The 135,828-nt window shown below is 35.5% G+C and overlaps 16 protein-coding genes across 26 annotated transcripts; 8 read left to right on the forward strand and 8 right to left on the reverse strand.

The window, feature by feature from the left end:
* Positions 1–1,620: 1,620 nt before the first annotated feature.
* LOC100250437 (putative indole-3-acetic acid-amido synthetase GH3.9) lies at positions 1,621–4,448 on the reverse strand. The gene is made up of 4 exons (XM_002263317.5): positions 3,959–4,448; positions 3,759–3,860; positions 2,500–3,323; positions 1,621–2,390 (listed from the first exon to the last, which is right to left on the reverse strand). Exons 1-4 carry the CDS (start codon positions 4,246–4,248, stop codon positions 1,816–1,818), a joined length of 1,791 nt encoding a protein of 596 aa, XP_002263353.1. The 5' UTR covers positions 4,249–4,448; the 3' UTR covers positions 1,621–1,815.
* Positions 4,449–14,060: 9,612 nt separating this feature from the next.
* Positions 14,061–20,827, forward strand: LOC100245310 (protein LOW PSII ACCUMULATION 1, chloroplastic). Of its 5 annotated transcripts, none has more exons than XM_002263389.5 (10): positions 14,068–14,353; positions 16,104–16,207; positions 17,262–17,397; positions 17,538–17,769; positions 17,934–18,091; positions 18,633–18,821; positions 19,161–19,261; positions 19,577–19,673; positions 20,244–20,372; positions 20,478–20,827. In XM_002263389.5, exons 1-9 carry the CDS (start codon positions 14,135–14,137, stop codon positions 20,316–20,318), a joined length of 1,311 nt encoding a protein of 436 aa, XP_002263425.1. In that variant the 5' UTR covers positions 14,068–14,134; the 3' UTR covers positions 20,319–20,372; positions 20,478–20,827. The 5 variants fall into 5 exon arrangements, with proteins under 5 accessions (XP_059593858.1, XP_010652168.1, XP_002263425.1 ...); XM_059737874.1 differs by lacking the exon at positions 14,068–14,353 and adding an exon at positions 14,371–16,018; XM_010653867.3 differs by lacking the exon at positions 14,068–14,353 and having other exon boundaries at positions 17,258–17,397.
* Positions 20,828–21,558: 731 nt separating this feature from the next.
* On the forward strand, positions 21,559–23,683 carry LOC100264106 (rapid alkalinization factor). Its single transcript, XM_059737876.1, has one exon. It carries the CDS (start codon positions 23,146–23,148, stop codon positions 23,500–23,502), a length of 357 nt encoding a protein of 118 aa, XP_059593859.1. The 5' UTR covers positions 21,559–23,145; the 3' UTR covers positions 23,503–23,683.
* A 682-nt stretch (positions 23,684–24,365) lies between these two features.
* Positions 24,366–26,766, reverse strand: LOC100258937 (heat shock factor-binding protein). The gene is made up of 5 exons (XM_010653868.3): positions 26,628–26,766; positions 25,757–25,807; positions 25,472–25,495; positions 25,342–25,384; positions 24,366–24,749 (listed from the first exon to the last, which is right to left on the reverse strand). The coding sequence occupies exons 1-5, from the start codon at positions 26,628–26,630 to the stop codon at positions 24,610–24,612; spliced, it is 261 nt and encodes an 86-aa protein (XP_010652170.1). The 5' UTR covers positions 26,631–26,766; the 3' UTR covers positions 24,366–24,609.
* An 896-nt stretch (positions 26,767–27,662) lies between these two features.
* On the reverse strand, positions 27,663–32,678 carry LOC100253790 (dol-P-Man:Man(5)GlcNAc(2)-PP-Dol alpha-1,3-mannosyltransferase). 2 transcript variants are annotated; one of them, XM_002267156.4, is made up of 13 exons: positions 32,392–32,678; positions 32,280–32,314; positions 31,806–31,943; positions 30,922–30,990; positions 30,674–30,831; positions 30,529–30,595; positions 30,373–30,426; positions 29,956–30,044; positions 29,310–29,426; positions 28,601–28,731; positions 28,431–28,509; positions 28,040–28,096; positions 27,663–27,938 (listed from the first exon to the last, which is right to left on the reverse strand). In XM_002267156.4, the coding sequence occupies exons 1-13, from the start codon at positions 32,537–32,539 to the stop codon at positions 27,767–27,769; spliced, it is 1,314 nt and encodes a 437-aa protein (XP_002267192.1). In that variant the 5' UTR covers positions 32,540–32,678; the 3' UTR covers positions 27,663–27,766. The 2 variants fall into 2 exon arrangements, with proteins under 2 accessions (XP_002267192.1, XP_019076396.1); XM_019220851.2 differs by lacking the exon at positions 29,310–29,426 and having other exon boundaries at positions 32,392–32,675.
* Positions 32,679–35,810: 3,132 nt separating this feature from the next.
* Positions 35,811–36,835, forward strand: LOC100267613 (translocator protein homolog). Its single transcript, XM_002263666.5, has one exon. The coding sequence runs from the start codon at positions 35,945–35,947 to the stop codon at positions 36,500–36,502; it is 558 nt and encodes a 185-aa protein (XP_002263702.1). The 5' UTR covers positions 35,811–35,944; the 3' UTR covers positions 36,503–36,835.
* A 1,334-nt stretch (positions 36,836–38,169) lies between these two features.
* On the reverse strand, positions 38,170–40,066 carry LOC100262459 (putative glycosyltransferase 2-like). Its single transcript, XM_010653870.3, has one exon. The coding sequence runs from the start codon at positions 39,690–39,692 to the stop codon at positions 38,334–38,336; it is 1,359 nt and encodes a 452-aa protein (XP_010652172.1). The 5' UTR covers positions 39,693–40,066; the 3' UTR covers positions 38,170–38,333.
* A 1,288-nt stretch (positions 40,067–41,354) lies between these two features.
* LOC100257344 (alkylated DNA repair protein ALKBH8 homolog) lies at positions 41,355–43,793 on the reverse strand. The gene is made up of 4 exons (XM_002263830.4): positions 43,523–43,793; positions 42,762–42,793; positions 42,071–42,277; positions 41,355–41,878 (listed from the first exon to the last, which is right to left on the reverse strand). The coding sequence occupies exons 1-4, from the start codon at positions 43,740–43,742 to the stop codon at positions 41,555–41,557; spliced, it is 783 nt and encodes a 260-aa protein (XP_002263866.1). The 5' UTR covers positions 43,743–43,793; the 3' UTR covers positions 41,355–41,554.
* A 2,059-nt stretch (positions 43,794–45,852) lies between these two features.
* LOC100251998 (stress-related protein) lies at positions 45,853–47,416 on the forward strand. Its single transcript, XM_002263908.5, has 3 exons — positions 45,853–46,306; positions 46,455–46,679; positions 46,753–47,416. Exons 1-3 carry the CDS (start codon positions 46,271–46,273, stop codon positions 47,236–47,238), a joined length of 747 nt encoding a protein of 248 aa, XP_002263944.1. The 5' UTR covers positions 45,853–46,270; the 3' UTR covers positions 47,239–47,416.
* Positions 47,417–57,188: 9,772 nt separating this feature from the next.
* LOC100243553 (translocase of chloroplast 159, chloroplastic) lies at positions 57,189–62,107 on the reverse strand. The gene has a single exon (XM_002267238.4). The coding sequence runs from the start codon at positions 61,866–61,868 to the stop codon at positions 57,471–57,473; it is 4,398 nt and encodes a 1,465-aa protein (XP_002267274.1). The 5' UTR covers positions 61,869–62,107; the 3' UTR covers positions 57,189–57,470.
* An 8,793-nt stretch (positions 62,108–70,900) lies between these two features.
* On the forward strand, positions 70,901–97,797 carry LOC100260666 (uncharacterized). The gene is made up of 27 exons (XM_059737877.1): positions 70,901–71,181; positions 71,382–71,616; positions 71,699–71,823; positions 73,434–73,550; positions 73,694–73,840; positions 74,018–74,697; positions 75,131–75,252; positions 75,344–75,435; positions 75,572–75,791; positions 75,895–75,955; positions 89,527–89,675; positions 89,786–89,856; positions 89,948–90,121; positions 90,250–90,321; positions 91,819–91,920; positions 92,009–92,098; positions 93,752–93,827; positions 93,929–94,025; positions 94,122–94,191; positions 94,313–94,492; positions 94,643–94,765; positions 94,854–94,937; positions 95,121–95,305; positions 95,702–95,840; positions 95,933–95,992; positions 96,889–96,993; positions 97,409–97,797. The coding sequence occupies exons 1-27, from the start codon at positions 71,092–71,094 to the stop codon at positions 97,520–97,522; spliced, it is 3,780 nt and encodes a 1,259-aa protein (XP_059593860.1). The 5' UTR covers positions 70,901–71,091; the 3' UTR covers positions 97,523–97,797.
* Positions 97,798–99,560: 1,763 nt separating this feature from the next.
* LOC100246863 (thiamine pyrophosphokinase 1) lies at positions 99,561–102,890 on the forward strand. Of its 4 annotated transcripts, none has more exons than XM_019221060.2 (7): positions 99,585–99,881; positions 100,148–100,249; positions 100,923–100,995; positions 101,075–101,092; positions 101,374–101,475; positions 101,698–101,947; positions 102,454–102,890. In XM_019221060.2, exons 1-7 carry the CDS (start codon positions 99,871–99,873, stop codon positions 102,570–102,572), a joined length of 675 nt encoding a protein of 224 aa, XP_019076605.1. In that variant the 5' UTR covers positions 99,585–99,870; the 3' UTR covers positions 102,573–102,890. The 4 variants fall into 4 exon arrangements, with proteins under 4 accessions (XP_002264561.1, XP_010652174.1, XP_019076605.1 ...); XM_002264574.4 differs by having other exon boundaries at positions 99,586–99,881; positions 100,153–100,249; XM_002264525.5 differs by lacking the exon at positions 101,075–101,092 and having other exon boundaries at positions 99,561–99,881; positions 100,153–100,249.
* Positions 102,891–102,986: 96 nt separating this feature from the next.
* On the forward strand, positions 102,987–113,162 carry LOC100255596 (DNA mismatch repair protein PMS1). 2 transcript variants are annotated; one of them, XM_010653874.3, is made up of 12 exons: positions 102,987–104,105; positions 104,202–104,493; positions 105,054–105,377; positions 106,505–107,764; positions 109,295–109,560; positions 109,652–109,778; positions 110,684–110,752; positions 111,230–111,303; positions 111,639–111,704; positions 112,071–112,174; positions 112,351–112,532; positions 112,822–113,162. In XM_010653874.3, exons 2-12 carry the CDS (start codon positions 104,251–104,253, stop codon positions 112,981–112,983), a joined length of 2,877 nt encoding a protein of 958 aa, XP_010652176.1. In that variant the 5' UTR covers positions 102,987–104,105; positions 104,202–104,250; the 3' UTR covers positions 112,984–113,162. The 2 variants fall into 2 exon arrangements, with proteins under 2 accessions (XP_010652176.1, XP_010652175.1); XM_010653873.3 differs by having other exon boundaries at positions 102,987–104,099.
* A 1,277-nt stretch (positions 113,163–114,439) lies between these two features.
* LOC100241738 (probable U6 snRNA-associated Sm-like protein LSm4) lies at positions 114,440–118,149 on the forward strand. The gene is made up of 8 exons (XM_002264702.5): positions 114,440–114,610; positions 114,768–114,803; positions 115,060–115,101; positions 115,433–115,531; positions 115,637–115,714; positions 116,742–116,781; positions 117,208–117,375; positions 117,842–118,149. Exons 2-8 carry the CDS (start codon positions 114,801–114,803, stop codon positions 117,862–117,864), a joined length of 453 nt encoding a protein of 150 aa, XP_002264738.1. The 5' UTR covers positions 114,440–114,610; positions 114,768–114,800; the 3' UTR covers positions 117,865–118,149.
* A 241-nt stretch (positions 118,150–118,390) lies between these two features.
* Positions 118,391–125,690, reverse strand: LOC100264020 (WD repeat-containing protein GTS1). The gene is made up of 8 exons (XM_002264768.5): positions 125,144–125,690; positions 124,849–125,056; positions 124,660–124,755; positions 122,474–122,548; positions 121,329–121,439; positions 119,840–119,931; positions 119,363–119,447; positions 118,391–118,961 (listed from the first exon to the last, which is right to left on the reverse strand). The coding sequence occupies exons 1-8, from the start codon at positions 125,275–125,277 to the stop codon at positions 118,596–118,598; spliced, it is 1,167 nt and encodes a 388-aa protein (XP_002264804.1). The 5' UTR covers positions 125,278–125,690; the 3' UTR covers positions 118,391–118,595.
* A 536-nt stretch (positions 125,691–126,226) lies between these two features.
* LOC100258848 (uncharacterized protein OsI_027940) lies at positions 126,227–130,866 on the reverse strand. Of its 2 annotated transcripts, none has more exons than XM_002264862.5 (6): positions 130,729–130,866; positions 129,582–129,768; positions 129,033–129,186; positions 128,882–128,919; positions 128,725–128,794; positions 126,227–126,645 (listed from the first exon to the last, which is right to left on the reverse strand). In XM_002264862.5, exons 1-6 carry the CDS (start codon positions 130,731–130,733, stop codon positions 126,563–126,565), a joined length of 537 nt encoding a protein of 178 aa, XP_002264898.1. In that variant the 5' UTR covers positions 130,734–130,866; the 3' UTR covers positions 126,227–126,562. The 2 variants fall into 2 exon arrangements, with proteins under 2 accessions (XP_002264898.1, XP_010652179.1); XM_010653877.3 differs by having other exon boundaries at positions 126,227–126,642; positions 130,729–130,865.
* Between the last annotated feature and the right edge of the window lie 4,962 nt (positions 130,867–135,828).

Here is a 135,828-nt window from a genome sequence, read left to right on the forward strand (position 1 = left end):
TATATCTCAATTAATTAATTAACCCTTAGATTAATGTTATCTGTCCTTCAACAGATTCTCAAGAAAAAAGAAGTGATTAAGGACATGAAATAACAGACACAGAATTTGGACATGAATCCATGTATGGTTGACATATTAGTAGAGACAATTATTGGTTGCAACTGTGTTCTGAAAAGAGTATCTCAATGGGATAGTAGAGAAAATTAACAGTGTTTGTCTAGGCCGCAACTTGTTTTAGAGCCTAAGATTCATCATTTCTTCCTAACGTTTGCAGAGAGAAAATTGCATGCGCATGTTAGGCCACCCTGAAACATAGTGTCGCCTAGCTAAACCCACTTTATATGATTCTCGTTAGGCCAACGGATAACTGCACAAAATTCAAACTGGTGGGGCTAAGCATACTTGAATTTTGACACTCCGCACACTGGAAATTTAGTGAATTTGTGTAGGTGAGACCCATGATTGGACTGTCTCAAAAGCATATGCCAAATTATCCTGAATCCCATCAGGCTAGCATAAAATCATCATTATTAGCATACGTAATGCTTTTTCAGTGTCAATTTTGTTTTTCATGTGATCAGTGCTGATGATAAATTGGTCTGAAATCATATGGCAAAGTTTGTTTAGAACGGACGAGAGGTTAGCGAGAAGCCACAAATTTTGAATGGGGCCGTGTAGGCATTCCATATGGAGCTAGCTTGGAATCGTGGTAGATTTCATGCCTCATGCCAATTCCAATTAATTCTTGGCTTCATGCATGATTAATTCAATCATCTCTGCATCACTAGTACTTCTTCTCCAATGGATTAGAAATGGCTTCGACCATGATACAAAATTATTTCAATCAAAAGCATAGTGGGTATTTGGTAAATCGGTATAATGACTTGACTTAATAACTTAATTTAAATCATTAAATAGATTAAACATGTTTAATAAATTAAGTAATTTAAGATTACAACTTAAAATCATTCAATTTTAATTTTAAGAAATAAGTCAAAATAGTTAACTTATTCTTAATCTCAAATGATTTTTATCTTATTTACCCAACCTAATAAGAGTATATTTTAAAATTATGATTACACGTCCATGACTCGTTTTTTTATAATAGATATTTTATGATTATCTTATGTGTTTACAATACTTCAAAATATGGATGTTCCATAAATAACTTTATTATTTAAAATTAATAAAAATGATTATAAGTCAAAATCAATGAGGATAAAAATTAGTTAAATTAGTGTAAATATGTTAATTTGATAATTTAGAATAAATTTTAATATGATTTTAGACAACTTTAATACTTAAAATAAAAAATAAATATTAAGTTTTAAATTAACAATTTAACTTAAAATCAATTTAAGTCATTAAAAAATAAACATACTACTGTGTTTTACCAAATAACCCACTTATGGTGAGCAGAATTCAACAAAAGGGAAATCAGCATCCCATTTTTGGAGCAGCTTTTGGCTTTACCCTCTCAGTTTCCCTCATTGCATTAGATATGCAGTAGTACTGCAACTTTATAATTAACCAAAGTGGCCAGAAACAGAATCATCACAAGTTGTGTAGTAGTTGTACTGCACTATCCCCTTCTTTTCAAATCTTGGCTTCAAAGCACAATTAAACTAAGCCAATCCATTGATTGAAATGACTGATACATATTCACCGACAGCTAGTGCATGTCAGATCTTTCTGCAACAAAATGGTGTACCCTACAGCTCACAGCAAATCCCATTCGGGTCAAGAAGACTAGTACTAGGGATATGAACAAATTAAAGTTTGTTCTAATTATTGTATGATTACTACAATATTTTTTTAAGGGATCCATCTGGGATCTCTTGGACTAAAGAAAGAAGCCTCCACATTAGAGTTAAGCAGTTTAAGGGCGTTGCTGGACTTGATGCACCTGGGGGTTTTATACTGATTGATGGATCCCCCTTGGCTAATGAAAAGGTCCATCAAGTCTTCAAATGTTCCGGGCTGCACGAGTCTTATCTCGAGCGGTCCTACAGACTTATCGTGTGTGCGGCACCGCCTGTAGATGTAATCAAGCTCTTCTTCCACAGCAATGCAACACTCTTCTAGCACCTTGGAATCAAGTGGGGTACTTGGGGAATCTGTAGAGATACAGTGTGTGATCTCCCAATATAGCACGTAATGCCCCGGTAAAGATGATGTATCGGCATAGCTAGTGTATTCGACAAGTAGAGCATTATAGGGCTCTAACAGCTTTTTTGCCATTGTGATGCTCCTATGCAGATCCTCTTCATTGGTTTTGTCATTGTCGATGCTGAGGACAACGTTTCTCCTGCAGATAAACCGAAATTGTGGAGCTCGGTTGTGGAATCCAGTCACTTGGAGCACATCACCGATTCGATACCGATTCAGTCCTGAAAATTTATGTAAAATCAAGCAACAGTGATGCAAAAGACACGTATTGATACAATTCAATGCTTTCCAATACCAGTAAACGATATGTGATCAAGAATATATTCTTACCAGCGAAGGTGGTAACCACCAATTCATAGTAACAGCCGAGTCGAACATGCACTAAGTCGACAAGCTTCTCTTTTGGCACCCCCTTTTCTTCATCCATGTCCATTAACAGTGTCCCATTCTCTCCCAAGGGTATAAATTCAAAATAACACATGTTGGGCAAGAGGGTAAAAGCTACATCGGCAGGATCACATAAGGGTTTCATATTAACTCCAAAGTAACACTCGGAGGAAGCATACATGGTGCACACCAATGGTAACTTCCCTCCACTGTAGTACTCCAGTGAAGGTATATATTGTGCCATTGAACCTGTGATCACAGCCTCAATGTACTTGGCCCTAGGCCAAAGCTGACTGAGCATACCCTTCCATGATGGATGGCTACAGATTTCCTCAATTTCATCAGCCAGATGCGGGTTGGGGGATGAGAGTATGGTCGACATGGACGACCGACACTCAGGATCAGTGATGCTGGAGTCAAGATGGCCTGTGCGGATGTCGTTGCAGAGGTGGACCCAATGGCGCTCAAGAAAAGATATGGCCCGGAGAAGGGCTGATGCAAAGACTGCTCCAAGCCGCAGGACTTGGTGGCGGTGGACTAGACCGGCGAGCAACTGGCAGTACATGCTTTGGTTGCTATCAGTGCACAAGATGGCCTGGTCGGGGCTAGTGAAGTCGTTGAAGGCGTCACGCACTCGGCACCTGAAGTTCTTGCTCTTATAGTAGCTGGTGAGCACTGCCCGGGCTGGTAAGCCACATGGTGTCGACATTTCCGCCTTGACAAAATATAGAAACATCGCCTTGCCTTCATCAAGACCAGGGATGTACCTGAAATTAATTTTTTTTTAGGATCACACACAATAGAATCAATCAGATAATGTGTATATTTGACTTATAAATGACCATTTTTAAGGGTGCTATATACTAGGTCCAATATCAACTATGTGTCCATTTTCGAGTCACAGCTCACTAGACCTGGTGCAGATGGATGGGTGAATTAATAAAGCAAGTAATGGGTTAAGTGTTTATCATGCGTTTACACGCAGCCTACACTATCCATTACCCGGATTCTCAGAGTATGCTTCTGGGGTGGATGCCACCAAACACACAAATTTTAGAAGATATTATGGATGAGTGGAGGGGGGCTGTTTTCTCTGAAGGCAAGCTCAACCCCACACCTCCATGTGTCTCCTTGAAGGAAAAAAGGGAATAATGATGTTAAAAGCTACATGTAAATGTGATATATAGACGGAAGAATCTAACTGGTTCATGATTGGCATGATGAGATTATATAAAAAGGTTCTGCGGTTGAGATCTTCTGCGATCGAGGGCATCATCTTAGGCTCTCCACCAGAAGTCCCAGAGCTGCAAATCAAATGCAAGAAACACAAGTTCATTAGAAATATTCAAAACGGGACAAGAGACACAAGTGTAGCAAAGGTGATGAAAAGAGAGAAAGGAACCTGCATAACATCTCAGTTATTGGGTGACCGCTAATGAGAGAAGAGTCTTCACCATTAGCGATTCTCTGGATGTAAGGATGGATATCCTTGTAAGTAATAACGGGAACACTCTGCTTAAACTCTAGTACATCTTTTGATCCCCCCATGTACTTCTTCAAATACTCAGTCTCACAATTACGTGCTATTATCTCTTTTAAAATGTTCTCCTGAACTTCATCAGCCTTGGCTGTGAACTTTTCCAGTTCCTTCAATGCCTCCTCACCTCTGTACTCCAATCTTTTCCCTTCCATGTCACTAGAAAATGAGTAAGAATAGAGAAGAGTAGCAGAAGAAGTTAACAAGACTGGTTGCAGTGCTTCTCAGGAGTGAACCAATAGGGTCTATATATAATAAGCTTGGCTATAAAAAATGTTTCTCACAAATGGATATGTTTTTCCACATCATTGCAACCCGGCTAGAGGCAAGGCAATCCATGCTGATTGGATCCACAAGTGTGGCCCTTCACAAGCTTTTCTTGATTTGAGATTAATGACCGTGCCATCTGATGTACCAAGACAATGATTCTTATATATGAACATTGCTTAATAAGTTAATATTTCTTCCAAAACTCTCCTGCCCACAAGCACCAGCCAAAGAGCAAAAGCAAGTGCATAAAAAAAAAATTGGGCCCCCCAAGAAAGATCATGGAATGAATGATCCAATGGCTTTTGTTTGCCTACCAGCAGGCTTGCACATGTTTTTGATGTGATATGAAGCATCGAAGGTTTGATTTTTTTGGTGTGTATAATTAACCTAAAATTGTAGCCACACCATCTAATATTGTTCTTTTTTCCACACAAGATATATAAGATTGCTTTTCCAAAGAGGAAAGCATGTCTTCAGTCTGATGATTCAATTCAATTAGGTGTATGTACGCATATCCATCAATATGTCTCATTTAACATGTGACTAGCTAGTAATGTTCTTCTCATGGACAGCACAAGTTCCATCTTTTTGTTTCACATGGAAGTTCATTATGTGATTGTTTGATTTAGAACATGACAGACTCAGAAGTTTCATTAGTGTAATTAAAACCCGGCAGGCGAAATTCTTAGCAGTGTAATCGTAGGCAATATTTCTAGAAATTATAGTCCAGGTTGGTAGCTTTCATCTGTGATTTGATAATGTTCACAAATAGTGTAATCACAGCCAGTTCTTGGTATTTGATAGCAAGGGATTTTGAGGCATTTTGAAATAGTAGTGGTGCCTTGTATTCTAGATATAAATCATGGACAATATTGAGAGATTGTTAGTATCTGGTTCGACATCATGGATCGCCCACATTGATAGAGCTTTTTGCTTTTTCTTGTCTGAATAAAAGCATTAGAAAAGCCAACAAAATCACTTCTTTCTTTATGGTATCTGCTCTCTTTCTCACATACTAGTACTGTCTGAATAAGAATATATGACGTGTAAAACAGAAAAGAATCCTCTACTTCATTCCTTCAACTGGCAATTCCAGTGGTTAACAAGCTGCAATTAAGGCATCACCTACTAGCTGGTCCGCGTCAAGTTGCACGTATCAGATGGTCATTCAATCAAAACCCCATTAATACAAAAGTTATTCCCTTAACTACCATATTCATGAAATTGGATTGGATGAGAGGGAATTGCACCATCTTTGCATACTAGTACTGATGGGATCATCTATATATCAGAGGCTTGTTGTTGTGATAATAAAAAAGGAAACAATCTGGACCATTCAATGCGTCCAAGGAGTGTAAGGGACTGCAGATGTCAGCAGAACATCCTTATCCATGACCGATCACTGTCCTTGTCTACATCTTTAACACATGTACCATTTACTGAGCTTTGGTGCTCGCCGCATCCACTTTTGATCTTCTTTATCAATTTTTTCTCTCTCCTTTAGATTTAGTGTGAGACATGATGCATTGCCTCCAAACCCTCCCCTACTCACTTGACAATTTTGGGTAGACAATAGTGCTAGTGCGTCCAAGACCTTTTCCCCTTCCTGGGAAGTTTGTGATAATGCAGGAGAAAGTAAACTGTCTCCAGGGTTTGGTTTTTCCATGACTAGGTGGAGCAATTTGAGCAACTTTCGCGTGCCACCATTTAAATCATGGTGTCCTCCAACACTCACTTGGAAGTATTCTCTGTACGGTATAGAAAAATATAATCCATCACTCTTGCTTTCCTTCTTTCTTTCGCTTTTTTTCTAAGCTCCCTGGAATGACCGTTTCATCACCTTAAGAGCGAAACTGTGGTTACAAAATGCATGCATGGAGCCTAATGGAAATTCTGGAATTGGAAAGCTAGAAGCTAGTTAGGGCTGGAAATAGTCGCAATAACTAGGATTTGTCATCCCACCATGGCACTTTTCTAAGAAAATAGGCCCTTAAATTGCTTTTTCAATCTGGGTTTGATTCTTTAGAACCCCACCTTTCTTCTTTCTGATGAAAACCACAATACAACCCCAAAGGGACAACAGTGCTGAAGGGAATTACAATTACATTTGTGGCAAAGAGGAGAGCTTTCAATAAAGAACTGATGATGGGTGAGAATTATTTTTGCAAGCAGCATAATGGAGGATGACTTTTGGAGCTAGTGAAACGAAGAAAGACCGGGGCACATGAAAGGTAAATTTATCAGCTTTTAGTATTGAAAATAGGTTGCTTTTCTATTGAAAGTACGTTCAGATGCGAGGACTTGTATAATTCCTCAATAACCCAAGCTCAATTAATGGGCGCGATCGATGTAGCCATGGAAGTGATCTCTCCCTTTTCTTGAAAAGGGGCATTGCATGATCGAATAAAACATATACTGTTTCTGTACACTTCTGAGAATGAGACAACATTCATTGTTTCTGTACATTTTCCTCAATGGCTTTTCTCAGCGTCTCTCACCGCTAATGGAGTTCATTATTGAAGTGTCTTCTCAAGGAAGCACTTTTCTACCTTTTGATGAGTACAGTCATCCAAAGCTGGTTTAAACATACCTGCTTGATTAGATTATAAGGAAAAGACGTAAGTTACTCTATTTACTGATCTTAGCTTAGAATTTTCTAGTTTTCTTCTCAATGACAAGTTTTAACCAGAGAAGAAAGTTTTGGTCCTTAGGATGTTTTCTGTTTTTGTAGGAATCATATCCCATATCAAAATGCTTTTTCAAAAGGCTTAGCTTTTTCTATGGTTGTGTTTGGTTATGGAAAATAATAAGGAAGGAAAAAAAATACGAATAAAAATAAATTTTTTATGTTTGGTTGTCTAATGAAAAATATAAAAGAAAATCAAATACAATTAAAATTTTATATATATTTAAATTATTTAATTTTTATACTGATGAATTAAAATAAATAAAATAAGTTTGAAGTAATAAATAAAAATAATTTATCGATTATTAATCTTTTTTTTTTTCTACTTTTTTTTTATATTTTCTTTTCTTTGCATTTTTTCTTAGATCTTCTGGGAATCAAACATGGTCTATAAAACCCCTATCTTTTCATACTCATGGTTTATTTTCCTATTTGCTGAGGATTTACCATCATGTATAGTAGTTTGTTAGTGTAATCAACATTTTAAGAAATATTACCTATGTTTCAACCCTGTTGTTGCACTTCAAATTTGTGTGTTTAGTAGGAGGAGGAAATTGAGCAAATATAACTGCTGGGTCTATTCTTAACCTAATTCAAACCATCCCCACCTAGTTATGTCAAAAACAAAAAGAAAATTATGTTTGAATTTTTTATGTGTGGACTTACATAATATGATAATGTCATAAATCAATGTTATTTTATTTTTGCATTGTGGTTTATAATGGGACTGAACACATATTATTACTTGATTTTTTATGGACTCACCCTAATTCATTTTACTGGTCCATTAAGTCAAGTGGTCCAAATAATATATATATATATATATATATAACTGCAAAGGAAAGGGTTTCTTCTTCTTGGGGGGCTGAAAAAGGCACACACTGCACGCATTCTTGAGAGCACACACTTGGACTGAATCTTGGAGAGGAAAGGAAAGAGCTTATTGAATCCGGATTCACACATACCATCACAGACTGAGCTTCTTCTTGGACACCAGTGGAACACGAAATGATTTTTCATAACATTAATTAAGGTGAGAATTTCATTTATTGTCATTTAATACATACTTTAATGTTTACATGTGATCCTATGTCGTTTAAATTTTCATCAAATTAATGCTCCTATGGACTTCAATCTAGCCTTGTTTTAGGAAAGGCCAAGTTGTGTGTTTGAGCAATATTATTTGACTTCGATGCCCACCAAAATGTATTTCAATCAAGAAGGGAAAAAAGGAAAAGGAAAAACCCATCTCAGACAGGGCTGAGACTATCCATTATGAACAGCATTACAGGGTTTGACCTATTTTACAGAACCATAGTTGGAATGAAGCGGTAGGCATCAGCTACTCAAACTCGTACGTACAGCATGTATTTGCTTTTTATAAGGGTTGAGAATAATATTGAGATTCTTCACTGAAAGCGCTGCCCACTATCATGCTATATTGTTTGAGAAGGTGGCCATGAGGTTGAGGTTGACTATCTTACACTCAACCTCGTGCACACAGTCACTCAAACTCCATTTGAGTACAGACATCATGCGCCCGAGGCACTTGCAATGGAGACAAACCTATGCAAATCGTGGAATAAATCAAATCAATGCGTAAGCTTGTGCAGCTGTACTGAAAGTACATTCAATATTTCAAACAAGTGCGCAAGAGAATAAATCACTTCGCCTCATGTCCCCTTCCATGTAGGACTGATAACTACTCTTTGTCCATGTCCTTATAGATATTAAGTAAAAGAAAATGCTAAGTGTCCGAGTGGTACTCGGGTACCTTGAGTGGTACATCCAGGATAAAAGATCCCAATAGTTAAATATGTCGTGTACAAATGAATAAGAAGGATATAAAGGTATGAGAATAGTATAAAAGTACAAATAGATTAGACATAAGAATACTAACAAATGAAGCTATTTTACAAAATATAAGACCTAAAAATATATAGATAGCACCACAAAGTTATGATATAAAATATAAGATCTATATATATATATATGACATCATATGATTGATGGTATTTTTGTACTGAAGTTAAACCTTCAAGTAAATAAAATCTTTCAACTAAAATAAGTTCACAAAATTCACCTTGCATCATTATGACAAAGCTAATATTTTTACATAAATTATTTACGTTCTTTCATAAATTATTTATGAGATTGCTTCACTTTAGTTTTATTTTTCATTCCTCTTTCTATAATGTTTATATAAATGATGAAAAACCTCATAAACTTAGCCTCATTGGAGAATGGAACCAACAATCTTTTTACCCATCAAGAGTCACAAATAAATGCTTCCACCTAGATGATATGAATCCACCACTTTCAATATTCTCATAGGGTATTTATTGTGTATAAAACTTTAATGTAGAAGCATATGGCTTTGATCATTAATTTGCTAGATTCATTATTTTGGTTATGATAGCTTGAATTGTTCCACATACATCATGCCTTTAATCTACCCACGCATATTAGATGTACAATATAAAAAATGTAAATATTAGGTTCATGAATGTAACTTTATGTGGTCATGAAAGCCACAGTAATTTCCAACATCCTCTCATTTGGGCAAATCATGACTACATGTAAGACTTGAAACTTTTATAAAGTCAAGAAGAGGTCATATAAAAATTATATTATTATTGTTGCATGTTTATCCTATGAAGTCACCATTACGTATCATGATGGTCACATATCATTTTATTAGGTGTATCATGATAGTTTGTTTAATGTTTTTCCATCTATAGGCAACACATCCTATAAAATCTTAATCGGAATAGCCAACAACCTCTAGTGATCACTATATTTATAGGCAAGTATATAATCTATTATACCTTGTATATAACGCATCATCTATTTAGCTACTTTCCAATGATCTAATCCAGGATTGCTTTGATGCTAACCAAGCATTCTAATTGTAAAACTAATATCTAGGCATGTACATGTTGAGGCATATATTACATTTTATCAGATTATGTTGCAACTGTTTATGTTTCAAATACCATGCAGAAATTTCTTTACAACCTATAAAACAATGGTATAGGAAAAGACAATAATAATGGGAAATAGAAAAGAATTAATAACTAGCAAAGGCTATTGGAACCTATATATAGACTCATTCTTTACACTAGATTTTCTCCACATATATCCACAACTCTAAACTTTACTTAAATATATTGGTATTTATATTGATTATATCAAAGGAAAATAGACGAAAAATACTAAGAAAGTACCACTAAAAGTTCAAAATTACTTAAAATAATACATATTAATACTTGTGGACCGTTTTTCTTAGAGAGAAAAATATTTTATCATCTTTATTGATGATCTCTAATGGTATGGTTACATCCATCTAATTAAAGAAAAATTGATAATGCCTTGAATGTCTTAAAGATTTTCAATGTAGAGGTTGAAAATAAACTAAATTAAAAAAGAAATTAAAGTTGTGAGATCTTTGTGACTATTATAAAAAGAAATGGTGAAACTAGCAAAAATTTAGGCCCATTTGCAAGATTTCATCCAAAAAATGGGATCGTTGTATAATACTCAAGGCTAAGGACACTTCTATAAAATGATGTAGAAAGATACAAAAGAACTTTATTAAATATGACAAGATGTATAATTAGTAATTCAATTCTTCCCTAATTTTTGTGGAGTGAAGTCACAAAAGCAATTATGCATATATTAAATTGTGTTCTTGCTAAAACTATTTTTCAAGCCCTTTGTTATTTTTGAGTCAATAAAAAACCAAGTTTAAATTATACATATATTTGGGGTTGTCAAACTAAAGTATGAGTTTGCAATCCATGTAAAAGAAAATTAGATCCAAGGATTACTAGTTGCTTCTTTATTGGATATTCTGAAAGGTCCAAAGGATATAAATACTTCAAAGTTAACTATTAAAGATCAAAGGGTGATTGATCAAGATACTAATAAAGAGTTATCAATTCATGAAGAAATTAACCGATAACACTTCTAAATCTATATGAAAAAGAACATATGTACAAGATGATATGGAGAATCTAATGTAATCTCAATGGAAAAAAAATTGACATTTTAATTGACTAAGTTGTGTACTTACAAGAACAAAACTTAATACTAGCATTAATGATGATCCAGAAACAAATATTTTCACAAACCATTAAAAGTAATGAATTTGATCAATGGATGGATACAAAGAAAGATGAAATTATGTCTATGAAAATAAATTAGGTTTGGGAATTAGTTGAATTACTTAATGGATTTACCCTAGTACAAAGTAAATGAAGTATTCAAAACTAAAAGGGACTCCTCATTACAACACTCAATTAATTGGTTGCTAAAAGATTCATTCAAAGAGGAGACATTGATTATAATGATATTTTCTCCCTAGTATCAAAAAGACTCATTTAGAATTTTTATGGCACTTGTGATTTATTATAATTTAGAGTTAAATCAAATGAATGTGAAAACAATCTTTTTGAATGAGAATCTAAATGAAGAAATTTGTATGAGACAATCATAGGGGTTTGAGGATAAAGACAAGAAACATATAATATACAAGTTAAGAAAATTGATAGACTTAAACAAGCCTCCCCCTTAATGGTACTTTAAGTTTCACAATATTGTAACATTTTTCAATTTTAAAGAATAAAAAAAATTGATGAATGTATATACCTGAAAGTCATTAGGGGCAAGTTTATGTTTTTTATGTTGTATGTGGATGATATCCTACTTGTTTCTAATAATTTGGTCTTGTTACATGAAACTAAATTTTTTTTCTCAAAGAACTTTGAGATGAAAGATATGGGGGTAATGTATCATTGATGCTTAGAATTGAGATTCGTCGAGATAGATGTCAACGTCTCATTGGTTTATCTCAAAATACCTACATAAATACAGTTCTTGAAATTTTCAAATACAAAAATGTTCACGAAGTCTAGCTCCCATTTTTAAATAAATTAAGTTGAAGTCAATCTCCCAAATAACTTGCATGATCATCATAATGTAAACTTTATCAAGTCATAAACTTCAACAAAAGTGTTAGAAAATCAAGCAAATAAGATCTCAAAATTTTAGTTTAAGGAACCAAAATAAATTCACAAAACTCACCTTGTATCATTATGAAAAAAATTAACTTATGCATTGTTCACGAAATTGTGTCACTTTAAACAACATCTTGTATTAGTATTGACACCTTATATTTCTCTTTTCTTACACTCTTTATAATGTTTACAAGAACGATGGAAACCTTACAAATTTAGGATGATTGGAAAGAGGAACTAAAAAGTGGCCTAACCCATCAAGAGTTACAAATGAATACTTTCTCCTATATTAAATGAATTCACCTCTTCTAAACCTATATATATAATATTCATTGTATACGTAACTTTAATGTTATTAAGTACATGACTTTGATTATTATATCTTGTACATAATTTACTAGTTTCATGTCTTTGGTCATGATACTTTATATTTTTCTACATATATTATACTTTTAATATGTTCACATGCATTAGATATAAAATATGAGAATTACAAATATATACCAATGTTTTTATAACCAAATCAAATCGATTAGTTGGATTCACATGTGAAACTATTTTTAAGATTGAATCAATCGTTAATCAACAGAATTACCAATTGAACTGGTACTTAAATCAACCAATTTTTGAAAAATCATTTAGTCCAAAATATAGATACATTTGGTAACCCTGACCAAGTACCCATCACTCTTGCTCCTCACACAAAAACTTCATATATTTATATATGGATGGATATGAATCCACCACCTACAACAACAACATTTGTGCCGCCTTCATAGTTATATATGATGTTCGAGATTATTGAGAAACCAAATACAGTACCAATTAGGGACCGAGATGGGTAAATCATAAAGGTTGTTGAAATTAGAAATGGAGGGTGGGTTTTTGTTTCTTGTAAGGGAAGCAAGTGGTTAACATGAGTCACTAATGAGAATCAGTGGTGGTTAACATGAGTCACTAATGGCAATCAATGGAGGTGCCAACATGTCTCCTGATATTCAAATTTAGTGGAGATATGTTTTATGCTTGGAATTGAACAATGACATTATAAGTTTTTCACTATGAACAGAACAGAGCTATGTCTTCGGCAGATAGAATTAGAAAATGGCAAAACTAACCTCTCCAATGGTAGATGTCCATCAATGGTCTACATCCAGCAGGTATCCCATGATAAGATCAAAGGGACTCTCATTCTATAAGAAATAATTACATGTTTGATTCTTGATGTGATCACTATGATTTATCAATACCTATATGTTCTACTTCTTGGCTAGACCTGCAATAGCTCAGTTGACAATAGATACCTAAGTGGATATCTGGTCATCAAAGAAACATTCTTTTAGCATATCTTTACCATCATATAAAGCCACTAATATTCAAGCAACCATGTTGAGGGTAAAAAATAAAAAATAAAAAAAGGGGTGTTGGGGGGGATTGAAAAATATATAAGATCTTAATTATTTTTAAATAGATGCATAGAATTTGAATTTTATAAATTCGAGTTTTTATTTCTATGATTTTCTTAAAAAAAAAAATTATGTTGATAATCAATTAGCATTGAATATATTTAATAAAATAAGTTTTTTTATTAATTTAAGAATCATTTCAAAGTAGTAATTTATATTTTAAAACTTTACTTAACACCTAAATTTTATTAAGAAAAGGCACTGCAAAAATTTACAAGCCCTGCCATGATCATATATGGCAGGCTTGTTCATTCTAGTGGGATTTAAGTTTTTAATAGTACTAAATGATGATAATAACAATGATAAGAAATTTTCCTAAATGAAGCGAAGGGTGCTATAAGTGTATGATGAATCCATTGAATGCTTCTTTTGAGTATTTGGTGTACACATATTCTTTTTACTTGCCACCAAATTAATTATTTTTCACCATGAATGAAATCTTAAGTACAAATGGATTGATCTCAGGGGAAACCCAAGGATATATGGGGGCGAATTAAACGACGGCGTTTCAAACATCTTGTGAAAGATTTGGTATCCAATAAAGATTGGGCAAAACAGAGGACAGAGTGAGGATAACTCTTTCGAATTGCATGAAATCTAAATGGCTTTGGCTGCTGCTCTTGCAGTGAACCACCACTTGCTTTGCTTCTCAAATCCAAGAACAGTGACATGGGTTCCCACCAAGTTGAAACCCCAGAAGAGGGCTTATCTTTCTTTCACTTGTTGCACTTCTTCTTCTTCTTCTACTTCGCCTGAAGCTGATCTACAGACGGCTGAGTCTCGTGTCAACCTGGGCCTCTCCCTCTTCTCCAGAGGACGGGTATTTCAGTCGTTTCTTTTTTATTATTATTATTTCTCTTTTTTCTTTTTCTTTTTCTTTTTCTTTGAATTTCTGCTCTATAGTTGTGCTTTTAGGATATGGGTGTGTTGAATTTTGGTATATTTTGGGCTCAGTATGACAGAATTGATGTTCAGCAACATGCCTTGCTGAGATTTTCTTTACTTTCTGATGGCTTGGAGCCTGTTCTTGTTGTGATTTTGATATGGTGTGTAAATGTAGTTTTAATCTGTGGCCGGCATGTGAAGATACATGAAATAGGCTTATCGATTTTTTTTTGTGGCAAATTTACCTGAATTCATACTTGAGGAAGTGCTGTTAGAACTTCTAACACTATGTACATTAATTAATCATGAGGAGTATGGACCTTGGTTTTGCACTACTGTGGGAAACTGTTAATAGAAGGATAGAATTGGTACCTACACTATCTCTTTAACTCATTGAGAAGTTGCTTAATTTGGGAAGATCCCTAATTTGATTTTGGTTCAAGTTTGAAGAATAACTATTTGATGGTAGCCTTGGCTGCAAGAAAATGCATCCTCTCCTATTCAATTAAATGAGTGCACAAAATCAATTCTTAGTGTATCTTAGATTGATTTTTACCATTCTATTTGGGTCGACGATCGAAAGCTCGTATTCTCAATGCAGTATGTATGGACCAACTCAATGGATGTGTTTGGTATGTGGGAATGGGAATGGGAATGAAAATAGGATGGGAATGGAGGTGGATCATAATACCGTGTAGAAGAGAAAAATCAAAATCCTTGTAAAAGTGGGCTTTGATTTGCATAACAATGAAATAAAATAAAATAAAATAAAATAAAATCCAAACACATTAATGAATGAGAATGGAATTGATTTCCCATTCCGATTCTTTATTCTAGCATTCCAAACTTGGCCTAAGTGTCATCTTAACTATTTGGGTTGACTACATGAACAGTCTTTGCCATTCTACTTCTAGTGCATATGATCTTTTAAATCATAAAGATTCACATCTTTAATCATAAACTTGGCCCATGTTCCTGTCTACCTTCACCTTATCCCTGTCCTTGTGCTTTCCTCAGTCAAGACCATATCACTCCCTTTTGATGGTAAATTCTTGGTCTGAGTTGCAGGTGACCAACGTATTTCAGCTGACTCTCTCTTATCTCATCTTGAATTAGTGCCACTTTTAATTTATTCTGAATGTTTTCTAGTCTATTCATTTCTTGACATGGGACTGATTCATTCCAACATCCCAATGTCAACTGCCAACTGTATGGCAATGCTGCCCCAACTGTCTATGCCATAGGGCATGATGGACCTCTTGCTCTTTATTGACCTCACAGTTTTCTGAAGACATTGTCTAGAAAAAATCTAGCACTAATTCAATTGAGAATAGTTGATCCACTATCATGGTTTTTTTAGTTTCAAAGATGATATGTAAGATTCCACTATCATGGTTTTTTTTACTCTCAATCAAGATGACTTGGTGCTTGTCTGAGTCAAATCCATCAAGAGATTCTATTCCTATTCACGGTAAGGAGATATGTAAGATTCTTCGTTGGATTCTATGATCATCATGACCACTTATCTAATCTCTGAGAGTTTTGCAAGACCACAGACAGCATTTTCCACATGCCATTCTTGAAGCTTCTTCTTGTCCATGTATAGTGTTTTTTCATTGTTTTTTGGACAACTTAATTTAAGGAAACAATTTTAGTATCTGCACTTGTGACAATGGATTTTACAGGTTAAAGATGCTCTAGCTCAGTTTGAGACTGCACTTACCTTAGATCCCAACCCTATGGAGGCTCAAGCTGCACTCTACAATAAAGCCTGTTGTCATGCTTACAGGTAGAAATTTCAACATTTCCTTCCTGTTTCCCTTCTTCCTTAGCATAGAATTGCCTATTTTAAATATTATTCAATTATGGTGTGCTTGTGAGCACCTTCTAGGAAAAATTGACTTCTCATGGTACACAATTTATATAAACTCAAACCTGGAAAAATAAAAAATTTCTGAATTTTCATGCTTCTAAACCAACTCATGATTTATAGCTTGTTTTTTAAGTTCAAAATTGAGAATGTTCTCAAATGAAGGCCTTTGCATCTGTCACAGATGTCATAAGCATACCTACAGCTGCATTTATGCACAAAATGCAACCCAGTCAATTATCTTAATTTTCATAGTTCTATGTATATAATGTTGCATCATAAATATGCTGGCTTTTAAGTAAAGATTTTGTCTATTTTATTCTCTTAGTCTATACGGTTTTATGTGAAATCCAGATTGTGTTATATGCTTTCTTGCATCCTCATAGAGGTAAACCCTTGTCATAACCATGTAAATCAAGTTTCTTTGCAAGTTCCTTGGTGATATTTTTTCTTGTACTATTTAGCAATTAATGTGTGAAATGGTTCCATAAAAAAGCAGGCACCACCTGCTCTTTGAGTCAAGTATGGGAAATTTTCGGTGGATGAGGGAAAGCAACTGACTTAAATTTATACAACATTTCGAAGTTTATGCTCAGTCCTTCAAATATATCACTGAAATAAGCTATTAGAGTTATCATAATAGTCATTAGATATCATTCTTCCTTATGGATCTTTCACGTGGCCTTATTCATCTGAGCTGAGGGATTTTGTTTGCCTTTTCCTATCTATTTTCTTTTGTGTGAAGTTGAATGTGGACAGTTGGAGATTGAAGGAAGCAATTCACTTAAATTTTGACAGTAATGTTCAATCCTTAATATATGCCTCTGAAATAAGCTATTAAAGTTCTTATGATGGCCATTAGTAGTCATTCTTCCGATAGATTTTCCAAAGACACTGTAAATCTTTCTCTGGGGGTTGTCAGATAAGCTGATGGATTTTGTTTTCTCCTTTTTTTTTTTCCTATTTGAGGAAGAGGGGAAGGAAAGAAAGCTGCTGACTGTTTGCGTACTGCACTGAGAGAATACAACCTTAAATTCAGCACAATTCTTAATGATCCAGACTTGGCCTCCTTCAGGGCTTTGCCTGAATTTAAGGAGTTGCAAGAAGAGGTTATTACTTGATATGGGAATCTAATGATTATTTTTCTCCTGCTTTTCTCTCTATGGATATTGTCAAGTTATTTTCTTCAATATAGTTAGAGTTGCATCTCATTATCAGTTATTTCTTATATGATTCCAATTACCTGCAGGCTAGGCTTGGAGGGGAAGATATAGGCTACAGTTTCCGAAGAGATCTCAAACTCATTAGCGAAGTCCAAGCCCCATTTCGAGGGGTGAGGAGATTCTTTTATGTGGCATTTTCTGCAGCGGCAGGAATTTCAACTTTTTTTACTATACCCAGGCTATTCCGTGCAATTAAAGGCGGTGATGGTGCTCCCGATATCTGGGAAACTGCTGGTAATGCTGCCATCAATATTGGAGGTAAGCAGTGGGTTCTTTTGCTCCTAAATCAAGATAGTGATGTATCTCTGATTTTCTTCTGGCTGTGGATGATTGGTTTTGTTAAAAAATGATTACTTGACATTCTTCAATACAGAATAGTTTGTTTCTTAAAATGACTAAGCTTTTTAATCAGCAATCTACAGGTATTATTGCTCTTGTGTTATTATTTTTCTGGGACAATAAGAAAGAGGAGGAACAACTTGCACAAATATCCCGAGATGAAACTCTTTCACGGTTGCCATTGCGCCTTTCAACTAATCGTGTTGTTGAACTTGTGCAGCTGCGAGACACTGTCAGGCCAGTAAGTGTCGATGATTTTCCTTCTCAGATTGTTCATGTCAAATACTCTGCAATATTAGAACGAAAACTTTACTACTCATGTCAAAAGTTACCTTGCACTATTATTCCAAATCTTTGTCCAACTATTTTCTTGCTGGATATGGGAATTATAACTCTTGATTCATCATTCCTTTCTAAAAGGTGTAAACCTCCATGTGGGGGGCACATTTTAGGAGGAGAAACAGGATGAGGACCTGATAATATAAGTTCATTTTGGTCCTTTGTCGCCAAAAATCCAACAAGAGCTCTGTGGCTACCCTCTGAATATGACTTAATAGATATACCAAAAGTTTAAGTCTCTGCAAAGGAAGCTATGCATATGCGTTCTCCTTCTCAACTCTCTGAATACAAAGTGGTTGTTTATCTAAGCATGACTCTTGGATGTATCTAATTATCAAATCTATCCAAATTACATATATGTACGTAGTGTTCTTTTTTCTCAGTATACATCCACTGCTGTCTTATCTTAACGAGTTGATATTCTAAATGAGGCTTGAATTTAGGTTATCTTAGCTGGAACAAAAGAAACTGTTTCTTTAGCTATCAAGAAGGCTGAAAGGTTTCGAACTGAGCTCCTTAAGCGAGGTGTTCTTTTGGTTCCTGTAATTTGGGGTGAAAATAAGGCACCACAAATGGAGAAGAAAGGTTTTGGCATTCCTTCTAAGGCAGCTACTTCTCTTCCTTCAATTGGGGTAAGATTCAAAAGTTCTCTTATAATACAAGCAGTATCCTCACAGCCCACAATTTTTTCTACACTGAATTGCCATATTGTCTATTTTGTTCATGATTATCCCTCAGGATAATGGTTGTAGAATTTATAATTGTAAAGTTTGGATGTATCCTGTGTTTGGAGAGCCATAGGCACATGATGATATCACAATTGTACACTTTTTTTGGTAAATCACTCCATGAAAACAGATTATATCTCTACCCATTTACAAACTTCCATGGCGTTTTCCAAAACTAACACAGATGTTTTCTTTGCTAAGACATGCTTCTTTTTTACTCTAAATGTGATTATGTCATGTTAGGAAGATTTCGAGAAAAGGACTGAATCTATAGCTGCAAAATCAAGGTTGAAAGCTGAAGTTCGATTTAAGGCTGAAGTTGTATCACCTGCAGAATGGGAAAGGTCATATGCTGATTTATCTTGTCTGCATGCTTGTTTTTCCATAGTCCTGATATTGTGGATGACAGAATTGTTCTATGGTACTTTTCTTCTAATTTAAGAGAAGGAATGCACCTCAACAAAGTTTTACATTTATGTTATGCTTCTTCTGTTTTTCTTCTTTAAATGGAAATTGCTTTCACTTATTAACAAAGTAAGTTCAAGCGGTTGTATTTGGTCTTCTGGTAACCGTTTATAAGTTCAATATTGTGAATGAACTCCAGATGTGTGCCCTGAAAAGTTGGTTTCTTTTCACTAACTATTCCTAAACTTGTACAGGTGGATAAGGGATCAACAAAAATCTGAAGGAGTTACCCCTGGTGAGGATGTATACATAATACTGCGTCTAGATGGCCGTGTTCGAAGATCTGGGAAGGTAAATGCATATGATGAAGTTTATTTATTTATTTATTTATTTGCTGATATATGGAATAACCAATTTCTTATGTGTTATTTGGCTACTGGAAAGACATTAAAGAAGATGAAAGCTTGGAATCTTACCGCCATTTAAATCCTGTATAATTTTAAGATACCAAATGTTCTTTCCTTTCATTCTTGGCAACCAATGGAATGTTTGGCATCCATTTGGAGAGTTCATGTTATATGTGCTTCATTATGTCAAGCGAACTATTGGCAAAGAAGGAATTAAACTATTAGAAAACAGAAATTAAGCTCCTAACCCCTTCCAAACTGGTCAATGTGAATTTGTTACATAACACACTCTTAAAACCAGCATAGGAGATTGCAAGTGTAAAGGGGAAAATCATGTTTGAGACCGATTTCTGGAGAACATCACAAGGATATTTACCTCATTATCTTTTCATTTTTTATTTAAGAAACAAAATGATGAAAAACGACGTATCCTTAAAATTCAGCATTTCACACTACATTACTACATTTCTTTCTGCTATGTTGTCATTGTGAGTTGACTCCCTCATTCTTGCAGGGCATGCCTGACTGGCAACAAATTGTGAAGGAGCTCCCACCAATGGAAGCATTGCTTAGCAAGCTAGAGAGATAGGTGTCACATGTTTCGCTCACTCTTCCTCAGAGAGAATTTGAGTTAAAAGCTAAGGTAAGACTCCTTTTATCTTTGTAAATGCCTTTTATTTTTTTTTGGCTACCCTGCAAATTTCAAACTCTGAAAATAAAACCCCTGTCTTACCCCTCAATTTGGCAGTTAATGTGGAGATAGTTCATAAAGGAAAGGAAAGCTAAATAACAGGGACTAGACACTAAGGTGGCAGGCCGGCTATGTCACATCCAGTGTTGCATTTATTTGGCCTTGTCCGATCTTCAGAGTGTGCCAACTGAACAGTATGTGGACTTCCTTGGTTTTATTTATTAAACTTTCTTATAGGGTGATGATGTCCCCAAATGGGACGGCATCCATTTTCTTTCCCTTGTTTGAATTCTTGAAGACAATGCCAGTCTGGGCATTCACCTCACCCTTCTCTTTTATATTGTTGAACATGTTGTGAAGTAAAGAATACAAATTCACCATTTATTTAAACATTGGATTTGGAGGAACAGATAGTATAAATCTGAATTGGGCCACGTAAATTCTAAACAATTAGTAGGGCACGAAAAATGAAACAATTAGTTGTACATGGCTCTACTGAAAACTCATATTCTAATCTCTGCTGCCTAAAAAGATGTGATATAGTATGGTTTGAATAGGCAAAGAAGGATATAAAAATGGAAAATCTTGTGGTCCTGGACTCTATAAAATATAATCCCAGTTCACTCCATTTTGGAATAAGTGTAGATCGATGACACGATTTTGTTTCATACTTTGACATATGAATATTAAAATCACCATGTGGGTAGTCTGCATTTCATATAGCTGGCATGTATTAATGTCGAAGTTCTCAAGTTACTGACTGAGTCATAAGAAAACTGCCCTGCAGCTGCAGCTTAAGCTTCAGTCTTTCAGGTCCTGTTTGGGAACTGTTTCAAAAACAGTTTTGTAAAACAGTTGTCTAAGACAGTTTTTGAAAAATGTTCTATAATGTTTTGTAGAACAACTGTTTGATTGGAAACCCGAAATGTTTTTAACCTATTTTTATGTTTTTAAATATGTTTTAAAAATAACTTTTATATGTTGTGTTTTATTTTTAATTATTCTCCATATTTGTGTAATTATTTTTTAAAACAATTCTTAAAAAACAACTAAAAGATGTTATATAAAAACACCTTGTTTTCTTTTTTTTAAAACAAAAAACTATTTTTTGTTGTTCGATTGTTGAACTTGTTCTTTTGTTCTAGAAAACAAAAAACTAGTTTTAAAAACAATTACCAAATAAAGCCTTAGAATCTAATATCATCCAAAAAAAAGCTAACAGCACCCCTTCCTAGTATTTCTATGCAGAAAAACACACTAGACCTTGAGTTGGAGTCTTTGGCTACATTTCTCCGGGAAAAAGGAAAACCCCATGTCCAAAAGAGCAAGAACAAACAAAGAATGTTCCCGGATCATCCTCAATCCGCATTCCCTTAGACCCCTGATCCTCTCTGCATTTCCCTTTCACACATATGGTATTGAATGCCATCCATCTTTTTCAATTCTGATGTGGTTTGATTCAAAAGACCGCGTAAACATCACACTTCACATCTGATATTCATGAACATAGCTGAGCTGACATGGATTGAAGTTGAACTGATCAATGCTCTCTTTTTTATATTCTCTTGCTATTTTGATTAGCTTATATCAATTTCTTGGTAGGTTTTGAAGAGGTCATACACTCACTGATCCTACTTTCTTACAGCAATGAAAACACCCTTGAACTCGTCACAGAATAATCATACTAATAAGCTGATTCGCCTCAGAAATGAGTGCCCATATGTCCTTATTATTATCAAATTCTACTCCTCTCTTCATTTCTTAATCTATTTTTTGGGGTTAGGTTTTGCTATTTTATTTTTATTAATTTTCTTATTATTTTTATTTTTACTGAGTCCAAGGTTAGGATGGCCAACTGTCGAGGGTAGTTGGGCAGAACTTGGAATAAGAGCAAAACACATATGACAACACATCCATTGGTCAACCAAAATGCCCATCAATCAACCCATTCTTCTCAATCTAACTACAATACTGCCACACCAACATTGAGACAAGCATCTTAAATCCTTCTTTTAAGCCCAATTTCAAATCATTTTCTATGAGTGTCATATATTTTTGTGAAAAAAATATCAAATTTATTTCTTAAACAGTTAAGTAACTAGAAGATCTTCCTCAGGTGATAGCATCTCAGTCAAAAGTGGCATTAGGGTTGCTGGTTGGTTACTCCATCTGGGTTATTGTATTCTTCAAAGCCACCATAGAGAGGAGGGATGACTTTAGTTGGCCCATTAGAAAAGGACAAAATAATGTCATCCTTATGTTAATACATTGTCTTATCTCATTTCTTTGATGGGCAAGTTGTCACTTAAATTATTTAATTTTTATATAAAAATATTAAAATAAATAAAATTGTCTTACATAAAAATAATTTATTGATTTTAATTTTTTTTATTTTTTCTATTTATTTTATTTTCCTATAGTATTAAATTTTTCTCCTCGATTAATTTTTGTTGTTACAATAAAATCTTTCTAATGTCAAAAATATTTTTGTTTTTCCTAAATCCAATTCCTAATGACCTAATTTATAAAAATGCAAAAGATTCGAAAACAGTGGTCAAACAGATTGGCATTTCTGTGATAATGTACAAAAGCAAGGTCATATTCCATACCCCTATTTTGTCCTCTTTAAAACAGCTCGCCAGCCCGCTATTTTGTCTCGAGGAGTCTCAATAGTTTTTCATACAGAGAGAGAGAGAGAGAGAGAAAGAGAGCAACAACACCAACTATGGCCAATTCTAATGGCCTTTTCCTCATATCTTCCATCTTCGTCGCAGCTCTCTTCACCGCCTCCGTCTCCGCCGGCGGGGACTTCAGCCAACTGAACTGGGAGCCGGCAGCGAAGGCAGCAGCCACATGCCAAGGCTCGATAGCGGAGTGCCTCGCGGGAAGGGACGAGTTCGAGATGGACACGGAGATCAACCGCCGCATCCTAGCGACGACGCAGTACATAAGCTACGGTGCGCTGCAGAGGAACACTGTTCCCTGCTCTCAGAGGGGTGCGTCCTACTACAACTGCAAGCCCGGTGCCGAGGCCAACCCCTACAACCGTGGCTGCAGTACTATTACTCGTTGCCGTAGTTAAGCTTTTTCCTTTTTCTTTCATAACTTTGGTTTTATCTTTGGCTTTGTTTTTATTTGTAAAATAATAATAATAATAATAATAATAATAATAACAAAAAATAATAATACGATGAGTATTGGAAATTTTTAGTTACATTTGATGTGGAGTGTTTTGTTTAATAATGTATTTATCAGCTCTTCAATATTATTACGAGTTGATTCGGTCTCTTTTCATACTTACACCCCATCTTTCTCGATCATAAGGTTAGATTTTTAAATGTTTTTATTTGTTGTATGTATGTTAGTTTTCATGACAAATCAAATAAAAGGATTCTTTTTTTCTAATATTTTCTCGATCCAAATTAAACCTAATAGGTTGATATTTAATTTTTCCTAATATTCGCGCCACAGGTATTAGAACAAAGGGGAACAGCAGGAATCAGTCTTTTGATCTTTCCTTCCTTGTATTAAGGGAACAAAATATTCTCCGATTTGGACCGAAACTGAGGGAAAGAATCGCCCTTACAGTAACAGGATAAAGTAAATTTTTTTTTTTTATTTTAATGACCAAGAATGAATATGCATCGGCAGTCCTAAATTACAAAAGGGAGATAAAGGAGCTGCAGACACAATCTCAAAGCTAAAGCTGTCTGCAACTTTGTTTTTTGAAAATATATAGCCCTTGCAAGTAGCGGACTTTAAAAGAAATGTGGTAGTTGAACGAATAACAATAATGAAAGAGAAGAAACAACACAATTTAAGTGTACACAATATCACCAATTTGATGTACTGAAAGTTATGGAGAATTAACCACCTTGCTTGCTTTGGAAGGAAGGCCCGTAATCCTCACATGAGATGATCAGATTAATGCAAGGCTAGGCCAGATTGAGGCACAGTTGGGGCACTTGAATGATAGCATGAAACAAAAGCACTCTATACAAGCATAGTTGCCAAAATGATTTAGGGAAATGGAAAACAGGAAGATCCTTAACTGCATAATTCCTACAGCAGTGCACGTAATAGTCTTATAGTAACAAATGTTTTGATTTCTCAACCGGGCAAACATAGGGAGAAAAGTCGGGCATGAAATCTTGAAGCATCATGTCTTGGACTGTGATTAATCAAAAACTTAACCATCATCTGGCTTCACTTCATCAGGCTTCGACTTGGGTGGTGCCAAGGGGCTTGGAGAGCCCTCTGCTCCCATCTCTGCTCTCAGCTCGTTGATGCTCTGCTCCAACTCATTTATTGAGTTTCCCATCTCATCAAGTGAGTCCAAGTCAAGGAAATAAAGAACTTCCCATCAATCAGTCTCAATGCAAATGTGAAGCACACGTACTCCCACTGGTCTCCTGCTTGTGATTTGTGAAGACTAGGGACACTTGCACTTCTCTTTGCCCAATATCGTGTATAAACGCATTCTATATCCAGAGTTCTTATTGCTTGGGGCAGGAGAAACATCAAAACTAGGGTTGATGTGATATGATTGCACAAGGACTGATGATCAAGACCAAGATATGCGTATATTCACACAAACTAAGGTATTAAGCCTATTCATACCATCTCACAGATTTGAATCATGGCAAACATGTATAGCTAAAGATGATTGACAGAATAGAAAGTACAACAGACAAATTTATACCCTGAGGTCTAGCTCAGATGGTATAGAGGTTCCATTTCAAGTGTGTGTGTCAATATGAAGGAAAATAGACAAGTTTGTCCTAAAACATTATACTGGAGGGATTTAACTGCCTTCAATCATAGGCATATTAAGACGTATGTTGGGAAAATGGGTTCTTCCCATTGACTCACTGATGCCTATAATATTCATTACCATCAAACTGACTATGAAAAAGGATATTCTTTGTAACAATGGAGTCTGACATTGCCTGGAACCTGGATTGCTGAAAGCAAAGTTACATTTTAGTAAGAGCAGCATACCAACAAAATTTCCAATCAAGAAAAAGGCAATTTGCAGAGTCACAACTCACCATCTGCTGAAGAAGGTTTTGCACCTGATAAAAACAAAGCAATAAAAATGAGTCAACGCTGAGGGACTTTGTTAATAAACGCAGAAAAATTGCAACAGTCAAATAATGGTTCCTACATCCTTTCAAATCTGACTATTTCGTTGTAAAAACCAAATTCTGATGATTTGAGAAATAGGAGGTTATTAATCATAAGTCAGCCCTTCATAGTGGCCTCTAATTCCCACATTCATGTTATGAGGAGGACAAATTCCCATATTTTTCTTTTAAAAAGCTAGAGAAACTCACGAAAACTGTCATATCAGCAGTGCTTTTTGGATCTTCCAAGTTTTGTCCATCCTGCCAGCAAGACCAGTTAGTAAAATGAAACTGATCACCATTTGCAGTAACTTCTAATTTCAATGCCCCTAAAGCAGAAGTATATTAAGATATTAAAACATCCCTAATTATTTCAACAAATGAAATTGAATCTGATCCTAAAATGCAACTCATAACCATTTGCATGAATTTTGAAATTCCAATGCCTCATAGACAGAAATAGATTAAGATACTACCGGAAGTTTTTGATCTTAAATTTTGGAAATATCACCTCCTCCCCCAATGGAAAAGACTGATCTATGTTCTGCTTCTTTCGATTTTTTTTTGGTTTAAAAAGAGGCGGTCATAAAAAACACTTTCTTGGTTCAACCTATATTGCAATCCAACTTACATCCAAGCATCCACTATATCATATCCCAGACTCCGGCAATTTACTACGAAAAAACCACCAACAAATCCACAAACTTTTACAAAAAATATAGAATATCCGATTTTCCCACCCTAAGACTGTTTGAAAACCGATCACAACCGATGATGCCCGCAGCAACAACGACAAAATCAAAGACATGGCATTCAAGACAAGAAACAGAGCATTAATAATTCAATGAAAGCAGATCTCAGGGGCTACAAAACTAAATTTTCCATCAAATTGCCCTCAGAATCCTCGAAACCTAACCCAATGTTTGTCTCGGGGTAAAAATGAAAGAAACAAGAAGAAAATGCACGCAAAATGGCTCAGGAAAAACCACTTCCAATGCTTCCTCATTTTTCCCGAGAACCAAACAGATCGCACAAAGATTCAACCAAAAACGAGCAGATGATAGAGTTGGATTATCCTCACCATTCTTAGCTGTTGATCTCTGCTTTGCAGTTTCGTACGATCGCAGCGACGTGAAGCAAAGTTGGAGAAGATGCGAAAGAATTGATATTTATCAGCTGCGTTACATTTACTTTTTCCTCCCTGGTAATTCTGTATAATAACGGACCTGCCACAGTTACAGTGTTAACCAATAAAATGCATATTGACTCTGCTACCCTCCATTATGTTTTTGGAGCGAATTTCTGAATTGAAAATTCTTTTCCATTTTTTTTCCCAAATTTTACAAAATTTAGATCAGTTTTAAAAAAAAAAAAAGAAAAAGAAGAGATAATTTCATTTTAAAATTCAGATTAGAAGAATTAAAAAAAATTGTCAAAATAATTTGAGGGCATGAGGGGCATTTTTGTCATTGACAGTAGTTGTTCTTGCCTTGTACACTGCTAATTGAAAATTGATTTGAAAAGTTGAAGATGGGCATTTTCGTCATTCAATAACTAGAGCCACTTTGAGTGGTAGGGGCGCCTTTTAATTCAAAATTTCAAACTACAGGCCCTTTTATGTACAAAGAGATCGTTGACCAGGACCCTACAAATATTTACAAATTATTTAAAAAAAAATTAAAGAATTATTTAAAATAATTTCTTAAAACAAATTTGATTCATTATTATTAAAAAAATTATTTTTTTAATATTTTTTATATTCAAACATCAAATGATTCTTCAAAAATTTTATTAATAAAAAAATTTTAATTTAAAAACACTTTCATCAAAGGATCTCTTTCCAAGTGGCTGAAGCCAAATCAAATCCTTTACTGGTTCTGTCAAATTTTTATTTTATGACCAGGCCCTTTTCAAAAAGAACTAACTGCCAAGTGCCAACCACCAACTACCATGCCACAGTGATTAATGACCTGAAAACATTGAGGTTATCTTTGGTATAACTAGTAACAAACTGGAATGTTTAAGAATATGAAAATGGAATGGATCTGCACAAATGCAGCTGTCTGCTGAAATCATATTCAAATAGGACCCAGAACAAGATTCAACCTGCCAAAAATGGAGGAAGAAAAAAGGAAAATTAGCCTGTTTTGCACTTATGGGTATAAAAAGTTCAAAGATTTAAACTAGATAAATAACAGGAGGACAGACAAAATTTCCACTTCATTTGTTCTTGTTTCTTGTTAATGATTTATCATTGACATAAGGATATTCAGCTGGGGCAGTCCAGAGACCCCATAGTATAACTAAGTGGATACAGAGGAGCAAGGCAGATGAATAGATGTTTGAGGGGTATACGTTCCAGCAGAGTTCCACTCCTACAAATAAAATTAATCTGCATGATAAGAATACAAACACAGATCAGTCCGGTTGCAGTAAAAGTATTTATCCATGCAGATCATTATGTTAGAACAACTAGACACCTGAGCAACCTACCGCAAAAATGTAGGAAAAGGCGTTTTCCAGAGAAGATATGGTAAGCTGAAGAAATACCTGCACATGAATCCAATATTTTACAGTTAGATTATGCCATTCCTTCTCGATTTAAAGGAGAATGTTTGACTATGTTAATCTAGACTTGGGAATACTTTAAAAGCTACTTTTCAAGCCCATGTTATCATAACTCATTTTTTAATAATGAGAGTAGTCCGTAATCCATGTTGCATCAAAATCCAATGAGAAATAGCTGCAATCAAGATAAAAATAAGCTTCTGATTCTCATTTGAATATTGCCCAGAACATTCTATTTAAATGAGATTGAAAGAATGCAGCTCTAGCATATATTAAGACTGGTATGCAGATAAGGATTTTTGTCAGCAGAACTTACCAGGAGTAGAACTGATAATGCAAAGAACGGGCACATAGGATGCCGATGAAGTTCCCCACGAACATAGTGGTTACAATGTCTGAATCAATTGCAAAACCATGTTCAATGTCCAACCCACAGGAAAAACACAGCACAAATTGAACTCAAATAGGAGAAAGTTCATGACTTACGATCTTCATTGAGGATTTTGCAGGTTGAGTTACAACTGAATAACTGCTTGAAGAAGGAACTAGAACCAGTAACTCCCAGCTTCATAGAAACAAATCTAGAATGCAAAAAATTGAGAAGTCCTCCCTCATTCCTGCAATGACAGAAGCAATGAGCCTAAAACTTCAATCAGGCCCATACTCATATGAGCATATTCACAGGCTAGAATTCTGCCTGAAACAGCACATAGATCTCAGGTCTTTGCACTTGTTCTTTCATGTCCCCACATCCTCATCAATCCAACAGTCCAATATCTGAGGCCCTAAAATAGGCTCATTCTACAGAAACTACATGCTCGATATCATTGTTCATTTTATCCAAAAACAGAATGCAATATCAAGATTGGAGAGAGATTTTTCAGATGCCAGCTAATTAGGATTGTCCAATAAACCTTATTTGACAAGGCTAGACTACAAAAGATCTGTCTACCTTGCTGGTTAAGTGATTCATAAGGTCCAAAACACTAAATATGAACGATACACAGAAATAAAAAATTCTAATGTCAGATACATGCACAAATCTCAGGAACTTGCTGTAGCATTTCCTGGAAACTTTTTCTGATATATAAGGTTAGGGAAGAAATTTTTCCCTTAAATTTGATCTCCTTCAAATTTCAGCTTGCAACTTCCATTTTGTGTATTATTACAAAGAATGGAGAATGCTTTTACTTACTTGCACCACCTATAATGAGCAAAAGTTGCAAGCAGTATGAGGTGAGCAACCAGCAATGAAACCGCAAATGGTTTTGATACAAAAATTGGTTCAGGAACAAATTTGAAGTTAACAGACCTGATACAGTAGAGTGAAAGTCAATTTCAACTATAAAGGGCAACATATCAAAAGAAAACTCGAGCATAGCAGTGCATTCAAAGGAAATTAATACAAAACTGATCAAACTAGCAAGTATTTTGAGAAGTGAAGAAAAAATTTGAGTTAATCAACAGCACTGATTACCACAAAAATGGAGGATATGATACTTTACTGGTTATCAAGATTGATAAGATTCACAAGACCAGTAGGTAAAAGATTCATGCTGCTACATTGTAGTCCTTTCATGAAAAAGCAGTCCAAAGAATGAACCAATCTGTGTGGCAAACAACTTTGCAACATATATTTTTCACGTGGATTACTCCATTGTGTAATAAAAGTGCATTGAGCCATGGGCCTCATGAGTCCCATATTTATCCTTCCCCACAAGGTTATAACCCCCAATTTTACCAACTTCTCATGTGGTTACCATGTGGGGCACAAGGATTAGTCCAGAGTACTAAGATCTAGTTCATAACAACATTTTCAACCATCAGGTTAAGGAAAGTACCAAAAGTGGATGAAGACACGCCCAAGATTAAAAGCCCTTGATATATATGCAACTGGGTGTGATACAATAAAAGGTAGCCCCACCAGAATCTGCACAACCATTCACCCAATAGGAGGGCAAACATATGAATACCTCAATCAGACAATGTCCTCCATAACATCAATAGCAGATGTAGTCCAACTCACCTAGCCATGTTGAAAAACAGGGAAAAAGAAAAATTACAAATGATGGAAAGTAGAAAGAAAAATGCTCAACAAAAGGTTGCATGACTACATAGATGAGAATTTTGTCAGATCGACTATGCTGCAGAACATTGTGATTGCTCAAATAAATTTACAATCTTGGGAATTTGAACTTTTTTTCTGTATTCTGAAGCACAAGTAGAATCCTAAAACACAAAACAGTACAAGGAAGCACCTGCACTATTGCTGCACCTGCTAAAGCCGATATCACTCCACCAATATTCATAGCCTGTAAAGAAGTGTTTTGGGAACTATGATTAAAGACCAGTTTCAGCAATTCTATACTAAACCCAGGCTTGGAAAATGTATATATGAGTATATATTAATATACCTTCAACATGAGGAGTAATAAAGGCGGAGCATAAAGAAGCACATTCATCTTTATCGAAACAGCTCCACTGTACGTATAAGAAGGAAAAAAAGTTATATCAACTCCAATAAAGCAATGTAGTACGAAAAGGAAATAAAAATACTACCTGAAAATAATCAAACCCAGATGCCACCTCTGGAAGAGAAGTGAGGCCAGCGCAGCATGGAGGAGAGTGACAGCAAAACAGTCATTGAAGAGGCGAAGCACAAAGATTGAGTGCACTCTTTTTGACAGACACAGCAAGGAAAGAGCCCACCATGGAAGCTGCAATACAGTTTAATAACAATAAAAATTATAAAAAAGCCAAGATTTGAAATAATTTGTACCTCATAGAACAGGCGGAAAATTTCTTACCACATCAGTCTTTAAGTATATAAATAGGAGGATCGCCAGATTTACAATGTAAAGAATGCCAAATAGAATCTGCAAGGGCAGAAAATAATAGAAGCCATGAAAATGAAAATCAAATAAAAGTGGTAACTATATACAGACACGGCCATCATCTTATATTTGCAATAGACACATTTACGAGTTAGAGCAGCTACAGTATTACACAGACAAATAATTTCTATTGTTTTTCCTTCTTATTTTGGGGTCAAACAACTTTCTGAATGTATCATCATGGCATTCCGCATTACATTAATATCCGATTTTTACATTATTGCTATAATAAAAAATAAACCTGGCAAGCTCTTGACAAAACCAGCCCTTACAATGGGGTAAGCCGTAAGCCATATAATCAAAATGCACTGTTTGGAGCTGTTACAGTGATCCAGTTCTAACTTTAGTATCCTAAAAGTCAGAGCAGAGTGCTCACAAGAGAAAAAGGGCCCACATCCAAAATGTATATTGTGCTTTCCATGATCTTTACAAGAAACATCTATTAAGTATTAAGACTCTGATTTAACTCTGTTTAATGGATGAAATAGTATTTTGAGCTCCTGTTGTCAAAATCAGCTGGTAGTTGTAGGTGGAGAAGAAAGTTTGAGATTCATGAATTATTGAACATAAAAAAAAACTAAGACATCTAGTCTCACATCTATACAAACAAGAAACAAGTGTTGTCATTGGAGATATTCAGAAATAATTAATTCAATAAAGGATAAATCTGGCTTTTCATTCCTTTAATTAGTGAAATAAGGATTAATTTGAGAATAATTCAATAACTTTGGCACTGCAATCATAAGCCCCAACCTAAAATTCCTAAATCAAATAGAAATGCAAGAAAAATAAATTACCTGAGCTGGGTACACTAGGCCGCCGGTAACATAATGTATAGCAGAATAAACATACAGGAATCCAGCTGGATAAACCAGAGGTCCCGTGTCGCCTTTCAGGTTCGTGTAATCTCTTTCTCCTTGAAGAAACCCAGTAACCTATTCGTTAATGGGAACAAATGAAATTAACCCATTTTATTCAACTAGACAATAAAACCCAAAACCAACCACAACGCCCCGTTTGGTTACTAAGAATGCATGGGAAAATAAATTAAAATAAAATTACAAACATCACAATTCCATTGTTTAGAGGAACGAGAGAGAAAAAAGCAGGAACAAAAAGGGCCCCAATTCTTTCAGGCTAACATAACCACTTAATTCAGTGAAGCTGAATTTTCAATTTTACTTTCGTTTCTTTTTTCTCGGGTATCTCAGCAACCAAAACGAGCAGAAATCGAAATTAATTCATAAGGTTTCCCAAAAAAATGATCTCACCTGTGACATGTAAGCATCCCAATCGATCTTTGTGTCTGAAAATGAAGCAACCAAAATAACAGTCAGACAATACATAAAACATACACAGAGAGAGGAGAGAGATTGATCTTACAAGGGACGAAGGTGATGATGAGAAAGACGAGGAGGGCATCGATGAAAATCAAAGCAAAAGCGAAAACTACTTTTGGGTCTCGGAAAATTTTAAGCGGAGAATCTGATTTCTGTGAGGGTTTGCCCCTGGCTGCTGAGGATGCTGCCATGCCTCTGCTGTTGGATTTCTCTCAAATCTGCTGTTCGATGATAGTAAAAGAAAGTCATCCAAGGAGGCTGTTTGGCCCTAGGGTCACCGTGCAACAGTCTCTAAGGTTGTCCTCAGGCTTCGTCTGGGTCATTGAGAGTTACCATAAAGAAATGAAAAAATAAATAAATAAAGTAAAATAAAAATTCAAGTGTAAGTTTAATTAGTTTGGAGTCCTTTAAATAAATTTTGTGAAACCAAGGTTTGGTTAATCTTAATTTTGATGATAACAAAATAAGGTTTAGAACTAATGATCATATTTCAAGTATGATTAGGCAAGACAACTTCCAAAGTGGCAATCCAAAGACAAATCAAGTCAAGGAGAAATCATGAAGAAGAAAACCACCTCAAAGATAAGAGTTTTTCAAGATCAAACCTTCTTAAAATCTCTTTGTAAAGTTGTTGGTGCACTAGGACTTTCATGCATTTCATTCTTTATTTATGCACCAAAATCATCCAATAGTAATATTGTTTTAAATATCTTAAGAATTTGATGATTTCATGTTTTCAACTAAAACCTTGTGTTAAATGATTTTCAAACTTGTGTTAAAAGGTTTTAAGTTGAAAAAAGTTGAATGTTGAGCCAAAAGAATGGCTCAACCGGTCGACCGGTTGTGCTCGTCCGATCGAGGACCGGTTGAGGAAGCCAAAAAGTTTCTCTCTCTCCTAGTGGCTTCCTCTTCCCGGTTGAGGCCCAACGGTCACTTTTCCCAACGGCTAGTCAACCGGTCGACTCCTAACTCGACCGATCGAACCCTCAACGGCTAGTATGACTTTTTTCTTCTATAAAAATGCTCCAAACTTCATTGTTTTATGAGAAAAACCTTCCCAAATCATTTTTGATTATATTTGAGCCTTGGAAGAGTATTTTTGAGTACACCATTATTACAAAACTTGCATATCTTTAGTGCACCATTCAATCCTAGTTTCTCTTGTATCATTTGAGTTTAAAGTTCTTATGTTAGGATTTTTGAGAGATCATTTTATTTATAAATCTTTGAGAGAAATTTTCTCAAGTAAGGGGTATCACTTGAGAGGTTGGTCAAGAGTGGGATAACTATTGAGAAGTGTAAAGGGTGCTTGGAGCCAAAAGTACAAGAGGGTGAATTGGAACCATAATCCAATTGTAAAAATATTGGAAGCTTGGTTGAAACTTTAAGATAGTGAAACCCTCACTCGGTTAGGAGGTTGAGGAGAGTGGACGTAGGCAAGGAAGTGTCGAACCACTATAAACTCTCGTGTTTGCACTCTCTCTTCCTAACTCTTTTAAATTATATGCAATTGTCTTTATTTTGTTTATTATATACTTGCATATAATTGTCTCTTACTTTCACATAGTTTAAATTTAGAAAAAGAGACCATCACCCTATTTACCCCCCCTCTAGGGTGATTACCATAGGTTGGATTAGTCTCAAATTCCTAACAAATTTGAAATTTTTTTATATTTTACAAATGAATAGTAACTTCAGTAAAAGTAAGTCAAGAAAACTATATTTTGTATTTGAGATTTTTTTTAACAAAAAATACTAAATAATCCATAATTGTTCTAAAAACTATTCTCCAAATTTTTAAGAATTATTTTAGAAAGTATTATTGAGCATGCCCTTACCCTTGTTTGGTTCACATAAAAAAAAACAAAAAAAAATAAAATATAATTAAAATTAATTAAATTTTTATATTTTTTAATTATTTAATTTTATATAAAAGAGTTAAAATAAAGGAAATATGTTTGAAATAATATATAAAAATAATTTATTGAATTTAAGGTTATGTTTGATCTAAAAATTTTGAAAAAAAACAAGTGAGAAAAAAATAAAAGAAAATTAAAATTTTTGAAAATTAAAATCAATAAATTATTTTTATATAATATTTTAATTTATTTTTTCTCTTTTATGTAAAAAATAAATACATTTAAAATATTTAAATTTATAACTAATTTAATTATATTTTTTTTCATATTTCTTATGATTGAAAAAACGTTTTTTTAACATTTTTGAAAATTAAAATCAATAAATTATTTTTATATACTATTTTAATTTATTTTTTCTCTTTTATGTAAAAAATAAATACATTTAAAATATTTAAATTTATAACTAATTTAATTATATTTTTTTCATATTTCTTATGATTGAAAAATCGTTTTTTTAACATTTTTTAAAATATTTTGCAATGCAAGAATCAAACATACCTAATTTTTATTTTTATTTTTATTTATTTTTTTCCTTTCTTCTACTTTTTCTCTCTTTTGTTTTTTTTGGTTTCCTTTTTCCCTCGCAATTCCAAATGTGCCCAATTTATAAAGAAAATTGAGATTATCCCTTTTATATACCATATGATAATCAAATTTATCTAATTATTTATTTAATATATTTATTATTATATGGGCCTTTCATGAGCTCATTGAATCCCATTTCTCATTACATAATTGTTTAACAAAAATATACCTCAATTGTACCATATTATCAATAAAAAACATTATTAATAAAATTAAAACAAACTTAAAAATTAAATATATAAAAATAAAAGAAAATTAATCATGTTGCCAATGAGATACTCATGTAAGTTGAAGCTGTCAAAAGGTGAAATTATTTAAAAATAATAATTCTATTAATAATATCAATTAAAAATTGTCTTTAGAAAAAAAAAACTTAATTCAAATATGAAAGTTATATTTTTTTAAATTCAATTAAAATTATTTTTTTCATACTTTTCAATTGAATTCCTTGTAAGTGCATTAATTTAAAAATAAATTTAAAAGTGTAATATTTTAATAAATATTTTTAAAAATTATTGTATTTTTTTTTTCTTTCAAAATCCCCTTAAAGGTGCGGGATGTGAGAATGACATGGAAACATGAAAAAAAAAATATTTTAAGGTTTATTCTTAAAACAAATAAATAAATAATCAATTTTTAAAGTGTTTTTAACATCTATTTTCATTTTTTTTTTCCCCGTAGAAATTGTGCACCTAACCCGAAATTTTCTCTAAAGTTGCGGAGAAAATTAATAAAATAGGAATATATATAAATAGCATAGGTTCAGAGATACCTGGCCCAAAGTCCAATTCAACATGAGTTCAGCCCCATGTCAGATTGAAACAATGCCGACAGGTGGAGGGTCCAAGCAAATCTTCATCTGCATTGCTGGCACTTTCCAACTCCACGTGTCAGAACCTATGCCCCTGATTACCACCTCCTTCGCCCACGTGTCACATACTTCCCCACCTTCCAAACGGACTCCCCAGAAAATCCCGCTCTGCTCTATAAACTCTCCACCTGAAATTCCTCCATTTCACCTCATCTCTTCTCCTCTCTCTCTCTCTCTCTCTCTCTCTACCTTATTTTCTTTCTGTTCTTTTTCTTCTTTTCATGGCTTCGACCAATCTGAAACAACGCATCAAAGATGGTCCGAGCACGCCCTTCCCCACCAACAACACCACCAAAAGAGAGAAGAAAATGGCGATGGCCAAACGGGGCCTTCGTTCGCTCACCACAGCGGTCTCCATCCCTCTGTCCCTAACCCTCGTCACCATCTACTTCTCCGGCGCCACTGACCGCTACCGAACTCTGCCAAAGCCCTTCTGGTTCCCGCCGCTGTGGGCCGTGCACGCGACCTCCATGGCCTCGTCTCTCCTAATGGGCCTCTCCGCCTGGCTTGTGTGGGCCGAGGGCGGCTTCCACAAAAAGCCCACCGCTCTCCCGCTTTTCGTAGCCCAGCTCGCCTTGAGCTTGATCCGAGACCCGATTGTGTTCGGATACGGAGGGACTCGGGTGGGGTTGGTGGTATGCATGGGACTGTTTGGGGCCTTGGTAGGTTGTGCCCGGATGTTCAGAGAGGTGAATCCGATTGCAGGTGATTTGGTAAAACCGTGTTTGGCTTGGACTGCCTATGTGGGTGTTGTAACTCTTAAGCTTCTTTTTGCCTGAAAGGCTGGGTTTTTTTTTTGTGTTTGTTGTGTAAGTAACGGGTTAGAGGACCCTTTATGTTTGGAGCTTTGTATTGTAGCATATTTACCTTCGTTCAGGGAAAGGTTATGTTTGGTTCAAGGGAAAATGAGATTAAGAAAAGAATTGTATTGGCAGTGGTTTGAAGGAGGTTTGTTATATAGAGTCTGTTGATGGTATTGAAGATTTTGAAAAGTTGAGCAAAGTTCTGTGTTCATCCATCAATGTGATTCAAATATTCCGTAGCCTCTGTTGTTCCTATGTGATAGGAAAAGAAAGAATTATAGAAAAATACCATAAGTTCTCTTATTTGAATTTTATATCTCCTCTTCTGATAATTCGTACAGGTTGAAGGAAAATTTGGAGAAATGGTCCTATTGAGATTAATTACCATCTTATATAATTCCAATTTTGGTAAACCAATCTGGTTTTCCTGCTGTCTGTAATTAACTTTTTCGATCTAAGCTCAATAAACTAATCTCTCACCATGGTCAAACTGAATTTCTGGGTGCCGCTGGGGTTGATAAAAGGGGTGGTTTGAAAGTGTTTAGATATCACGATATCGGCAACTGGTCTCAAATATGCTGTTGGCCATTGGGTCCCCTGGTAGGCAACTTGTCTCAAAACAATGCTTACAACACTGACGGGATTGTTCTTTTTTGCCTGGGCTACCCAACTTGTGTACATTCAGAACAATCTCCAAAAATTTGCACGAAAATTTCTCTTCTTTGTGGTTACTATATGTTTTAGCACACTACGAAGCTTTGCGGTTAATTTTGAAGCTAGAGAAGGATCATTCACGGATGCCAAAGGGGTGGACATCTTGTGTTACATAGTAGTAAACTTGATATAGATCGATATAAGATATGTCAAGGTTTTGTTACAGTTAAAACATATATGCTTCATGGTTTGAGACTATTCACCGGCCAATTGTCTCTGGCAATATCAGCTTTCCTCAAGTCACACAAACAATCAATTCTTAGATGTGAATTTCTGGATCAGTAAATGGGTCATAAACAAACCTGCTACGAGATTAAGCTGAACGAACTCAAAAAATATCACTGCAACCAGAGGCACGACCTAGAACTAAATACGAACAAAGTAGGATAATTTCACTCGAATGTTATGAAGCTTAGAAGGTCAGCTAATCCCAGAGTCAACCAGTTCCTAAGCACATGGGTAACTGATAATCCATGTATTGAACTTGTAATCAAAAGGTCTATGATAACCCGTAAAAATACAGTAATAAAGCATCAATCCAGACATGGATGGATGCCTAAGAGGAATTTCTTCAAAGCCACAGAACTGAAGTTTGCTAAGCAAGAATAGGCAGGACAGAGGACAACTGCGCTATTCTATGATTCAGGCTCAAGCCATCCAACAGTCCACAAAAAAGAGAGACCATCATCTATAGGACCAGTCACCATATGAACAATAACATTAATACTAGTTTCAGTAATCCATCATGCAATGAGTTCCAGTCAAGCTAACCAACTAAAATGTACAGCCAAAATTAATGGGTAATGAATTTACATGGATGATCCGAAGTCATTCCAGCATTACAATTTTGACAAAAAAAAAAAATGAAACTTGTTAAGAAGTAAAAGAAACTACAAAATTGAATAACTGCAAACAGAAAAAAGGCTCTGTTTTCTTTCTAAAAGCATTATAATTTTATAATTTAAACAGTGATTAGGAACAAAAGAATACTATCTCCAGACATTATATATGGCATACATAGGAACAACATGGACAACATAATCATAGATAATCCTGACCATCTAGCAGCAGAAGAGTAAACATGCCAGCCCAATCAAGAAGAAGATACCTTCACGGCTTTGAATGCTGGATGAAGCAGTCCAAGCTCATCCTTAACCTCAAGTGGATTGTTCGTATCATTCCTTGTTCTCTTAACTCTCCTACTCCCTAATGACTTATGGGTAAACCCATAAATCTGAAGTACCTGATTGTCGCCAAAATTAAACGCCCGGTCCATCTGCTTCAAGCATCTCTCAACTGGGTAATCCCCAAACTTTCCACATGGCTTACACCCCACAAAATGAGTCACCAGGGGCCACCGGTGATCACCCAACCCGGGATGATAATTCTCAATCATCTCCTCGTACCTATCAACCAGAATCCCCCAATAGCCATGCAAATAATATGCGCTCTCCAAGTAGACCTTACCGCCCCACGTATCCTTCTGCGTAGCCAAAAGGTACACCATTGCTGACTGATCATCAGCTTCAAAAACTGGCCTATCCTTCAGCTCCCTGGTCAGAATTTTCCCGGCTTCAGTCCTAATTTTCCCTTTTGGCCCCATGGGGGCCCATGCATCAAGAATGTCCAGTGACCACTGGCAATTCCTAAGCAAAAAACTCCCCGTATTCAATCCAATCCAATTCTTCTGATCGTAGACCATCTCATTCCATCCATGCATCACAAAATTGTAATCTTTGTACCGCTCCCATGGCAGCTCAAACGCCATATCTGTAAACATTGCATCACTATCCATCCACCATAGAAACTCAACCTCAGGATGAGACAACAGAAGCTTCCTAATCAATGGCAGTTTCGCCCAGAACCCCGCCATTTCGGCATCCAGAAGAGCCATATTGTAGAAAATCTCAATCCCGTGTAGCCTACAGTAATCAATTTTGTTCTTGATCGACTTCAATAGGTAATGATCACCAACTGGATTTTCACAAGGCTTTGGAGACGACCCAGTAACAAGAAGAACCCTAGGTTTATTGGGTCCAATGAAATTTGGAAAATTAGGGTTCTGTTCAAGCCATGTCGATCTCTGCTCATCCCAATCAGAAATTTTTGGGCCGAGACTGTAAGGCTTTTTCGGATCGGGCTTCTCGCTATCGTCCTCTTCATCAACCAAGAGCTTGTTGAGATCAAAGGTGGCGTAGTTGTTAAGCTCGGAGGACGAAGACGACGTCGTTTGGACCTCCTCGAGAACCCGATGAGGCTCGGCTCGCTTGCGCGGGGAGAAGTGGTCTCGAATCTCAACGAAGTCCTGCTCCGGAGTGCCGAATTTTCCGGCCCCGATAGTGCCACGTAGGACGACGATGGTCATAACGAGGCAGAGGATGGTGACCTTGAAATGGCGCAGAGCTCTGTGGATCTGCCGGGCTCGTCTAGCCCCCAAACATCTCTCTATCATTGTTGCGATCAACGGAATCGAACAGGAAACTTATGATTGAATGTGCATTGATGATAATGCGATTGAATTGGAAACCCTAGAACCTAAAGCACGAACCTTTTCTTGAGCAACCACAGGAAAAACCCCTAGAAGTAGGGATTGCAGATCAGATTTGGGACAAAACGTGTTTAGTTGTATCCATAAAAAACACCAGCATTCAGCTCCCATCATGTGTTACAGCTCATTCGGACACGTTTGACAGAGTAATCCAAACATACTATGTTCCGACGAGTGGAACCCACGACAGCTTTGTTAATTGTTATTGATAAAACCAGAATAAATCCACATTATTAGTAACTATTTTCCAAAGAAACAACTTCCCATCTCAAAGTTTAAGGTTGGATTTTCCTTCAAAAGTTGTCTAATTTTTATTCTTTTCTTTCCATATTTTAAAGTTGCTTTTCATTTAAAAAAAATTAAATAAAATGACAACTGTTTTTAATACACCAAATTAGTCCTCATGGAATGTGGGTCCCAAACCCTTTTTTTTTTTCTTTTTGGAAAATGGGGAAAAAGTAAAAATAAAAAAAATATGATTTTTTTATTTTTTTTTCAATAATATTTTTCAAAAACCAAATATAACCCAACAAATTGAACTTCTTCAAACATATTTAACTTATTTTTTATCTTTCATATAAAAATTAAATAATTTTAAAAAGTAAGTTTTAAGTAATTATAATTATATTTAGTTTTCTTCCCTATTTTTCACAATAAACTAGAAGATCATTTTTCTTTTTATTATAATTTTAAGAAAGTATTAATACAATAAAAAAAATCTAAATAAACTTATTTTTCTAAATTTGATTTTAGAGAAATCAAATATAATTAAAAGTAATTAAAAACTTATATATTTTAATATAAAAATAATTTATTTTATTTTAAATTTATATATATATATATATATATATATATATATATATTTTACTTTTCCTTTTTATTTTCTTTCAAATTTTTCAAAAACTAAATATAGAAATTGTAACCAAACATATCTTTCACTTTAACAAAATTTTGAAAACATGAATGTACATTTTATCCCTTCCTTCTTAACTTTATTTTTTAGAAGATGAAAATAAATTTAGCATGTACAAGGTCCAAACATATGTTTTATTTTCTTTTCTTACAAAACCCTACTGCTAATGTATGAATACATTGAATAGATCGGTGGAGAACAAGGAATTGAAGGAAAGTACCCACTGGCTTCTTCCTTTTTGAATATAATAAACATGGTGTTGATTACTTTTGGAATCCAAAGAGAATGTGAATCATGAGTGGCTGGGTCTTGGCTTTGCCCATCAAGCAATCATACCTAACCTGAGGGATAGCTCAGATGGCCCAACCTTGGGTTTGGACATCCACGGTTATCAAAAAAAAAACATCTGCATCCACTATGCTATTCATATAAGGAGGCTACAACTAAGAGTTTGGGAGTGCTTTTAGAATTAGGGAGAAAATCAAAAGTGGTTGATAAAATTTAAAAAATTAAAAAAGTGAAATAAAAGAGTTGCACTCTTACTAATTGCAACTACATAGCTCCTAGCATATCCATCTGGGTTTTACCACCTATTTTACAGTGGCAAATAGGCTCTCCACCCTGTGTTCATCTTGTTTCCAAAGCAGGCAACATCTGAAAACTTCAATTTTCTCTTCTGCAATATGAATGTGGCTTTGTCATTTTAGTTTTGATACAGGTATGCAGTTCAAAATCTCAAACCCTAGTTTCTGCAGATTTGAAATTGGGATTGCAGACAAACAAACATATTTTGGAATACAATTATGGAACTGGTAATCCCTGAAACGGGCAAATGGGTGGAGGAATGAAGACACTACTCAATTTTGCAGAGCTTCCTCAGTGTTATAGAGGTTCTACTCTTCTGATCAATTTCCTGCCCTTCCCATATCTGGAATCCTGGCTTGCGATTTATCTCATGCTTCCAGAAGTAGCGAGCTTCTCCCGACATCAGAACTAGAGATCCTGGGGTCAGATAAACAGGGATCTTTGTCATGGGCGAATAGTTTCTTCCTTCCCTTCCACTGTCACAAGCCTCTGTATCATCAACATGGGTGAAATGCATAATGCATGATGACTCCAGAGAAATAATGGCAATTCCATCTTCAAAGCGCATAAGATCAACATGTGGACAGATACCCTGCACACAGGAAAAAAAAAAAGGGGAGAAAAATCATCTCAATTTCTACTTACATTGTTGAACTTATTGACCAGTTGAATCACACTCTTCTTCTGATCCAATGGAATTGATGATAAAATGCCATATTTAATCCACAATTCATTCAAGTATATGTCAAAACAATAACTTTGAACTTTCAGAAGTTATTCGCACCTCACCTGGTTGGTATACATTTAAGATTAGTTGATCAAAAAGGGGCTCTCTCCACAATATTTCAGATGGCAAGAGGCAGCCTTTCTCATCCCCATCACAGGTCACTGAGTCCATGTGTTCAGAAACATAATCACTAAAAAGCACCACCTCACGAATGGAATGAGAGAGTTCAGTTGCCCACTCAGGAAGGTTTCCAAACCTCATAGCCTGCACAACACAAGGAAAATATTTGTTCTTTTAGAAAAGCCACTATTGATGATAGACCTTCCCAACAAGGAATGCAGTGCTAAGGATATGGCTAATAGAACTAGATAAATTAAGTGGGGATCATATACTTATCCAATTCCTCGTAGTTAAACATATATTATCAATTTTGGACTCCCAACATTGCTAAGGAAAGCACTATTCCCATTTGATCAAGCAACTCCTTTTAGTTTCAAAATTCTTATTTCCTCAGTCCCTAACCAATTTTTGTTGAAAGCAATTCAAACTCAAAGCTTATTTCCACATTCATGTTTGTGTGTGTCACCCCTTCAAATACAAAACTTATTAAGAGAAGCAAAGAATAGAAAAAGTGATTGAGAATAAGACTATAAAAGGTAATTCATATTCTACAATGACAACACCAAAACTGCTAGAAATGTAGAGTGTTTCCAGATATTATATGTTAGGGTTTGAAGCTGCATTGTACCTGATTATGAGAGGCTTCACTGAACCATCCTTCTGAAACCACATGGTGTAAAACAAGATACGTAAGAATTTGACATGAAAAGTCAATGAGGATTAGGACTCTGCATCCCCAGAGTAAATCCGAAAATATCGCAAATGTATGTACAGATCAAAGATTTTGAGAAGAGCAACTTGAAAGAAGGAATAGTTACAATGCAACTACAAAACATACACCCCAATTATTCATAGCCTTATAACCATTTTTGTACAGCAACAACATTCAGCATCTGGATCAAAAACACAACTTCTAGTAAAAAGGTTCAATAACCACCACTGATTCAAAAGAATTCGATGAGCGGGCAAGAATGGTCCGACGTTTCTACAAATTGGGATTAACTCAACTACTCAATTGCAGACATCGATTGTCAACATTCAAGCTATCCACCATTAGAATATGATGTTCCCTGTATCTTTGAACCTATTGAAACTTCTAAATAGATTTACCTATCCTTAAATTGCTCCACTGATTTCAACCATATCCACACAACGCAAGACCGATGCCCCATTTCACTGATAACTACTGAAATCAGCTCAAACATATGACAGTTATTATCAACAACATTAAACACACAGTGCTCCGTTTGGTTTCCGAGGAAAGGTTGTGAAAAGAAAATAAGAGAATTAAACCACAGCAAAATTCCGACTCCACACCCATTTTATCCTGGGAAAAGTGAATTTTCTCAGCACCCAAACATAGGGAAGAAGGAAAGAAAAGGAGGAAACCTTTTTCGATTGCGGAGAGCAGGGAGGATTGCTCTTGCGGAGAGAGGAAGTCTCTGCAGAGCCATAGGCCGTTGATCTCGCTGATGGGTTCCCAGCTAGGGTTTTTCTCGGAATGGATTGAAGAGTCCTCCAACCGATTCTGCGGATGGTGATCGGAGTCTTCGCTGTCGGATGATTCGCCAAACACGGCCTCGAGAAGTGTCTTCTGCTTCTCCTCCATTTTTTGAGTCTTCGCTGTTGCTTCACGGAGGCCTTTTGGAGTGTCGATTTGGGCCTGACTTTCTTTCTGAGGGGGGCCTCAAGTTTAAATATGTTTGTGGGCTTGAAGGCCCATGATTAGATTAGGATAGGTAAATTCTAATGAATTAAATTCAAGTGCATCAAAAGAGGATGTTTTTACAAAAATAATTGAAAATATAAAAAATATCAAACAAAAATTCCAAAAATAAAGAGTTCGATAAATTTTAAAACATTGATAATATTTACATTAAATTACATTTTTTAAATAAATTAATATAAACATATGATATAATATTCATATACATATCACAAAATGGAATCTATACCATCTTGCATGATTATTTTGATTTATTCTTATAACTTATCATGAATCAAAGATTAATGCCAAAAACTTTAATTTCACCAATTAAGTTTGTCTACTTCCTTGAATCATGCCATTGTTGCCTCATCCTTGCAGGCCACATGTTTTGGCACAACAAAGACTTGCCTAACTCATACCACATGTTTAACATGTTTTTCTCAACAATTTACTTGTCTAATGCCCTACAACTCCTTAGATTTGGTGAGGGATGGTAGGAATGAGTTTGAAATAAATATTAATGTGTGAAGAAATTTTTTGAAACTCAAAATGGGTTTGAGTCGGGTTTGAATATAATTTTATCCCACCAGTCCCAAAGTAATCATGTATAATATTAAATGAAAAATTATTTTAATTAATTTTTTTATTTCAAATTTGTTTTAATTTATATAAAATATTGTTTTTCATAAAAATAAATTATAAATATTTATAATATTTTTTTATAAATTATATTTACTTTCAATAAATTTTAATATTTTAAAAGTAAAAAAAATGTTTGAAGAGGGGTTTTATGGGAATAAGAGTAGATACAAATTAACAGAGGGTTGGGAGAAAGGTGATGCGTGCCAAATCTGCCGCCATTTTTCAACCCTAGGGCCTAGACTAGGTGTTGAACCAAGTGACGGCTGTGTGTCATGCTCGCATGGCAATTCGGCCAACTCTCCACATCGTTAGGCAGTTGCCACACTAGTTTTGGCCCTCTTATCGTGTGTATTCTAGAGTGCCTAATTCAACCCACGTTTTGAGCTCCTAGCCATTGCTCTTCCATCCACGCAATCAGCAAGGTGTAGAAATGCACACTGCGTCAGAAGCCCATGGTATTGGTCCATGTCAGTGCCCCTTGGCTGCACCAGTCCCAGCCCACCACTTGGGTATGTGCCAAGGCTTGACTGCACCCCTTTAACCTAACCCGATGCCTTGCTCAACTCACATGACGCTTGGCTCACGTGCTTGGTATCATCTGGCCTTAGTCCATACCTTGCCCAATCAAGTCATGCTCCACACAACAGCTTGCTCATCCGGCCCACCCCCATGGCATTGCATCCATGTCAAGAGTCAAGACACAAGTGAATGAAAATATAACCACACGTGTCTCTTGGCTCAACATCCAAGTATTGAAATTGGTAAGAGTCATCTAGTTAGGAGTCTAGGTTCTACAAATAAGAATAAGCACGCAAATACAAGATTGCACATTCACTCTCCCAATAAGAGGTCCCTAGGTCCAGAGGTCCAAACCCTTCAGTTCTATCATCCAACCGTGGCTTTATCTTCAATTAACCCTCCTACTTCACTTCTGGCCTTTCTCTGGTTGTGTTTTGTACTACTCCCACAGCAAAAAAATTTATCCAACTATAACATCCCTACCTTTTATGGATAAGGAACGCATTCCCCACTATTGGCGGTTGTAATATGATGGCATCGTTTGGCTGTAATAGAAAAGGAAAAGTTCGGAAGAGACCAGGAATCAAGATGAAACCTTAGCTTTCGATGTGGGACCAACTTAGGGAGATAAGGATCGTGCGGAAGAATCAATCAGACAGGCAAACTATTTCTTTTAGAAAAATTTGACATCTAATCCTCTACTTTTTGACGTTACCAATCATCTAATATTACTTTTGAGAAAGACTGTTTTCAATTTGTCTTAAACTAATGATACCTAATTCGAATTCGTCAGGAAACGAAACGGTGACGTTTTAAACAACCTTGGTCATCGTGCCAATGGTTGCATAGCTATCCGTGCCATGCACAACACACCCTCCCAAATTCCGACACGTATCGAGAAAAGTGCCATCCATAATAGCCACGTGGCAAGGACGTGCCTTGTCATCGGAAGCGTTCACGAGCATCCACGTGTAAATATTCATAAATCATAAGCCGTCCGCTTGATCCAAGCGATGAAGTTAACTTAGCCTCAACAAGTTGAATCTCATCAACCATCTAGAAGCTCGCCACGTGGCACCAGTCGTAGTTTTCCCGTGGATGGTCGTGGAGATCGTCGCCCCTAGATTGGGATCCCTATAAATCGCGAGTTGTTATTGATTCCGCTTCCTCTCCGTTATAATCGAAGGAGCAAGTAGAAGAAGAATCTCGCGAGGGCAAACTAGGTGTCTGTTGCACAGCCGCAACTTAGCCAGTGAAATAGTACGATCATGGCCGAATCAGAAGCCAAACAGCAACCAGAAACGGTAAATTCTTCTGTTTTGGTGTTCGATCTGACTTGAAAGGAATTATTGTTTTCATTTTTTGTTTGGCTGCTGAGAAAACGAAGGAAAATCAAGCGAAAAAACGATCTGTTTTAAGATCTCTTTGGTTTTGGCCTATTGATATTCTTAGGTTCATGGCGAGGAGAAAAGGTTGAAGTATCTGGATTTCGTCCAAGTGGCAGCGATCTATGTCATCGTCTGCTTCTCAAGCCTCTACGAGTACGCGAAGGAAAACTCTGGTCCGCTGAAGCCCGGCGTCCAAACCGTCGAAGGCACCGTGAAGACCGTTATTGGACCGGTTTACGAGAAGTTCTACGACGTTCCCTTCGAACTCCTGATGTTCGTCGATCGCAAGGTGAGAAGAACGCTCTTGGCGTATTTTAGCACCACCTGCAATAATACGCTAACATGATGGTGTAACTTTACAGGTTGAGGCGTCCATTTACGAGTTGGAACGTCACGTGCCATCGCTGGTGAAGCGGGCTTCTTGCCAAGCGATCACCGTGGCTCAGAAGGCTCCTGAGCTGGCCCTAGCCGTGGCTTCAGAAGTCCAGCGCGCCGGCGTGGTGGACACCGCGAAGAACATCACGAAGAACGTGTACAGTAAGTACGAGCCCACCGCCAAAGAGCTCTGCTCCAAGTACGAGCCGGTAGCGGAGCAGTACGCTGTGTCAGCTTGGAGGTCACTGAATCGGCTTCCGCTCTTCCCTCAAGTGGCTCAAGTAGTAGTCCCCACAGCGGCATACTGGTCGGAGAAGTACAACCAGAGTGTGTCCTACACCGCCGAGAGAGGGTACACGGTGGCGTTGTATCTGCCATTAATTCCAACAGAGAGAATCGCCAAGGTATTTGAGGAGGCTAGCGCTCTCCCCACCGTGGAAACCAACGGGAATGCTATTCCCTTGGCACAATGATGGTGATTAGTTTTGGGCTGTCGGTTTGTTTTAAAGTTTTAAGTGCTTTGCTTTTTGGCTTTATCTATAGTTGGGATTTGGGAAAACAATAAAACATACTGTGATGAGCATCTATACTAAATATGGGTGTTTCCTGTAAATTATTTCGGATTACCGTATAAAAGGCAAATTTATAAAATATTTTTTTTAAATTTATATATTCCTTAGAATTTCATAATACTAAATAATTGAAAATTTTAAATATTTTTCTTTTATTATTTCATTAATAATAAAGTCAGCTATTGAATGAGAAATGTTAGACTATCGATAATGTTGGAATGAAAAGTGAAAATAAGTATTTCATTATTTTCTCTTTCACTTATGATAGGAATGGAATCAAATTTTATTTAATAAAAATGAAATCCTACATATAAGTGAATATTTTGATTCCTATCAAATTATTTTTAAAAATACTTTTCAAAAATTTAAGAACTAGATGAGTTATTTTTGTTAGACAACCACACTGCACACACTGGTTAGTTCATAAGAAAATAAAAGAAAACTGGAAAAAAAAAAAAACAGAGAATTAAGGAAGAAGATTAGACCGAGTCTTGTGGAAAACACAATCTCCTTAAAACAGATTCGCCTTCTCCACAGGTGTTTTGAGAATCGCAAGGCGTTTGTCTCCCAGGATAAAACGATCTTCGAATGGCAGCAACAGCACTCTGCAGCCACTTCGGCGAACTGGAAATTGTTCAACTCTATCACGGACACGGAAGGAAGGAACTCTTAAACACTCTGACAATACTCCAAAGTTTTTCTGTACTTTTTTGAAAGAAAGTCTACCACTATTTATAGACTTCAAGGAGGGAAGAACACAGACAGGTTCAGAAAGCCAAAATGAATTTGGCTTCTTGAGACTCTTAGAATTCTGGAAAAATGAATTAATTTACTTAATTCAATGGATTTACTTAATTTCATTCATCCCCTTTTTCCAACAATTCCCCACATGAAAGAAATTAAGACACGATGAACTTTGTGATAGAGTACAACGGTTGAAACCTGCATAGGAGAGGTAGGTGTTACCCTTTGAACCTTCCCTTGTAGAAATATGTTTACTCTACTAGCTAAATAGTAGACACGATGTCCTTGAACTGCTCTGCCATTTATGTAGATGATGACATATCTCACACAGGAATCTTCCTAACATATTTCAGTTCTCACTTTTATGTTCATTTTGGCCATGAACATACGCCTGGTTCTGTAAGAGTTTAATAAGAATTGTGCCCTATTCAATTCCCTTAGAAGCGGCCCCACTTCACTCTTACATAGATGATCTCTTAATCACGAGTAACCCGCATTACTCTGTTCGGATTTCCGAAGCATAAGGATCATTAAAAGCATAGCTTACCCTTTCCTCTTACGGGCATCACTATTTTATCATAGGAATGGACTAGGGAAGATCCCTACAGTGATTTAACAAAGTCTTTACAGTTTAGTTGTCCCTTTTGAACCTAGATCTCGGGATCTCCAGTCAACTAGGTTGGGTATCCACTGTATTGACTTATTCTTTTATGGGCTTTAGTCCCATTCCCCTTGATGACTTTTCAACTAACTCTCTATTTAACCCTTTGGTTAGTGGATCCGCAATGTTATCTTTGGATTTCACATAGTCCACAGAGATAACCCCAGTTGAGAGTAGTTGTCTAATGGTATTGTGTCTACGACGAATGTGTCTAGACTTACCATTATACATATTACTCTGTGCTCTACCAGTTGCAGATTGACTATCACAATGTATGCAAATTGGAGGCACAGGCTTTGACCACCTTGGAATATCCTCTAGGAAGTGGCGTAACCATTCAGCCTCTTCCCCACATTTATCTAGTGCTATAAATTCAAATTCCATTGTGGATCTGGCAATAACCGTTTGTTTTGAGGATTTCCACGACACTGCTGCACCTCCTAGTGTAAACACATAACCACTATGGGATTTTGAGTCTTTAACATTAGATATCCAATTCGCATCACTATATCCTTCAAGTACAGCAGGATATCTTGTATAGTGCAGTCCATAATCACGAGTAAACCGTAAGTACTTTAGTACTCTTATAATTCCTTGCCAATGCTTGGCTCCGGGATTACTCGTATATCTACTCAGTTTACTAACCGCATAGGCTATGTCTGGTCTTGTACAACTCATTAAGTACATTAGACTGCCTATTATTCTAGAGTATTCTACTTGAGAAACACTCTCACCTTTATTCTTGGACAAATGTAGAGTTACATCCACCGGTGTTCTAGCAACTCCAGAATTATCTTTATCAAACTTTCCAAGAATTTTGTCTACATAATGTGACTGACTTAATATGAGTTCATCTGATGTTTTTTTGATTTTTATTCCCAATATAACATCAGCAAGTCCCATGTCTTTCATGTCAAACCTTGAATTCAACATGTTCTTTGTAGATGTGATCATCTTATCATCACTACCAACAATAAGCATGTCATCTACATACAAACATACAATGACATATCCATGTTCTGTATCCTTGACATAAACACACTTGTCACATTCATTGATTTTGAAGCCATGTGACAGCATAACATTGTCAAATTTTTCATGCCATTGTTTCGGTGCTTGTTTTAAGCCATACAAAGATTTCACCAGTTTACAAACTTTCTTTTCTTGTCCTGGAGCTGAAAAACCCTCAGGTTGCTCCATATAGATTTCTTCATCTAAATCTCCATTTAGAAAAGCTGTTTTTACATCCATTTGATGTATTTCAAGATTTCTCAATGCAGTAATTGCAAGTACCATCCTTATGGAATTTATTCTCGTCACAGGAGAATATGTGTCAAAATAATCTAGGCATTCAGTTTGTCTGTAGCCTTTGATTACAAGTCTTGCTTTATACTTGTCAATTGATCCATCTACTTTCATCTTTCTCTTGAAAATCCACTTGGAACTTAAAGGTTTACAACCTGGTGGAAGATCCACTAGTTCCCAAGTATGGTTTTGCAATATGGAATCAATTTCACTCTTAATGGCCTCTTTCCACATAAGACCTTCTGTAGAGTTCACTGCCTCTTTAAAAGTTTGAGGTTCGCCTTCAAGCATAAAAGTTAGAAAATCTGGACCAAAAGACTTTTCTGTCCTTACCCTTTTGCTACGTCTAGGTTCTACCTCAACTTCTTCATTTTGATCCTGACTCTCAAGCATTCTTTTTTATGAACTTGGCTCTTCTTTGGATTTACATGGAAATACATCTTCAAAGAATGATGCATTCCTTGATTCCATTATCGTGTTCTTATGAATATCTGGGATATTTGATTCATAAACAAGAAACCGATAAGCATTACTATTATGTGCATAGCCAATGAAAATGCAATCAATAGTCTTAGGTCCTATTTTCACCTTTTTAGGTGGAGGAACTGCCACTTTAGCAAGACATCCACACATTCGTAAGTATGTGTAGGATGGCTTTCTTCCTTTCCATAACTCATATGGAGTCTTTTCTGCTTTCTTTTTGGGTACCTTATTCAAAAGGTAATTAGCAGTTAAAATGGCTTCTCCCCACATGTTTTGTGGCAAACTAGAACTTATTAACATTGCATTCATCATTTCCTTTAAGGTACGATTCTTTCGCTCAGCCACTCCATTGGATTGAGGCGAATAAGGTGCTGTTGTTTCGTGTATAATCCCATGTTGAGCACAAATGTCAACAAATGGCGATTCATACTCACCACCTCGATCACTTCTTAGTACCTTAATTTTCTTGTTAAGTTGATTCTCAACTTCGGTTTTATAGAGAACAAATTTCTCTATAGCTTCATCCTTGCTTTTTAGTAAATACACATAACGGTATTTGGTGCTATCGTCAACAAAAGTAATAAAATATTTATTACCACCTCTTGTTTGTACATATTTCAAATCACTGATATCACTATGGATCAAATCAAGGGGTTCAGTGTTTCTTTCAACATTTTGAAAAGATGACCTTGTTAGTTTTGCCTCAACACAAGTTTCACATTTATGGTTGGAATTAATTTGGAATGTTGGTATATGATTTAAGTTAATTAATCTACGTAATGTATCATAATTAACATGTCCTAATCTACCATGCCATAGATTAGAAGACTCAAGCATGTAAGTAGAAGTACTAGTTTTATTCATATTTGACTTAATAATAGTCATTACATTGAGTTTCCACATTCCATCACTAATATACCCTTTCCCAACATACATTCCACTCTTGGACAAAACAACTTTGTTTGACTCAAAGACCAACCGAAATCCATGATTATTCAGCAATGAACCAGACACCAAGTTCTTGCGAATTTCCGGTACATATAAAACATTGGTCAAAGTCAACTCTTTCCCAGAAGTCATCTTCAAGATTACTTTACCTTGACCCTTGATCTCATAGGTGGCAGAGTTCCCCATGAACACTTTTTCCCCATTCTCAATTGGTTCAAAAGTGGAGAACATTTTCTTATCAGAGCATACATGGCGAGTAGCACCAGTATCAATCCACCATTCCTTTGGGTTAGAACCCACCAAGTTCACCTCAGAGACTACTGCTGTGAGGTCAATGTCATAAACATTTTTAGTGATGTCGTCAATCACATTAGCTTCCTTAGGTTTATTCTTTTTGGGCAGTCTACAATCAACAGACTTGTGACCTTGCTTACCACAATTGAAGCATTTCCCTTGAAATTTCGGCTTCTTTGAGATCCCTCCTTTAGGTCCCAACTTAGATCCTTTCCCTTTGTTGTTGTTCGTCTTTGCCTTGGAACTTTGACCATGTTCCACAAAGTTAGCCTTGGCCTCATTTAGAGTGTGCGCCCCTTTCTTTTTAGATCTTCTATTATCTTCTTCAATGCGAAGTCTAATAATTAGATCCTCGATGCTCATTTCCTTTCTTTTGTGCTTGAGGTAATTCTTAAAATCTTTCCAAGCAGGGGGTAGTTTCTCAATAATAGCTGCCACTTAGAAAGTTTCACTCAACATCATTCCCTCAGCATGTATCTCATGCAAGATTACTTGAAGTTCTTGGACTTGACTTACCACAGTCTTGGAATCTACCATCTTATAGTCGAGGAAGCGACCCACAACAAATTTCTTAGCCCCGGCATCCTCAGTTTTATATTTCCGGTCTAGAGATTCCCATAGCTCCTTAGTTGTTTTCTTGTCAGAATAAACATTGTACAACGAATCAGCTAAACCATTCATGACATAATTTCTACACAAGAAGTCAGAATGTTTCCAAGCATCTATAGCACTGATGACTTGGATATCGTGCTCGTCTTCTTTGAGCTTAGGAGCATCCTCAGTTAAGAATCTTGCAAGATTCAACGTGGTCAAATAGAATAACATCTTTTGTTGCCACCTTTTAAAATTTAGTCCACTGAACTTCTCTGGTTTTTCTCCTGGTGAGACAGAGATTGGTACAGCAATAGGCATCGCTGGCACTTGGGCCACAGTAGGGGTTGCCACTGGGGCTAATTCAGTTACAACAACGTTATCGGATTCAGTTGTCATTTTCCTGAAACATCCAAGAAAATGTGTCAATTTCTTTTTCTTTTTTTTCTTTTTCTTTTTTTTTTCAAAAACTTAAAAAAAAAAAAACTGAAAATCACTTTACAGAGTATTCCCAGGAAAGACTAGTGGGGTATAATGACCCAGACCAGGACTAGCTTCCTTAGACAGAATATTCAGTTCCCAAGAAATTGGAGGGGTCACAAATGGTCCCGCTTAAATTTCAATTACCTTAGACAGAACTTCTCTGTATCATAATTTCCAAATTTTCAAAAGACTTGGTACAAACTTTATAAGAAGGTATTTTTCCCATAATAAAAAAAACATGAGTCATAGTCCAATGGTGTCATACTGAGTTGAGCATGAGAAAAAGGGCTCAGGTTAAGAGTTCGAAACTTCTTTTTGTAACAAATGGTTGTTTTTTTTTTTTTTTCTTAAAAAAAAACACAAATTTGAAATTTTTTTTTTTTTCAGATTTGTTTTTTTTTTTTTTTTCTTCAGATAAACCCAATTTCAACAAACTTATTTATTTTATTTTTTTCTTTCGAAAAAAAAAATTTGTTTTTCCAAAAAAAAAAAAAAACCAACAAACAAATTTTTTTTTTTTTTCTTTTAGAAAACAACAACTTGTTTTCCTAAAACTTTTAATTTTTAATTTTTTTTTTTCCCGAAACCGAAAACAACAAACCAAATTGTTTGTTTGTTTTCCCGGAAAACTTAAACAACAAGATTATTTATTTATTTATTTTTCCAATTACAAATTGTAATTCAATTTTTTTTTTTCTTTTCACAACCACGGTTTTTTTTTTTTTTCTTTCTTCTTCTTCCTGATAACTTTTTTTTTTCTTTTCACCAACCACTGGTTTTCCTTTGAAAAAATCTGTTTTAAGAATGTTAGACAACCACACTGCACACACTGGTTAGTTCATAAGAAAATAAAAGAAAACTGGAAAAAAAAAAACAGAGAATTAAGGAAGAAGATTAGACCGAGTCTTGTGGAAAACACAATCTCCTTAAAACAGATTCGCCTTCTCCACAGGTGCTTTGAGAATCGCAAGGCGTCTGTCTCCCAGGATAAAACGATCTTCGAATGACAGCAACAGCACTCTGCAGCCACTTCGGCGAACTGGAAATTGTTCAACTCTATCACGGACACAGAAGGAACTCTTAAACACTCTGACAATACTCCAAAGTTTTTCTGTACTTTTTTGAAAGAAAGTCTACCACTATTTATAGACTTCAAGGAGGGAAGAACACAGACAGGTTCAGAAAGCCAAAATGAATTTGGCTTCTTGAGACTCTTAGAATTCTGGAAAAATGAATGAATTTACTTAATTCAATGGATTTACTTAATTTCATTCATCCCCTTTTTCCAACAATTTTTAAAAGTAATTTTTTTATATTTTGATTCTATATAAAACACAATTTATAGTTTCGAATTATATATAATTTATATAAATTTAATTCACATCTTTTTAAAATAATTTTTTTTAATTACAAATGAATTTAAAATAAATATTTTTTAATAAAATATGAATATTAATAATATAATAAAATCATAAATTATAGTTTTTATAAATATTATTAAAATATAGATATTAAATTAATTGATTTATTTTGTTAAAAATAAATAATTCAAAATTTGTCATTTTTAATATTGTTTATAAACTTTTATAAATATTATAAAAATATGGATATTAACATCTTATAAAAGTATAATTCATTTATTTTTTAGAAAATAAAAAATAATTATTCAAATTAATAATTGTTAATATTATTATATTTTAAATAAATATAAAAACAAATAAAATTTAATTTTTTAAGTTTTAAATTTGTCAAAATTTTCATCATATGCCTACATATATTACTCAATTAGAAACATTTTAAATTATTTTATTTCATTTATAATTAATTAATCAATTTTTTTAATTTCAAATTAGTCTTCAAATTTACAAGATTTATTAAAGAATTTAAAGCATTAATTATATTTATTATTTTTATAGTTAGTATATAAATATATTGAGTTTTAAATTATTTTTAAAAATGATTAAACTTATTAATAAATTTAATACAAAATCTCACTTGATTCAAAATTTATTTTCTCTAATAAAAAAAATCATAATAGCAGTTTTTCATTTTACTTTGTTTTTAAAAATTGTTTCTAAATTACATTAACCAAATAGTGTTATAGTGGTATAAATTTTTAAAAACGATTTTGTTTTTAAAGCACATGCCCAAATAGGTTTTTATTATTTAGCCAAAAAAACAAAAAATAAAAATAAACTCATTGATTTTTTTTAATAAAAATAAAAAATTATTTCAAACTATGTATCATGTGATAATTTTATAAAATTAAAAAAAAATCATTTTAAATCATATGTTCAGATATTATTGATATTTTTTTTATTTTCATTTATATTTTTACTTGAGACTGAAATAGAATCAAATTACCATTTCAACCTTACATTCCTATTTGTGTATAAACACATGAATTTGAATTATCAAATTCATTTTTATTCAAAAAAAATAAAAATAAAAACAAAATATTCATTCTCATTTTCCTACTCAACTCTAATCAAATTTGAGTTGGAATCAAACAAGGGAAGGTTGAATTTTTGAAAATTTTATTATTTAAAACTCTTAAATAGAATATAAAATATAAAAGATAATATTTTAATAATAATCATATCATTCCATGCTTTTAAATAATTTGGAGATCCAACGTTGGGAAGAATATGAAGCTGATGGGTTCTTTAAATTTTGCTAACAAGTTGGTTGAGTGGTGGGCGACAGACAGGCAATATTTTAAATTTTGCTAACAAATTGGTTTAGTGGGGTGGGCCATACACAATATGTTAAACCCAAATTTAATTTCGGTCTCCTGTTCCCAGGGCTGTCTTCTTTCCCTTTTGGATATGCCTCGTCGACGTATGGGCTATGGTACATAACATATAAAATAAGAGCTTCAATCAAAAAGTCATAATTAGCCTAACATATCATTTCTCATTACCGGAACGTGTTCCCCTTTCGGAGATCGATGAAGGGCCCGGATATAAGTGGATCTTTCAGTTGGTGTCAAATGGGTCGGGTCGACCAGCATGATCCAATGTTTAATGGGCATTTATGGTACTAGCATGGCCTAATTGAAAATTGTGTCACGTTGTATCGTGCTAACTGATGTAAGCCAAATGGATGACCCAACACAACCCATGAGCCATCAAGATTCAAGGTTGAAAATTTTCGGAAATTTCTTTAAAATATCGGATATCGGGAGGCATCAATGCAATATTAGCCACCGAAAGTTGTCGGACAAAACCGTTGATATATGGACAAAAGATCGATTAAAAACTAATAAATCGCCGATTTTTCAACGGGCTACAAACGGAGTAAAAAATTTGTGAAAAATCATCAATCAATTTTTTAATCTTTAATTACCTTTTTTCTAATTTATATTTTATTTTAAATTTATATATTTTTTATCATATTTATCTCATTAATCATATTTTAAAAAATTATTATCACTTCACTTTTATTTTTTTATTTTTTTATCCTTTTAATTTTAATTTATTTAAAAATTACTAAATTATAAAAAATATTAATAAAACTCTAATATTTTATAAATTAAAATAAATTTGATAAGATAAATTAATAATACAAATTTTAATAATTTTAATTATTTAAAAAAATTAATACCAATACTAAAAAGTTGTCCTCACAAATTTATAATAAAATTTTAGAAATTAAACCTCAAATAAAATATGTGATATAAATCAATTTAATTTTTTATTTAAAATATAATAAAACATGTTTTAATAAAAATAATTTTAAAATTTTAAAATAAAATAATATAAATATATTAAAGAAATTTAAGATATTTTTTTTTTAAAAAAAAAGTGATAAATATTATCATTAACTAGATATGTCAATTATCACTTTAATACATGCATATTCTTACTTATTTCATTTTATTCTTTTTTTAAACATTTTCATGCATTTTGAACCAGTTCCAATCTCACTAATATTTTTAGAGTTAAAATATTCACGAATATTTTACCAATATTTTCAATATATTCATAAAATTGAGATATATACGTGATTAGAAACAGCCCCAATCAAGCATGTACAGTTGTGTATTAACTTACGCTCTTCGTTCAAAGAGCTTTTTATTACTAAGATTTTTATTTAAGGTTAAACAATAAAAACCCCAGTCCCAACAGAGCCTAAGCAGATTGATAAATGGCATCTGCTGTATTCCCCTCCCGCTTCAAAGTTTAATCAAAAGTGATTAGAAACAAATGAAGTCACGAAGGCTAAAATGGCTTAGGATTTCATTACCAACCCCCCTTTCTGCCTTTTTCCCAGCAGTCTACAATGAACCTTAAACATGAAAAATGAGATGTTTAACAATTCAAATGACAAGAGCTTGGAATAAATGGAGACACGGCAAAATACTATCTTATTCATTCAGCAATGGAAAACTAATGAACAGACCATGACATTACTAGATTCCCTCTCAGTTCCACCTCTTTCTCAAATACAATTCGACAACAGCAAAATAACATAACCCAAATAGTTGCAGTAGCAGTTCTACACCGAATGAAATTTAAAGCATTATTCAAGAAACCATGTGCTTCAGACTATGATCTATATCAGGTTGGCTACCCAATGTAAACTACCAGAGACAGACCAAAAAAGAAAAATGAAACAGGTTCTAGTAGATTGAGTAATTGTCACTAACTCCGGGCCAGATGGCCTTGTAGATGGCCATGACAACTGGAATAATACCCACAAGTGCAATCTGGAGCTGCTCTGAGCTGCTTGTTTTAACTGTGATCTGTCCACTCAGCTTGTTGTTCAATCCCACCCGAACAGCCATCTTTGAGCTCCGTCCAATGGAGAACTGAGATTGAAGGTTGGCCCCCAGTGCCAAGTCGCCTCTCCACTTCACTAGAGAGAGGCCTAGTGTAGATTGATCCTGTCCAATTGGGAAATCTGCTTCCCTTAACCGTACTTCCAGATTCGCTCCATATGCTGCGTCACCCTGACATCGAACAGTCCCAGTGCTACCTGCCAAAACAAGGCGCTTGCCCAGTGTGAACTGATCCTCAACTTTGAACCCAGTGGCCACATTTTCTCCTAAGAATGTAACAGAGAACCCAGCAGCTGTCTTGTTCTTTTTCAGAATTTTGAATTTGGTTTCCCCACGAAGAATGTAGGCAAGTTGCTTTCCAATGTTTTGGATGTCAAAGCCTGCCATACTCGATCCATTCTCCCCATGCTTTGCAGCAGCGGAGGAGTCCAAATGGATGTTAAACTCTTTCTTGTCCTTAGTCACTTGAACAGAAACTGCTGCTGGAAACTGACCAAGAATGGCTAGACTCTGTTCAAGGTTGACACCATCATACCCACAATCATGGTCCCAACCATGGGTGTCCAAAACTGGTCTCGCCAGAAACTGTGAAGTAGGCTCCAGGAACCGGTACCTGTAAGCTGGATTATCACAATCAAAGGATGGTGGCAGGACCATATCAGGCAATGGAACTGGCACAGCAGCTGGACCTCCATTATCCTGATCACCATCTTCCCCCAGATAACCATAATCATCTGAAGCAACCTTACCTTTCTTCTTGATCTCTCTCATTTTTTTTAACTCCTCTCTCCATTGCTGCTTCTGAAGGAGCTTCACCCTATAATCATACTCCTCAAAGTATGCCTTCCTCTGCTCTTTGCTAAGCTTAGCAATTTGAGATTTCCTTAAAGGCTTGAATGGTGGAAGCTGGTCATACTCATCCTCGTCTTCTTCTTGTTCACAGTCAGATAAATCATCCAAGTCAATATCAGAATCACCATTGTCACCACCCTGCTCAGCAGAGAGTTTTGGGTGTGTGCGGGACTGCAACAACCAAGACAACAAGTATGGAAGAGGAGGAGCACGGACACGGAAGCCAAAGAGCTTGCGGTGGTCAAATGGGTCCTGAGGTTTTGAGAGAGAACTTGCTTCAGATAATATCTTCATAGAGTAGCTTAGCAGCAGTAACTGGGGTCTCCAACTCTGGCCATTAGGTAGCACCTTCTGGCCATCTCTGTTCTTTCTACAGGAAGGATGGTTCTCAACAAGAGAAACAGGATTCATCAAACTCGGATTCATCAGACGCAGATCACCAACAGCTTGCCCAATAGACTGCTGAACAACATGAGATCGCTGAGAAACATACGTCTCATAACTTAAAGGAGCACCAGATGGTCCATCTGGAGGTGCAGATGCACCATGTGTAAGAGTGACTATAGCACTTCGCCAGATGGATGGACCAAGAGAACTAGTAATTGTCCTTAATAATGGCAAATCATTAAGATCTCTGGTCTGAGCATCCAGACGATCAACATAGAGGACAATATCTGGGGGGCATTTCTTTGTAAACTTTTGTATGGAAGATAAAATTTTGCGGTTGACACCTTGTTCCAAGAAAGAAGACTTGAGCCCTGGTGTGTCAAAGACCCGGATCTTAACTCCATCTATAGTTCCTATAATCTCTCTTACTGTAGTAGTGGCAGGTTCAAATGCGTTAATGAGGGCCTTCTGTTCACCAAATATAGAATTTATGGTAGCACTTTTTCCCACTCCACTTTTTCCGAGGACCAGTATGTTCAAGGAAAAGTTTAAGTCATCTTTCCCCTCCGCTTCAAGCTGCATAGCTCTCCTCTTTGCAGTATCAAGGCTAAATTCTTCCCCAGTTTGCCTCCCTACAAGAAGTGCCAACCGATACAGAACCTGCCCAACTATGGAATCTTCAGGAGAATGACCTAGCCTCTGCACAAGCCTCAAGAATTTCACCCTTATCAGCTGTATCTTTTCCTGCTTCCTCTTATCTTCTTCACTCAAGGTGTTCTCTGAGTCGCCTCCAATTGCAAGATTAGAAGGAGTAAAAAGATTGGACCGGTTTGGTCGGGGAGCAGGTTTCAGAGACCGGTTTGCAGATCCCAATCCAGCAGGACGGTCAACAGAGAAAAGCCTGGATCCGTCTGGAGAGGTTATTGTGATACTGCCACTATCAGAACTTGCACTTGTTGCTGCTTTCAAGAGAGCAGCCAATGCAGCAGAATCAAATAACTCCTTTCCATCTCCTTCTTCATCGGTGTCCACTTCTTCATCTGAATCACTTACAATTTGACCATCAATTCTCTGTGAATGATCACGAGAACTCTCTGCACCAGAGTGAGAACCTCCACCTGATACTTGCTCCAGTTCCTCCAAGAAGTGTTTGGCAGCTTCAGAACCTTCAAAAACCATACCTTTAGACTCTTCATCTGTAACCGAGCCTTCAATCTCACCTTCTTCATCATCTTCATCTGAGTGATGATTGGTTTCATCTAGTTTTATTGCTGGGTTTAAAACTGAACTGAGATCCGCAGATTCAGGTGACTCTGATTTGCCAGAGACCACATTTTCCAGTTCAGCGCCCTGAGCATTAACATGTGTAAGATTGTTTTCTAACTGTTTTGACTCAAGTGTTGGATTCTCTGTGGTAGATTCAGCACCATTTTCCACTGCCTGATCTTCATTGCCAACAGCTTCTTTCCCACTATACACAAATTGTACTCCATCAGCAGCTATCTTTGTAATAGGCTCATTCCTTGTGGCTTCAGAATCAGCTTCTGGCTTGGTTTCTGTTTCTTGTTTCTCCTTATTATTAATCAGACCAGCAGTTTCGCTTTTATCAGTACAAGCATCCCCTTTAGTACCATCCTGGTTATCAACTATAACAGTACCACGGACAACAGCACCAACATTTAGTTCTTGATCTTTCTCCACACCACCATCAGTTTTCTCTCCCAGTTCTGAAGTTTCAACATTGAGGTTGGTTACAGGTTTAATACTTTTGTCAAAATCAGTATCCACTCCAACTGATTTTGAATTAACTGGTTCTTCTAAGTCACCACTAATCTGATCAAACCTTTTATCCAATTTAACACTATCATCAACCATCATCTCCTTTCCTTCAATCTCAGAATCTTTGTTTTCCTCTTCATCCCCAGCAATAGTTGGTCCAGACCCTGAAAAATTGGTATGCATAGCTTCCACAACTGAGTCTCCTCCACCATTTAACTTCACACCATCCTCCTCCAGAAATTTATTATCCGCAGGTTCTGCAATGAGAGGGCTAACTTGATCACTCTCACCATCTGCATTCTGTCTGAAACCCTCATCCCCAACAATAGCCGATCCAGACCCGGACACACTGACATGTATGGCATCCACAACTGAATCTCCTTCCCTAGCTATATTCACACTTTCCGTTGCCACAGGCTTATTATCTGCTGCTGCTGCTGCTTCTGCAATAAGAGGACCAACTAGATCGGTCCCACCACCCAGAAATGCATCTTCTTTGATACGGTCATCAAATTTTGGTGTTTCAAAAGTGCTATCACCATTATCAGCTCCCAAAGCCTCAATTGAATTCCCTTGGGCGGCACCACCAATACTGCTTCCTTCCACCAATTCCCGTACAACTGGCTTCTCCATCGAATCCATTTGCACAGAAACCCCTTTTCCTTCATTTTCACAATTTTCCACACCCGGGTCAAGACCAATCCTCTTCGAACCATCAGCCCCAACCCCAATCGACTCCGTTTCTCCTGTCTCTTCTTCACCCCCCAAAACCCTAGCTCTAGGGCCTCCAACAACATCATCCCCACCCTCTTCTTCTTCATCGTCGGTCGACACCCTCGCAACTGGCATTACCATCTTGGGCACAAAAAACTCCGATGAACCAACAAAAGGGGAATCAATACCTTCCCCTCCTATGCCTTTTTCTACAATTTCCTCATCCGGGTCTTCCATAATTGGCTCCGAAGCCGTCTCAAAGTCCTCCTCCCCGCTCACAAACCCCCCATTCTCAGACTCACCATCACTACTCGCACCACTGCTACTACTGGTACTACTACTACTCTTCCCATTAATTTCCAAAACATCCTTCTTTCTAACAGCTTCAGTATCAAAACCATAAGAAGGAGACGCTCTAATAGGAGGAGAAGAGAAAGAACCTGATGAATTCGAAGGTTGCGACGTCATTTCTGTTCCAGAAAGAGGGACAAAGGCCTTCGACTCCATGGACCCGAGCTTTTGTTCTGCACCAAAAAGCAAACACACAACACCAAAAAAGCGTTGCGGGTGGTCGAGAATTAGGGTTTGCTTTTAGGGTTTGGTTTTATTGGCTCAGATTTCGCCCCTTTCGGATTGAGTTTCAAACAATGTCCGAGAGAGAGAGATAAGGTGTCTCAGGCTCGTTATCTCTATTTCTCTCTACAATTGGCTTTGGGGTTTTCGCTGTTTATATGGGCACAAAATGCCGAAACTGCCCTCCAACCCAAGATTTTCCAAACCATCCTCCCATCTTTCCTCCCAGGTTATATTTAGTTGTTAGAAAGTAAAAAGAAAAAAATAATTATATTATAAAAAAAATTAAAAATCAAATATAATTAAAATTAATAAATTATTTTTATACAATTTTTAAATCTTTTTTTTTTATCTTTTTATATAAAAATTAAATAAATCACAAATACATAAATTTTTAATTAATTATATTATAATAAAATAAATACTAAAAAAATATTTTTTAATGACCAAATATAGAGTGGAAGAATTTTAATTTATTTGATCCAACGGTGGATATTGGGTTGTCTTCGCCTTGATGATGTGAGTGGAAATGAAACTTGTTTGGTTGCTTGTGTAAGCAAGGCGGTTAGCGTGTAGGGGATTGGGTGTTGTTTGGTTTCGTTTGATATGGTTTGTTTTTTGGCGTATTGTTGCGTGTTTCATTTTACTCCCTAGTATTCCTCATCTCCAATGCATGGTCGATACTAGTTGCTTCCTATCCTATGTCAAATATCTAAAAAAATTATCTTCGCCCTTTTTTTTTCTTTTTCTTTTTTTTTTTTTAATAAATTTGAAGATATTTTGTACAAGACCCTTTACTAGATTGATTATGTAATCATAAGCGGTTTATGAGATCTAGTAAAGCAATTCGTTGGTGATTTCCCCTAAGATCAAGGAATAGGTGAGACCAAAACATTAGAGTTGGAATACCAATTTGTTGGTGAAATCATGATTATAGATAATAATTTAATTCAAATACAACTCCAAAAAATCATAAATAAGAATTTCTAAATTTGGCGTATTTAGATGCGAGTTTTACTTAAATCTCGAGATTCATGGAATATAGTTAATCGTGATTACAACAAATGAATTAACTCGAAAGAATTCAAGGCACTATAAAGAAGTATAAATATTTATTAAAAATTACATTCTAAATAGATCTTTGAAAAAATCTTAGAGGCAGAAACAATAAATAAGGCCTATGATATACTCTATAAAATTGATATAAAAGTGATAATTGTACCAAATAGTGAAGTTACAAATACTAAGAAGACCAAAAAATTTGAAATGGATCTTAATTAATCTCAGATAGTTTTAATTAGGCGGAGACCATTACAATCAGATGCGAGTTATTGGTGATAAACTTAATGACAAAAAAATAGTAGAGAAAGTTATGTGACCTTTGGGTATTTGAAATGAATCTTAATTAATCTTAGATAGTTTTAATTAGGCGGAGACCATTACAATCAGATGCGAGTTATTGGTAATAAACTTAATGATAGAAAAATAGTAGAGAAAGTTATGTGACCTTTGGGTACAAAAGTTGAATATATTGTTGCACTAGGATTAATGGGTTCATTACGTTAACATGAGCAAACAATAAATTTGAAAATCAATTCTTTTAATTTGGAGTAGAATTTGTAAAGCAAAATATTTACAAAAGGTCATGGTGGTTAACAATATGGTAAATGTTTTGGTTGTGTCAAAAGTAAAGATAGATGAAAACACAACTTCACTGATAAAGATAAAGATGATGACAAATATTCTTCTAGAGAAATGAATAACACTCTACGATCTAAAGACAGGTTTCATATGTAGTGTTTCAAATCTAAGACATATGAACACAACACTTTGAATTTTCAACAAAATTTTAAAATGAACAAATAACTATTGAGGCATACCAACATTTGGTGTTAGGTTATTATATAAAAGCATTAGGCATAAAACATAAAGATATTTGGTATCTCAATATAAGATGCAATAACATGTGTGTGCTAAGAAAAAATTATTTTTTCAGTTGGATAAACTAGTTGGATGATAAGGTAATTTTAATAAAAATCAAAGATTACGAGCAAAGGTAATATTTTATTTTGTTCTTAAGATGGCAACCAACTATACCTTAGAGCAAAATAGTATAATTGAGATAAAAAATAAGACAATTGTGGAGATGACAAGGAGTATGTTAAAAACGAAGTCAATTCCAAAGGTATTTGGTTATTACTTATGTAGCATTGTTGTTGAATAAGTGTTTTATAAAGACAATTCTTGTTGAATAATTTATATGTATTCGAAGATTATAATACAGTTTCATATGATAAAGTAGTAATCAATAAAAAAATAGGTTCAAACAATGAATAAAGAAAAGCAATTCAAAAGAGTTAACTACCATACAATTGTAAATAAATTTATTAATGTTAAATAGGTTTATAATAAAATTGAGTTAAATTGAAGAAAATATAAGACCTTTAATATTCGAAGAGCAAACGTGACTTCAAGCCATTGTTAGACATGTAATTAGACCGTGAGATCGTGATATTGGTACTTGTTTGATACATTTTTAAGTGTATTTGATTGGACACCGTCTAAATTTAGAAACGGAAAATCATTTGAAAAAAGAAAGTTTGGAAATGTAACAAATATGAGATTTATATTTTAACTTTAAGCTACAATTATGAAATCTATCAAATTTTACTTCTATTGTTGTGTTTAGTTGTTTTGGAAACTACACGATAATTAATATAAATTTCCTTAACAACCCCTAATGCTTACAAAATAGGATTTACTTAAAAAAATTATTTTTTACTTTTGTTATCTATAGATAGGAATATATATGGCACACCATATATAAGATCCTAATCCTTAATCAAGATTTAAAAAATATAATGAGATGATCATAACATTTCAATATTGAAATAAAATGATGCTATTCTTTTTCTTGGCCACTACGACAACCATCTCTACTTAAAAATATTTGGTGTTTTTTATTTGGAAATAATCCAATAATAATAATAATAATAAAGAATTAATAGATTAAAAATGATAAAATAATCATCGTATTTATGAATTTATCACATCCCATGTTTTTGTTTTAAGAGTAACTTACTTTTTATATAAATGTCTTTAACTATTTCAAATATTTATAATATGTTTTAAAATAACAAGTTATTTTTATAAGAAAGGAACGACGATATTTTTATCAAAATGAGGTAAAAAAATGATGAACAAATAGATTTAAAAAATTGGGCTTTCAATTACCATTTTCATCAAATAACCGAATGATAAACTGGTCAAACTTTTGGGAATAGAATCCTATTTAAGTATGCATTAATTTACCAATTATTGCACTTGAATAAAACAATCCATAATGATTCCTTTTTTTAAAATTTAAAAACCCATGATCATGAAAACGAGAAAGATAAAACAAAAATATGTATTTCATGGTCCAAATGTTTGGTTGGTGAGAAACTAATTTGTACCTATGCATTATAATAAGTCATCATAAAATAATAATAATAGTAATGAAAAGAACATAAACATTAACTCCACATATTCCGCTTATATTACACCACAAGTTATAATAATAATAATAGTAATAATAGTAATAATAATAATAATAATAATAATAATAAATGATGATGATGATGATGATGAATTTGTAATGTAATGATATTCAAACTCGTTATGTTTAACATTTGTGATGAGTAAAATGGGCCAGACCTTTGTCGCGGAGTCCAGCCCGCCCAATTGAAAATTGTGGACCGAGAAAATTAGGTATGGGCTACTGACACGTCACTCCAGACTTAGGACTTGGGACTAATAGATTGGATTTTGTCATGGATTACCCTTTTGGAATCCGTGTAATTTTATCATGTAGCTGTTAAGGTTTCGTAATAATAATAATCTAATTTTTATGTAGAGTTTAAATTTATGGAATAATAAATTATAATATTTGATTTATTGTACAAGAAACAGAAAAATAGTGTGATATCTTATTTTTTTGCTAATTATAGAAAATTAATTAATACTTGATGAGATTAATTTTAGGAAATTAGATCCATTTTTTTTTATGTTATTTTTTCTCAAAATTTCTAACCTAATCTTATTTTTCTTTAGCTTTTTCTTATAGGCTAAATAGAAGGTAAAATTATTTATGAAAGAAAAAAATTACCAGTAAAGGATAAAAACAAAATGTATCAATGGCGCTATTTTAATCGCTACATTAAAATTAAAATGAAAATCAATTAAAATTTATTTATTTTTAAATTATTTATTTTTTATATAAAAAAATTAAAACAAATTAAATGAGTTTGAAACAACATAAAAATATATTTTTTTACTTATTTGTCATAAATTCGAAGAAGTATAAAAAAATAATTTATTAACTTTAAGTAATTTTTTTTCTTTTAATTTTTTTTTATTTTACATATTTTTTTAAAAATTTGAAAAAAAAAAAGGAAATTTGATTTTTTTTATATTTTATTTTATTATTAAAAATAAAATAAAATAAAGATAAGTTAAAAACTTATATTCTCGATTAATTAATATTTATATAAAAAGTTAAAATAATTTAAAGAAGCTTGATGGGTTTTTTCTTTCGGAACTCTGGGGTCCTCGTGGACCGAGACGATCCTTGCTGTGTTGCCGGTGGAAGCACTATGTCTGCAGGCGAAGGAATCGGGTCCGTAAGAACTGGACCAGGCGCCGCAATCATCTGATCCGCCCCGAGCCCATACTCCCAAGGCGCCCGATGCACGGGATCGATATGAATCATATGATTATTGCGAAGGAGACGTCCGCCGTTGGCGTGGCGGAAGGCGAGGCCTTGGCGCCGGCTGCCGTAATATTAATTGCAACATAAAAACCCATCTTCGAGTGTTGAGGGTGACAGTACAGGCGCATCCACGGTGAGCTCCCAAGCTTTCCCAAAGCAGGAAACTACAATGGCATGCTGACTCTCATACACCTTTTTTCCCTCGAAGCCTCTTGTTCCATTGCCCCCATGTCGACATCCCTTTGATTTTTCTGCCGTATAAATAATTGTAAGACCGGCAGCCGATAGAGTCAAATTCGTGGGTCCGCCGCCTTCTGAAATTTCTCCCATGCAGCCGCTCAGGTATTTAATTTACACTCATTAAAGTACTCGAAACATTATCTTACTCTGCCGTATGGACTGGTTATATTCTAATCTCATTGTTTAGGTTACGTTAGATGACCGTGAAAGAAAATAAGAAAACAGAGACGAACTCTTCAATTATTTTAATTAATCTATATAAAAAGTTAAATAATTTAAAAGTTATGTAAACTTCTAATTATTAATTAATTTCTTTAAATTTTCATAATATAATCAAATATAAAAAAAGTATTTTTTTTTGACATTTTTTCTTTTATTAATATCTTTTGAAAATCAAGTATAATCTAAATTTTGGTCACAATGAAAATTAGGAGGAGAATGTGAAAAGGAATTGGATTATGTTGGGTCTTGTGTGGGGATTTGATGACCAGCTATTTAGACTATGCTTGTTTTTCAAAAAATGTTAAAGAAATAAATAAAAAATATTGAAAAAAATAATTTTCTTATAGTTGATTTCATTAAAAAAATAAATAAATACATTTAAAATAAATTAAAAATTTATACATATTAAAATTTCAGTACAAAAATAATGAATAGAAATCAGTCAAAGACAATACATATGATGATTAAAAGTAATGAGAAAATAAATAATTTAGATGTTTATTTTAAAATTAATTATTATGATTCATCTAATTATTATTAGTTTGAATTAGAATATAATATAGAGTTTAAATTAGAGTAGGAGATAAAATTTGAATTGTATTTGTATATAAATATTTTGTTGATGAAAATGATATATCATATTTTTCTTTTTATGAAAGTAGTCCTTATATTATTAAAAAATAGCGATAAAAAAAATATATGAAAGCATGTTTTTCCCCAAACCATCGGATATTTCGATTGTATCGGTAATTACTTCCCGCAACATTTACATATTTTTTTTCTTTTTATTATTAATTACAGGGGACCAACTTCTGGTTATGGAGGGCAGGTGTTTCTAGTTTTTGGAGAAGACGGTCCTTCAAAACGGGGATTAGATTTGATAGACCAATGGCAGAAGGGAATGACCTTGGAGGTCTTTGCGAAGATGGCCATGGCTTCTTTTGTTCTGGTGATTCCCTACACACCTTTACCCTTTCCCTGTGCAGGTTGTGCTTTGGAATACTCTTGCAAATATTAATTAATTCTGTTTTCTTGTGTGACTTGGTGGCTGACCGTTTGACCTGCAGCTCATCTACTTTCCTTGGATGGTTCCAGCCGTGGTGATATTGACAAGCTTGCCCTGGATCCAGCTCCCACCTTCAAACCAATGCTTTATTTTTTCTAGGGGCCACCTGCCCTGCTTTTACTAAAAGGCAACCATTAAAATATCCAGATATTTTTAGATATTTTATCAATATTTTACTAATTTATTGATTTTGTTATTATTAAATAAATAAATTATAATTATTTTATTTTTATATTTGGTTTAATTTATTACAAAAAAATATACAAATATCATTTTTTAATATAATCTATATATTTATTAAATATAATAAATATAAATATTAAAAAATTATACCTATATTATTATTTATTTGATACCATTAAATATATTTAAATTAAAATGAATCATAATTTTAAAATTAAACATATTATCATAATAATATTATAAAATAATCTATAACACAACTTGATAATAAATGTATATTTATAAAATTTATATTTTTTATCAAATATGATAAATTATATATATATATATATATATATATATATTAAAATAACTTTAAAGCATTTATTTTAACTTTTTATTTGACTTTTTTTAAATATTTATATTTATTATAAATAAAATATAGTTTTTAAAAATAGATTTAAGAAAATATCATGTCTTAATATTTAAAAAATAATTTTAAAAATTAGTGGAAAACTCTTCCCATACCGTCAAAATCACTCACAATCAAACCTCTAATGTTTCCACATTCACATAAAAGATTTCCAAAATTTTCCACAACTTTCCAAGAGGCGGCACTTAAAAAAGAGCAGTTGTTATCATTCCTCTTTGTAAAATGGGGTCAAACCTTCGGGGATGAAGCCATATTTACGTCCACATCAATCTTCCAATTATTGCACCTAATCAAACCCACCCATCATTAATGTGCTTGATTCCTACTTTTCAAGGCTCCAAAAGCTCTGCTTATAGAAAATTATTAAAGAGAAAAAGCATATAAGCACAGAAAAAAAAAAAAACCCACTACCTAGTCCAGATGTTTGGTTGGTGAGAAACTACTTTGGTATGCGTTTTATGATAAGCCACCATAAAGTAATAATACGACCATAGTGTTGAAAATAAAGTGACGTTGTACATCATATTTCAATACTAATAATAATGATAGTGGTTGATTTTTGTATCGAATTTGTTTCTTAAATTCGAAAATACAATGTGGGGATGTTGTTAATGATTTTTTTTCATTGGTCCACGTTTCTTGATTGGTCGGGTCAACGAATTCTTGTGGTGGGTTGGGCAAAACGAGCCGGACCTTTGTGGGGAGATCCAAGCCCGGCTAGTTAAAAATAGTGGGCCTGGGAAATTAGGTTGGACCCGATACTATGGCTCCGGGATGGTCTACCCACCAAGTTGAGACTTGAAACCGTGACCTCTCTAGTGGATTGGCTTGGATTGTACTATGGGTTATCTTTTTGGAATTGTTGTGATTTTATTACTAGGTTTTTTTTTTTTTTCACTAACTAAATAATAATAATATATTAAAATATAGTCAAAGTAGTACCTACTTGAAATTTATATTTTATAAATTTGAATTTTTTTTATTAAAAAAATCGAAATATTTTATATTTGTTTTTTTTGTGCAATTAAATTTGGTGCATCTGACCATTTTCTTTACAATACCCACAATATTCATTTGTATTAATCAAATATCAATTATATCTTCTTAATAACCATGTAACGTTTATACGTTTAATAAATCTAAACATTTGAATTTAAATACAAAAAGTTATGTCATACCCTAGAAAATTTCATTAAAAGCTAAGATTTGAAAGGTGTTGCTTATTTGCCATTAAACTTCCCTTTAATTTCTTTCCCATTTTATAATCAATTTAAAACCCTTTACCTATTTATTTGTTTATATAATAAAACTTTTATATCAATGAAAACTTATTAAGACGGAAAAGTTGGCAACCATAAATTTATTTTAATATATTATCTTCTACATTTTGATGATATTTTCATAATTATCTTTTATGTTATAATAATATCAGGTTTCGTCACTAAAACTTGAATCTTCGACAAATTTGAAGCCTCTATGTCAAACATTGCCAAATTTGAAAGCTTACTTACCATCCAATAATGGAAAATGCCCAACTTACTTACATTACATGATTTAATAACGGTAAAAACAACATTGCTCGATTGTTTTAATTACCGCATAAATCCATTTATATCAATTGAATTAATCATTCAAAACATGTTTACTATATAAAATCGATAACGCTTACAAGGTTTTTTGATCAATAAACAATTAGGTTAAAAACTGCTTACAATTTTGAGTATCGAATAAAATATAAATTTTTCCTAACCATCAAAATGTTTTGCCACGGAGTCACAACTAGGCCTAATTCCAAATGGATGCAATGAGAAAAAAAACCTTGTAATTTCATAAAACCTCTAACTAAACAAAATGTCACATAGATATAAAATAAACTCACGAGTGACTGTAGATCAATGAGAAGTTGGACTAATTCCAAATTCGCAACAAGAACACTACCCACATGGGTTTGACTGCCATTAAGAAAAGCTGAATCACACATGGATTATATACATGTGTGGAGGGGGGTGGGGGATAGGGGAATAGAGGTAGTGAGGTCCAAACAATATTTGCATGTAATAATAATCGAAGAATCTCATTACTTTCCCCATAACATTCACCAAAAAACCAACCCATATTGGCTTCTTTTGCTCTGCCCGTATTGAATATAAAAAGAAGTCCACAGAAGAGAAAGAGGCTTTGATAAACTGATCCCCAACAATCATTCACACCCTCTCTCTATCTATCTCTCTCTCTCTCTCAATATCTGGATCACAGAAGAAGAAGAGGGAAAGAGGCAGGCAGTATGGTTGAAACGAGGCGGAGTTCTTCTTCTTCTAAGAGGCGCCATTCTCCATCTGGGTCGTCTCCTTTACCCAGCGGCAAACGATCCAAGGTCCTATTTTTTTTCCCTTCTTTTATTTTATTTTATTTTTTATTTTTGGGTTTTTGTCGATTTTAAAGATTTGGGTTAGAGGTGGGGTTTGATTGAAAGGCTTTATTTCTTTCTCTGATTCCTTCGCGAGTGCGTGGAATTTTGATGGTTCTTCTTTTTCTTCACCGGTTTCGGAATTTTGGGATTTGTTGAAACGGCAGTCGCAGGAGACGGCATCGTCGTCGAGTGAGGTCCCCGGTCCTTTGCCGGAGGAAGCCCTATGTCAGGCGAAGGAATCGGGTTCTGAACATATTGACCAGGCGCCGCAACCATCTGATCCGCCTCGTACCGATACTTCCAAGGCTTCCGATGCATGCGATGTGATTGCGAAGGAGAAGTCTACCGAAGCTGTGGCGGAAGGCGAAGCCTTGGTGGCGGCGTCGCCGTTGCCTTTAGGTGCGATCTTGGTGTTTCTACGCGTGCTATTCCTCTCTGCGTCCGCTTGGTTTTAATTTGATATTTTATTTGATGGGTTCAGTTGATTCTGCCGTTGGTGGCGAGAAATCGAAGTCTGTTGCCGTGGTGTCGAATCGGGGGAGGAAGCGATCGGTGAAATCCAATGCTACTGTTGCTTGGGGAAAGCTGCTTTCACAGTGTTCTCAGGTGGGCTTTTCTATGAACTTCACATATTCCATTTATTTGGAGTGGGGAAGTCTTTCTGTTTCATGCCTGTTTTTTTTTTTTTTTTTTTGGTTTTTCTAAAAATATGATGGATGCAACTGTTGGGTTTAATCCTACCCACAGCTGGATTTCTCATTTCCTGGATATCCAAACAACATGGATATAGTCTCTGAATTGTCATTCTTTTGGTTTTCTGGCCATCAACTGGTTTGTCAGGGTTTTCTTTTTTCCTTTTGATAGGCAAAATGGGTAAAGATAGTGCATAGTTAGGGTTTCATATTCAATCTTAGGGGTTTGGTTAAATGATTTTGGGTATTTATCCCCTACCAAGTTTGAAACCACTGGGTTGAAATGTATACACATTAGAAAGACAGTGGATAGAACATTCATTGCAAACACAAAAAAAAGGTCAAGAAAAAAATATGGTTTGGCGCATCTTTCTGTGTTCTCTTTGATTAAAATGGCGTGTTTGAAATGATTTCTTTTCTCTAACTTGTTTTTTCTTGAATTTTTTAGGCCTTGTAAATCTGTTAATGCTATTAGTCGGTCAACTTAATTTTCTTTTAAATCTTGAAATGATGTACCTTACATATTAATATATTATCATTTACATGTTAAGATATGACCCTTATTACTAAGAAATGCTAAATCTTGTCTATTAGAAAAGTAATCTTGGTCCCATACTTGAAATCCGTGAGGGATTGCTCAATTTGGACCAGCTACGAGATGCCTAATGGCTCAACCTTGAAAAAAGGTCCAAGGGCCTATATGCATCCTGGTATTGCTTCATCATGATGATATCAAATGAATCCAAGATTGATATAATAGTTTAGATGAATGGCCTCAATGGGTTTCATTTCGTGTAACTTGGACACCAACATACAACATGCATATGACATGCACGTGCCTAGGACACTGCAGTAAATTAACACATGGCAACTCATCTATAAGAAGAAACAATGTATACATGCCTATTCTAGGAGTATCCTCCTTTTTGATGAAGGATGCGGAGAAGTATTAGTAGGGGCAGAACATGCCTGAGCTATGTTTTTCTCTGTGTTGTTCATAAGGCTTGTTGTTTCATCAATGGTCCCTATGATACCTTCAAGTTTGATTATAAATCTTGACAAGATGAATTCTAAAGCTCCTCCATCCATTTAGTTGGTTATCTTTCAAATCATATTCCCTTAATTTGCCTTTGTAGGTGGAAGACCAATCCTTGAATCTTTTCTCAGCATAAATATGTTGAGGGCATGGTGAGGATATAAATCAAGGAGTGTCCAGACATGAGCCTAAGGAGTGGTTTCAACATGACTGCTATATAGGCTTTTCAAGAAAGTCTTTTTGTTTTGTTTTTTTATTTTTTGGTGTGTGTTTGGGTGGGGGGGCCTGGAGTTGGGCACAGGCTGCTGCTGGTGGCAGTGGTTTGGTGGAGTTATGTGTTGGGTGGTTGTGTTGGTGTGTGGTAATATCTGCAGGTGAAAAAGGCCGTATGGTTTTTTTCCCCCACTTGTATTGGATTCATATTTTACTATTGCCATGAAATTTAACTGCTGATTGTTTCTAATTTTTAAGTGTTATTTTTACTCCAGTATCCCCATCAGCCCCTGTGTGGTCCTCTTTTCACTATTGGCCAAAGCCGGGCTAGCAACTTGTCACTGAGAGATCCATCCATTAGTAATACCTTGTGTAGACTGAGGCATATAGAGGTATGAATTTTTGTAGTATGCATTCACAATGTATAATACATAAATGTTTAGCTTAAAAAACACAGTGCAAGGCAAAAACATTCCTATCATTCCTATCATTATTGGTTCTATTCATACTAACAGTCCTCTATTACTGTGCATAGCGGGGTGGTGCATCTGTTGTTTTACTGGAGATCACAGGAGGGAAAGGTGTTGTCCAAGTAAATGGAAAGATTCACCAGAAGAGTTCCACTTTAATCATAAGTGGTGGTGATGAATTGGTTTTTAGTGCATCTGGTCAACCTGCTTATGTATCCTTGTCCAATATTTTCATGGCAGCTTATGAACGATTTACCTATTTTTCCCTCTTTTTTATGTTGTTGTTTTTGCTAATGTGCTGTGAACGTGGTTTTGCTTTCTCCAAGTTTGATATGGATATAATCCTCTTGACTTATTAATGTTCACCGAGTTCCTTGACACATTATCAGATCTTCCAGCAGTTCACTAGTGATAACTTAGCTGCCCCGGTCATTCCTTCTTCAGTAAGCATTTTAGAAGCTCAGAGTGCTCCCGTAAAAGGAATACATGTTGAGGCACGATCTGGAGACCCCTCTGCTGTTGCTGGAGCATCAATATTAGCTTCTTTGTCAAATCTACGAAAAGATCTGTCCCTTCTTCCACCTCCTAAAAGTGGTGAGGATGTGCAACAAGGCACTGAAATGACCACGCCACCTTGTGGAGCTTCTGATAGTTGTATACCAGATGCTGACATGAAGGATGCTGAGAATAATGATGTGGCTGGGGTTTCTTCGAGAGAAAAAACTGATGTTCCATCCTCTGAAGCTGCCAACGAAAATCTTAATCTTCAGAGTATCGGACTGGATGCTTGTACGGATACAGAAATTGGAAAAGTCCCTGGGGCAACTTATGAATTAAGGCCGCTCCTGCGGATGCTTGCTGGATCATCTTCTTCCGATTTTGATTTAAGTGGCAGCATTTCAAAGATTCTTGAAGAGCAAAGGGAAATTAGAGAAATCCTCAAGGATTTGGAACCTCCAATGGCTTTGACATCAACAAGACGCCAAGCATTTAAAGATAGTTTACAAGAAGGAATTCTCAGTTCTGATGACATTGAAGTTTCATTTGAAAGTTTCCCATATTACCTGAGGTGCACAGCTTTGCTTTAGTAGTTTCTTAGGCTGTAGTTGCGCTTGAAACTTCTAGTTGTTTTCCTCATGCTTGGGTCAAAAGAAAATATCTTTGCATTATGACATGATAGTTATGTCTGAGACAAATGAAATTATCAGGCGTTGATTCAATGTTTTATTGCATCATTTATTTATCTTTATTGACAGGCATTTTGATTGTCTGGATTGGTTGACGAAGCAGAGTCATGGTTAATGACAATGGATTATGAGTTGCCTGTATAGAAACTTTTGTTGGATGCTAAAGAGCTAATATAACCAACAGTAGATAAACCTGTGTGTGTGTATGTATACACATTAAATCATTTAGATAAATGTTTTTTGCCTGTAGTGCTGCATATTTAAGTAATGAATCTTGGTGGTTAATGCTAAATGTGACATTGTGTATTGCTACAGTGATACAACAAAGAACGTTTTGATTACTTCCACATACATACATTTGATGCATATTAAATTTGCAAAGTATACCATGGACCTCTCTTCCGTTTGTCCGCGAATTTTACTATCTGGTCCTGCAGGTACCACCACCTTTTTTTTCATGCTGCCTGTGCTTTATTTTTTAATCATTTCTTTGATTCTATATCTAACACTCCAATGAGTTCTTTATAGGTTCTGAAATATACCAGGAAACTTTGACAAAGGCACTTGCTAAACATTTTACTGCCAGACTGCTTATTGTTGATTCTCTTCTATTGCCTGGTGTAAGCTTTCTTGATATTTTGCGCACTTCCTTGCGTGGTTGTACTTCATATACTCGTACTATTTCTAGTTTTGACCATAGAAGTAATTGCTTGTGAGGAAATTTCATCTTTGTCTGCCACTTGCTAATAATTTCAGGGATCAACCCCAAAGGATCCTGATCCTGTGAAAGAAAATACGAGGGGTGAAAGAGCATCAATTTTTGCAAAACGAGCTGCACAGGCAGCTGTATTACAGCATAAAAAGCCAGCTTCGAGTGTTGAGGCCGATATTACAGGTGCATCCACAGTAAGCTCTCGAGCTCTGCCGAAGCAGGAGACATCAACTGCTACATCTAAAAACTACATATTCAAAGCAGGCATGTTGTCTCTTTCCCAAAATAAGTCAATATTTTGATCCATTACCCTTAAGTTGACATCCCTTTAATTCCTTTATCCTATGAATGATTGTAAAATAAGCAGGTGACAGAGTAAAATTTGTGGGTCCGCCACCTTCTGGATTTTCTCCTATGCCGCCTTTGAGGTATTTTACACTGATTAAAGTACTTTGAGAGGAAATGACATCTTACTCTTGAACCTCCTATGAAGTGTGTATTGGAATGAATATTGGATGCATTCTTCCCACCTAGATTCTATAATTATATGAGACCAAGCTAGACGTATTTTCAAATAATCTGTATTTGCCAATAAAAATAATCATTATATGACTAAATTTTCTTTCCCTTTTCTCCTTCACTTTCCTCTCTGCACTTAGTTGAAGATCGGGATTCGGGGAAGAGATAAGCTCATAGGATGTGTAAGAGACCATAGTTGTTAAGGGCATTCTTTAGGTGCGCCTAGGCTCGTTAGGCCCTCAATTGGTTAGGGTGAATGCTAGGATGTGTGGAAGAGGCGCACAATCCTAAGTTTGATTCTTACCGTTGGTTAAATGTCTTGGATTACCTGTTGTTGGTTGTGGTGGGCGTGGTTACTCACTCCAAGGTTTGGATCCTTATGGAGAGTTTGAAGGGTTCAGCTATGAAGGTTCCTTGGTTATAAGAGTAAAAAAAGGTTTCGTAGACCAAGAAGTGTTGTTGTTGGAAAGATAGATCTTGTCTATTTTCTTTCTTTTTCCTTTTTTAACACTTTAATTCCTGCAATTTCTAAATTCTAACTTTATATCGAAATTTTATATTGTGTAAGTTTTTTGTTAAATGTTCCTTTTAAATGCTTGGAATCTTGAATTTTTGTTGCTTAGACTGAATTTTAGATTATATTTTATAAAATTGACATGCACATCTAGTCACATCTCACTTTACTTAGGCGTGCACCTAAGCCTTATGAGACTTTCTCCCCTTGGGCAAGAGGGGGTAGTGGCTTGTGCGTTTCAAAATTTACTAAGAAAGATATATTAAGGGTTGGGAGCCCTTTTTTGACCTCTTCCTCATCTGAACTAGCATCATGCTTGAATGAAGAGGGGACAAAACTATTGGGGATACTGAAAGTAGTTCTTGTTCATATAGGGGTTCTAAGTGACTTATGCATTACCCTTCATGTGCTAAATTATGTTAGATGTTTGTTCTCTTGGCCAAACTTATTATAGTGTGGCATTGCCAAATCAACTAGAAGAAAACTAAAGTTGAAGCAATCAAAAGTTGCATTTTGCTGCAACTCACTTGAGGTTGGTCATTAAGAGTTGAATCGACCTTTCTCATTATTGTGCCTCTACATTGGGAGAGTAGAGTGCAGGGTGGGTGAGTCTAACGGTTTTAGGTAAATAGATTCGTGTTTATTTAAGGGTGAGAGTTGATACAATACAATATGCATGTATTTCATATATGTATGCATGTTTTTCCATTTATTTTTCATTATGTAAGTAAACTTACAATACATGATATGACATATGATACGAAATAATGGAAAAATTATGCATGATTTGGGTTTTTTGATATTTTTTCAACCTTGAGAGTAGTGGAATGGTGAAAGGAGGGAAGAAATGTTTTGGTGTGGATTTGAAATCTTTCAAAATCTCTATTGGGAAGTAAATGGTTGCTTGTGGGGAAAAATCTCGGAGAAGGTAAGAGGTTTCTCTAGTTGGATTAGATTTGGAGAGGTTAGCTTGTCTTGTTTGTTAGAAGTACTGCAAGGTATGTGAAGAAGGGGGAAGGTCTTACAAATTGGAAAGATGCTCAAATGATGTGGGGAGTTTTCTTTATTGTTTGGTTAACTTTGTTGAGGCGAAGAAGTTAACTTTGTTGAGGCGAAGAAGTTAACTTTGATATTTCTATAGGGAAGGGTGTGCCAAGGGGATGGCCTATTCTTGCGATGAAACTTCTTGAGCTGGGTGTGAAACCTTTCCTTAGGTTTTCAAGAAAGGCTTTGGAAGTTAAGAGGCCCTCATGAAGGGTGCAACAATCTAAAAGTGCCCGAGCCATGTTCCTTTGTTGATATAATGAAGAAGCCTCATTATGAGTTGAGTGAAGTGGTTGGGATAGAGCTAAGAGTTAAGGAATTCCAACATTAAGTAAGATCTTCTCAAGAAATGCTCAGTAGGAAGATGGGGGGAGGTTCATGATTTTGTTTTAGATTTGCTTGCTCTGAAGAAGTGGGGTCCTATCTAAGAGGTACTATGAGCATCTCGACTCGCTCATCCTTTTCGAGTTTGAAGAAGTTTCCAATGCTGAATTAGTGTTTGTTAAGAGGTTATAGATGATATGAGAACAAGCTTTTGCATCTGGACAGGTGGGCTCTGAAAGTAGGGTGTTTTCGCAATAGTTTTGGTGCAAAGGAAGTTTGGGTAAGAGTTGTGGGCCTCCTTTTGCATTTATGGCTTTGAGAGGTTTCCAAAAAGTTAGGGGATAGTTGTAGTGGCTTGGTAGCAGTTATGAAGAGACCCCCAAGCAAATACAATTCGCAATGGGCAAGAGTGTTGGTGAAGTCTAATGGGAAGAGGATCCTTGGGACATACAATTTGGTGGTGGGCCCTTCCTACTTAGGTATTCAGCTTTGGTGGGAGGTTCTGCCATAGCTGTCTCTGGTTATCCCTAGGGTAGATTGAAGATGGGGGGTGATGTTGAGGAAGAGCCACATGCAGTGGGTAGAGTAGGAGATTAATTTCTGTCAATGAGGTGTGGGGTTTGGGATGGGTCATCCTTTGATTCAAGTTGTAGGGGGTAAGGTCATGGATTTAGGCTAAACTAGGTTCTTGGAGGCCCAAGGTGAGAGAATAGGGGGGATGCAAGCAGGGCCTTAGAGGATGGTGGGCCTAGTGGTCACTTTAGGGGTTTGGCTTTAAAGGAGGCCCATTGTGAGACAGAAGGGGGCAGTGAAATGGGCCATGTAAGGAGAGGCCTAGAAAAGGAGATGGGATGTGGTTCTTCTTTAAAGCTGATGGGTTGTGGGTTGGCTTGAAAGAGGGTGGATTTTAATGAGCGTGGATTTGGGCTGGATGGTCAGGTGTGCTATGGGATGGATCGACCATTTGATGTTTTTAAAGGGAGAGTATCAAGAGGAGAGTAACAGTGTGGGTCTAAGGCTTGTTTGGTCTCTAAGCTTAGAGGGATGCAGAGCGGGAAAGGGGAGATCATTGGCAAGGAAAAAACTTATGGTTTGCTTACAAGAAACAAAAATTTAGGAGATGCTAAAGGGAGCTAGTGAAGGGCTTAGGGGTGGGCAGATTTTTGTAATTGGGAGTCATGGGTGTTGGATTTCTGGGATAAGAGGGTATTAGAGCTTGTGGATATGGAATTGGGAGAATATTCAATTTTTTGTTGGTTAAAAAATTGTGGGGATGACTTTGTTTGAGTTTTGCATTGGTATATGGATCCATCATAGGGGGAGAAAGGGAGGATTTCTTGGCAGAGTTGGGGGTTATATATAAAAGGGATTGTGGGATGATCCTTGGTTCATTTGAGGAGACTTCAATGCGGATAGATTCCTAGGGGAGCATAGCAGAGGTAAAAAGGAGGTTCTCAGAGTTGCATGATCTTCCTTTGTTGGGGAGTCCTTTTACTTAGAGTGTAGGGAGGGAGAAAGGAGGGGGGAGCACCCCTTACTAAGATTAGATCGGTTTTTATTGTTTCAAAGGTAGGAAAGTCATTTCAAGGGGGTGGTTTAAAGTACTCTATTGAATATTGTTTATGAGCATGCTCCTCTATTGCTAGATGGGGGTGGGATGAGGAGTGGTGCTGTCCCTTTCAAGTTAAAAAATATGTGGTTAAAGGAGGTGGGGTTCAAAGGTTGGTGGATGGACTATAATTTTAGAAGTTCTCCCAAACTCGTCTTGTCTGTAAAGTTGAAAGCTTTAAAATTAGATCTGAAAAAGGAAACAGAAAAGTGTTTGGCAATGTTTCCATCAAGAAGGAGATCACTTAAAATCAGATGGGTTTTAGATTCCAAGGACGGAGAAGGGTCGCTATCAAAAGAAAAGGATGAAGTTAGGAGGTTAGCAAAGGAGTATTTTCGTAAGTGGGCCCTTTTTGAAGAAGCATTGTGGAGGGAGAAATCAAGGGAAGTTGGTCAAAGGAGGGTAATAGAAACACTAAATTTTCCTCAAAATGACCAATGCTCATAAGAGTTTGATGTCCAAGATTAACATTAATGGGGAGTGTTTTTTTGAGGAAAATGAGATAAGGGAACTTGGAAGGCGTGGTAATAGTGTTCCACAACCTTTTATCTGACACGAATGAATGGAGACCTAGCATTTTAGCTTTTTGATTCCTTGGATAGACATGAAGTAGAAAGATTGGAGGGTCCATTCTAAAAAAAAGAGGTGTTTAGTGCCTTGTTTGATCTGAATACTAGATGAGTTCTTTTTAGCATTCTATTAATTTAGTTGGGACTTTGCTAAAAACAAGGTGTGGGGATTTTCAAGGAGTTTTCTGATTAAGGGAGGTTCAAGAAAAGTCCCAATACTACCTTTTCTTTTTGTGTTAATGTCAAAGAAGGAGGGTGCAAAGGATATGAAGGATTGCAGGTCTATTAGCTTGGTGGAAGGGCTATATGGAATTCTTGCCACAATTTTGGCAAAGAGATTGAAGATGGTGTGTGGAAGGGTAGTCTCTAAGTCTTAGAATGGCTTTGTAGGGAGGGAAGACAAATCTTCGATGAGGTGCTAATAAGCTAGTGAAGCTATAGATTCTAGGGGTGTGAGGAAGCTTGGTTCGGTTGGTTATTAGATTGTGATTAACCAACTTGATTTGTTTCTGCCTGAGGCTAACCAAACTGTACCTATGTAGTGCGAAAAATAGAACAAAACCAAGCATATCGAGATTGATTTGTTTGGTTCCAAAGAATTGGTTTAGGCCTAATTTTAAGGCTTCAATCTCCTTCCTTGACTTGTTGTGGAGGTGTTGAAGATGGTGATGTCGGTTAGGTTGAGATTCTGAAGTGAAGATGACTAGTGCTGTGAGGTTATTGAAAGTATGGATGATGGTGATGATGGTGGAGATGAGCTGGCCAGAGATTGTGATCGTGGCTGAAGGTTGGTGGTGTGGGTGTTAAGGAGAAGTTGCGCTGGAGGCATGAACATGAATGATGGTCTTGGTGAAGATGATGTGATAATAGTGGGTTTCTTGGGTTGGTTTCCTTTTCCTCTTGTGATCGACCTTGTGGTATTGATAAAATAGGGAGAGAGAAAATGAGTGTTTCCCTTTTCCTCAGTGACTATTTGTCTCATTTCCTTCTCTTTTAAGGTGAGCTTGTCATGTGCTCTTTAAGACCACTTTGCTTAGCTTGTTTGGCAAGTAGCGTACTCATCATAGATAACCACTTGGCGAGTTTGGCAAGCTTCAACCCCATTGGCGATAGGTGTATGGGTGGAGGCCAACACATACAAGGGTTTGTTGTTTCAGTCCTTGTTAGTTTTAATATTTTCAAATAAAAATCCGAACCATTTGAATCGATTTTTTCAAAATCGAACCAAATCTTTTACAACTAAAAACGAACCAATGAGGTTGGTTTGGTTCAATTTAATTGTTCTTTTTCTTTTTTTTTCTTTTAATTTACTTACACCCCTAATAGATTCTATGTTAAAAAAATAATGTATGTGGTGTTTGGTGCAAATTAGATATCGAAAAGGCTAATGATCATGTCAACTGGAATTTCTTGCTACAAAAGATGAATTTTGGTAGAAATGGATATGTTGGATCAAATGTGTATTTCTTTTGCTAAGTTTTCATTTCTTGTCAATGACACCTTTTCGAGTTTTTTTCAAAGTTTTGGGGGTTTGAGGCAAGGGGATCCTCTTTCTCCCTACTTATTTGCTTTATCAATGGAGACTCTAAGTTGTCTTCTAAAGTGGGCCAAGGATGGTAGTTACCTTTTGCGCTTTAGGGTAAAGGGGAAAGGAGTTGAGAGGGAGAAAGTGTCTTATTTGTTGTTTGTTGATAATACTTTTGTTTTTCTTGAGGCTTCTCAAGACCAAATTGTTCATTTAAGCTTGTTGCTCATGTGGTTTGAAAATTATCTTGAAAAGAGCGAGTTGATTTCAATTGGGAGAGTGGACAATATCTAGGAGTTGGCCTATTTAATGGGGTGTAAGGTGAATGAGCTTCAAACTTCTTATTGGGGCTTCCTTTGGGCATTATTTTCAAATCAATGGTGGCTTGGGATGGGATGGGAAAAAGGTTTCGCAAAAGATGGCTGTTGTGGACAAGACGATATTTAAAAAACTGGGGGCGGCCGAGAGCGAGGAAGCGAGTGAACCCGCCGGCGGCGAGAATGTTTCTCGCGCGGAGAATAGGAGGAAAAGGAAGACGAGGAGCTTTGGGGTGGAGTCCAAGTCCTTCGTGCTGGAAATGGAGGAGAGGAGAGGGAAAACCCTAATAACCATCACAGAAAGCAAGAAAGGGGTATCGTCTTGGGTGCGCATGGGGATGTTCAGCGTCGGACTGTTCATGGAAGGCCTTCATCAGTGCATTGAAGATGTGAATGAAGGCAGATGGGAAAAGGGTTAGAAGGAAAAGGGGAGGAACTTTTCTCTGATGCGCATTACGAACAGGGGGGGTTGTTTTTTGCGGTTGGGGGTTATTGATTTGGAGTTGAAAAGTTATAGTATCTGTATTCCGAAGGGCAAAGGAGGCAAGGGGGGATGGTCGGCGATGGTGGAGGCTCTCTATCAGTTGGATAACAGTATTATTAATAAGGAAAAACAAGAAGAAATGAGGGTAAGGGGAAGGCAGTGCACGGAGATGACGAAAGGGAGGTCGTTTGCAGATGCGGTGAAGGGTGGGTGGAACAAGGAGTCCAAGATCATACGAGTGGAGGTGGCTCGGGAGGAACTAAGTAGAAATCTCAGTAGACTAGAACATTGCTTGATCGGAAGCTGGAGCCCCAACATCACAACAGGGGTAACCTTGGAAACCTTGGGTGGGGAAATGGCCAAAGCTTGGGGTTTGAAAGGCAAGATGGGGATGGCGAGTATGGGAAAAGGACGTGTGCTGCTGGAATTCGAATTTGTGGAAGAAGCGAGACGGGTTAATCTATCAGGCACCAGGGCTGTGAGAGGTGTTCAAATGGGCTTGGAGTGCTGGGACCCAAACTCAGGCTGTTTGGAGGAAGGGGAGACAAGAAAGGAAGTGTGGGTGAGAATATTAGGGTTACCAATGTCGTTATGGGTTCCGTCGGTGCTGAAAAGGGTGGGAGATGCGTGTGGAGGGTTTCTCGACGTCGATCCTCAGACGGAGAGCTTGGAGGAGTTGCAGTGGGCCAGGGTCTTGGTCAGATCGGACGGCGAGACTTTCCCTGACACTCTAGAGCTAGGGTTTGAAGAGACGACATACTCTGTAACCCTATGGTGGGAGAGGATGCCGTCGATAAGGACGGAAGAGGGGAGAAAGCAAAGCCGGTGGAATCCATCAACGAGGGAGGTTGAAGGTGACGAAGCTTCACGCGCTGCTACGCGAGTGGAGCAGTTGGTGGGCGTGGAAACCGAGGCGCAGAGTCAGTCAGATGATGGGACTGACTGTCTGTCGCAGGACTTGGGCCCCTCTGTAAAGAGAGCCCAGACGCGAGTGGGCTCGCCGCAGGGGCCTGGCTCCAAATCTGGGCCTACAGCTTCTGGGCTACTTCGGGCCTTTGGGCCCAAGTCACCTCCAGCTTCTGATGCCCCAAAGGGGGATCAGTCTGGGCCGAGGCTTCCTAATAGGTTGGGGCGGGGTGCAGGCTATGGTATGGGCCAGGCTCATAAGGGGAAATCCAATTTAGCCCAGACCCACCTTTCAGATAATGGGCCTCTTTTAATAACCCCTCCTTCTTGCTCCAACGGTCACTTTAAAGCTGATGACTTAGAGAAAGAGTTCACCAGATGCAGAGAGGAAGAAATGGGGAGAAGACAACAGCTGGACCCAATCAACCCGAGCGCTGAAAGAATGCTAGAAGAAGAAGCTGCGAGGTATGTCTCAGAGATAAATATGGGGGGTACCAGGGTTCAAGGGTCTTTCTCTTCTAATCTTCTTTGTTTCGGTCGGACTCCGGAGAGGGAGTATTACGACCATTCTGGGGGGAGAAGAGAAGGAATTCTGGTTGGAAGTGGGTCGCGAAGACCAAATACAGAAGATCATTCAGGAAGAAGGGAGGGCTGTTGGGACATGGTTGAAATCAGTAGCGATGACCCTACGGGTAGGAATTTGGGGTGGACTACAGACCAATGGGCTAGTCAAGAGGGCAGAAAGGAGGACCAGCTCAATTGGGAGGAAAGTAGCCTGATTAAGTTCAGCCACTTTTTGGGTTTCTCTACGGAAGGTCTAGAGAAGGAAATTTTGAACTTCTTAGGAAAAATCAGGAAAAGAAGGGAGAAAATAATAGACAAAGGACTACTGGAGACTACAAGATTTGAAAGGGAGCTTAAGAGATTGGAGTGCTCTGTTAATTATGAAGGGGACACTAGGAAGAAAGGCCCTCAACAGGGCAGAGGGATCCAAAGTTCAGTTGTCCAATGAATGTAAGACTTCTGAGTTGGAATGTGAGGGGCGTGAATGACAGGTCCAAGAGGAAAGTTATCAAGTCAGTTATCAGAAGCCAAAAGGTGGACCTGTTCTGTATTCAAGAAACAAAGATGCAAGTTATGTCTGAAGAGGTGGTGAGGAGTCTAGGGCCGGGGAGATATCTTGATTGGAAAGCTTTAAATGCTATGGGGACAGCAGGGGGTGTCTTGATTTGCTGGGACAAAAGATCTCTGGAATTGCTGGGGGTGGAAGAGGGCCAATTCTCCATTTCCTGTAGATTCAGGAATGTGGGAGATGGGGTAATCTGGGTGTTCACAGGGGTTTATGGTCCTTGTTCCAGAAAGGATAGGGAGTGTTTATGGGAGGAGTTCGGGGCAATTAGAGGACTGTGGGAGGACCCATGGTGTCTAGGAGGTGACTTTAATTCAACTCTATACCAAGCTGAAAGGAGTAGAAATGGGAGGATCACTTCAGCTATGAGGAGGTTTGCCCAGGTCATAGATGAGTTAGGGCTTATTGATATTCCCTTGCAAGGGGGATCCTTCACTTGGAGTGGGGGGCTCAACAACCAATCGTGGGCCAGGTTGGATAGATTCCTGGTGTCCCCCAATTGGATAGATCAGTACAGTAGGGCTAATCAAAGAAGATTACCTCGCCCAATCTCGGATCATTTTCCGATTTTGCTTGAGGGAGGTGGTCTAAGGAGAGGTCCTTACCCCTTCAAATTTGAAAACATGTGGCTCAAAGCTGAGGGGTTCAAAGAGCTGATAGAGGGGTGGTGGCAAGGGATAGTGGTTAGAGGAAGGCCGAGCTACAGGTTAGCAGCTAAGATGAGGGGTCTGAAACACAATTTAAAGATCTGGAATAAGGAGGTCTTTGGAAGGTTAGAGAAAAACAAAGCTGAAGCCCTTCAGCAAGTGGAGCGATGGGACGTAGTGGAAGAAGAGAGGGCTCTATCAGAGGAAGAGTTAGGCCACAAAAAAACAGCTAAGGAGAATTATTCAAAATGGGTGTCGATGGAAGAAGTGCATTGGAGACAGCTATCAAGGGAAATATGGCTTAGGGAAGGGGATAGGAACACGGGATTCTTTCACCGTATGGCTAATGCCCACAGGAGAGTCAATAATCTGATCAAAATTAAGATTAATGGGGTGAGACTTACAGAAGATCAAGAGGTGAGGGATGGAATAGTAAATGCTTATCAGCATCTTCTTTCGGAAAACGCGGATTGGAAGGCGGATATAGGGGGTCTTGTGCTGAAGCAGATCAGCCTATCAGAAGCGGATGCTCTTGAGCTCCCTTTCACTGAAGCTGAGATTTATGCTGCATTAATGGGGATGAATGGGGACAAGGCCCCGGGTCCGGATGGTTTCACTGTAGCATTTTGGCAAAATTGTTGGGAGATTGTCAAGGAGGATGTCTTGGATATGTTCAAAGAATTCTATGATCAGAATTCTTTCATCAAGAGCCTAAATCATACATTTCTGGTCTTGATTCCGAAGAAAGGGGGGGCAGAGGACTTAGGGGACTACAGGCCAATCAGTTTGCTTGGGGGTCTTTATAAATTATTGGCTAAGGTGCTGGCCAATAGGCTCAAAAAAATCATAGATAAGGTGATTTCCCCTGACCAGAACGCCTTCATAAAAGGGAGACAGATTCTTGACGGCTCCCTAATAGCAAATGAGGTAATAGACTCTTGGCAAAAAAGGGGAGAGAAAGGCCTAATCTGTAAGTTGGACATTGAGAAGGCGTTTGATAATATCAATTGGCAGTTTCTATTAAAGGTTTTGCATAAGATGGGCTTCGGATCAAAATGGATAGGATGGATGTGGAGCTGTATTTCTACCATCAAATATTCAATGTTGGTGAATGGGGTTCCAGTTGGTTTCTTTTCAAGTTCTAAAGGTCTTAGGCAAGGGGATCCCCTTTCCCCCTACCTATTTATCATGGGAATGGAAGTCCTTAGTGCGTTAATATCGAGGGCCGTTGAAGGGGGGTTCATTTATGGCTGTAGGATATGGAAAGGAAGAGGGCAGCCCGTAAACATAACTCATCTCCTGTTTGCGGATGATACAATTGTCTTTTGTGAGGCAAAGAAAGAGTCCCTGTTGTACTTGAGCTGGATCCTATTATGGTTCGAGGCCGCCTCAGGTTTAAAAATTAACTTGGAGAAAAGCATGGTCATTCCGGTAGGGGAGGTGGAAGGGGCGCTTGATATGGCTGCGGAAATTGGGTGTAAGGTGGGACAGCTGCCCACTGTTTATTTGGGGCTGCCCCTTGGGGCGCCTAATAGGGCCTCCTCCGTTTGGGATGGGGTGGAGGAGAAAATGAGGAGGAAGCTTGCTCTTTGGAAGCGTCATTTTTTGTCCAAAGGAGGGAGAATTACTCTCATTAAGAGCACGCTGGCCAGCATTCCTTTGTATCAAATGTCACTTTTCCGCATGCCTAAATCAGTGGCAAGAAGACTAGAAAAGCTTCAAAGGAATTTTTTGTGGGGAGGAGCCAATGGAGGGAATAAGGCTCATCTAATCAAGTGGGAGGTTGTATGTACGGATAAAAAGAAGGGAGGGTTGGGGTTAAGAAAGTTAATTTGGTTAAACAAAGCTCTCCTTGGCAAATGGATTTGGAGGTTTGCGCGGGCTAAGGAGGAGCTGTGGAAAAAAGTGCTTGAGGCTAAGTATGGGAAAGAGGAATTTGGGTGGAGAACAAAGAAGGCAAATGGGGTGTTTGGGGTTGGTGTGTGGAAGGAAATTCTGAAGGAGTCCACTTGGTGTTGGGATAACATGGTATTCAAGGTGGGAAAAGGCAATAAAGTAAGATTTTGGATTGATCCTTGGTGTGGAAACAACGTGCTGTCCGAAGCTTTCCCGGACCTCTTCTCCATGGCTGTCCAAAGAAGCGCCACTGTGGAGGATTATTGGGATCAGAATCTGAGTCAAGGAGGGTGGAGCTTAAGACTATTGAGGGACTTCAACGATTGGGAATTGGGGTTGGTGGACAATATGTTAGTTGAGTTGAGGAACTATAGAGTATCTATGGAGGAAGATTCGGTTTTTTGGAGGGGAGGAGCGGACGGGCTGTTTAAAGTTAAGGAAGCTTATAGGGTGTTGGTTAATGCTGATGAAGCGGCCTTCCCCCATAGCAATGTTTGGGTGGCCAAAGTTCCAACAAAAATTATTTTCTTTGCTTGGGAAGCTACTTGGGGGAAGGTTCTTACATTGGATAGATTGCAGAGAAGAGGATGGCATCTTCCTAATCGGTGCTTCTTGTGTGGATGTGAAGAGGAAACTATCAATCATATTCTTATTCATTGTACGGTGGCAAAAGGTTTATGGGATATTATTCTTGCATTGTGTGGTGTTCAGTGGGTCTTTCCTAATTCTGTAAAGGAGGTTCTTAGTAGTTGGAAAGGCTCTTTTGTGGGGAGAAAAAGAAAGAAAGTGTGGAAGTCCATCCCGCTTTTCATTTTTTGGACAATTTGGAAGGAGAGGAATAGGCTCGCCTTTAAAGGGGGTGTGTTAGCCTTTCAGAAATTAAAGACTTCGTTTGTGTATAATTTTTGGGGTTGGGCTAAAGTGTACATTGATATGGAGTCGAATTCCCTTATAGGTTTCTTGGAGTGGATAGCTTCCAAGTAGGGGTGGGGTTCTTTTGTTCTTTGGTTAAGGGTTTGTAGCCTTGTATACTCCCTGTATGCTCTTTGGCTTTTGCCTTCATTAATATAATCGCTTACTTATCAAAAAAAAAATATTTAAAAAACTGGGGGGTGGCGCAGGGGGGGGGTGTGGTTTATTTTGTTCTACAGGACATTATCCGGCTTGCCAATCTATTTCATGCTATTATCCATTTTGAGAAAAGTTAGATTGAGGCTTAAGAATTAATGAGACTTTCTTTGGGGAGGTAGGGCTTTGGAGAAAATATTTCATTTGGGGAAGTGGTCAATTGTGTGCATTGAGGGTTAGAAGTGTTTCTTTGCTCAATAAAGCGCTTTTATGAAATTGGAGTCGGTGATTTGCATTTGAAAGGGAGTTTTCCAAAGATAGATTATAAGTGGAAAATATGGGAAGGAAAAAAAGGGGTGGCCATCTTGTCATGTGAGATATGGGTATGGGGTTATGTGAGGAAAGGTTGGGATACCTTTAATAGTAGATTGTCCTTCTTTGTGGAAAATGGGAGGAGGGCAAAGTTTTGGAAGGATGCTTGGTGTGAGGAGGAGCCTTTATGTTTTGCTTGTCCATCTCTGTTTGCTTAGGCCTTATCAAAGGAGGCTTGGGTGGCGGATTTGTGGGGCTGGATAGGAGAGAGTGGTCATTGGAATCTTTGCTTTTCTAGACATTTTAATGATTAAGAGCTTGATAATGTTGAATAGTTTTTTTTCTAGACTGCAAGGAAAAGGTAGTGAATAGAGAGGAGGAAGACAGTATGGATGGATTCAAGGAATGATGGGTTCTCAATGAAATCTCTGTGTTGCTTTAGAGTTTAATTCCTTTTCTAGTGGGGGTTATTTCGAATCCATGGGTTCCTAAAGCAACTTTCTTTGTGTGGGAAGCTTGTTGGGGAAAGGTTTTGACTCTTGATCAGCTTTAGAAAAGTGGGTGGATGTTGATTAGTAGATGTTTTCTTTGTAGAGTTGTAGAAGAGACAATTGATCACATACTTCTTCACTGTTCCAAGGCAAAGGTCCGTTGGTAGTTGCTCATTTCCTTGTTTGATGTTCCTTGGGTACTGTCAGGTACAGTGAGAAAGATTTTGTTAGGGTATCATGGATCCTTTGTTGAAAAAAGGCGTAAAAAAGTCTGGAGAATTGTTTCTTGTTTGGATGATTTGGAAAGAGAGAAATCAAAGGTCATTTGAGTATGAGGTGGAATCTGTCCTGATTCTAAAGAGCATTTTCTTTAGTAATTTCCATTTGTGGGTAAAGTGATACAGAGGTTGTTGATTGGTTAAATTCTCTTTGAGGGTGAGTATTGTTTTTTCTATTCCTGTTTCCTTTGTTCTTGTTTCTTTTTTGGTTATTTTTGGTGCTCATTGTATACTTATTTTGTACTTAGGCACTTGTTTATTAAATTTCATCATTGCATATCAAAAACATGATTTATGAGTTAACAACTATGCCTTCAGTGTTTTTGTTCTGTTAAAACAGTTTCTCATTTTATGTTTTTTATTGCAGGGGACCAACTAATGGTTATCGAGGCAAAGTACTACTTGCTTTTGAAGAAAATGGATCCTCCAAAATTGGGGTTAGATTTGATAGATCGATTCCGGAAGGGAATGATCTTGGAGGTCTTTGTGAAGATGATCATGGTTTCTTTTGTCCTGGTGATTTCCTAGACATTTTTGCCCTTTCTCTCTTCAGATTATACTTTGGACTTTTCATTTGTCAAAACATTGTGTTATTTTCTGTTGCTTACTGGTTGTTTGACCTGCAGCTGATCTACTTCGTTTAGATAGTTCCAGCAGTGATGATGTTGATAAGCTTGCACTCAATGAACTCTTTGAGGTGAATACTTGCTTTCATTCTAGAGGCCAAAAATTGTAGTTGTCTTGTCCCATCTTCAAGTATTAAGATTTGAAGTGTATATCTTTTGTAGGTTGCTTCAAATGAAAGTAAAAGCAGCCCTTTGATATTGTTTATAAAAGACATAGAAAAGTCTATAGTGGGAAATCCAGAGGCATATGCAGCATTCAAGAGTAAGCTTGACAATTTACCAGAGAATATAGTTATAATTGGCTCACATACCCAGATGGATAGCCGCAAAGAGAAGGTAACAGTTTGTGATCTTATACATTATTGTAATGTCAAATTGTATTTTACTTATTTTAACACTGGAGAACTGTACACTGCTTAATGACAAATAAATGATACTCTTATGGTGTTGACATGTGTTTCCAGTCCCATCCTGGTGGTCTTTTATTCACGAAGTTTGGAAGCAACCAAACAGCTTTACTTGACCTGGCATTTCCGGTATGCTTACATTAGTATGTTTTTGTGTGCTGATGTGCGCTTGGAGTAACTGTAGTGCATATATATCTGTTTTACATGTGTGCTACTGGTTTTTTGTTATGTTTCCAGCCATTTTTGTTGTTCAAAGTTCAGTTATCATGGTCTGATTTTAAGGGCAATTTGTGGTGTCATTGTTTTACTCATTGTGAATGTTTACCCAATTTAACTCCTGCTTTAATAGTTCCATCAATTTCTAATAATTTCTGCAATGCTTTCAAGGTAACTAGTGCCATATCAATTATATAGGGGATGGGCATATTTTCATGTTCAAAAAATGCGTAAAAATTTGAATTACTTGGAAACTTGCTCAAAACATTTAATATGATATATACATGTCATATTTAGATGAAATTATATATTGTAAATAATTGATGGTAATGGAAATTTATACGCCTATCAGGGGTTAAGGTTCTCATAGATACCAGAGGGAATGGGCTATGGTGAACTTGAATTCATCTGAATAATAATTTATTTTTTCTTCACAAGAGATGATACATGTTTAAACTATCTATTTTAGGGCAAAAGGTGTTCCAATCACATGTGATCTATTCATAATGCATACCATCATCGACATGATGTGTATTATTATCTGATGGATATGTTTAAAAGTATATGGATATCAAACATTCAGATCATAAAAACTTAATTAGAGGCTTGCAAAATAAAGTGTAGCACAATAATGTGGCTATTTAACTTACTACATGAAGGCACCTAGTCAAATTATTATGATAATATGATCTGTGGAGTTACTTTGAATTTGTGGTTCTATGAATGGTTTGGTGAAATCTTGGGATATTCAAAGTAGCTATATTAATTATTTGAATTATCTTTATTATCTTTACAACATCAGGCTAACAAGAGACCTCTTTTGTTGTCACACATAATCCTGGACACTTCCCTAGTCAGAAGATGAATCCAAATACATTTCTGTTGATATTATTTACTTAGCTCTTTATTTTTTGATGTTGAATCAAGTTTGATCCCTTCTAAGTGGGTTAATTCACAAATTTACTGAATGATTTGAGTTTATGTTTTCCTTAGGATATGTGTAGTTTTTTCCTAAATCATACTGCAGGGCAACAAAATGTATCTGTGGGAACAATGCCATTTTAGTTGGAACATATCAAAATGCACTTAACTCTGCAATTACAGTTTCTTGAGTAGTTTTCTATCAGATGATCTCTCATATTTTCCCAAATGTGAAAGAATTATATGACCAGAGGAATAATGCCCTAACCATGGTCAAATGATTGTATTACCTACTCTGGCATTGTAATGGTCATTTGATCGATGAATAATGATTTCCATACAATCATGTGATTTCCTGTGGTGTGAGGTCATTAATTATTGGCATACATCAGGTTTAGTAAATTTCTGTGCAATTGGGAATACAATTAGTGTATTGTAATGATATGGCATCTTTTATCAGTAGAAATTAACTATTTGCTTGTTATGCAGGATAACTTTGGTAGACTGCATGATAGAAGCAAAGAAACCCCCAAGACAATGAAGCAACTCACTCGGCTTTTTCCAAACAAAGTGATGATACAGCTGCCACAGGTATTGAGCCTACATTCAGTTTATGACGAGGTGGTGCTTCTCTGGTTACCTGAAGGAAGTAATAAAATGTTTGTGAGAATTGTTGCAGGATGAGTCACTTCTTTTGGATTGGAAGCAGCAGTTGGACCGTGATGGTGAAACTCTAAAAGCACAGGCAAACATTGTTAACATTCGTTCAGTGAGTATTCACCAGCTTTTTTGAAACAGTCTTCCTTTATTCCTTGTAAATGTATAAGGCTTACACTTTCTGGTTATGCATGAATCTTATGTTGCTCAACTGCATAATTATGTTCGTACATGCTGATAGAAGCTTTTGCATAAAAGGATCTTCCACTTCCTTGTGGCATGGATAAAATCCTATATGATGTATGTTTACCTTGTAATTCTTGATAAGTGGGAGGTATAGTTATATTATAAATAACTAGTTAAGTTTAGGCTCTTCCTTATGGATGGGTTTTAATGAATATCCTTCACCATATGTTCTCATAGCCAATTTTAAAATATTTCTTTGTGAAAGTTAGAAGTTCTTATATGAATTTTATGGTCTAGTTGTTTGAAGATATTAAGCCATAAATTGTCCTGGTTCTAAGGGGGATATCTCTCTATGGGCTTGTGGATTTGTTTCCCAACAAGGGTTTGGTTTCAGATTCCCCACTGTCTCTCTCTCATGACGTGAAGTCCATGGTCCTTGCTTCGTGCAGTGATGAGGTTACTTTAAGAGAGGGCTGCCCTAGGATGGACTTGGAGGTGGTGAAGGATGTTGTGTCTGGTGAGAGCCTTAACGATTCATTCAAAAAGTTTGTTTCAGTGAGTTTCTGCATTTGCTGGTGGAAGGCTTTGAGAAAGAAGTTGACTCCCTTTTGAGAAAGCTAGAGGTTAGTAAGGGTCACAGAGTGGTGGAATCGAGTTTTAAGAAGCGACCTTTCTCTTCCTCTTGAGATGAAAGGGAGCTTCGAAAGTTGGAGTGATCGGTTAATTACAATCAGTTAAGTGGACAAAGGTGAAGTTGCTGGCCGAGCGAGTGGGAGTTGGTCTCTGAGTGCCCAAGCTAGTGTTAAGGTGAGGAGTTGGAAGGTGGAGAGGTAGATGGAGAGGAAGTGGTTGTTTTCTTGCTGTTTGCTTCTTGTGAGGGGTCCATGGTTTGGTTTGTTTGTTTTTCAAGGGGTTTTGTTCAAATGCCTCTGGTAGAGGCTTGGGGTCTTTGGTGTAGCAAATAGTTGCTGCTTTGGACTAGGTCTAGTAGTATGGGAGCCTCTTCTTTGTCACCCAAGTCGTCGTCTTTGTTTAGGGCTCCTTGTTTTGGGTTATGGTTTGCCGTTTCTTTTCCTTCCTACTTCTTTCTGGTGTTTCTTGTATACTCTGTGTGTGCCTAGTGCCCCTTTTCTTGTGCTATTTAATGTATTTGCTATTTATCTATCAAAAAAAAATCTCTCTATGTACAATATCATGTCAGACATGACATGCCAACACGCATGAACTCATGCCTGTTATGTCTGAAAGTTTGAGATTCTAATTCTTCTAATGATGAACACATGACTGACACGAGTCAATGGTTCAGATGGGTGAAAAATTCAAGTCTTGGAAAATTTTGTATCCAAAGAAAAACATAAACAGGAAAAGCAGGACTGCCTGAGTGGGACTTGTTACTGATACCTTTCTTTTCTTTCCTTCTTTCTTCCTTCCTTTTTGTTTCTTTAGTGGGCAAGGGAATTTGCTCCATTGTAGGATTTATTTAGATAAATTGATTGCATTTTTGGTTGTTTTCATGTTTTCCCAGGGTCTTTTATTCTTTTCTTAGAATTTAGATTAGAAGTAATCTTCATGATTTCAGGTTCTAAATCGCAATGGTTTGGATTGCCCTGACCTTGAGACGCTATCCATAAAAGATCAATCCCTTGCAAGCGATGGTGAGCATTATCTTGAACTTTAGCTTGTACTCCCAAGTTTGGTTATAGTGATCTTGCTGTGATATTTACTAATGCTATTTTTTTTCCCTGACTTTTAATAGGTGTGGATAAGTTAGTAGGCTGGGCTTTAAGTTACCACTTTATGCATTGTTCTGATGCCTCCGTCAGAGACTCTAAACTTTTGATTTCCAGTGAAAGGTTGTTATATATAAGAAAGAGAACACTTATGCCAATAAACTTTATGCACTTATCTATGTTCTTTGTTAACATTCTCCTTGCTGTTCTATTTTGCAGTATTAGCTATGGTCTCAATCTTCTACAAGGTATTCAAAGTGAAAGCAAGAGTTTGAAGAAATCCCTCAAGGTAAAGTTGCAGATGTCTCTATAAATTCATGGCTCTATTCTCTAAAAAAAACCTCACAAATTAATCCAGTCTATGAAGTTATTTAATCACATGTTGGAATTTTTATGCCAAAATTTTTCAGGATGTGGTTACTGAGAATGAATTTGAGAAGAAACTTCTTTCAGATGTTATTCCACCTAGTGATATTGGAGTAACTTTTGATGATATTGGAGCTTTAGAAAATGTGAAGGACACCTTGAAGGAATTGGTGATGCTTCCTCTTCAAAGGCCAGAACTATTTTGTAAGGGACAGCTGACTAAGGTTAGGTGTTTCACATGTTTTATTTCTTTATTGTGTATGTATATATATATATTGTGTATCTGGTGGAATTTTCTTTTGAATTATGGAAGTAAGTTTTATCTAATTCATGCCTTGTATGTCTATCATCTGAATGAGGTTACTATTTTTCAGCCTTGCAAGGGAATTCTTCTATTTGGGCCTCCTGGGACTGGAAAAACAATGCTTGCGAAGGCGGTTGCAACTGAGGCAGGTGCAAATTTTATCAACATATCAATGTCTAGTATCACTTCAAAGGTAAATATGTGCATCAAAATGGTGACTATGCAGCTCTCTTTTGCAAGTCTTGTTTTGAAAATATTTGACATCCTGATATTGCTTGCAGTGGTTTGGGGAAGGAGAGAAATATGTCAAAGCTGTGTTCTCTCTAGCTAGTAAAATTGCACCTAGTGTTGTTTTTGTTGACGAGGTAAGTTGAATAAATCTTTAAATTCATCCACAACTTTTGCTATAATGTTCCTCACTCTTTTTATGGGTCCATGGATTTAGTGACGGTAACTGTTCAATCCTTTTAATTCGCCATTCTGATCTTTAGTTTCTTTCTTCTTTTCCTGTTAAAAAATTTATTGTTAACTTAGATTTATTGTTTCAGGTTGACAGCATGTTAGGGAGACGTGAAAATCCAGGAGAACATGAAGCTATGAGGAAAATGAAGAATGAGTTCATGGTGAACTGGGATGGCCTACGTACAAAGGATAAAGAACGTGTATTGGTACTTGCCGCCACCAATAGGCCTTTTGACCTTGATGAGGCTGTTATTAGGAGGCTACCCAGGAGGTAAACATCATATGATTATAATCCCTTGATTTGTTGTGTATGAGTATTAGTCAACCCAGAAAAACCTTAATTCCCTACTATGTATGTTAACTGCCAACACAAAATTTTCTTTGCCATCTGGCTGTGTTTAGGACCACTTAACTTTTTTAGATATTCCATCATCTATCTCCTCACTACTTCAGCCCACATTTTTATATTCCCTATGCACCTCTAGCACCTTCAACTCAAAAAAAAGGCCCCTTCTTGTTGATGCATTCATTGATCAACAATGCACCTCATGAAACCATCTGAGTCATCTTTTTCTTGGTATGTCCTCTTGCTGTAGATCGATTTATGCTAAATAAGTGATGGGTAAATCATTATAATTGACTTTATATGTATAAATATTTCATGCAGATTGATGGTGAATTTGCCAGATGCTTTAAATAGAGAGAAAATTCTGAGAGTTATTCTGGCCAAAGAAGAATTGGCACCTGATGTTGGTTTGGAAGCAGTTGCAAATATGACTGATGGGTATTCTGGAAGTGACCTAAAGGTTGCCTAATCTCCTCTCTATTATATATGATATGCCTTAAACATAGAACTTTGGCCTATATTAGTTTCCTCTAATCAAATTACCGTTTGCAGAATCTTTGTGTGACTGCAGCCCACTGTCCCATAAGAGAGATTTTAGAACGAGAAAAAAAGGTTAGTTTGATATATAAGTACCTGGATGCAATTGCCAATATATTTGTGGTTTCTGTTGTTTGTCTTTCTTTTATTCTCTTTGTGAAACTCTGCATCAAAATCTCCAAGTGGACAAGGTCCTACTAGGTGTTTGCATGCTAATCCTTTGATTTTGTTTACTATTATTAAAAACTGGGCTGATCTTCTCCAGTAGATTTTTTCCCTTAAATAGCAATCTGTTTATCTTCTTGAGTAGATTTTTTTCCCTGAAATAGCAATCTATTTTAAATGGTGACTATTTGCATCAAAGCCCCCTGCATTAAAACTCTCTTGATGGGGCAGCTTTATTAGAAAATGGTCACCATGAAGGGAAGAGAGGGGTGGGCCCCTGGGGGGATGGAGCATTCATGTTTGATTTTTTTTTTCTTTTACACCTGAGATCTTTGTATCTGATCCTTTGGCATGATAATGAATGTAAGATTCAGCTATTCTCTCTGGCTGCTGAATTTATTGGAGGCACTATCAAATGGAATTTTTGTTGCCCTCACTATAATTTTCAAATGCAATTGCTTTCCTGATTGTTTTTTATCCTTTTATTTTGCTTTATTTGCATATTATGCTAGTGCACTCGATTTGGAATATTATTAGATTTATTGTTCAGCATTGTTTTCATGTTGGACTGATATGTGAACTCACATATGTTTTCTAAGAGCATGCATATCTGCGTGTATGTATAAAAAAATGTTATACTTGTTCACATTGTTAAGAAAAAAAGATCTGATTTTCATAAGCAGCCTAATAATTTATTTGCAAAATTTCAGGAGAAAACATTGGCATTGGTTCATGTCTTTTTACATTATAAAAAAAGGGGTTTTGATTTCATAAACTGGCCTAACGAGCTGTTTGCAAAATTTCAGGAGAAGGCATTAGCATTGGCAGAGAGCAGAGCTTTGCCTGCATTATATTGCAGTACAGACATCCGTCCTTTGAACATTGAGGATTTTAGATATGCGCATGAGCAGGTATGAGTTTTTTATATGCTTTTTCACTGAGCCCATTGATGTATGCTTTCTATATTGTTGTTAATATCAAGTAATATCTTTTTGATCATGTTAATATCAGTCCCTAGCCAGACCAGGCTATGTTCCTCCTATATCTTTGTCTATTCATATTTCATATAGAATAATTTTTCTGTCCATCTTGTTTGAGCTCGGGATATTTTGTTGCTGTTTGATGATTTTTAATGTACTGGGTTGAAGTAGAAATCATCATAGCATGCAAGGAATCTGGAAATCACCATTATAAGGGGAAGTGGCATGTGCAGTTTGGCTGGATTAAGAAGCAAACATGTTGTTTTGGCCGACATATTTTCAATAATATTTTCTGTATTTAAAGTCCTGCAAGAAGCATAACTTCATTCCATGATTCTTGATGCAGGTATGTGCAAGCGTCTCTTCAGAATCTACAAATATGACCGAGCTACTGCAATGGAACGAATTATATGGAGAAGGTGGATCAAGGAAGAGGGCATCCCTCAGCTACTTCATGTAGGTGTCTTATGTGTATAGCTGCAGCATTCCTTATTTAGTTCATTCTTCTTCTACTTCACCGTAAGATGCCCCAGCTGAGATATAGGGACTGATACACCAGTGGAAATTCCATTGCAGCTCCCACCCCCATTGTATGATATATAGGTGTATGTGTATTTTTCCTCATCCCATCCATTAGAAATTTTTAAATATTATCTAACCAAAGCATTTTTGCTACTCTGGGCCCTTTCTGCCTGTACATACTATTTGATCAATTATAGTCTCTCTCTTTTTTTTTTTTCCTGTTAAGGGCATGTTTGGTAGGTGGGAATGATAAGTGGGATTTTTTCATCCATTCCCATGTTTAGATAATTTAAACAATGATGAGAATGAAACTAAAAGGAAATGAAGTGGGATTTTAATTCATCCTAGGAGAGGTATTTTGATTCCCTAAGGACATTTTATCATCCAAATGTGAGAATTAAAATCATCAAATTTGAAAAGAAAACATGGCCTGAACTTGTTCTAGTGGGAGAATCAGATGCATGAAAGATAAGAGAGTTATGTGGTGAATGAGTAGGGGTTGAGTAGCTATCAACTTTGAATGGCCATTGAGAATAGAATTTAGGAATTTGAGTTCCGTACGTTTGCTGGGAAATGGTGTAGCATCCATCATCTTTTGTCTTGCACAGGAATCGTCCTTCAGGTTTAAGGAGTGAAATTCTAAATGGGCGGGGTGTTGTGTGTTTGTTTGTTAAGGAAGATACCAGCACACCTGTAAGGAATAAAATGCTATTCTACATGCTTCCAGTTCCAGGGAATAATCAAATACCAATATGGGCAACCTTTGAATACCCATACCCAAAACTTCTCATATATGGAGAAGCCTAACCGATATGATTTAAATCTGTGAATTCCTGCGATGTTATCAGGTGGTGGGCTGTAGCAACCTGCTTTTTCAGTGGCACAGCTTTAGTGCTTTACCCACAAAAAAGAAAAAAGTAAAAAACACATGCTTGTCGCCCAGTTCCCCGTCAAAGTAACCTTTTTTGAAAAATAAATAGCCTGTACTTGCAAGTTCAACTTTATTATTTTTTCCTTTTTAAAAGCAAAGAGCATGTGATGACAAAGACTATTTTAAATATATTTGATATATAATTATTTTAAAGAAAACGTTTTTCAATAAAAATATTTCAAAAATATATTTTTAAAGAGCATTTGATAATATTTTTAATAAAAATATATTTTTTTAAATCACTTTAATTTTGTTTGATAACTATTTTTTAAAATTATTTTCTAATGTTTTGTAAAATAAAAGTTTATTTAGGGACCTAAGTGTTTTTGACTATTTTTAATATATTTTAAAAATAATTTTTATATCTACCACTTTATTTTTAATTTTTTATAATTATTTTTTAAAACAATCCTAAACAACAAGTAAAAAAAAAAAAAAAGTTGCTAGTTACTAAATATATTTTTTTATTTTTTATTTAAAAAAATATAAAACTATTTTTAAAAACACTTACCAAATATATCCTTATTAACTCCTTTATATAGAAATAATATAAGTGATTTTTAAAATTTTTTAAACCCTTAACCTTTTTTAAAGTACTTTTTAAACTACAAATATTTTTTAAAAACACTTCCTGAAACTCTACCTGCACAAATGGGGAGATCTATTTGAAAAAATATATACATTTTTTTATTTTTTATTTTAAACTATTAACTCCTTGTTCAAAACCTTCACCTTTGGCCTTTTTTTTTTCCTACCATTTTTTTTCCTTATTAATTCTAATCCTTTTCATATTGTCCAATTTTTGAACCGATGTCCACTCCTCAAATCCTAGTTTTTCTCTTAAGCTTTTATTTTTGTAGATTTTGGTGAGGGAAGATTAATGGAGTGGTGGGGTGGCGGCAATATAAATTATATAATTATAGGAGTGCTTTTTTATAATTATTTTCCCTTTGACCAACTCATAAGATTTGAAACATACTTGGACGGCTGAAAGGAGCCCACGTCACGAACCATCTGAGCCCACATCTTCTCTTCAAATTAATTGTGCATCACTGCTCCAATGACCGCCTATAAACCTTTTCTGACTCACCTCCTCCTTGAACCTTCTGTCCTGTTGAGAGTTAAAAACTTCAAAAAGTCCAAATCACTCGGAGAAAGATATATTCATTTTTCTCTGCATCCTCATTTCCTCTCTCTCTCTCTCTCTCTTCCTCGTCCCTACGGCGCACGTTAGCCATGGACTTAATGCGTCACTCCTCCGCCTTCCTCCTCCCTTCGATTCCCGACGACGGTCCCCCTCCTACTTACGCCCTCGTCGTCCTCAACCAACGCCTTCCTCGCTTTACTCCTCTCGTATGGAAGCACGGTACTTGTCCTATTCCTTTCTTTTTTAGTTTTTTTTTTTCTTCGTTTAGGTTTTGATTGAGGCTCTGTTTGGTTGCTGAGAAAGTTGTGAAGAAAGAAAAGGAGATATGGAATTTTGGAACTGGCAATTCAACCGGAACCTGTTATGACTTTTGAGATTCCTTTTTCCTCTTTGGTGTGTGTTGACTATTTTTTTGTGTGGTTTATTGGAAACTAAATGGACTGCTAGGGTTATGGCTTTGGTTACATTATGGTGTGTTTGTGTAGAGCAGCACAACTGCGGCTCTGTGCGGATGGAGGAGCGAATCGTCTGTATGATGAAATGCCTGGGCTCTTGGCTGATGAAGATGGAAACGATGTCAGAAACAGGTCTCTGATTTTCTATTTTAATCTTGTTGTGGATGTTCAGATTGTAGCATATATGTTTTAAGTCCTGGTAGTTTTTGGTATTTTTCTGGTATCTGATCAGCTTATATTTGTGATTTTGTTGTTCCCCTTTTCTTGCTGAAAGAAGCTTATACCAGTTAAAGGCTTGAAAAGGGAAAGAACAGGCTGAGAATGATATATCACATGGACAGGGTTACTGAAAAATTGATAGTTTTCATGTTTAACTGAAGGGTTAGTGAAGTGTTTGTTGTTGGGATTTCTAGTTGAATCATACTTTGATTAGCATATCGTAATCTGTCTTTAACTACTCTTACCTCAACTGTTTCACAAGTCTTGGACTATTATTTGGGATTGTCATTAGCTTCAGTGCATCATTTGGCATGGAGCTTATTTATAATACTGTAATGGACAATAATTTTTCCATCACTCATCTAATTTTAAGTTTCAGGTTTCTCCAAGTTGTCAAAGTGTTAAAACAATATATCTTCTACCATATTCTTGTCATATGATATGAGTTGTCTTGAACCAAGCAGATCCTTTTACTTTCCTGTGGTGTTTTCTGTTTATTATCTTGTTCTAGTTCTTGAACATGTGGTTCTCCAGATAAATACTTGTATTAAGCAGTTACTAAAACTAACTCTTTGATTGGTTTCAGGTACAAGCCCGATGCAGTAAAAGGAGACATGGATTCAGTCAGAACTGAAGTATTGGAATTTTATTCAAACTTGGTAAATGGGCCATTCTCTTCATGCATAATCGTTCTATCAATTATACATATATTCATTTTGATAATGAACTACCATGCAGGATCCCGCTTTGAGGGAGGTGAGAGACTACTATGCCTCAGCAATCTGTGTTCTCATATCTGTCTGTGTTTAGTCAAAGCAAAACATTATACTAATGTCATTCATGAGAAAATAAAGTAGATGAGATCTAGTTCATGTTACCATGTTCAGTATGCTGAGCATACATGTATACATTGTCACAAATTCCTTTTTATCTGCAATTTACAATTTTTTGTTGGGTTGACTTCTTTACGGTATATGTTTGTATGGTCCTCAAGAAATTGATATCATAGGAGGCCTATGTTTGATTATTGAATTCAGGGAACCAAGATTGTGGATGAATCTCATGATCAGGACACCACAGATCTGCATAAGTGTATAGCATTTATTCGGGACTTCACACCAGACCTGGACAAGTCCAATGTGAGTGACTTATAATCTTTTCATAAGCTTTTTTCGTGGGATTTGTGCTGTTTTCTATGAGATTTCTGCTTTGTTTAGGTGCTGATATTCCATTCTCTTGTAACCTTCATTAGGTACTGGAAAGTGAAATATTTGTGCAGGATGCTTTTTTCTTTGCTAGGTAGTTATGAGTGTGCACACTTCAATTGGGATTTCAGTTGATGGTTGTTCTTTAAATTGCAGCTATGCATACTTGTTGCTGGAGCACTTGGAGGAAGGTTTGACCACGAGGTTGGAAACATAAATGTTCTTTACCGTTTCTCAACCATGCGAATAATCCTTTTGTCTGATGATTGCCTCATCCACCTTCTTCCAAGGACTCACCATCACGAGATCCATATCCAGTCTTCTGTAGAGGGCCCACATTGTGGGCTTGTCCCCATTGGCACACCTTCTGGCAGCACTACAACCACAGGGCTCCAATGGGATCTCAGTAAGTATACATCACATAATATACCCTTCCTGCTGTTGCTTTTGTTTACCAAAGCACAAATGGGGATTGCTATGTATATTCATGGTTTACCATTCTAGTTTTGACCAATCTACAGTTCTTGCTTGATGCATCCTGCTACTAAGAGTGCTGCTGTCATTTCACTAAAAACGAAGTGACAGCTATTTACCCTTTCTTTTAAAAATTTTTTTGGTGATTGGTGTCTTGGCTCCTCTGTACCATTCAGTGATATGTGGGTTGACATTCCTATAGCGGCATCTCCTCCTCAAAGTAATCAGGAGAAGGCATTTGGAGTTATGGTTAGGTCCTATTATTTGACTGCTCTTAAGTCATCCATGTTAGAGGTTATTGGCGATAGTGCTTGGGTGTGTTGTCATGGTGGTGTTCCTAAAGGCACATCAATTTTATCATCTTTGTTTTCTCCGTGATTCTACCAACATGATTCTGCAATTTGTGATTGGTTTGTAATTTAATCCTGTGTATTCCAGATGACACGGAGATGAAATTTGGTGGATTGGTAAGTACATCAAACATTGTGAAAGGAGACAAGATAACAGTGCAATCAGATTCAGATCTTCTTTGGACGATATCGATTAAAAAGGTGTGAAGTATACTGCTCTTTGGATGCCTTTAATCTGGATCTAGATGACGAAGTCTTCCCTGTCTTCCCTGTCGGGGTGAAGCTGCATATATAGTTGTTTTCATGCCACTATTGGTCCCATATTTTTTCTCATAGTTATATTAGATGTTTTTAGCTTCTTCTGTACAATATTTACTTTCCATTTAATTGTATGTAGTTAATTCTGTTTCAATTCCCAAGAGGAACTAGAAATCTTCCTATTCTTTTTGATGTGTTGGCTTTCTTGGTATCAAGTCGTTGTAGTATGCTACTAATAAGATGGTCAAAACGTGCTTGTTTCCAACATCCTTTACATTTTTTTTTAATTATCCTTTGAAGTACTTTAATGTTGGAGTGTCATCATCCTTGTGGGGATCTCACTATATACCATTTTATAGCCAGCAGTTTCATGCAGGCGTGTACCTGTCCTTTCTCCCACGTTCTTAGACTTGATAACAGTGTGAACTTTATTTACCACAATATTTCACTTAGATATTTTACAGTTGTTGGCATTCAAACAGATGTAATTCCATTGATGAAAGTTGGAAAGTTCAGTGCAGCCACTTCCCAAGACAACCAATTGCTGAAATATGCCAGCCACTTTGTACTCCACCAAGCCTTTTTGGCCAATCCGTCGTGTGCAACGTTGAACTTGACTCATTAGGCATAGCCGTCACCATCACTCCTGAGTCTTCTATCATCATATTTATCACGCATCGAGCTACATGGTTATACCGGAGGGTCTATGCCCTGTTGTCCTATGTCTGGTAACAGGTAGAAGATAAATCAAAATTCAGAACATTGTTTTAAAGAACAAAAGAACCTTTTGAAAAGTGAACTGTTCAAGCTATGTGGTGCTTTCTATGTGATAATTGCAAGTTGGAAGTTTCGGGTTCTCAAGGGTTAAGGATGTGGACCCAAACTCCCTCGTCACTGCAGAAAAACAAGAAAGGTTGGAGCAGAAACAAGGAAGAACAACTATAATCTAGAAAATACCGAAACGTTCTACTTAATGAACTAGGAATTATGGGAAATATATATGAAATACCCTCTTGGCTATGGTGATGATTTTTCTTCATCATTTTTCTATTAAGGTTGAAGACAATACAGTGATACACCACACAAGAAGATTCGTTGCTGAAGAAGATTTGTCCTTATCACAGTTTTTTTTTTCTTTCTTTTTTGGATCAAATCTGACAAAGTGTGCATTTGAACACCTGAAGAGAGAAAAACCAAGAGCCTGTGATTCATTAAAAATTTACATTTCAGCTGTGAGTCAAAAACTAAGGAAGAAGGTAGTGTATTATTCTATGACAGAAGAAAACGGAGAAAAGCGAACAGGAAAAAACCATAAACGACAACGTTTTGAGAGGGTGAAGTAGTTAGAAAACGGAACAAATTAAACGACGTCGTTTGAGTTTTACCCCTTCTTCCCACGCGTGCACACTAAACGGGCTTCGGCCCTCCTCTCAGATTTGGCGGCAAAAAACCTAACAACTGCAACTGCGAACTAGGGTTTGTGTAATCTCTCTTGTCGATCTTGTTTTTCAATTTTCAACTCATTCTTGCTTTTCAGTCTATTCCTCACCTTCTATGGTTTATTCATGCGAATTGTAGGCAATGTTAATGATTATGATGACGTGATTTTATCTGATTGGAAGAAGTGATGAGTTCAATGGAAGGAGCAGCACAATCTGAGTCTCCAACAATTAGGGCCATAAATAAGGGTGCAGTTCATCGTATTTGCTCCGGGCAAGTGATTCTAGATCTTTCTTCAGCTGTCAAGGAGTTGGTTGAGAACAGCTTGGACGCCGGCGCCACTAGCATCGAAATCGCTTTGAAGGAGTACGGCCAAGAATGGTTCCAAGTCATCGATAATGGCTGTGGCATTTCGCCGAATAATTTCAAGGTATTTTTGCTTTGTTAGCTTAAGAATTGAGTGCTTTGTTTCTGTTTTCAATTTATATGAATTTTGTGGTTTAAGTCGACAGCTTATGTCCTTTTTAGCTTTAGTTATGCCTAGTGCCTGTATTCAATTTAAATAGTCTGTTTGGTTTCTGACAAATAGCCCCAGAGAAAAGGGAAGACAAAATTTAGCTATGATGTTATCATTCTATTTTCCCCCCTTCAAATGATAGAAAACTCAACCCAATTAACCAAAATTTTGCACTTGAAATTTGGGTTTTTCCTCTTGAATTCTAATAATAACAATTCTTGAATTCAAAATATTGATTTTTTTCTTTGTTTTATTAACTAAATTTTTAATTTTCAATGCATTCTTAGCAACTAAATACCAACAAAAAAAAAAAAAAAAGTTTCAAAAAACAATGCCTTCAGAACTTATTTCTGTTTGGTTTGCTACTTTTCAATTTCAACATGCTATTAGCTATTAAATGATGGTTTTTTGTTTGTATAACATTGGCATTTTACTGCTTAGCTGTATTCATCGTCTTGCTTTGATTTTTGCAGGTTCTTGCCCTTAAGCATCATACTTCTAAATTAATTGATTTTCCTGATCTTCAATCCTTGACCACTTTTGGCTTTAGAGGGGAGGCACTGAGTTCCCTCTGTGCACTTGGGAATTTGACTGTCGAAACAAGAACAAAAAATGAATCGGTTGCAACACACCTGACCTTTGATCATTCAGGTTTACTAAGAGATGAAAAGAAAACAGCACGTCAAATTGGTACCACTGTCACTGTTAAGAAGTTGTTCTCCAATTTACCAGTGCGAAGCAAAGAATTTAGTCGCAACATACGCAAGGAATATGGAAAGCTTATTTCTTTATTGAGTGTGAGCCTCTATTTTCCATCATATTGCTTGAGTTTGTTTGATACAGTAGAAATGGGTTTGGTTTATCCCTGTCATTCTCCAGGTTTTACAGCAGCTGCTTGGGATTGACTAAATGTTTTCCAAGTATTGATAATTTCTAAAATAATGATAGTTGCTCCAGTGGCTGTAAATAACTGGCACAACACCTTGTCACATTGACTTTATTTTGATAGTTCATCATCATGCAATACTTCCTTAGAATTAACTGAAACTTTTAAACCCTTGCACTTATGATATGAATTTTTGGACCTTGCCAGTACCCCCTGCAGCAGCTGGTAGTTGAAAGAAGTGGTGGTGGTGCTGGAGGAGTGGCCATGTTAAGGGTGTGATGCTGCTGAAAATGTAAGTTGACAATGGTGGACATGATGATAGTGGTAGGGTGGAAGAGTTGGAACTTGGAAGTGGTGGAATTGGATGGTGATGGTGCAGGTGTGATATTACGCTTGCAATATTGGGAGGCTGGGAAAGATAGAGGTGGTGGTAGAGTGGCAATGGTAGAGGTGTGATGGTGGTGAAAATGAAGTGTGGCAGGGATGGACATGGTGTAGTGGTGGGGCGGAAAAGGGTGGCAGTGGTGGAATTTTAATGGTGGTTGTGTTTGGCATGTTAGTGGTTGCTGCAATGATTAACATGGGGAGTTGAGATGATGGTGATGGTTCACCACCTAGAAAGACGCTTTTTCCACGGATTCTTGTGTCAGAAAATGCTACTTAACATAATTGTCAAATATTTTCTTGTTTGTTATAATTTGAATGTCATTTCACTTGATGTTCTACACTTCTAGTTGCTATCACGTGACTTATTATATGTATATCATGTTGTATGAGGCATTACCATCTTGAAACTTGTTAATTTACATAGGGGCAATCTCTCCAGTTGATTGGGGGTATTCTTCAGCTTCTCCATTCCCAGTGCTTAGACTTGAGGGGTTATGAAGTGACCAAAAAATAGCTATTTGGATTTTTTTATTAGCAAAACAGCTATGTGATATTCCCTTGAATGAGTGGATCAATTATCTCTTTTTACTTTGATTTTTGAGTGATGTAAATGTGCACCATCTTATTCACATGCTATTTCTTAATTTTCAGGCCTACGCTCTTATTGCTGGAGGAGTTCGGTTAGTCTGCACCAATACAACTGGAAAAAATGTGAAATCAATGGTTCTTAAAACACAAGGTAGCGGTTCCCTGAAAGATAACATTATAACAGTGTTTGGCATGAACACCTTCAACTGCTTAGAGCCTCTGAATATATGTTTGTCTGACAGTTCCAAAGTTGATGGCTTTGTTTCTAAGTCTGGATATGGCAGTGGACGGACTTTGGGAGATAGACAATTCTTTTTTGTAAATGGTCGGCCGGTAGATATGCCTAAAGTTGGCAAGCTTGTGAATGAGTTATATAAAGGAGCAAACTCCAGGCAGTATCCCATTGCAATAATGAATTTTACTGTTCCAACTCGAGCATATGATGTCAATGTAACACCGGACAAAAGAAAAATATTCTTTTCTGATGAAGGCTCCATATTGCACTCCCTAAGAGAGGGATTAGAAAAAATCTATTCCCCAAGTCTCACCAGTTATTCTGTTAATAGATTTGAGGAGCCTACAGAGGAGACCGATAATTCTGAACTAAATCCTCCTCAAACACAAATTCTTTCGTCGTCGAAACAATTATTTCCAGATGGCAGTGATCTTCAGGAAGAAGCACACAGTGAGGAACAAATTACAGAGGACCAAATTCCTTCAAAGATGGTCAAAAGTAGCACTGAGAACATGCATGCTGTCAAGGAAATGGACCACAGTTATGACAAAGATTCAATTGAGAAGGACTTTTCTCTTCGAGTCCATGGTATTAAGAAGGCAGATAGCTTTCCCAAGTGGGACAGTGAGAAAACGACAATGACCATCAATAGTGATACAATTGATCATCAAGTTCTATCTCTTTCAGAAATGGTTGTAAAAGGCGCTGTTGGAAATAAAGGTTCATCCAGTCATTCAAGCTACATTCAATCATTTGGAAATAAAGGTTCATCCAGTCATTCAAGCTACTTTCAATCATCACTATCCAAATTTGTAACAGTAAATAAAAGGAAGCATGAAAATATTAGTACAGTGTTATCTGAAGCCCCTCTCCTAAGAAACCAAACCCCTAATTGTCAGTTAAAGAAAAACAACTCTGAGATGCATGCTCTGGTTTCAAGATCCTTTGTTAACCATCAGAAAACTAATGATTCTGCTGGAATTATTGAGAGTGAGCCTTCCAAGTTTCTTGGAGTAGACAGCGCCTTTGATGCAACTGAAAACCCACATTATTCTGGAGGAAACATTAATGATGAGAAAGCTGGAGAGGTATGAGAATCTGTAATCCTGCTGAACCACACTTAAAGTTAAAAGTGCGCTTGTTTTTATGATTAAAACCTGACAATATCTCCTTTCCATTTTTATATGTTATATTCTTTGCTTGTTCCTGTCACACATGTAATCATCTATTCTGATCTAAAAAAATGTAGTTTCTAGCCTGAAGTTGTAGCACAGAGGGCTTTGTTTGTGATGCGGTTAAAAAATTATTCGGGTTCTTTCACTCCATTGTAATAAAGGATTGTTTATGAGAACATAGAGGAAGTTGTCTAAGAATTCTGGCATGTTTGTAGAAATTGACAGGCAAAGATGTTTCAATGGTTTATTTATTTTCAAAAATACCAATGCCAACAGTTTAAGGCAACATATTTCTACCCAAATAACTTTTGTATATCTTCCATAATGCCTTGGGAAGTCAAAAAATAACTATTTGCCTGTTCACTGTGGAAAACCCTTGAGTTTCAAAACCACAGATGTTTAGATAACCTAATGTTACTTGGCTTTGAAGATTGTTGTTAGGTTTTAGTTACTAACCTAATCATTCTACCTGCTTCATGTGTAGTACACAATTTTTATGGTAGTATTATTGGCCAGAGGAGTTATAAGAGCATTGCAAAGGTTATTCAATTGGCATACATGCATTGGAAAAACACCATAAGGCATAATCTTCAAACTTTTTTCTATAGTTTCTAGGTAAGACAAAATGTAATACATCCCCTGATGTTAAGTAAAAACCTCGATCTTCCTCTTTGGTTTACTTCTTGTAATATTTTAGATACATATGGCCCGCTGCTCATATAGGTATTTTCTTCCTCAATGCTTGATTTGTGTTCTTCTTCACTTATCCTGTATCCAACATTTGCTAAGTTTTAAAATGCTCAATCATGACTCCATAACTTATAACGGTAGAGAAACTTGGCAGTTCTTGGGAAGTTGGTTTTTTAACTTGACACAATGGATTACTAAAATTCTCTGATTTTGTTGATAAATTTTGGATATGACTAATTTAATCAACGGGCATAGTTGGGTACTATGAAATACCTATGTTGTCAAAATCCTTACAACCACATTTGTTTGAGATTTAAATAAAGTATTTGGAACTGATTGTGCAATAGTTTAAATAAAGGATATGGATTCACCTCATCTCATGTGCAGAACATGAGTTCTTAGTTTGTGAAGCTGGTAAATTGAGATAATTGGTGGGTACTCATTTTGGTGATTTGACTGGAACTATGACCAATAAAAAATATCAGTTTTTATGTCGGTGTTCTGAGCTAAAACATTTTGTATATTGTACTTCTGCAGAAAGAGAATTTGATCCTCCAGAGTAAAATAGGTTCAAGTTATAGTTTCTAGGAACTTTATGAGAATCCATTCTATACCTATGCCCCTTTTGAAACTGTGGTCATGTGTTAGAAATTATATGGTGGTAATCATGGATGTCCCCTTCAATATCTACTTATTGCTCTTAATTGTAGTTTGAGTTCTTCTGTTTCTGAGTTCAATTATTCCATTTTCTAGGACTTGGAGAATCATGAAACACCATTGCCTCCTGCTGATGTGGCAACAACTGCTTCACTGAGTGAAGAAAAAAATATTTCAGATCTTTCAGGTGTAGCTTCTGCAGTGCAAGACACTCCTGTGCTGGACACTCCTATGCCTTCTTCTGATTTGAAGATATGTTCCACGTTGCAATTTAGTTTTGAAGAGTTAAGGACAAGGAGGCATCAGAGGTTGTCAAGGTTGCAATCTAGCTCTTATAAATGTGGAAGAACAACGACTGAAAGGTTTATAAAGTGGAAACTTCCCTTCAAAACTGGAAAAGGCTTAATTCCATTCTGTTCTTTGAGTGATTTAGCCCTTAATGGTTACTGATAGGTGCTACTCTGCTGCAACACTGGAGTTTTCTCAACCTGAAAATGAGGAACGAAAAGTAAGGGCTCTAGCTGCAGCTACTACCGAGTTGGAGAAACTTTTCAAGAAACAGGACTTTGGAAGAATGAAGGTTGTACACTTTTTTTTCATATTTTTATATACACATGCATTCAAACATTGGCTCACTGCAGAATTATGTTTACCATGCCAGGTTTGCTTGGCAGGCAATTTTTTTTTCCCATTGATATGGAAAATTTGATGCCATGCCAGAAACACTCTGCTGGGCTTTTGAGCCTTTTTTGGGAGATACACATGCTCTTCATCAAGCTATCTAAATATAGCTCAACTGGTCAAACTGCCAAAATATATAGGCAGAGGCCGGGTGTTTCTCTAAAGATGTTGGTTTTGGGTAAATGATGATTTCAAATGAATTGGATTTGGGTTAAGGCTTGTCTCCCCATCAACGTGAAGCCACCTTATAGTGCTTCAAATTGTTGTTAAATTTTTCAAGCATACACTTGTTGGCCCCAGAGAAACTGGTCTGGATTTTTCTGGGCCATTTTGGATCTATTTGCTGAAACTTTATCCCTTTCTGGTTCTTGTTTTCTACATATGTACTACATGAATGCACATTCTAGGCGCATATATAGGTATTGTATACAATCAGTCCAGAACAAGAGCTCAACAATCTGATTCTATTGAAAATAGTTGGAAGCACACAATAAAGCCAGTCTACTTATTTTTCCTGCCACTAATTTAAGATTTATGTGCTTGCTTTCTGGTCATTGACAAATGTCTGTTAAGAAAACAACTTTTGTTTCTGAGGTTGCTTTTGTCTAAGTTTATCCTAGTAATTCTCATCTACAATCAGCTATGCTTATAATTAAAGCTTGTCTCTTAGAGTTTTGGGGTAACTTGTCCTAGAAATTATAATTCTAATTCATTCTTAGCCATTAGCTATATGCATAGCTTGTTTATCTTTGGTTTTAGACTTAATAATATCAGTCATGAGCAACGTTTCTTCTTGTGTCATAGGTGATTGGGCAATTCAATCTTGGTTTTATCATTGGAAAGTTAGATCAAGATCTATTTATTGTGGATCAGGTAATTTCCCTCCATGCTTCTGAACTTCTATTTCTCAATTCTACATTTAGTGGAACATTTATGTTCTAATGGCAAATGTAGTAGGCACCTTGGAGCGAAATCCTAGTAGATAAGATCATGTGATTTGGAAGAGGCTTCCAAGTTCATTGGAATTAGCTTATGCAAGTAACAGAGATCAGTCTGATACTGATAAACCGAGCTATAGTGTATGATGATGGAGTGAGTTTTTCATCGTTACAGTGATGGCCACAATCCTGAAAAAGAGGATAAAACATGGAACAGTGTACCATTATAGAAAGAAATTAAATGGAAGAAAGATAATTCATTCTTTGGAAAATTAATTTCATGAATACAACAGTAAACTCATGTAAAACTTGAGTTTACATATCACATATGGTGGGTATGTTCAAATTTGCCAGATTTTAATTGCATGTTTTTCATGAGAATCAAAATCTTAATATGGGTTTCTCTTTTCAGCATGCTGCAGATGAAAAATACAATTTTGAGCATCTGGCACAATCAACTGTCTTGAACCAGCAGCCTTTGCTTCGGTATGGTGTTCAGAATATTCATGAAGTTACTTCCATTGAACTTCTTTGTGTTTCTTACACAATAGGGTACCTATTGCAGTGACATGGAATTTCATTGTAGGATGAATGGATTACTCATTCTTATTTTCAAAAAGCATGTTTAAAACCAAAAACTTTTATATATTTAATTATTTATTTGAGATCATAAAAACACTTAAATGTTTTGGAATTGGTGACCTTACTTTCTTCACCTTTCAGTAGTTCCCCTCATGCATTTCCCATTTTCCTCTGCTTGTGCGAAACTCTTTTTTCATACAGTAACTTCTGATTTGTTTCTTCTCATTTCATATATGTAGGCCATTGAGGTTGGACCTATCTCCTGAAGAAGAAGTAATTGCTTCCATACATATGGATATAATCAGGTGCAGTCTTCATTTGAATCTTTATTCTTTTCCTCTCAGCAGCTCATTACTCTCTTTCTCCCCCCTGAGACATGTGAACTTGTTTTCTTTGAAGATCTCCAAAATTATGTTGTTGAAGTTATAAGCTAGTTCTCAGTTGCCTTTTCTTGTTTGCAAACTTTCATCACATTCATTTATCCTATTTCAGGTAGGAAATGCATCTTGAGTAATTCAATTTCTTACAGTTACCAGTAGCCCAGGGTTTAAGTTTTTTGGGTCTCTCTGTTTTCTTTTTGTTTTTTCCCCCCAATTTTTTCTTGTTCTTTCCTGGACCTAGTATAGTTTTTGTCTGATTGTGATATGCATTCTGGTATTCTCCATTATCAGGAAAAATGGGTTTGCTTTGGAAGAGGATCTACATGCCCCTCCTGGTCAAAGATTCAAACTAAAAGCTGTTCCCTTCAGTAAAAACATAACTTTTGGAGTTGAAGGTAATCCTTTTGAGACAAAACTATGGTATGTTGATTATAAAATATTTAAGCATGCAGCCATTATCCAATAGTCAGTCTGATATTGCACCTGAGCATGCAGTACTCTCTCAGTTTCACAGGGTTATCTCGTAAATATGGCATTGTGCACAAGATTATAATCACATCTCTTTGAACAGATGTTAAGGAGCTTATTTCTACTCTTGCTGATGGTCAAGGGGAATGCTCAATCCTTGGTACTTACAAAATGGATACTTGTGACTCTATTTGCCCATCGAGAGTCCGTGCAATGCTAGCATCACGTGCCTGCAGATCATCTGTTATGATTGGAGATCCACTTGGAAGAAAAGAGATGCAGAGGGTAGTAATTCTACATTTAATTATATTACTTTCTAAAAAGGAAAAAGGAAAAAATAAGAACTCTGGGCATAATTAGTAACTTAATATTTCTCATATTAAGCTGCAAAGGCCAGTGCTTTTTTATTTTTTGTCTCCTCTAATATCTGAGAAGAAATCCTATTAGAATTCCATGCCCTTCTGATTTTTACCAATTTAATTTTCAGGATATCCTATCAATATTTGCATTTTGCATCCTTAAACGTAGGCTTAAAACTGCTCACATTTTTCTGTACTGCACTTGATTATTACAGATACTAGAGCATCTTTCAGACCTGAAGTCACCCTGGAATTGCCCACATGGTAGGCCAACCATGCGACACTTGGTCGACTTAACAACCATCTACAAAGTACATTCAAATGATGCAACAGTGGATGAACCCTGCATCAATGAACCATGCCCACCCTTCTCTTAACTTATTTTTGTTGTCTCTGTAAATTCTTGCGACCATCTGCCTCTACAAGAATGTAAAGCACCCAATCTAGTGATGTGTTACAATAACTGCAACTCTGGTCTTCCCCTGAGGGTGAAAACCCATCTTTTTCTTACAGATTGTTAGCATTGATATGGGGAAGGGAGATTCATTTTTTTGCATTAATGTAGTTAACATTGCTTTCCTGGTGGTAGGATAGCGTTCCCCGCAGTCACACTGGAGCCCAAATGCTGTGGTTCAAAGCCTGCTTTTCATGCTTTTTGTAGGTGTTGTAGCGCCACCTTGTTCCCCACCTCTCCTCCATTTTTATTGATTTATTTTCCTTTATTTATGGCTTTGGTACTTAACATGACAATTAAGTTTTAGTTTTTGTTTTTAAAATCAGAAAATTATAGTAACTCTTATATAAAATATAAAAATTGTGAGTTGTTTATAAGAAAAAGGTCATTATTTTAAGATATGTCTAAAAAATTGAAGTATTAAAAAAAATTTGTTACCTCAAATTTTAAAATATTTTAAAGTGATTTTTAAAAATGTAAGTAAAATTTGTACTTTTTATATAAAATATTTTATTTTTGTATGGAAGTTTCTATTTTTGAAAATGAAAAATAAAAAAATGTATTATTATTTGTTTGAGAAGTGTTTTCGAAAATATTTAAAAAAAAATAATATTTTAGAATATTTTTTAAAAATTATTTGATGTTTTTAAAATAAAAGTTTATTTAAGAACTTAAAAATTGAAATACTCTTAACCTATTTTTTATTTTTAAAAACAAATTTAATTTATAGTGTTCTATTTTTAATTATTTTTTAAAACAATCCTAAAAATGTAAAAAAAAAAAATTATATGATAATACTATGTTTCCTATTTTTATCTATACACTCATGTGAAAAAAATTTGAACTTAAATTTATAAAATATAAATTTCAAATATTTATTTAAAAAATAATTAATATTTCATATATTTTTAATAAAAAAATACTATCTTTAACTATTCAAGTATGATGTAGGTACTACATTTTACTATTTTAAATACTACTTTTAATCGATGAGTATATAAAACTTGAATTATTTTTAAGGGATTTCTATTTTATAATTATTTTTACGTGATGGTGTGAAAACTCATTTTCTCATTCTATTTAAGTGGTTATCAAATATATAATTTTAATTTTTTTCTTAAAAAATAATTATCAAATAAAGCCTAAAATTTCAATTTAAGAATTGAATTTTTTATTACTAAAACATACAAAATTGATATTATAAAAATATTAGAGAAGCAAAACTGCTTATAAATTTTTACAAAAGTTATTTGGATGGTAATACATCATTGTTTTAATTAATGAAAATAAAGTGTTCAAATTAATTATATAAGCATTTATTATTATTATTATTATTATTATTAGATAAATAAAAATACAAATACAATTATCATTAGATAAAATAATGTGGGGCTCAGTATTTAAGTTTGCTCCGACCTGCGGAACTCTCTGACTTACAAGACCTCTTCAGCTGAAGCGCCTGCGGAGGAAGATCCTTCGAACGACGTTGTTTTCTGTTTTGGTTTTGCGTTTGGCTTCATCCTTTCTTCTCCACTCCAATCTCACCGCAGGTACTTGTCTCCTTCCAAAACCCTTCATTCTTTGAGATCTCGCGTGTGGTTCGCCTACAATTCTTCTGCTTCTGTTTGTTGTCGGCTAGGGTTTTCAAAGCCCTTCGTTTGCTATTCTAATGACGACTTTGTTATTTATTTATTTATTTTTCGCCAGGCTGGGTGTTCTGCTTTTTGTGCCCTAGTAAAAATGGTACGTTCCTGATGATTACTTCCGTTTGGTTGCTGAGAAATGGAAAGATAATTTTGAAATATTGTTTTCTGCTGTTTTTTGATTTAATGATATGAGAGGAATTTAACACGAACAAAAGGCTCCATAAGAAGATTCAATATTTTTACTTAATTTATGTATTTATGCGCTTCTCAGTATCCAGATGGAGCATTAGGGTTTTCTTTTGGTTCAATTGTTGGTTTTGGTGTTTTCACTAACTTGATTCTTGTCGCCGCAGCTTCCTCTCTCCCTATTGAAAACTGCGCAAGGGCATCCTATGGTAAGTGTTTTATCTTTGTATGGGTGATTTTCAATTTGCAATCAATCTCCTTGGGATCCATTTCTTTTCGGGAAAATGTTTTCCTCTAGAAAATTCCTTCTTTTTTAGGGCTCTATTGTCCCAATCTGTATTTTGTTGTGAAGTTCTCCTCTGATAAATTTTGGAAAAAAAAAAAACATCTCCTCACACTAGAATTTTTTAAATTTTCTTGTCAAGGATTTTCATGAATAACCTCAGATGAAAACAAGCAGAGCCTCGATGTAAAATTTTCTTTAAGAGTTAGCATCTCACTTCGTGACCTGTAACTTATACTGCTTGTATGTTGTGATAGTTGGTGGAGCTTAAAAATGGAGAAACTTACAATGGGCATTTGGTTAACTGTGATACTTGGATGAACATTCATCTTCGGGAAGTTATCTGTACCTCAAAAGTAATCAACTCTTTAATTGACTGTTCTTGTTTGTTGTTTACTTCTTATTTACCTTGACAGTTCTTGTTTGCTCTTCAAATTCATGTTTCATCCGATTTAATGTAGGATGGAGATAGGTTTTGGAGAATGCCTGAGTGCTACATCCGTGGGAATACAATTAAATATCTTCGAGTTCCTGATGAGGTATGTCTGAAATCTTCCTCACATGTTTAAGCTAAATCTATGACCTTACAGTGCATTCTTGTTACGTTCTTTGCTTAGTTGTCTTTTGGTCCTATTTTGTATACTTATTTTCTCCTTCGACCTAGTGGAATTCATCTAAAAATTTTTACACCATAATGGGAATTGTACACTCATTTACACAATAATTTTTCCTGTGATCCATTTGTTCTGTCTTACACCCCTGTTAGAACAGTCTTGGAAGGACCAACTTTGCTTCTCATTATGTTGGGCAGAAGTTTTTTTTGTCTAATTGATTTATTAATCATTGGGAGCTTCAAAAACCATTTGGTTTGAGTTTTTGGCCAATATTTGGTTTTATTTTATTATTATTATTATTATTATGGGTGGAGAGGTTTGGAAGGATCAAAGTTGTGCTGGTATAGACTGGTGTTTATAATTTTGTAAAGAATTAATTGTTTCTTTACTTCAAATGTATTGACTTGGGATACGCCGGTTTTTTTTTTTTTTAACGGGTGGAGGGGTTTGGAAGGATCAAAGTTGTGCTGGTATAGACTGGTGTTTATAATTTGGTAAAGAATTAATTGTTTCTTTACTTCAAATGTATTGACTTGGGATATACCAGTTGTGAAAACAACATACTAGTATCGGCCATCATGGTTCTTGAATCAATGTGCTGTTTCAGAGTAGTACTATTTTTCAGGTGAAGGACTTGGAAATAGAGATTTAGTACTTGAAACTGAAAGGAGTGACTGATAAAAGCAATTCTTCTTTATAAAAAAAAAAAGCCTTAAAAAAAGGTGCTTCGTAAAAAACTTTGAAAACAGTACCTGAAATCTCTTTTTGATAACTCAGTGGTTATTACAATTTTGGCTTCAGAGATTTAATGCGCATGTAAAACTGAATTTTGCTAAAGACTTTTACAGAAGAGTGTACTTTTTTTATCTTTCTGCATGTTTTTTTTCTATTGTTTCTTCTGATGTGTTAGTGTCTATGCCATTGATCAATCACTGATGCCTTTGCATTTCAGGTAATTGATAAAGTTCAAGAAGAAACCAAGAACCGAGCAGGTATGAATAGCAACACTTTTTCAACCTGTTTCTTTTATTGAAATGGGAATGGTAATTGATCTGGATCTTCCCTATAGAAGAGAAGAATCTTTCATTTGCTTTAAATAGAAATATTGTAAAAGAAGTCTCACCCTTTGCAGAGAAATTGAGGTTTCTTAGTTTATGACCAATTAACCTCATTTTGGTGGGACTTAATATCATAGTTGTACTGGCCATTTATTGTGCAAATCAATTCCAGCCTTCACAATCATAGGCATCATATTCTATTTACCTAGAGTACATGTTACTTTCTGCTGAATGTTGCTCCCATGGTTCTGTTAGGTGTTCTTGGACAATTTTGCACTTTTCTAGCATTGAATTCTTTCAGAATTGCATACATACTAGGAATTTGGATTTTTTATGTGTTGCTTTATTTGGCTTTTTCAGATAGGAAGCCACCTGGGGTAGGGCGTGGAAGAGGCAGAGGCAGAGAGGACGGTTCTAGTGGGAGGCCAGCGAAGGGCATTGGGCGTGGCCTAGATGATGGAGGTGCTAGAGGCATGGGTGGAGGCCGAGGTAGAGGTGGGCCTGGTGGAAAGACAGGTGGAAGTAGAGGTAAAGCTTTTCCATTCCCATCATTACAAAATATATATATATATATATAAGTAAATAAATAAACGAAGTTTTGAGAATGTGAAGCTTATTATATGAAAAGGCTGCTACTTGAATATTCAAGGAATCTGTTTGATATTAATCATCTTTAAGATGGATTTTAATCCCCAATTAGACTCTGCCAAATGCACAAGAAGTTGAAGTTACTCAGAAGTTAAAGACAACTTGCAATTTTCTGTGGTTTTTCTGGTATTGAGCAAGGTTTTGTGGATTAGTATATTAGATCATTCTCCAAATTTAAAATGACCTGAAGCTTTGGGAATGCTAATACATGCAGAGAAAGAATGTAGTAGGCCTGTCCATTTTTGCATTTTCTAATGAACTATAACCGTTATTGGTTGTAGCTTGCAATGAAACTAGCTAGCTATACATGAATCCACACAACTTACGCATCTGCTTTTGCTGACAGGTGGAGGACGAGGACGAGGTTGATACAAGTTTCTGATAAACTGAGGCAAGTTTGCCACTTTTAAAGGCATTTTGCTCCCAATTTATGTCTGAAGTGAGGGTGGTGTATGGAAATTTCGATTTTCAATGTTTTTTAATGTGTTGGAATGAGCACAGCTGAAAAGGGGACGTGTTGAGGTTTATTCCTGATTTAATGTTAGTGGTATTTTAGAAGACAGAAAGGCTTTCTTTGTAATCTCTGTTTTTCTGCCGTTGGTCTTACAAGGTTTTCTGGGTTTTGAAACAAATGCAATTAACCTATTACTATCACCTTATACTCTCTCCTTTTGCTCCAAGAGCGCAAGGGATCCCTTGCACTCCCGATAAATGGTTAATAATGTTATCCTAGAGTCGAAATTTCTGTACAAAATTCTTCTCTTATGCCTTAAATATCTTTATAAGATCCTTGGAACAAAAATGATCCCTGGTACACTTCCTTTTGATGGGCTACCTATTTGACAGATGACTATTTGCCTAATAACGATAATAATAAATAATAATAATACAATAGTAAGATTAATATGAACCCTTTGTTAAGAGTTATGACAATTTATCAATATTGTTTTATTTTTCTGTTACTACTTGATGAAAGTTTCAGTCTGATTTTAAATTAAAGGGGATACAATAATGGTACAGAAAATGCACACCAACACTGATTGAAAACTTCATGCTTCACTCAAGAAATGGAAAATTTTATGGCAATAACACAGGCTCACTTAGTAAGGAAGATGTCGGTTTTTCTTGCAAGTTCTTGGTGATTTCATAACAAATTCGCTTGAAATCCAGGATCGGTTCGTCTCAGGAGATCCATCAGAGAACCAACAACACAAGCGACCATCCTCACCGCCAGTCCATCCAAAGATGCCTTGGCTTTGGGCGGTGCCAATCTGCTTGCTGGACATGGGAAGCACACTCCTAACAACACCTGTATGCCCACCTTCAAGCACTGCTTCTGGAGGCCCTATTGCCCCCATTCCTTGATAATTTACAGGGAAGTAGCCCAAAGTACCAGCATTAGTACCACCAATCACCCATAGACGCTGATCATCTCCCGAGTAGTGACAATCAACAAAATAATTAACCTGCACAAACACAATAGGAAAAGGTAAGGTGCTTTCAGCGCAGCACAATCTACAAAATTTTACACCAAAATGGTTTGAGTGAATTCACACGGTTTGTTAACAATAAGTTCCCCCCACCCCAACTTGGAAACTCAAGGAACCAACCCCATATACTTGCCACTTCTCACTGTGTTCCAAGGAACCAGAAGTAAATTTCGGGTCTTGCATCTGCTTAAATTCAGTGTTGTGACGGATAAATTTCAGTGATCAATCTTAACATGGATCTTGGATATTACCTCTTTTATCTTTGTTTGATGCTTTGCATCTCACTTACCATAGAAGACACGACAACAAACAACAAAAACTGAAATTTGCTTCTAGTAAAATAAGCAGATTGAATTTAATAGGAAAGACTAGCATACACGATCCAATGTCCAGCTATCAGAGGCTAAGGAGCGGGCATCTTGGAAGTTGGCTTCAATTCTGGCTTCTTTCCAGTCCCAAACACTGTAAGCAGAAGCAAGAAAACAAATTAATTAAAATTACACAGATGAAAATAATGGAAAAATAAGATGTGATTAGAACAGAGCCATATATATTATACAGCCATCTTTTCTTACAACTAGAAAAAATAAGATGGCTACACTAAATTAAATGGCAAAAACCACCAAAAATAAGCTTCGGGAATCAGTTGGGCCAGGTCCTAAAGAAGTGGTTCTCACACTTTGTGATTTATATTAATAGCTTGTCACATATTAGAAGTTAAATTAAGTCAAAAGTTATAAAGCATCCCACCATACTTGTGCCCAATGATTTGTGCAGGGTGTTGACAGAGTAGAACTCATTACAATTACAAATGTTTGATAAATCAGTTCAAGTAAAGCACTTTTTCTTGATACCTTAAGGTTTCAATATGTGTCAAACACCAGAGCTTTTGATATGTATCTCCAAGAAACCCCACCTTCCCAATTGAAGTATCCACATTGATTACCTACATGGTTGTAATAGTAAATTTCTAATTAAAGGCAGTTGTAGAAAATTAAAACAAGAAACTATTCATTCTTCAATCGTTAGGTCAAACACCAAATGCATGACCAATTGACAGTATTGGACCCAAATGCATTTGGTATCAGAATAATCTTGTAAAAGAACAGAAAATGTGAAAATTAGGAAACACAAACACTTGCAGTTATAGAACAATTATTTGAGAACTCAAAGGGTAGTCCACAATAAAAATATTTATAAGTAATCCTTTTTTTTATTCAGGAGAGAGGTAATCCTTTAATATGAGCAGAATATATACCTAGCAATAAGCAAACAGGTAACCATTGATTGTCCGCAGAACATATATAACAAGCAATTATGATCTGAGAAGAAATGTGCTCCACATACCAAACTAAAATAAAACCTGATTCTTGAAATGAACTCTATACAGCATCACAGCTCGCAGACAAAGCCTATCCTTTTCTAGGTTGCCTATAGATGTCACAGTTAGGCCAAAACCATACTGCTGAAATGGATTCCCTAGCATTCTATAAACAGCCTTTGCCATGGTAAGTCAAAACAAATGGCTATTCTCCACAAGAATCATTATTGCATTAACTAACAGATATGACAATGATTTAAAAGATTCAAATTTCACAAACAAGCAGCTTCACAGTTAGATCATTAGGACATCAAATCAATGTATCACAACAGTGTTAATAGATCTTGCATGATAAGGGAAAAAGTTCTATTCGGCTATGCTCCACAAGAACCATTGCGGGCATTAACTAACAGATATGACAGCAATTAGAAGATTCAAATTTCACAAACAAGCAGCTTGACAGATGCTTAGAATGTCAGATCAATTTATCACAACAGTGTTAATGGATCTTGCATGGTGGAGGAAAAAGTTCTACTCGTTTCTAAATGAGAAAAGCAAATAAATAAACAAACAAATACAAAATTACTTTCATCGAGTACATTTACATATTATAGCTGCATGAATTATTAACACAATTCACAGTATAATGCTGATATTTTACAGGAAAAATGTCACATTTTGAATGAGAATAAGCGAGGCACGAAGGAAGAGTTCCCTATGACTTCAACTGTTCATGCTTAACAACAAACAAGGATAATACTTAACAAAAAGAACATACTCAAGAGAATTAAGACATTTTCAGCCCATATCTATTTGGTAGCCAATGTGCACTCGCCTTGTTTAGCAATAGTAGCTTAAATAACTACTCAAAATTGCTTTGATCAATTCTCCTTTTCCTAGCTACAGAATACAAAGTCATTGTCTGGTATGCTTATTGCAACCTATATATATAAATATAAAGGAAACACAACATTTTTTAATTATTGAACAAACAAAACTGAAAATTTCATGCTTCCACTTACTGATTCCAGATGATCATCGTCATTGATGTCTCCAACAGTATCAAAGGTACAAATCAATCCATCTACTGATGCCGAAACAAGTTTGTTTTTATCAGAAGGGACAAAGTGCACCTATGTCATAAAGTTATTAACAGTTTAGAACAAACATATTTCATGGATGAATCACGTGATAAAATCTAAGTATCATTCCATTTTATAAATGGATCCAACGAGCTCATCAGCAACACAAAAAATTGACAAATCTTTATAGGGAAGTCATTGAAAAACAACTTCTAGGTACAAAAACTACAGCTCCACTAGTCCAACGTTGTGACAAAAATTTTGAGGCCACATGTTCAATGCCAGTTAGTCTACCATAGAGTAGCATATTCTTTTGTATGGATATGGCAATAAAGCCAAAGTAAAATTTATCCAGCCTGAAGTTTGATATGCCTAATTTCACAAGGGATGTCAATATGTATCCAACCGTTTATATGCATACTAATTACCATTACTAAAGCCATAAGGGTCCAAGAGTTGGAACCTTATCAACCACTGAAGCAGATCCAATTAGGGGATATTTGAAATTTTGAAAATTTAAAAACATAAACAAAGAACAAAACCAAGTATTTAAGATAAACCTTTACTTAGATGACCACCATCCTGAGTGGAATCATTTGGAAGGCAATACCATCCTCCAGAACAGAACCCTGCTTAGTAGTCCCAGCCCAATTTCAACCACATTCACAGTTAAGACACCATATGTTTTCACCCAACCTAACCAGACAGTGCAATTGCTAAAACTGTCAAGCATTCACAAGTCTGGATCTTAGACCCTCATGTATGAGGATGAAACTAGGTGACATACAAATTATTGAAATAAACCGGTATAAATATAAGCTCATTCCAAACAATTCTGTTACGACAATGCTATATAGTTTTTATGAGTGATATTTAGACCCACAGCCTTAAGTGTTCACATGTACTGCCCATGGTATTTAGTATCCACAGGCATCTAAGGTTAGTGTGAATGAATGAACTTTTGATCCAAACCAAAACTAGGTTGTGTCATCACATGTGCTTTTCATAAACTTTGATATGGTAAATAAAGAAAATAAGCATATGTCATCATCAATCTACAAACACATTGTATAGGCATCAGAAACCTGAGTAACATCATCCACATGAGAGTCCTCCAAACATGCAACCTGCTTCTTGTTCCTCCAATCCCAAAAGAGTATCTGCATGAAATCTACCAATGAGTGGCAATACCATTTAGTGGAGTGAGTTCTCATACAGGAGCAATACACAAATGAGACAACTTTTATAGTCATAACACATAATACATCTTACAGGAAAATGATAGGCCAGTAATGTTATTCATGCATCAGCCAGGGCTGATGCATGCCCTTTAACAATTAAATGGCATCTCATGTGATAAACCAGCTACTACTCCTAAGCAAGTCTTAGGTGCCAACAGAGCTTCCCAAGAAATCGAGTTCAAAGAATCGAAGAAAGGTATCAAAGGAAGGGAGCTTATACACCTGCGGAAAATGGCTTTGAAGATTAAAAATGTAGCAATAAGTTCAAGGAGAATATGTTGGGCTACCAAATTAGGTAAGGGTCATAGTTGCTAACTCATAAATCATATCCTGTATCACATTTTTTAGTATCATGCATCTTATCTATTGTGTATTGTAAGTTATTTTACATAATGAGAAATAAACATAAAAAAAATATGCATATAACATAAAATATATGTATATATACATACATGCATATATAGAGAGAGAGAAAGAAAGAGAGGGTAATTTTGTAAAAGAGAATAGAATTTAAAGAGTTAAATTATGACATACCATATGAAAACATTGAACATTACATTTTTTACAAGTTTAATTTAATAAAATATGAGCTTAGTGTTCATCACAAGGTCCATAAAAATCATTTTTTTGAATTTTAGCTATAATTTTTAATTCCAAACCCTAAATAGGCATGTATTTGTCTATATTATTGATATGTATGCCTTTATGTACCATCTCTAAATTCCCAGCTTTTCATATTTGTCATCATTCCCTATCCCACTAAAAAAAAAAAACCAGCAAAAACCTAATATGTTAAATAGAAGTCTTTATTCACCATCATTTTCAAAGCCAATAATTCAAATCTTTCAAATGACAATTCCTTTAGTATTCATTGCAACAATGCATTTCCTTAACTTTCAACATTTCATATGTATCTTTGACAACTATGTAGTTTTTTAATGTAGCATTACCTTACCTTTCTCTTTTCATTTTAGGATCAATTTCAAAACTTAAAGTGCACTTTAAAAAATTAATATAATAATTCTTTTAAGATTTTTTTTTTTTTTTTTCAAAATTGATCTTTAGTTTAGTCTTTTCTTTTCCAGTAACCATTTTTTTGCCTTGGAGCTCATGCTGGAATAATGGACGGTGGAGGAAATGCTCTGTTAGGAAGTGAATCAAAAGGGCTTGCTCTCGAAAAAGTTGTTGATGGAATATCAGCAGTTAGGATAATATAAGCTCCTGGCAGAAGGTTTTTGGGAAGTTACTCAATAATAGTAAAATATAAGGAGGAAGGATGTCAAGGAGAAACTTTTTTTTTATAAGCTTGATTTTTCTTAGAAACTATGAGAAATAGTTGAAGTTATTGTTGTATCTCATACCCTATCGGATACCATAATATCCGCATAACATGAGATATGGATTGATGATACACATGGATTTACACAGAAAAAAAAAAAAAAAAGTATCATATTGTTGTATCATTGTACTGCATCATTATCTTAAGTTTTTAATAACTTCAGTAAGAACACTTTCTATGATATCCTGGTGTGCATACCCTATAGCATCTGGATCATTTTTTCAGATTTGTACAAAGGTGAATTAGGTTTTCAATAGGTCAAGCAGAAAAGGCAAGTTTTTGGAAGATCTGTGATAAGGCTTGATTGAAGCCGTAGCCAGCAATTCCAGGAACTCATGGAATCCTCATCTAGAAGGAAATTCCCATAAAGGATGAATCATCTGAGAATGTGGTCTAATCCCCTGCTTTCACAACCTTATCCGAGATTAGGAACTAGATTCCCTGGATGTCTTTTCATAGTTAACAACACCAGTAGGGCAAATTTACTATTACTAATTTTATTTATTTATTGTTCTTAGCTGAGCCATTGTCATTAGAATCCCTCTAAATCCTTTGGTCTAAACAAAAAGCCAGTAAACAATTTTCAATGCAATTTCAAAAAATAACTCTAGAGGCCATTAAAATCCTTTAATAAAGGAAAAACACCAAGTAAGACACGAAAATAGCAGCTTTTCATAGAATTTCACCAAACCTGAGATTTACATCCCGCAGCAAGAAGATAATCACCTAAACCACCAATCGAGAAACTGAATACCTCTTGTGAAGAACCAGCACTTATGCATAATACCTACATTATTAATAAGGAATTAAGAAATGCCTTTTCGAGAATAGATTAGGTCACCATAATACATACCTATAGGTGTACCAAAAAAAAAGGTACCTGGTTGAAGGTTCTGGTGTCCCAAGCTCTGATGGTTCCATCAGAAGAGCATGAATGGAGGATATGAGAGTTACCAGGACCTGAGAAGGAGATGTGGTTTATAGTGGTAGAGTGACCTCGGCACTCCCCCAGGTACTGACCAGTCACCGGCGAGTAGAGCTTCACTGCGTTTGTCGACAGCGACACCGCCATCGCCGTCCAATCATCCCTTTGAGAAAAGAAATCAAATCAGTTGCAATCACAACCGCGTTTGATTTCCGAGGGAAAAAAAACAAAAGAAAGAAAGAATCTTCACCTAGCGACGATTTGGAAAACGTAGTCATCGCCGAAGTTAGTTTGGATGGAGTTTTTGAGAGCGAAACGCTTTAATGAGTTTGGATTGGGCTGAGGTTCTTCCTCTTCCATTGCATCCATCTCTGTGGTTTCCATTACTCTCTCCCTGTTTCTCTGAGGTAAAGTAATCGAAGGCGAAGAAGAGCCCCTCCTGCTGTGTTGAAAGGGTTTTTGGGTTTGCTTCTGTGAGATGGAGTTCAGTCGAGAGATTTTTCGTAGCCAATCACAACCTGACGCGTCATTATTAAGGTCAGAAAGCTCCCTCGATCCTTTCTGATGTTAATGTGGCGAAATCTTATTGGCTTTTGCACCACTCAAAGTCAGCAGTACGGAGTATGGCCCAGGGCCCCAGAGACTCCGAGAGGAAAACGAGGAAAAACGAAAAAGACATTAGGCCTGTTACTTCAACATTGGGTTTGAGAGAAGCTTTCAATCCCAAGCCAAGCCAAGCCAACCCAACCGGGCTCATAATCTTGGGGTTGGCCCTTGACAGGAGACTAACAACCCAAAGTCAGTTTGTCAACCCACCCGTCGTAGAAAATATTAACCAAATGAGTATGATTAAATGAAATATATTACTTGTAATAATTTAAAATTTTGATGGGATGAGTCAAGTCTGTATCATATGAAATTTGATAATAAAAAAAATACTGCTGATACTGGACTCAAGCCATTTCAAAATTGATTCGAATGATATTTATTTCAAAAGCCCTATAAATACTTATAAACACGTCCGGTAATAGCATATTACCACCTTTCCCTGAGGCCTGGAACAGGAGTCATAAAAAGAACAGGCCAAAAAGCACTGAAATTTACCACTTCTATGGCAGCACTCTGTATTGGTTACCATCAACTGGGAAATTAGAACACAGACAAGACTGACCTTTGAAAGCTATATCCAAGCTGAGGATCCTAACCAAACTTTGCTTCACCCAGTAAGGGAACCTCCAAATTGTGGGTTGCACCACTCATAAACCCTTCATCCCAGCGTCAGTGGACCTTATTTCCCTACTTGTAAACTTCCTCAACACAGCATAGAGAATGATTACACACCATGAAAGGGATTATAACCAAATGCGCTACATTTTGCTGTTGATAATGGAAGATAGAAACCGCAAACAAGAAGCAGCAAGCTCATGCATGTGGGTAAAAAAATTTGATAACACACTGACATCCATATGCCCCACCTGGCATTATCATCCCATGAAACCCTGAACTAAAAATACATCATCCTAAAGTTAAAACATAGAATGTTTTTTGTTTTCTTCTTCCTGTATAGAGGGCAGGAAAGAGTGGGAGACACTGAGGTCCTCTGGGTTAGGAAAAATGCAAGCATTGATCTACCCCACAGTACAAAGCGAAAGGTTGACTGCATGATAAATCATATGCTTGGTGCAGCCTCTGATTTTACTCCATGTTCATCTGGATTCTCAGAGTTCTCTTCTGCGGGCTTTGAAACTTCTTCTACCAAAAAAAAAGGGAGGGTTGAATGAGTACACATCTTTCCATCAAAACAACGATGGGGAAATAAAAAGAAAACCATCAGATACAATAAACAACACACAAACCCATGTCCCATTGATTGTTTTCCCCATTTACACATGCATATACTAAGTTGCATCTCACTTCAACATCTTATAGACCAAACAGATTCATTGATTATGAACAGGGTAGAGCATCGACCGCCTAGTTGAGGTTAAATTGTAAAACATAAAAGCTTTGGGATGGCATTTTGAAAAAAACTGAGGTATTTGTTTCATTCAGAAAGAAAATGAATACAAGGTGAGAATGCAGTGTCTGACAAAAATTTCTACAGCTTTCAATGGGACTACACACAATTGTTAAAAAGTTACGATAAACAACATCATACGACAGTATGATACCTTTTTATTGGAAATCAATGCATATTGCAATCTATATCTTATCTTAAGCATATCTTTCAATACATATATAATTACATGATACAATAAGCAATCCAACAATACATACATCTTCAACTAGTTTTCATAATTTTTAAGAAAAATCAAATTCAATTTTCTTTCTTGAAAGAATTATTATATTAATTGTTTAAAATGTATGGTAAGATGAGAAATTAATCATGAAAGGGAGTCCTATATGAAAAACTACATTCTCGTTGACAAGACAATGTTGGAAGCAAATAAAATTTATTCTAACAATAAATATTGGGGAATCTTTATTTGAATGATTCTAATGTTGACATTGACAATGATGGTGATTGATGAATAAAAAAATTTCTACGATATATTAGGTTCTTTTATGGAATTTTTTTTTTCAGTGGGGAAATAATGAAGAAAAAGAAAATGAAAAGTTAGAATTTTGGAGATGACACATATTTATGCATATCGACAAAATATATAAGTACATATGCCTAGTTAGAATTAGGGACTAAAAATCATATATCGAAGTTTAAAAAGTTTATTTTTGTGGATTTTATGATGAACCTGTGCATTAAACTCATTTTGTTGCATTGAATTTTTTAAAACTCTAGTATTCAATTTTTTCACATGGTATGGCATAATTTAACTCTTTAAATCCTACTATTTTTTATGAAGTTGGTTATACATTTACTTTATACCTCATGCTTGCAATAAACATGTACATATATGTTTAATTTTTTTATTTATTTTTTACTATATAAAAAACTTATGATACACAATAAGATACGATACACGATAAAATATATATATAATACGTCTTACAAGTTAACAACTATGGGAATGCAATACTTAGAGGTATTTTCACAACTTTCATGGTCTAGATAGCCCATCTTCTCCTAGAATGCGAGCACTAACTACTATGCTTGAAATCTTTTTTTGATAGGTAAAATCAGAATAAAATATATAAATGTAGAAAAAGGAAGCATAGGACATCCCAAGGCATACAGGAAGCATACAGTAGGCGTCACAAGGCAAAGAAGGACAAAAAAAAAGAGGGGATACAAAAAACCTCACCCAACCTCACCCACCCTCACCTATAACCCAACCAATAAAAAAAAGTCGATTAAAGGTAAAGGTCCGGCATCTATATACAACTTTGTCCAAGACTAAAAATTATACACAAAAGAATTTTTCAACCTATGAACTAAAAACTCTTCATTGTCAAAAGCTATCCTGTTTCTTTCCTTCCACACCATCCAAAAAAGGCATAAAGGAGCCAACTTCCAAGCTTTTTTGCACTTCTTGCCAAGTCTCCAAGTTCTTATCGACAATAATCCCTACACAAAATATCTCATATTACAATTACTAATCTAGGTGTGCTTATATGTGCCCAAATTTTCTATTTGAAAGTGAAGAACTTAATCTGAACTTATTCTACTTGAAAGCTATCCTTCAAGTAATATGCGACCAAGCACTAATTTCTCACAGCTAGTTTTCAACTCCTAAAGATCAGTTCCAACAAACTAATCTAGTACAATAACACATCCATAATAAGATATTTGGAACTCACCCCACATCAAATGTAAAAGCTTATGCTTATCAACATAAATAAATAGATGAATACGAAATCATAAGGACTTGTTACCTTCATCATCAGTATCATCAAGATCATCACCCATAGCATCACCACCCATGCCTTCCATACCTGCAAATTTCTGCAAAATAGAGAAAAATTTAAAATGATAAGAACAACGTCCAAGAAGAACATTCTAAGTGAAAATTCCTTAAGCTGATGTCGTTACCGAGAAATCCATTCCTCCCAAATCCAAGTCCCCAAGACCTAATCAAAACAACAAATGAAATTCAATGCTTCCCTCACTAAATGCATAGAAATAATAGTTTAAATAAAAACAATTTTAAGGAAACCAAAATTTAGTTTCCTGAAAAACATACCAGTATCCTCATCTTCATCAACCCATTTGTCCCAATCTACTTTCAAGTAATGTGGTGCCTTCTCATCTCCTCGCAAAAGCTTCTTCCACCAGCCTTTCTCCGCCTTCTCCACAACACAGAATATACTCCGAACTCCTATATTAATTTTGCTTTCCTAAAAAATAAAAAAACGAAAATCAAAGGAAAAAATAAAAGAAGCGATAAAACAAATATATAAGAACTGAGTTTCCAATTCAACAGGTACCACGAGTAGCATACACATAAAGATTTGTTTTCTCCCTTTTCTCTTCACTCATTTTTCTTTGAATCTTTTTGAATAATATCACATGTATCCTAGCCACTCATGGTTTTCCCTCAAAGCTCCAAAATAAAAAGGAAACAATTTAATATAATAATGATTGGAAACACAAACTTCACTCTAGATTATTTCAAACATAATACATTTCCCAAAGACTACAACAGAATGGAATTCCTAAACTTGCATGTTATCACAATAAATGGAAGAAATGAGAACACAGATGTGCTGTAATGTGTGAAGCAATCTCATACCTCTACATTAACCTTATCAAAAAGATCCAACTTCAGCTCATAAAGATGGTTTTCTGCTCCAGCACTAGCAGAGAATGTAAAATCCCCATCTGGCTCAAGATTGACCTTTGCATTTTTTGCATCTGGCAATAGCACTGTAATAAAAACCTTGTCAGCTCTTTGGGCCCACTTCACCTCAGGATGCCGACTACAAAGTCCAAATAGAGTTAGTTAAAATATGTACAGCAAAATAAAGACACGAGTATAGACACAGCAAAACAGTGATATCCGTCCCCAAAACCGAAAATGAAAATAATGATATTTACAAAATCTTGAGGCAATATAAATACTAGTTTATGGCAAGAAGATTATAGAGCAAAAACAGATTAATCTCTAAAGGCAACCTCCAATTTTTTACCAATCCACAGAGGGAAAGCCAACTTAATTAGTTTTAAGGATAAGAATAGTCCCACAGATTGGGGAAAAATAAATGAAATGTGTGACATAACATTCTGTTTGTACAATCATATCCTAATATGCCTAAAGTTCAGACAAGGCAATACACCTTCTGTTTGAAAATCAAAGTTTCCAATTCAACATTCTAAATTATCCATAACAGAAAAAGGTCAAAGAGAAATCTAGACACCGGGTGCAATAAACAGGCAATTCGCTGGCATTATCCACCTACAAGGGGAAGAAAATTTTCCGAATCTAAAACATCATATATTTTTATATATAAGAACCCAGAAACAAAAATTAAACAGAACACAAACAACAAAAACAAGTAGGCGTATGACTATATGCTAAAACGACGATATTTTCATGCAAAAGAGAGAAAAAGAGAACAGAGAGAAGACAGACATAGCACTCTGATCTCCTGTTTGGATGCCAAGAAAAAAACGCCGAAAGAAAAGGAAAAAAAATTGAATCTCAGACTCCTCATTAGAACAGAATAAAACAAAACCCCCCTATCAACAGCACCAAATCCCTCATTTCTTTTCCTAGTTCTCTAGACAACCAAACCGAGGTTTAGGGCAGAGAAAGATCAAACGCAAGTTTATTTAGAATAGAACTAAGATTTATGGAGTATAGATCAAATAAATCTTCGATCAAAGTTTCAGAGAGTAGCCAAAATGGAAGAAAATCCAACAGAGAAGAGAGAGCTCACCTCATATTTTCTCGAGAAAGGTCGCGAAATGGAAAACCCTAGAAGGCAGTAGAAGAAAAAGGTCAGTGTTTGCTTTAGAAACACTATAGACACTGAAAATATAGAGTACTAGACACTCGGACTCTGCCAGATACAACATCTACGATGGGATCGGACGGTTAGATTTCATTACGTCCTCATAGCTGAAACGGGCTGGGCCTTCAGATATCTATGCTGACGGGCCTCTCTGGGTTTTACAAATGAGCCCGTACATCCAACCATCTGGGCCGAATAGACTGGGCCATTTGAATTTAAGCCCAAACCGTCAAGCAGACCTGCATTATTTTGACCACGTTCATACCACAGTTCGATGGGCTGGGCCTACAAATCGCCCGCCTCAGTTGGGCCAGTTTGCTTTCATTAGAAGTTGGAGAAATTATGGGCCTGTTTGAAAATTTTTTAATGAAAACAATTTTCTGAAAATTTGTTGTAAAAAACTAAAAATAGGTTATTTTTAAAAAAAAATTAAAATATTTTTAGGTTTTATTAGAGTGTTATGATAAATAATTAAAAGTATTATAATAAATTAGAAAAATATTATCATAATTAGCGAATTTCTTTTTTTTTTTTAAGTCATTCTCCTTTTGATAAAATTATCAATATACATCTAAAATATTTTTCTAAGTTATAAAATAAAATAATCATAAAACATAATTAATGCGTAAAATTTAAACAAGCAAAAGACTTTACAAAAAAAAAAATTAATAATAAAGTGGGTGATCGGGTAAATCAACTTAATAATTTAAAGTAATTTAATAATTTAATTTAAGTTATTAAATAAATTGGTAAAATAACTTAATGATATGACTTAAAAGTAAAAAATACTTTTTAAGTAATAAGTAAAAATAATTAGTTTATTATTAAATTCACATCTTTATTTTATTTTTTTATTCTTATTTGTCTTAATTACCTCAATAATATTTTTTTACTATTCAATAACCCTCATTGTTACTGGACCTCGTTTACCTTAATTTAATAATTTTATGAACGTAAATATATCAATTTGAATATTTGAAATATATTTTAAGTTAATTTTACCAAACAACCTTAATACTTAATGTAATAGTTAAATAATATATTTTAATTCAACAGCTTAAATATAATTTAACTTAAAATCAATATAAGTTATTAAATAATAAATATTAAGTTTTACCAAATTCCCTTTTAATAAGTGTTTCGTAAATTAACTTAATAATTTAAATGACTTAACAACTTAATTTAAATCATTAAGTATATTTGATAAAATAACTTAATGATATAACTTAAAGTAAAAAAAATAAATTTAATTACAAAAAAAATAATAATTAATTTATTATTAAGTTCACATATTTATTTTACTTTTTTTTATCCTCATATATCCTAATTATCTTCACGATCTCTTTTGTTACTCCACAACCTCCATTATTATCTAACATCTTTTGCTTTAATTATAATTTATGAAGATATATATATTAAATTTATACTTTAAAATAAATTTTATCAAACAAATTTAATACTTAAAGTAATAATTTTTAAGACAATAATTTAAGTATAGTTTAATTAAAAATCAACTTAAATTATTAAGTAATAAGATCATGTTTTACTAAACATCCGGGTGTTTAATAACTTAATAATTTAATTTAAGTCATTAAGTAAAATAAACATGTTTAATAAAATAATTTATTTGTACAATTAAAAATAATAAGTACAAATAATTAACTTATTTTGATCTTTATGTATCTTAATTATCTTTATATTATCTTTTGTTATTTTATAATTTTCATTGTTACTTGAATTCTTATGTTTAAATTATAATTTATGAAAATAAATATATTAATTTAATGATTTATAATAAATTTAAAATTAATTTTATCAATAATCATAATATTTCAAAAAAAATTAATTAATAAAATTTAAATTAATAATTTAACTTTATTAAGTTGTATCCTATGACTTAACATTTTAAATATCTAAAAAAAATAATACTATTTTTGGTAATACTCAAAAAAATAATTTATTAAAAGATTCCAAAAACAGAAACCAATGTGGGTATTTATATCTTGTCTCGAGATTCATTCATTAAAATGTCTTTTAAGTCTTTAGATTGATGTTACCTGAACTGACTACTGAACCGTCTGTCTTCTAATCCAGTGTAGCAAATTGTACTTGAAATTGAATACCTTCTGGCAATTGGCACGTAGCCCGGCCAGTGGATTGTCTCACACGCAACGCATCACCACTGATCACATGGATACTCTTTAGAAGTATTGTATATATATATATATATATATATTTTCAAAATCCCAGCAAAGACTAGGATTGTCATTAGGAATATTTTCCCTTTGCTTTCAATTTGAGCACCAGCCTCCAAATGACGAGCTACTGTTTGGCGTCGAGGAGATGATATCTCAAAGCTTTCATACATGATGTGATTTACAAAAGACAAAAAGCAAATAAAAATCTGCTCTCCTTTTCATTTCATTAGTGGAGATGATGTTGGGAGCTGCCGTGTGCTACGTGTTAAAAGATAGAGAAAGACATCGATACCATCTCTAGAGAAGACGTCGATACAATCTCTTGGAGATCGATACATGGTTTTTTAATTTTTTACTAAAAGTAATTTTTTTTCCAATTTCAAATCATTTGTTTGTTTTAGTTTTTGTCTGCTTATTATTATATTTGATTTTCAAAAAAAAAATAAAAAAAAATAAAAATAAAAAATATATATATATATATAAAATAAAATAAATAAAATAGATTAATAATTAATAAATTATTTTTATTTATTACTTTAAACTCATGTTACTTATTTTAATTCATCGATATAAAGATTAAATAATTTAAAAATATATAAGTTTTTAATTTGTTTTAATTATATTGGATTTTTTTTATATTTTTTCATAAAACAATCCAATAAGAAAAAAAACATTTTTTTACATTTTTTATTTCTTTAATATTTTACGGAAACCAAAGCTATTTCTTAATTTTTTTTATTTAGATAAAAAAAAAAATTTATACCAACACTAAAAATAACTAATGTTTATACCAACACTTTACCCTTCATAAAATTATAAATTGATTATTTTTGTACTTTAATTCAAACACTTATATAAAATTAGGTAAAATCAACTTTGAATTAGAAGTTTTGAAATGAAACTTTTTAAATACCTTCAAAATATAGTAGTTGCGAACTTTGATTTTTTATTCTACAAAGATTTGTAGATGACTATGTGTGATTTTCTCATGAAATTGCAAAGAGTGACGGTTTCAAAATTGAGTAATAAATGTTTTTTTTTTCTTTTACATTTCAACTATTTTTTAATTTTAATATTGTTTTATTTACTTACAATAAGTTTAAGAAGCAAATGTTACATTTTAACAAATTTATATAACAAAGTATTAAGTTTCGAATGTGAATGAATAAAGTATAAAATGTTAAAATATTAAAAAAAATAAACAATTTAATACTTAATGCTGTTAAACATTGTTTTATTTTAAGTTATATTTACAATTAAATAAATAAAAAACAAATACACCATAGCTTCATGCAAAAAGATGTTCATTTCAACCCTTGCAAAAGTGGTATTAATAAAATCCTCCCCCAACCCATATCCAAAATTCTTTAAAATTCGTTTTAGTTTGTAATATTGGCAACATTTTTCACTCTATTTTCATACACCATAAAAAAAATCCTCCTTATTGTCCTACATGAACATAACATGCCCAAATGATCAATTGGTTGATATCTTTATTTAACAAGTGAAAATTGATGTTGGATCAAAGCAAGATGCATTACATTATGGGCTTAAAGCATCGAAGCTTCTTGTTGGTTACACTTCCTATTTTAATAAGTCTGTCCCTCTTGCGCTTCTAGAGGGTCAAAGGTCTCCCATTCATAGAACAATCTTATACTTAAATACACATCACAGGCTTCAAGCATTGAAGCTTCCTGTTGGTTACGCATCCTATCTTAATAACTCTGTCCCTCTTGGCCCTCTAGAGGGTGCATGAAAGGTCCCCATCTATGGAACAATCTTATGCTTCACTATAACGAGTCCAATAATTCACTCAGAACTGGGCTAGTACCAAACGTCTCATCTTCCTCAATAATGTTCTAGTCAAAAACTTGCTAGAATCCCACCATGGGAACAAACTAGCCCGTCATATCCGAATATATCCATAGCGCATTAATTTAGATCCACCCACATTTGTTTGGACAACATTTATGCCATCTCCTTACCCTCTGGTTCATTCGATTACGCCCACCACCACACACAAGATCAAATGGTCCCATTTCCGACGTGACACTGTTTCGAATTTCGTTACCCTTCTCATCAACAAAGGCAAAGGTCCAAAATGACCAAAACTTGTGCGTCAAGAATTCTAGCCGCAGACTCGACTTAACCAAAACCCTCCGAGTCTTTGTTTTCGAAACCTCTCCATCACGTGATGTCACGTGTGACGTCAGTCCCCCGGGAAGTCTTGATGAATATGGTGACGGTGTGGAATGATTAGGTAGAGGACAAGGCTGTGACCGTAACCACGTGGGTTAAATTAAATGAACGAAGAATGCGGTGTTGAATTCGACGGTCGGACGACAATTTTGAATTTTATTTCGACACTTTTTCTCGAGTCCGGGGATGTGGACCTGGCCGTTGTCAGATTCCGAGAGATTTTGTGGTTGAATTCCAATGATTTAAACATTTCATGTGTTGTAAACTTGTACGACACACAATAGATATTTATTTATTTTATATATTTAACTATTTTATAAAATTAAACTTTATTTTAATTATCATAATTTTCAAAATTAATTGGTTGCATCGAAGAGATTACTTGCCAAACAGCATGAGTACAAAATGAAGATTTTAATAATTAATTTTGGACAAGGACAATCACGGGAATAATTAAATATTCATTATTAAAATATAAATTAAATAATTTAAACTTATTAAATCATGTATCAGCTATTAGTGTGACTAGTGAAAAGATATAACCCAAGAAGTGGGTTTTTTTTAAAAATAATATTAATAAAAACATATAGATATTATTTATTGTAAATTAAAAAAAAATCATAATTTT

This window comes from Vitis vinifera, chromosome 7 (assembly GCF_030704535.1).
Source record: "Vitis vinifera cultivar Pinot Noir 40024 chromosome 7, ASM3070453v1".
NCBI lineage: Eukaryota > Viridiplantae > Streptophyta > Magnoliopsida > Vitales > Vitaceae > Vitis > Vitis vinifera.

What these genes read in the sequence shown, in the direction of transcription:
- LOC100250437 (XM_002263317.5), bottom strand. Translation starts at nt 4,248, where the DNA reads ATGGAAGGGAAAAGATTGGAGTACAGAGGTGAGGAGGCATTGAAGGAA. An exon ending in ATAACTGAGATGTTATGCAG is followed by an intron (nt 3,861 to 3,958) that starts GTTCCTTTCTCT and finishes TTTGATTTGCAG; the next exon opens with CTCTGGGACTTCTGGTGGAG. An exon ending in GGTGGTTACCACCTTCGCTG is followed by an intron (nt 2,391 to 2,499) that starts GTAAGAATATAT and finishes ATAAATTTTCAG; the next exon opens with GACTGAATCGGTATCGAATC.
- LOC100245310 (XM_002263389.5), top strand. Translation starts at nt 14,135, where the DNA reads ATGGCTTTGGCTGCTGCTCTTGCAGTGAACCACCACTTGCTTTGCTTC. An exon ending in TGCGAGACACTGTCAGGCCA is followed by an intron (nt 18,092 to 18,632) that starts GTAAGTGTCGAT and finishes GCTTGAATTTAG; the next exon opens with GTTATCTTAGCTGGAACAAA. An exon ending in CTTCTCTTCCTTCAATTGGG is followed by an intron (nt 18,822 to 19,160) that starts GTAAGATTCAAA and finishes ATGTCATGTTAG; the next exon opens with GAAGATTTCGAGAAAAGGAC.
- LOC100264106 (XM_059737876.1), top strand. Translation starts at nt 23,146, where the DNA reads ATGGCCAATTCTAATGGCCTTTTCCTCATATCTTCCATCTTCGTCGCA.
- LOC100258937 (XM_010653868.3), bottom strand. An exon ending in AAAACCTTCTTCAGCAGATG is followed by an intron (nt 25,385 to 25,471) that starts GTGAGTTGTGAC and finishes CTTTGCTTTCAG; the next exon opens with CAATCCAGGTTCCAGGCAAT. An exon ending in AGACTCCATTGTTACAAAGA is followed by an intron (nt 24,750 to 25,341) that starts ATATCCTTTTTC and finishes ACTTGGACTCAC; the next exon opens with TTGATGAGATGGGAAACTCA.
- LOC100253790 (XM_002267156.4), bottom strand. Translation starts at nt 32,539, where the DNA reads ATGGCAGCATCCTCAGCAGCCAGGGGCAAACCCTCACAGAAATCAGAT. An exon ending in GCCTAGTGTACCCAGCTCAG is followed by an intron (nt 30,991 to 31,805) that starts GTAATTTATTTT and finishes CTGCCCTTGCAG; the next exon opens with ATTCTATTTGGCATTCTTTA. An exon ending in TATTACTCCTCATGTTGAAG is followed by an intron (nt 30,427 to 30,528) that starts GTATATTAATAT and finishes ACTTCTTTACAG; the next exon opens with GCTATGAATATTGGTGGAGT.
- LOC100267613 (XM_002263666.5), top strand. Translation starts at nt 35,945, where the DNA reads ATGGCTTCGACCAATCTGAAACAACGCATCAAAGATGGTCCGAGCACG.
- LOC100262459 (XM_010653870.3), bottom strand. Translation starts at nt 39,692, where the DNA reads ATGATAGAGAGATGTTTGGGGGCTAGACGAGCCCGGCAGATCCACAGA.
- LOC100257344 (XM_002263830.4), bottom strand. Translation starts at nt 43,742, where the DNA reads ATGGAGGAGAAGCAGAAGACACTTCTCGAGGCCGTGTTTGGCGAATCA. An exon ending in GCTCTCCGCAATCGAAAAAG is followed by an intron (nt 42,794 to 43,522) that starts GTTTCCTCCTTT and finishes ATGTGGTTTCAG; the next exon opens with AAGGATGGTTCAGTGAAGCC. An exon ending in GTGAAGCCTCTCATAATCAG is followed by an intron (nt 42,278 to 42,761) that starts GTACAATGCAGC and finishes TGTGTTGTGCAG; the next exon opens with GCTATGAGGTTTGGAAACCT.
- LOC100251998 (XM_002263908.5), top strand. Translation starts at nt 46,271, where the DNA reads ATGGCCGAATCAGAAGCCAAACAGCAACCAGAAACG. An exon ending in CCAAACAGCAACCAGAAACG is followed by an intron (nt 46,307 to 46,454) that starts GTAAATTCTTCT and finishes TGATATTCTTAG; the next exon opens with GTTCATGGCGAGGAGAAAAG. An exon ending in TGATGTTCGTCGATCGCAAG is followed by an intron (nt 46,680 to 46,752) that starts GTGAGAAGAACG and finishes GTAACTTTACAG; the next exon opens with GTTGAGGCGTCCATTTACGA.
- LOC100243553 (XM_002267238.4), bottom strand. Translation starts at nt 61,868, where the DNA reads ATGGAGTCGAAGGCCTTTGTCCCTCTTTCTGGAACAGAAATGACGTCG.
- LOC100260666 (XM_059737877.1), top strand. Translation starts at nt 71,092, where the DNA reads ATGGTTGAAACGAGGCGGAGTTCTTCTTCTTCTAAGAGGCGCCATTCT. An exon ending in CTTTTGATTTCCAGTGAAAG is followed by an intron (nt 94,026 to 94,121) that starts GTTGTTATATAT and finishes TCTATTTTGCAG; the next exon opens with TATTAGCTATGGTCTCAATC. An exon ending in GTGTTGTTTTTGTTGACGAG is followed by an intron (nt 94,938 to 95,120) that starts GTAAGTTGAATA and finishes TTATTGTTTCAG; the next exon opens with GTTGACAGCATGTTAGGGAG.
- LOC100246863 (XM_002264574.4), top strand. Translation starts at nt 99,752, where the DNA reads ATGGACTTAATGCGTCACTCCTCCGCCTTCCTCCTCCCTTCGATTCCC. An exon ending in TCCTCTCGTATGGAAGCACG is followed by an intron (nt 99,882 to 100,152) that starts GTACTTGTCCTA and finishes TGTGTAGAGCAG; the next exon opens with CACAACTGCGGCTCTGTGCG. An exon ending in GGAAACGATGTCAGAAACAG is followed by an intron (nt 100,250 to 100,922) that starts GTCTCTGATTTT and finishes GATTGGTTTCAG; the next exon opens with GTACAAGCCCGATGCAGTAA.
- LOC100255596 (XM_010653874.3), top strand. Translation starts at nt 104,251, where the DNA reads ATGAGTTCAATGGAAGGAGCAGCACAATCTGAGTCTCCAACAATTAGG. An exon ending in ATGATGAGAAAGCTGGAGAG is followed by an intron (nt 107,765 to 109,294) that starts GTATGAGAATCT and finishes TCCATTTTCTAG; the next exon opens with GACTTGGAGAATCATGAAAC. An exon ending in GAAGAAAAGAGATGCAGAGG is followed by an intron (nt 112,533 to 112,821) that starts GTAGTAATTCTA and finishes TGATTATTACAG; the next exon opens with ATACTAGAGCATCTTTCAGA.
- LOC100241738 (XM_002264702.5), top strand. An exon ending in AAGTTATCTGTACCTCAAAA is followed by an intron (nt 115,532 to 115,636) that starts GTAATCAACTCT and finishes GATTTAATGTAG; the next exon opens with GATGGAGATAGGTTTTGGAG. An exon ending in AAAGACAGGTGGAAGTAGAG is followed by an intron (nt 117,376 to 117,841) that starts GTAAAGCTTTTC and finishes TTTTGCTGACAG; the next exon opens with GTGGAGGACGAGGACGAGGT.
- LOC100264020 (XM_002264768.5), bottom strand. Translation starts at nt 125,277, where the DNA reads ATGGAAACCACAGAGATGGATGCAATGGAAGAGGAAGAACCTCAGCCC. An exon ending in ACACCAGAACCTTCAACCAG is followed by an intron (nt 124,756 to 124,848) that starts GTACCTTTTTTT and finishes TTAATAATGTAG; the next exon opens with GTATTATGCATAAGTGCTGG. An exon ending in ACACATATTGAAACCTTAAG is followed by an intron (nt 119,448 to 119,839) that starts GTATCAAGAAAA and finishes TTCTGCTTACAG; the next exon opens with TGTTTGGGACTGGAAAGAAG.
- LOC100258848 (XM_002264862.5), bottom strand. An exon ending in TGGGAGGAATGGATTTCTCG is followed by an intron (nt 128,795 to 128,881) that starts GTAACGACATCA and finishes TCTATTTTGCAG; the next exon opens with AAATTTGCAGGTATGGAAGG. An exon ending in TGATGATACTGATGATGAAG is followed by an intron (nt 126,646 to 128,724) that starts GTAACAAGTCCT and finishes TTTTTTTGGTAG; the next exon opens with AAGAAGTTTCAAAGCCCGCA.